Source organism: Watersipora subatra, chromosome 8 (genome assembly GCF_963576615.1).
Source record: "Watersipora subatra chromosome 8, tzWatSuba1.1, whole genome shotgun sequence".
Taxonomy (NCBI): domain Eukaryota; kingdom Metazoa; phylum Bryozoa; class Gymnolaemata; order Cheilostomatida; family Watersiporidae; genus Watersipora; species Watersipora subatra.
In genome coordinates this window covers 1,973,318-2,117,496 of record NC_088715.1, presented here as the reverse complement: position 1 = coordinate 2,117,496, position 144,179 = coordinate 1,973,318, and the positions used below count along the sequence as shown (strand labels likewise).

Genomic DNA, 144,179 nt, shown 5'->3' with positions numbered 1-144,179 from the left:
AATGTTAATCATAATGTGGTTTAAAATTCTCTCCCCAGGTTTGCTTTGCTGGTATCTGCATGGAAGCGTGTGGGTCTTCCCTCATGTGCACTTCATCTCAAGACATCTGTCTTGGAGGCATCTGCAGAGACTTCTGTCAGAATGGTATGAGCCTTTCCATTGAGTTCATTTAGAGTTCACCTTATCTTCTTTTATTTTATTATCACTGTGTATGAGTAAAAAACTAGTAATACTTTTATTGCAACATTTTTTCCAAATTCGGCCATACAAGAATCATAGAACAAAATCAAAAAGAAAAAAGGCAACAATATTAAATATGAAAGATTGTTAAAGCAGCTGGCAATGTTTAAAAAAAAAATGTTAGACTTTGTATAAAGTTTGTTCATATCATGTAAGTTGAAATGAGTTGAGAACCTGTGACTATCATGTAAAAGATGAAGACACAAACCATGAAAAATATTGAAACATTTGATTGAAGTAAAATAAACGTTTAGCATTCGTAAAGTGGAAGATCCAGAGATTTAAAAAGATCACTCATTGGAATAAGATATGATGGAATATAATGTGGATTTGCAATTAGTTAGCTCTTTGTTAAAGTATAATTTTCTTTAAATTAGAGTTATCTTAATAAGAATGTTTTTAGAATGCCTCTGCACCGTGTTTTTTCCTCCTCTTGCCCAGAATATGCAGTTGTTATACTCATGTACCTGTTTCTAGCCGTTTTCGTCTATTCTTAACAGAGAAGATTTTCAGAAAATCAACTACAAGCATACTTCTATTTACACCCTGTCTATAAAGTACCCTGCATTGCCTAAATGGTTTTTTTGTGTGAAAACTTGTTAATTTTGCTTATTTCATGGTTTAACAAATACAACGTTTGAATTAAACATTTATGCAACTAGCAACTATGTGCTAAAACAGCCAATCATTAAATTAAATAAGATTAAAATAAAATCATTAAATTCCAATGATAAACATGAAATTTTCCAAATTATTTTTGAGCTATATAGTTATTGACCTTGCACAGATGAGATCTACCCGCATGGAACTGACAAACACTGGAAATATGGAGAGTGCTCCAATGATGTCATAACTCCCGAGTGCAACTCTGGTTCATGTCCACCAGAGTATGTTTGTGAAGGAGGTCTGTGCGAGAAACTTTGTAACGACGACAGCGATTGTGGATTTTGGCATCGGTGTGGACTGGGAATTTGCTCGGTTCCATGCATGGTAACATCTAATTGTTAAACTGTGTTACTATCGATTCTGTACTTTGTAATGTTATTAGATAAACATTTTGTTGGTAGATATCTAGGTCAGTAGAGTCTACCTTGTGTTGGTATTGAAATGCTGTCAGTATCTTTCTCTTTTTAATGGTTGGCTGTTATTATAATCTTTTTGCCCATCCAAAGTCGTGCTAAAAACATTAGAAAAAGATTGCACCCATCAGGAATTGAACCCATGAATGTGAATTTGTTACCATCTGCACCACGATAGAATAGACACGCAAGGAGGTATTACACCTGATGTTCTTACACAGCATACGACTGCTGGTGTGCTAGTTATATATCCTGTGCTTCGTATGAATAACATTTGTCACACTGCTCTTACCTTTGTCAGCAGAAAAGCAGAATAGCAGAATATAGCAGAAAAGAGATGCTGATTCCTGCATCACAAAACTTATAGAAATCCTCACGAGCAATTTTTATTGACTCGAGGGACACAGGCTACAAATGCTGAAAGATATTTTGTGCAGCACACATCGGCTAACAATAATTCACACACTTTGTCTGTGTATTTGTGTGTGCGCTTGTCTGTGTATCTGTGTGTGCGCGCTTGTCTGTGTATCTGTGTGTGCGCTTGTCTGTGTATCTGTGTGTGCACTTGTCTGTGCACTTGTTTTTCTTTTCGTAAACTATATGCACATTTCAATTTTTTATTCATAAATTTTTAGTTTATTAATTTAATCTTCACCCTCCAAACTGCTCCGCGACTTCCACCGAGTCGCTGAAATATGTTATTTCAAAATTCTATCTAGTTTTTGAGTAGCAGCCTCCTAAACACGCACCCGTCATCTCTCTGTTTAGAAATGACACAAACCCCGGGAGACACCGGGATTACTGTTGATCAGAAATAAACAAGTCCAAGCTTATTTTTACAGACTATCTCTAGAGGTCCATTATGTGTCATTAAATATGCAGATCTGGGTAAATGTGTTATAGTTGACTCACTGTTTACCTGATAGAATGGGGAACCTCAGTGCGTGAATGGCATAGAGATGAGCAAATGCTATTCTGACCTTGACTGTGGTGACGAGAGGGTCTGCAGGCTAGGAATATGCTCCACTAAATGCTCTTGCAGTTCATCTGGTTGTGATGGTAAGCTGACTCTTTCAACTTCTCATTTGGTTCCAACGTACATGTAAATGTGCATACTGACATCATGTATATCTGCTTCTTCAACTAAGATATGCTTTTAGTTGGTCCTGAAATACAATCTATTTAGTATCATCATCATTATCACGTTCAATTCATAACTGTTTCTACAACTACACAAGCACTCCAACACTTTTTTTCTAAAATAACCTGTTTTTCGCCTCTCTCCCCAACGTTATTATCCTAAAAAATGGGTCTATTTTATCTCTCCATCTTTTTAAGCCTTTTTGTCTTTCCATAACCTGCTGTTCAACTTGCCATAACCTGCCATTCTAATGCTTAATCTGTTTACCAGCCGTCTACTAGCATCTCCAGCTCGTAACCATTTTATTCTTTTACGGTTCAATTATCTCCTTCAATATAGAAACAGTAGAACATTTGCTCTTGATAGAATCAGCTAAAAACCGCCGGTCAAATCGATTGAGAGAAGCCAACTGTTACAGATAAATAACTTAATATGAGAGCTAAAATGGAGGCAGACTCTGACATACAATTTATAAAAGCTGTCTACTGCTATTTATAAGCATTTTTGTGTTGTTGTTATAATAAATATTTCGGGATGACGCAATAAATTTTTCTATAAAATTTGTGGCCTAGTCACTCTAAATAATAATAAATTATACGTATTTACTGTTTATGTATTTGGATTGTTGCAGCAGTAATTCCTCTGTTGGTTACTTGAATAAACTCATTCTTTATTAAGCCATAGATACAAAAAAACTATATACACAATTTCTTGCATCATGTTTCTGGCGAGTAAAACAATGTTCTCTTTAGTAAATAGACCCTCAAGAGTAGCTAAACTTCGATAGTGACACATTGTCATTTTAGCTCATTTCAAACTAATAGAAAAATATAATAGAAATGGAAGATTTTATAATATTATGTATTGGAACACTTCAACTTAAGAAAGAATACATTTTGCCCGCCAATCAACACCATATAAAATAATAATAATTATTAAATTTAATTAATAATTTAATTAATAAATAATAATTAATAAAATAGTCATAATATAGATTTACTGAACTGCTCCATGACTTGTGACTTCAACCGTAAAAATGTATTTATATTCTAGCTGCTGTAGTCCCTTCAATGTGTAGCTACCATCAAGTAACTTTTATCAATAGCTAAATAATTTATACCTTACAAATACTTTATGTAGATGCTGTGTGTGATGTCAGCAATGGTTACTACTGCAGCAACATCACACTGAGCTGTGTTCACCCAACGAGACTGAGTAACCCTGATTTGGAGACCAACAATATTGGACAAAACTGTACGGTGGGTAGCCTATGAAAGCAATGAATAAGCTTGTACCAAAGCTTGCAACAGAGACAAGTTTTCTTTAATAAAGAAATAATATTATTTGAAGCTTTAGGAGGTCATAAAAAAGGAAAGTTCATGCTTTTTAAATAGTTTTTTCATAGAAGCAAGTAAACAATTTGCTTTTCTACTTAAAAGACAGTTCTAACATACCTGGTCAGTGTTCCTAACAGTGATATCAGCATTATAAAACTCTGGTGTTTACCTGCTGCCACTGAAGGCTTTTCAAGAGATTTGGTGTATTCTAGCCACCATAGCAACTGTGTTGCCTTATGATGAGTGACAGCATGATTGCTGCTGTTATTACTTGTGTATTTCTATTATTTACCAGCCTCTCTTCATCATTAGATAGTTATTACTTTATCATTGCTCTCAGACTCAGAATGAGCTGCTGTTTTTCTGAAAGTGTAGTCAAAGCTTTTTCAGTTATTTCAATGCGATTGTTAGTAGTGTGAGTCACGCGTAGTTACTACATTGTTTCCATTCAAACTCAACTGGGTCAGAATCCTAACACAAGATGATAACATATACGTTCATTTGGATCAATTGATGTTTCTCTAAGAGGAAGGGTTAGGTTTAGCATGTCCAGTTGGGTAAATAACTAAATTTTGTCATATAAAATAGGTGTAATTTTATGTTGAAAAATCAAGATTAAACGAATGAAAACTTTGAGGTTGATTGGTCAACTATTCAAATCCTTGTGAAAAACACCAACTTGTTTCGATTTGGAAGTTAAGAATCGGTTCTACGATGAACCACCAGAAACCTCTCATAAGTTTCTTAGCATTTTAACAGGAAGATTCAGACTGCGGTCACTACTCCCTCTACTGTAATCAAGCATCTGGTAGTTGTCTGCCCTTGTCTACTCCTCCAGGAATTGTGAGATGTGATTCATCAAACTACCATCTCTGTGGTAAGTAAAACTTATGTGTTCAGCCATTCAAGTACTCAAGAACTTAGGCTGAATGCAAAGAGATTAGTAACTAAAACTTCCTCGTATTGATAAAGAAACAAATGATTCATTAAAAACAACAGCTGTCTGATGACAGCTGTTGTTTTTAATGACAGCTAGGTTTAATGACAGCTAGGTTTAATGACAGCTAGGTTTAATGACAGCTAAGTTTAATGTCAGCTAGGTTTAATGACAGCTAAGTTTAATGACAGCTGGGTTTAATGACAGCTGGATTTAATGACAGCTAAGTTTAATAACAGCTAGGTTTAATGACAGCTAGGTTTAATGACAGCTAGGTTTAATGACAGCTAGGTTTAATGACAGCTGGATTTAATGACAGCTAGGTTTAATAACAGCTGGATTTAATGACAGCTAAGTTTAATAACAGTTAGGTTTAATGACAGCTGGATTTAATGACAGCTAAGTTTAATGACAGCTGGATTTAATGACAGCTAAGTTTAATAACAGCTGGATTTAATGACAGCTAAGTTTAATAACAGTTAGATTTAATGACAGCTAGGTTTAATGACAGCTGGGTTTAATGACAGCTGGATTTAATGACAGCTAAGTTTAATAACAGTTAGGTTTAATGACAGCTAGGTTTAATGACAGCTAGGTTTAATGACAGCTAGGTTTAATGACAGCTGGATTTAATGACAGCAAAGTTTAATAACAGTTAGGTTTAATGACAGCTGGATTTAATGACAGCTAAGTTTAATAACAGCTGGATTTAATGACAGCTAAGTTTAATGACAGCTAGGTTTAATGACAGCTGGATTTAATGACAGCTGGGTTTAATGACAGCTGGATTTAATGACAGCTAAGTTTAATAACAGTTAGGTTTAATGACAGCTAGGTTTAATGACAGCTAGGTTTAATGACAGCTAGGTTTAATGACAGCTGGATTTAATGACAGCAAAGTTTAATAACAGTTAGGTTTAATGACAGCTGGATTTAATGACAGCTAAGTTTAATAACAGCTGGATTTAATGACAGCTAAGTTTAATGACAGCTAGGTTTAATGACAGCTGGATTTAATGACAGCTGGGTTTAATGACAGCTGGATTTAATGACAGCTAAGTTTAATAACAGTTAGGTTTAATGACAGCTAGGTTTAATGACAGCTAGGTTTAATGACAGCTAGGTTTAATGACAGCTGGGTTTAATGACAGCTAGGTTTAATGACAGCTAAGTTTAATGACAGCTAGGTTTAATGATAGCTGGATTTAATGACAACTAGGTTTAATGACAGCTAAGTTTAATGACAGCTAGGTTTAATGATAGCTGGATTTAATGACAGCTAGGTTTAATGATAGCTGGATTTAATGAGTGCTACGTTTAATGAAGCTGCGCTTTGAGTTGAGCAAGCTGATAGTGCTAATTTGTGATAAGGCCAAACCTTGGTTTTTGACCATAATCCATTCCAAAATCTTTAAAAAGCAATTTGTTCAAAATCCAAAACTATTTTTGCTATTATAATTAATGTAACTAATATTAATCAATTCCAAGTCCAGAGAACCAATTTTTGTTAAAGTATTGTTTGTAATATTTCAGACCATAAACTGTGTACACATTTCGCAAGAGAGCGGGCATAAACTATAGTGACTGTCTCATTACCAATTTATTTATAGATTAGGTTAAGAAATGTACAGTACGACACTGCTGTATTTGTAGCAACCTGTACACTAGCCTAGCTTACTCAAAGTCTTGTCTACTGTATACTGTGTATACTGTATAAATAAAGAGTGTAGAAATATATTCTGCATTTCATTTTCATGGACTATATCATAGCAAAGATTGAGACAAAAACATAAACATTTCTTATGTTTTAATTTTTTCTGTTTTAACATTGACATCAAAGTAATGAAGGCTAGCCTACACTCACGCTATGCTCTAAAAGTGGTAATGAAAAAGTACAGTTACCTCTTCCTTCTTTTCTCTTTTTCTCTCCCTCCCTTTCTTTTTTTAACTCTTTTCCTTCTCTTCTCTCCTCTCTTTTTCTTTCTCTCTCTCTTCCTCTCTTTTTCTCTCTTTATGTTCTCCCTTCTTTACCCTTACTTGCTCTCCTTCTCTTATCTCTCTCTATCTCTCTGCCTTTCTCCCTCTCTCTCTCCTCTACTCTCTTCTCCTCTCTCTCTCTCTCTCTCTCTCTCTCTCTCTCTCTCTCCCCCTCTCTCTACTCTCTTCTCCTCTCTCTCTCTCTCTCTCTCTCTCTCTCTCTCTCTCTCTCCCTCTCTCTCCTCCCTCTCCTTTCTACTCTCTCTCTCTCTCTCTCTCTCTCTCTCTCTCTCTCTCTTTCTCACTCTCTCTCCCTCTCTCTCTCTCTCCCCCCCTCTCACTCTCTCCTCTCCCTCTCCCTCTCTCCTCTCTCTCTCTCTCTCTCTCTCTCTCTCTCTCTCTCCTCTCTATCTCTTTTCTCCACTCCTTTTCACTCCTCTCCTCTTCATTCTATCTCTCTCTCACTCCTCTTTCACTTCCTTTTTTAACTCTTCTCCTCTCTCTTTTGCTCTCAATCTCTCATTCTCTCTTTTTCTTTTATCTCTATCTTTCTGCTCTCTATTTTTTATCTCACTCCTCTCTCTTTCCGTCTTCTTTTTTTCCATCTTGATCTATCTCACTCTCTTTCAACCTCTCTCATCCAATCTCTCTCCTAATCGCTTTTACCCTTTTTCAATCTCTCTCTTTCCGCTCAGTCAACACTGCAAATCAGGTAATACACTAACAGGCATTCATCTAGCTAAAGTTTGGTGGTAATATTTGTATTTATGACTTAAAACATGTATAAAGATACACAATCACAAATGTATATGTGCATCCGTCTTTGAATTGTTATACACATAAATATGTGCAAGCATAGGATTGCCTATTTATAGATTCGCTTGGGTAAACATTCTCTACACTTTTTATTTTCATTTTCACACATTTCATCTTCCTACCATAGACTAATATAAAATTATAGTTTACATGAAAAAGGTTTTAGTTATTACAGGTTACTAGTTATCTTCTCTATCACCATGTTTGCAGGGGACAAGACAAGACAACTACTACAATGTCGACTTGTTATTCTCAATTCATATTGATTCTCTGTAGGAATCAATGGAGAATGTAAAAATGGGAAATGTGACTGCATCAGAGATGGAACAGGGCAGTGCATTAATTCTATTCCAACTCCATGTATTGATACTTTCGACTGTGACGGATGCCTTGAATGCAATGCGAACTTTAACCGCTGCACATGCCCACAAGACACGGTTCTGATTGGCTCTAACTGCATTTCTATTTTCCCTGAAGATGAAGAGGGAGGAGTCTATTTTACAGGTCGGTATGCTAGCAGTAAGCAAGTTTAGATGGCTGTATGCTATCCAAAGCAGTATTAAAATTCCGCATTATGATGGATTTAAACTGATGGAGATTGTCACTGCACGTTCAATATCCATGCACTCCACCACTGAGCTATACAAGGCATACTGATCAAAGGTGCTATCATATACTGTATAGTGTATGCACATGCTAAATGATGTATTCTATCTAAATCATTCCCTTGATGATGCTCACTCCAATGCTAGTTTACCTTCAACTTCTTTCACAAGTTATAATCTATTGCAGAATTAATTATTGTTTTCATATGCAAAGTAGCTACTCCAATAATTCTTCATTTTGATCTTTAATCACCCTTTTCAATCAGTCTTTTATAATTGTCTGGTCACAGTTAACAGTCAACAGTTAGTATGTAAACTGGTCACAGTTAACAGTCAACAGTTAGTATGTAAACTGGTCACAGTTAAGAGTCAACAGTTAGTATGTAAACTGGTCACAGTTAACAGTCAACAGTTAGTATGTAAACTGGTCACAGTTAACAGCCAACAGTTAGTATGTAAACTGGTCACAGTTACCAGTCAACAGTTAGTATGTAAACTGGTCACAGTTAACAGTCAACAGTTAGTATGTAAACTGGTCACAGTTAAGAGTCAACAGTTAGTATGTAAACTGGTCACAGTTAACAGTCAACAGTTAGTATGTAAACTGGTCACAGTTAACAGCCAACAGTTAGTATGTAAACTGGTCACAGTTAACAGCCAACAGTTAGTATGTAAACTGGTCACAGTTAACAGTCAACAGTTAGTATGTAAACTGGTCACAGTTAACAGTCAACAGTTAGTATGTAAACTGGTCACAGTTAAGAGTCAACAGTTAGTATGTAAACTGGTCACAGTTACCAGTCAACAGTTAGTATGTAAACTGGTCACGGTTAACTGTGACCAGTTTACACACTGGTAAAAAATTGTTGTTAATGTTTAATAGTATTCGTGTAGTTTAGAAGAATACGTGTAAAATAAAACTATCTACCATAAATATTTTGTTATAATATATTGAATAATATATTATATTGAATATATTATATATATTTAATATAATATATTGAAAGATGAAGTAAATGAATTTTTCATTCTCTCACCTCAATTTCTCCAGGAGATTTGAGAGCCTTTACAGCTTAAGAAGCTCTTTGACATGTTGACTCATGAATAAATCACACCCAGTATTTGCTGCCATTCAGTACAATATGAGACAAACTGCTAGAGTTCAGAGAGCTTTTGTATTTTGATGGACCTCTCAGGCTTTTTGTAGATAGCTCAATAACGCATGAAAATGTTGATTCCCGGCTGGCTGCTATTAGTAAATTTTATCAAGTAGTAGAATGTGATATAATATTGTGAATATCCAATCCGAGACAACTACTAGCTGTGTAATCAATGGAGTGGAGATACGTATTAAGTATCACAGTTACTCTCAATGTTAACGATGGTTTCTAACCGTACTGGAATTTTATTCAGACCAAGTACCTAATTACTATCAGTACAACCAAATACCCACTCCATTATAAACATTTAGATCTTGATATATAGAGCTGATTGGTTGGTTTAGCTTTATACTCTTGCAGCAAGAAAGTTTTCTCGTATTCCTATTCACTTTTAAATAGCTAATTATCTCCCCTCGACAATGATATCATCAGTGGCTGTTATTAAAAAGGTAAGGAATGCTCTGGTCTACCTGTTAAACTTAAATTTCGTTGATTTTCCTGATTTTCCTGCCTCTTTTTAAGGCAGGGCAACAGGGTACAACAACACAAAATGACACAAAGTTACCTGTTGTTACCAAACTATTACTGTTTTCTTTTTGAAATACTAATAAAATAAAATGGCTCAGGGTCGCTTTACAGGTCAAAAACTAAGTATTATTACAGCATTACTTTTATACATATTCTATAATTAGATTGCAATTAAGAAGTCTTTGAATATTGATCAACTTTGGTAGTTGTTTTTAGTAGCCATCAGCATTAAATGCTGTAGCAACATCGGTGCTGAATGGCATGTATGCTGGTAGACCTAATATTACACTTTTTAAATTTTGCAGCATGTGAAGACAACTCCGATTGTCGTTATGACAGTTTTTGTCTCTCTGGTAACTGCTATCCAGTCTGTGATGAATATGGCTGTGCTCAGTATCCCAGCATGCAGTGTGCTTCCGGTAAGTTATTTCTGTGCTTGATAACTCCTTGAGCAATGGCGTCTGAGGTTGAGTGTCTCTAAGTCTATGTAATCAGGTTTTACTTGAAACCCACAGAAATCAGTAACATCTGAGGTTGAGTGTCTCTAAGTCTATGTAATCAGGTTTTACTTGAAACCCACAGAAATCAGTAACATCTGAGGTTGAGTGTCTCTAAGTCTATGTAATCAGGTTTTACTTGAAACCCACAGAAATCAGTAACATCCGAGGTTGAGTGTCTCTAAGTCTATGTAATCAGGTTTTACTTGAAACCCACATAAATCAGTAACATCCGAGGTTGAGTGTCTCTAAGTCTATGTAATCAGGTTTTACTTGAAACCCACAGAAATCAGTAACATCCGAGGTTGAGTGTCTCTAAGTCTATGTAATCAGGTTTTACTTGAAACCCACAGAAATCAGTAACATCTGAGGTTGAGTGTCTCTAAGTCTATGTAATCAGGTTTTACTTGAAACCCACAGAAATCAGTAACATCCGAGGTTGAGTGTCTCTAAGTCTATGTAATCAGGTTTTACTTGAAACCCACAGAAATCAGTAACATCTGAGGTTGAGTGTCTCTAAGTCTATGTAATCAGGTTTTACTTGAAACCCACAGAAATCAGTAACATCCGAGGTTGAGTGTCTCTAAGTCTATGTAATCAGGTTTTACTTGAAACCCACAGAAATCAGTAACATCTGAGGTTGAGTGTCTCTAAGTCTATGTAATCAGGCTTTACTTGAAACCCACAGAAATCAGTAACATCCGAGGTTGAGTGTCTCTAAGTCTATGTAATCAGGTTTTACTTGAAACCCACAGAAATCAGTAACTCATGGAATCAATGAGATGCATCAGTTGTTGGTGCTGCAGCGCTACTAAACAGAACAGAGATAAATATAGTGTTTCTATGACAACGGTTCTATGCATAGATAAACAGCCTCTTAACATCTACCGTAAAACCTCTAATTAAAAGCCATGGTTCTTTAGTTTTCAACCCTTCCTCTACAGTGGCTGTCAATTGGAGGCGGTGTTCAAATAGAGGCTGGCAGTGTGTTTTTCAAATAGCACGTCAGAATTTTCGGAAGATAAATTTAGCTTGGCCGAAGCGAATGTTGCCTATACTTTGCTCTCGTTTTTTGGTGTAGCAATACTACACCTTTTTGGATGCAATAAATCTGCTAACTTACCTCCAACTTGTCAAAGATCTCTTAATAAATATACATTGAGACACTGAGATATATTTCTACCAGTTGACATCTATTGCTTGCAATTAACCTGCGATGATATTATAGCCTGTGTCTTTCTTTGCAATTTGTTGAAACTTTCAATTTTTATTTCATTCCAAATTTGAAGACACGTTTCTATTTTACATCAATATTTAACAATATTGCATAAAAGCTTATTGCACTCATTGATCTGTTTGCTACAGTTTGCAGCCACAACTAGAATTACAAGTGTTGATCAATGGTAAGACCATGTCACTGCAATAAGGCTATAAAATAATATGCTGTAAAATTGCAAATTTTAAAGTTATATAATGGTAATCTACTAAATGCTACAAATACTCTTTATGATTCCATTGTGCCATACCAACATTTGTAGATACATGTATATTCATGAAAAAGTGACATAAACTAACCATACTTATATTACATGCAGGAACAAACGGTAACGTTTTTAAAACAAAAATATTTGCATCGTTTACTGAGATAGCGGCATTCTGATTGGTTCTTTCGATATACCAAATATCTTCTGGATGTTCAATACCTCCCACACTATCTCCTGACCTCAACTCTTCTTCTGCGTTGCTGACCTAGTCGATATTAGCATCTAAAAACCTTTTGGCAGAGCATAACTTTTACGCGTCGCATGTAGCAGGAAGTCAATGCATGAGTTTTGCTCACTAAGCATGACCTTTGACCCCAAACTTGCAAACCATTTTTATATATGTACAACGAAGTATTAAATTGCGTTAAACAATAGATGCTACTCAACTGAAACAGTTGTTAATTATTTCTATGGTGTTGTTTTAAAGTTCATCTACCAACATAAATTTAAACTGTTTTTATATACGTATATGTACTTCGAAGTATGAAGACCGTGTAAAACAAGGAACTACAATTAGCCTGAGACAGATATTAATTATTTCTATGGTGCTGGGTTCAAACATTCAACCAAAAAGGCAAAAAGCTTTAGAGTTGGACAACGAAAGAATGGATGGCTATCAGTGTAAACGATTCATTATTAACACAATTTTGTGGACACGTTTCTACTGATCACTTGATATTATGGGCTCATAAAGATCAAAGAAGTTTAAAGTGGTGGTCAATTGGAGGTGATGTTCAAATAGAGGATATTGGTCTATTTATCAACCTTTCTCTCATAGTGGCAGTCAAATAGATGTGGCGTTTAAATAGAAATGGCATTCAATGAGAGGTTTTACGATAAGTTAATTCTCTGGTGATTTCGTAAACAGACGATTTTTTTTACAACCATAAATGTAGTTGCAAAGAATTTGTGATGCTAATTTAAGTTATCTTTATATTACAGCTAAAAAATGCTTTTATGCATTCGAAGTTGCATTCGATTTATATTTCCTTCTTCTAGATAGTTAGGTCAATTGTTATTTGTTTGCAGTCTGTGTGAGATGGATAAATTGCAAATCTTATGTCGCACTTGCACACACCTGCTCATGATTGTCAATACATTTGTACAAAAGAGGTAATTTTAATTTGTTAGGCGTTTGTATGCCTGACTGCAATGATGACACCGACTGCGACAGTAATCAGTTTTGTTCGACGATCAAAAGAGTCTGCGTAGCACGCTGCAAGGCAAAAAAAGATTGTCCACCCGGGCTCACCTGTCTCAATGGGCAGTGTGCAGAGTTGTGCTCTCAAGACGGAAACTGCAGAGATGGCAATGCTTGTGACGGAGATGTATGCCGTCCGCTTTGTAGTAGTGGTAAGACAATTCTTAATATATTACTGTTCTTCTCTGCTGCAAAGAAGTTCAGTAGGATGCTCAATAGCCAATATACAGCCATGTCTCTCTACTGCTGACTAAAACTAAGGTGCAATTAGTTGTTTGAAATGCTAGAAGTTGGGCAAAGAAAACATTTTCAAAAGCATCCCCAAAGCAGTTGGTGTAAAATAGTCTAGTTCCTTGGAAACCTTTCTACTTCTAATTTTTTGAAGTTGTTCCCTCTTGGTATGCTTATCTATTCATTCAGCTGCATGCAGAGCTACTCTGTATGATCCCATTGTGCCATACCAACATTCGTAGATATACTATGCGTTATAATTACTCGGTAATAGTTACGCTTGCAGTGTATCATTTCCTTTCTCAGACTATAGTATTATTACATGTTTATATCTCTCATTCCTTTTCTCAGACTATAGTATTATTACATGTTTATATCTCTCATTCCTTTTCTCAGACTATAGTATTATTACATGTTTATATCTCTCATTCCTTTTCTCAGACTATAGTATTATTACATGTTTATATCTCTCATTCCTTTTCTCAGACTATAGTATTATTACATGTTTATATCTCTCATTCCTTTTCTCAGACTATAGTATTATTACATGTTTATATCTCTCATTCCTTTTCTCAGACTATAGTATTATTACATGTTTATATTGCGCAGGAACCATCGTGAACCCCTTACTGCTTCCGTTAAAACCAGCTGATTTGTTCGAGTAGAGCTTATATTTATGATAAACATATATATGGTACAGTTGACAGTGTGTGCGCGTGCGTACAACTAACTGCATGGGATGAAGCTTTCCCTTGCTCGGTTGGTCATATATATATGCTGGTTATATACGGGTTGGTATATACATTCTAGATCCGGCCCCTTCTTTTGGGACCAACTGGTCCTCTCCATGCCTGCTAGTGGCTAGCCAGTCATCTCCTTTATGACAGCTAGCTGGTTGTACTCTCGGTCGGGTCGACCTTTTTTTTGATTGGGCCGGCTTCGTCTTCGCTCGGTGGAACTGAGTGGCATGCTTATCAGCAAAGTGGTGCTGGGACTAGCAGATTGGCTGTATCGTCATCCTGCTGGGGCCTATGCTGTTGTCCTTTACAATGTTATCAACATAAATTTAACATCTGATATAGCAATACGCGTTGCTGAACATTTCTTTATAAATATCGATTGTCATATAAAACAGTAGTGCAAGAAATTTCTGCCCATGTACCTAATATATTATAAGACGCTTTTGACCATCTGGTCTTTGCGGAAAAAAGAGTAAATGACTAAAAGCAATCCCTAGACATCAGTAAACAGCTCTCATGGTGATTTGAATATTGCAGACGCGGCTTGTGCAGAAGTCTGTGCACAGGGACTCTGTACTGGTAAATGCCTTTACCCTACAGACTGTGGTAGCGAAGAAGCATGCCAAAATGGAAAGTGCATACACAGGTGTTTGACAGACGCTAACTGTACTGACAACCAGCATTGTGTTCAGGGGTTTTGTTCTTTACGATGTGATGTAAGAATGTTTCCTTATTCATTTATTATTCACAATCTGTGTAGTCGAGTGACATGGTTTATCAAATATTTTTGGAATTGTCAGTCCTTCTTTACCCTAGTTGTAGCTGAGTGAATTGCTCTATCAAGTTTCCTTTGGAGTTGTCATTCTTTCTTTCCTCTGTAGTTGAGTGACATTTTTTATAGTTTTTTTTTGGAATTGTCAGCCCTTCTCTGACCCTAGTTGTAGCTAAGTGAAATGTTTTATCAAGTCTTCTTTGGAATTGTCAGCCCTTCTATACCTCTGTCAAATTCATAAGATCTTTATATAAAAAGGAAGTGTCTATTATTCATTTTATACGGACGAACTAAATTGTAGTAGGCTATACCTTGAGTTTCAAGCCGCCTAAGATTGAGTTCTTTTGAATCCGAGCTTAGCTTTTGTTTAAAACCTGAGCTTAATTTCAAAACATGATTTTAGCTTGCGCGACGTTCGGTGGACAAAGCAGGCTTTGGTTCAAATTTTTTGCTTATCGTAAAAATGTATATTTTTAATTGGTTGGCTTTGGTAAATATCATTTGTTTATTGAGTAATAATTGATTGATTATTTAGCTACAATTTGTTTGGCCCTAAAAAGGTCTGTAGAGAATACAATTACCATATTTTTAACGACAATATTAATAACATTTGCCTGTTACATTTCTATAATATCCTAAAGAAGCATGTCCTAATGTCTTGGTAAATACATCTTAGAGTTCAAAAGTCAAGATGAGAAGGCTTGGTTTTTGTATGTCATACATATATCCTTTACCTTCAGCTTCTCAAGTAAACTCTGTTTTTTTTCTCTGTTTGTAGCCTAGGATCAACCTCTGTCGAGATGTATGCTTTAGTACCAAAGACTGTGCACCACAACTCAGTTGCATTGAGGGGATCTGCAGTGGGTCTTGCAGCGATGAATTTGAATGTGGAGATGGCTTCAAGTGCTCTTCAGGTATGAATGTGTACTTATAGTATGTGAGTGGTAACTCTACAGTGTACACTGAGTGTACAGCGAGTGTACAGCGAGTGTACAGCGAGTGTACAGCGAGTGTACAGCGAGTGTACAGCGAGTGTACATCGAGTGTACAGCGAGTGTACAGCGAGTGTACAGCGAGTGTACAGCAGATTTACTTGTACACTTTGCTGTCATCGTTAGACTCATATAGAATACTTGATAAAAAAGCAGACATCATTAAAGTACTGATCAAGTATTTTCATGTAAAACAGTCTGCATTCTGTAGCAGAGTTTATTGTACAGACAATTACCAATTTTAGGCTATTTAAAGCTATCAACTGGCTAAAATGTACATAAATGTTTGAGCACATCTTCAAGCACATCTATGTATTTAAACCATTGACTCAATGACACTCTAATAACACTCTAATGACACTCTAATGACACTCTAATGACACTCTAATGACACTCTAATGACACTCTAATGACATTCTAATGACACTCTAATGACATTCTAATGACACTCTAATGACACTTTAATGACACTCTAATGACACCCTAAGACACTATGTTATTTACTGGATGCTAGTGTAAGCCTTCAACTTATTTCACCAGCTACAATTTATCGCTGGAATAATTATTGATTTTAGATGCAGAGTAGCTACTCAAATGAATCTTCATTCTGTTTTTTAATCAGCTTTTTACGATTGTGTAGCCTGTGGCCAGTTTATTAACCATCCGTCAAAAACTGCTCATAGAAAAATCCATAAGTAACAGATTTCTCTCTCTCATTCCCAATCTTTTGTTGATCTTAAGTCAGTTTGTTTTACTGCCATAAATAAAAAATATAATAATAACATAATAAACGTGAATGAATTATTGTTAAAAAATACAAGAAAGCTCATTTTGACTTGAAAGTACCCACTCATACGCAACACATCTGTTTATTCTTTGCATTAGAAATGTCCATGTTTATTGTAGCCCTACTCCTTTGTGCCATTTGCTTTATACAAATAGATATCTACATGTATGTTACTGTATGCATCCATTACCTAATATTTATTTTCAACAGAGATAACATCAAAGTTAATTTAGTGCAAAGAGTCATGAGTTGTTTGTGAACTCATTACAAGAGAAGATAACTGACACAGCTGGTTTCCTCTACCATCTACATTAGGCTGAGTTACAACTAGCTGTAGTGATATGTAATGATAACATTGGATTGCGATTCACAGGCTTCTGCGTCATTTCCTGTGATCCTATCGGTGAGCTAAATAGCTTGTGTCCCTCACATCAGCGATGTTATGAAGATGAAGGGTATTGTCAGGAAAGAATTGCAGAACCTTGTGACTCCTCAGCTGACTGCCAGGAAAATGAATACTGCTCTGGACTCATCTGTGTTAATGCCGTTAGAGCTGGAGCACTGTGCTCGAATGCCTTCGACTGTGGTAAGATTTACAAATACTGATTTACATCGGAGGACAAACACTATTTTAATGCACATTCTTTTTCGTTTTCTGATATGTGAAATTTTCCCCACATACCTTACCAAAACCTTTTTTAAGCAATGTTGACAATTCTGCCCAACAGTGACTAAAATCTTATGTGAACAGTTTGTGTTTTGACTCGTTCAGCGGGCTCCTCTGCAGCAGATCAAATATGATTATACTTAAAGCGATGCTATATTTAGAGCAGGTACAAGTTGTGTTTACTCAATTAACAAAATAACTTAAATGGAAAAATCAGGTATGGCTGCTCAAATATGTTTCTATGGGCAGACCACTCTGAATTAGGTGTGCTTATATTATCATTTGTGATCACTTTTAAACCTAGTCTTGTATATAAAAGAAACATAATTGTTACGCGTCTGCGAAAAACTGCTTCATGGAAGAATCCCAAAGCAACAGGCTTCACTTTCTCATTCCCACTCTTTTGTTAATTTTGATTCAGTTTTTTTGACAGTAATAAACATAAATGAATAATTTTTTTAAGAAAAACAAGGAAGCATAGTTTGACTTAAAATTATCAATTCATACACAACACATGTGTAGTATGGGTTGTATACACAAGCAGGTCCACTGATTCTAGACCATATTAACAACTTTACATCGACTGTAAAAGCATTTAAAATAGGACAACTGTACTGATTTTTGTCTTGGTCTACCAGTGTACCTAATGGCGACCCGACAGGTCGGCTTACATTAGCTTGCCGTGCCTATAACTGTATGTGATTATAGAAGACCACGTCAACCCTAAGGTCCGTCGTCTGATTAGCTTAGGTCGACCTCTCTGCTACTAATTAGGTCGACCCAGTCAGGGCACCTTTAGCTGCTGACCCCCCGTAGTCAACCAGCTGACCGATGATGCCTATACTGGTCAACTATCCTGCATTAATTCTTGCTGACCGCTCAAGCGAGAAATGAAGAGAGAGTGTGTGTGTGTGTGTATAATTGTATTGAATAGACTACAAAACAACTGCCCCCACTGCGGGCTGCCTTCCTTTATATAGGTTGCAGCTCGCCCATATAAGGGCATAATGACTATATATGGTAATAATGACCATATATGGGTTAACGACGCGGGGTTGACTAATAATGTAAGTAAGCATGCACTTGCAATGAGCTGTATAATATGATGAGTAACAAATCTGCCACATACGCCGCCCCTATAGACGGCTATCCGTCTATATATACATATATATAAAATAATAATAAAAAAGGATAGTAATGGTGATAAAATAGCGAAGGAAATGAGTTCCAACTACTTGTTACCGTCGTAGCTACGGTCTGGCCTCTTGCTGGTCGGCCAGCTTTTCTAAATATGCGGCCGTCCTACGCAATTGCTGAGCCTCTAACCTCAACCGGTCAGCGGCTGACATTGACTTCCTTGGCATCGAGATTTCCAACCTCTCTGGACGTACACTCACAGTCCGAACGGAAATCTGAGGCTGGCGTTGACTGAATGATTGGGGCATGGCAGCACATTTTAAACTAGCCGCTGCCGATGAAGTAATCGCTCCCGAATTGTTTAATTGGATACTGTTCAACTCATACTCCCGCAGGTGCGGAGGCAGATTCCTACTCCTCTGAGGCCTGCTAACATTGTCTGGCTGTCGGTGGACAGCTGACTCTCCTGCCTCCGCACTTGCTGGAGTGCAGTTTTCTGTATCTCGGCATTGTCCACTGGAAGGCTGGCTCTCTGGGTTGTCAAAAGCTTCCTTAGGAGTTGTCCCATCGCCACCTTCAGAGTTGTCCTTCCTATTTGCCTTTTCTGCATTTTCAGCTTCTAAGACAGGCTCTGCCTGAGTTTTTCCATTGATTTTCCTTACTCCACGCATGTTAGGCCTTCTACTAGGCTCAAGCAAGACTGGGGCTTTTCCATGATAATTGCTGCAGGGTTTGTAAGCTCTCAACCGGTGTTCAGACTGTACAGAACGCTGTCCCCGGCGTTCGATTGTGTACGTGTGATTTGGAAAGCTTTGGATTACCCGGTAAGGCCCAACTCTCTTGGCCGACAACTTCGAGTTCTCCCCCTTCCGTCGACGTCTGCGGGTCATCCAGACCAGGTCGCCAGCCTTGAACAGTGGTGGTTCAGTGGTGTCTTCAGCCACGATTTCTAACTGCCTGTGCCTGAGAATCTCATGGGCTCGTAAGAGCCGATCTTGGATTTCAATAGCGTAATCATTCGTACTCTGAAAAGATTCCACCGAACTCCCATGTTGGAGTTGGTCAGGGAGGCGCAACTCCCGACCGAGCATCATGTAATTTGGAGTTTCTTTGGTGGCTGAATGGGGAATCCCCCTCAGTGTTCTCATTAAATGTGGTAACACGAGATCCCACTCTTCCTGTCCTCTTCCAGTAAGGAGGGCTCGCAGGGAGTCTCCGAGTATCCTGTTATTTCGTTCGACTATACCGTTACCTTCAGGCCGGTATGGAGTCGTCCTTGACTTCTCGACTCCCCAAAGTCGACACAGCTCCTGGAATAGGTCGGATTCGAACTGGGCCCCCTGATCAGTATGGATTATTTCTGGCAATCCGAAATAACTGAAAACCCTTTCCTCCAGCGTACTGGCCACGGTAGGCGCGGTGGCATCTGGGATTGCGATAGCGTCCGACCACCTAGTGAAGTGGTCGGTCATCACAAGAGCCCAGATGTTTCCTCGGGTGGTTAAGGGTAGGGGGCCGACCAGGTCTACAGCCAATCTCTGCCACGGTCGACCAGCGTAGAGCCTCTGTCTATTGGAGGTTGTTGCACCAGTGCCATGTTTGGCCTGTTGGCATACTTCACAGGACATTACCGTCCGACGTACGTCACTGGTCATTCCTGGCCAATACCAGTCCAACTGGACCCTTTTTAGTGTCCGATCTACGCCACTGTGGGCCTGTCTATGTGTCTCCCAGATTAGGTTTTGCCGCACAGGCAAAGGGCAGACGGTGACTGCTTTGCTTCTACCATTTCCTGGGACTGTCGCTGTCAAGACCCCGTCGGGATCGATCCGCAGCTGTGAAAACATGTTGGCTAGCCTCTTCAACTCTGGGTCGCCTAGTTGTAAAACTTGGGCATCTATGGGTCTACCAGTCAGCACTGCCTGGTAAATTTTCCCGATTGCCGTCTCTGCTCTCTTTTGTAGCGCGACAATTTCGCCAGCTTTCGTCTGTGCGGAGGGCCGTTTTTCTATAATAGGGAGGGGCTGACCTAAGCCTTGGTCGACCTTCTTGTTTACACTAGGGTCGCCCTCTTGGATTGGCCTGGGGCCGGCCTCCTTGTCCCTCCGAGGCCCGCTGTTGGGTCCGACCTGGTCGATCTCCACATCTGCCGGGATGCCCACTGCTTGGTTCCTCCATCTCTGGGGTTGTTCGGGCAGAAGTGGCCACTCAATCTCATCCAGATTTCCCGTGGGAACTCGACTTGATGGAATCGTCCCCTCCTGTAATTCCTTACAGATCTCCGAGCGGGGAGGCCCACCATCTCGTCTATCTATTGAGGCACATTGCTTGCAGTCTTCACACTATTGCCTACTCAGGCCATCAGCATTTCCATGCTTCTCTCCCTTTCGGTGCACAATCTTGTATCTGTGTTCCGACAAGCTTTCCAACCACCTGGCTATCTGACAGGAAGGTTCCTTCCTCCGATGCAGCCAGACTAGGGAAGCATGGTCGGTCCTGATGACAAACTCTCGACCGTACAAATAGGGCCGGAAATGTTTCACGGCTAACACCACTGCCAGGAGTTCTCGCCTCGTGACACAGTAGTTCCTCTCCGCAGGGGAGAGCGTCTTGCTGTGATAGGCGATAACTCGCTCCTGTCCTTGTTGGACCTGGGACAATACCGCTCCAGTTCCGACGTTGCTGGCATCTGTGTCAAGGGTGTACTCTAAGGTCGGATCTGGGTAGCCTAGTACAGGGGCATGCGTCAAGAGCCACTTGAGGTGACTGAAAGCTTCTTGTTCAGGTTGACCCCACTTCCAGGTGGATCCTTCTGCCGTGAGTAGTGTCAAGGGCTTGGCAACCGAAGCATAGTTGGGCACGTATCGGTGGTAGTAACCGGTAGTGCCGAGAAAAGCCCTCAGCTGAGTCACATCGGTTGGCTCTGACCACCTGTGGATCGCTTCCACTTTTTCCGGATCCGTGGCTACCCCAGTCGAACTTACCACATGTCCGAGGTACTTTACTTTTGTCTGCATGAGGGTACATTTAGATGGTTTTAGTTTCAAGCCGGCTTGTCGAAGCCTGTCTAGTACTTCTGACAGCCTAGACAGGTGACTTTGGAGGTCGGCTGACATGACTATGATGTCGTCCAGATACAGCAAGAGCGTCTTCCAGTGGAGCCCTTGCAGCACTCGCTCCATAAGCCTCTGGAACGTGGCAGGGGCTGACGTCAGCCCGAAAGGCAGCACTTTCCATCTCCAAAGCCCACTTCTCGTGATAAAGGCTGATTTCTCCTGCGCTCCCGGCGACAGGGGTACCTGCCAATAGCCGCTCATCAAATCGAGAGTGCTGAACAACTTGCTGCCTGACAGAGCATCCAGACTGTCATCGATTCGAGGAAGTGGATATGCGTCCTGTTTAGTGACCACATTCAACTTCCGATAGTCAATGCACAGTCTCCAGGTTCCATCCTTTTTCCTGACCAGGACCACAGGAGAGCTCCAAGCTCCATATGCCTGCTCTATCATTCCCTGTTTGGCCAGCTCAGAGACCTGCCGATCTATTTCCGCTTCCTTCTCAGGGCCAACCCTGTATGGGGTCTGCCGAATGGGTTGAGCATCCGTTATCGTGGGTATCTCATGTTGGACCAGGGTAGTCCGACCCACATCTCCATCCCCTTTACTGAAAACATCGGCATACTGATCAAGGAGCCTAACTACCTGTTGTCTGTCGTAGTCACTCCTACAGTGCACTATAGCTTGGCTATACAGCTCTTTCACGTGAGGAGCCACCTTTGGGTCAGGCCGGGTATCCTGGCTTGGTTTCGCTCCCTTTGGCCCCCCTTCTGTCCAGGGCTGGCCGATTTCAGTTTCATCGACTCCTGTGTAGCTGCCAATCACAGTTCCCGACGCTACCTGTACAGGGGAATCTGTCGGGTTCAAACAACGCAGGGCCACTCTTCCCTTCTCATCAGGTAGGTGGAGGCTGGCAGCCACCATGTACCGATCTCCTGATCCCTCCACCATTCCTAAGGGTTGGTAGGTGTGGGTCGTGAGGCGGCATGTAACCACCATCTCCGACCGAGGTTGAAGTGTCATGGTACGGACAACCTGCACCTTGCTCACCAAGGGTCGTCCGTCCCGATCTGTGCAGATCAGCTTCTGACTATTCACTACCAATGTGGATTCTTGGAAATTCATCTCACAGCATTGGTCTGTCAAGAATGGCATCCCGATGATGGCATCTTCTTTTAGGGGGCATACAAGAAGTGATACAGTCACTTGTACACTTCTGACTCGGATGGGTACGGTCAACATGCCATAAAAGTTTAGGCGAGACCCGTCAGCCATCGTGCCATAGTCTGTTCTCTCTACCAACTGAGCCTTCATCCCAGCGGGAAGCCGGTCAAAGACATGACGGCTGAGTAGGTTGGAGGTGCATCCACTGTCTATCAGGAAATGAGCAGGTCGGCCCATAATCTTCCCAGGTAAGAAATAGCTACTACTATACGGTTTCCAAAGGGTGTCCGCAGCCACTCTCTCAGGACCGACCTGCTGAGTCGTCCGACCGGTGTGCTGCCACCTCTTACGCCGTCTCCTTGTCTGGAGCTTTTTTGTAACCACTGGGTTTGGGGTTTGGATTTCCTCTGTTTGCTGCTCAGTTAGTGAGTCAAAGGAGTTTTCTAGTAGGACTGAGGTCGACCCATGGGGGGTCTGAGGTCGACCTGTCCGACGTGGGGTTTGCCAAGGTGGCTTTTTCTGGTTTGAAGGTCCACAGTCAGTATGTCCCCCTACTGCTGTGGACGATGTTCGTTTCCCTGCTGCTGGTTTCTTGCTGGCTGGGTAGCTGCCATCTGAGGACACTGTCGTCTGACATGTCCGACTATTCCACATTCCCAACAGCTGGTCGCCCTTCTGATTTGCTGCGGCTCTGGAGTAGTCCGACCTTGGCTTCTGGGTCGGCTACCATTGACCGCCAGTTTTGTCGTCACGGTGGTCAGCTCCTTTAGGGCTACAAGGACATCTTCCAACGTAGCCGATTTTGTAGCTTGTGGGAGGTCGACCTGGGCTGCCTTGGGGTCATCCTCTTCCTCCCCTTCTATAGCCATGATGGTTGACCTTTGGGTCAACCGAGGATTAAATGGCTGAATTTGCAGAAAGTCATTTCCAGCCTGCACTGCCTCTCCCAAAGTCTGTGCTGCCTCTGTAGATAGGTGTTGCCCAATGTCATGGAGAAAGCATCTAATGCCATATTTGCACGATGGTGCTCAGGCAGATCAGCATAAGCTATATTGGCTAGTCTTTCTACTTCCGCAGCATGATCTTGCAAGCTAACCTTGACTTCCTTCTTGAGGTTTAATCGACTCCTGGCCTCTCTAACTGTCAGACCAAATTTAGTTCTCAAGGCTGCAAAGATGGCATCTGTAGTTTCTCCCCTGCCACAGCTTTTAGCACCATCCTTCAGCACCTCTCTGAGGTGCAGACGTGCTGACCCTGCAGACCATTGATTAGCTTCAGCTACTTCCTGAAACTGACTGATGAACAGTTCAACATCATCACTGCCATCAAACTTAGGGGGCTTGAAGTCCCTCTCTGGTCGAGATTGCCGTAAAGCCTCAGTTATGGCGTCAGCCATCCGCCCATACTGATCAGCTTGATGGAGGTCAGCCTCAGCTGCCTCTCTCCTAGTTGACCGCCTTCCAGGCATGGTCAGAAGATCCCACCGCTGCCACCAGTGTACTGATTTTTGTCTTGGTCTACCAGTGTACCTAATGGCGACCCGACAGGTCGGCTTACATTAGCTTGCCGTGCCTATAACTGTATGTGATTATAGAAGACCACGTCAACCCTAAGGTCCGTCGTCTGATTAGCTTAGGTCGACCTCTCTGCTACTAATTAGGTCGACCCAGTCAGGGCACCTTTAGCTGCTGACCCCCATAGTCAACCAGCTGACCGATGATGCCTATACTGGTCAACTATCCTGCATTAATTCTTGCTGACCGCTCAAGCGAGAAATGAAGAGAGAGTGTGTGTGTGTGTGTATAATTGTATTGACTAGACTACAAAACAACTGCCCCCACTGCGGGCTGCCTTCCTTTATATAGGTTGCAGCTCGCCCATATAAGGGCATAATGACTATATATGGTAATAATGACCATATATGGGTTAACGACGCGGGGTTGACTAATAATGTAAGTAAGCATGCACTTGCAATGAGCTGTATAATATGATGAGTAACAAATCTGCCACACAACTCCTTCTGAACTGAATATTAATATTAATTTGAAGCTCTGAGCTTGTGGGAAACAGTGAAAGGGAAAATAAAATATAGTGAATAGTTTGTATTTCAATTTTCTTTCGTAAAAGTGACATTTCAGAAGTAGCTGCAAAAACAATGGTTGTAGTACACTTAATCTGATAGAGTGTGTGTTTTTGTGAATCGAGAAACAGTTAGTTTTATGAAAAGAAGTATTCTAACTTTGCCTATTTTTGATCTTTCATTTCTAGTTACTCTATTTAATTATTGGTCTATTGCATGACCCAAACCTTCCACCAGTATTTTATAAGAAACCAATGTCCCCCCAGGAGTCATTTTTCATTTCTCGATCGGTTTGAAACACCCTCAGTATTTGGGTAATATCAAAAAAATTAGTCGTCTAGTTGATTTGAAACATAGGAATTGTACTGAAAACTTATAAAAAAGAAAGCGCCCAAAATTTCGTAGTCCCACTGAAACAGGAAATAGGGGACAACTAAGCAAAATGACACCGTTTTTTCTAGCGTAAAATCTGATGAGAAAATACCACCCTGAATCATCATGAAAGAAGGATTCACAGTTTTGGTACAAGCTTTAAAAAATTTAAAAAGCAGAAATAATTAATAACTGTATCAAGCTAATAGTGGTTCCTTGCTTAACGCGCTGTAAAAATGGTTTACACTTTGGATGGTGTATGACCAACTACATTGTAGTTTAAGGCCAAAAGTGGTCCTTGGCGCCCACACCTTGAAAAGTTTATTATTATTTGTGTGAAATTCAAAACGTAAAAGTTTTGCTTAGCTAAAAGATGGTTCAGACGCTAATATCGGTTAGTTCAGCAGTGTAGATAAAGAGTAGAGGTAACATTGTATACAGTGCACAAGGTATTAAACAGCCAGAAGATGGCCGTTACATAAATAGCAACAATTGGCTGTTAGAATGAGCAGATGCCTAGCAACCAGTAAACCAACACACGGTACCCAGGGCCGCTCTAACATACACCTAACAGGATGTCCATTGCACTAATCTAGTGTTTTAGCTGAGAGATTTAACTTGACTAAGTAATACCCACTTGCAATTCTAAAGGTGAAGACGAACTGTGTACAGATGGTAAGTGTGCTTGTCTTCTCGGAGCTGATGGAAACTGCGTTGAAAATCCAATCGTCTGTGGGGTTGATCACTCGGACCATTCTTGCGCTGAAGGTCTGCCTGGCTCTGCATGTGACCCTGAAAAAAACTGGTGAGCCTTAAGCTGAACTTTTAACCCTTAAAAATGGACTGAACTATTTGGTCTACATAGGAGGATTTGTTGGTCTACATAAGAGGACTTGTTGGTCTACATAGGAGGATTGGTTCGTCTACATAGGAGGATTTGTTGGTCTACATAGGAGGACTGGTTGGTCTACATAGGAGAGCATTTAAATACTGGAAATATACTTCTCCTTCAAAACTTACAAAGTTTGTGCATATGCAAACTACTGGATCTAGTTTAAAAGGGACCAACCTTCATAGTATTATGTATGGTAATAAACTCATTTTTTCATTATGTCTCATGTCTGTCTGTTAGTCTGTGTGAATGCTATATTTCTAAATTCTTTGCTCTATTATGTTCAAACCTTGCACCTATATGCTCTGTGCCTTCCGGCTGGGTGTCAAAGTAATCGATCTCTAAGCTTTTTTTGGCTGCTGAGAACTAGTCTGTTAAACACTCACTCGTTGGCTGCTGAGAACTAGCTTGTTCAACACTCACTTGTTGGCTGCTAGGAACTAGCCTGTTAAACACTCACTTGTTGGCTGCTGAGAACTAGCCTGTTAAACACTCACTTGTTGGCTGCTGAGAACTAGCTTGTTCAACACTCACTTGTTGGCTGCTGAGAACTAGCCTGTTCAACACTCACTTGTTGGCTGCTAGGAACTAGCCTGTTAAACACTCACTTGTTGGCTGCTGAGAACTAGTCTATTAAACATTCACTTGTTGGCTGCTGAGAACTAGCCTGTTAAACACTCACTTGTTGGCTGCTGAGAACTAGCTTGTTCAACACTCACTTGTTGGCTGCTGAGAACTAGCTTGTTCAACACTCACTTGTTGGCTGCTGAGAACTAGCCTGTTCAACACTCACTTGTTGGCTGCTAGGAACTAGCCTGTTCAACACTCACTTGTTGGCTGCTGAGAACTAGCTTGTTCAACACTCACTTGTTGGCTGCTGAGAACTAGCCTGTTCAACACTCACTTGTTGGCTGCTAGGAACTAGCCTGTTAAACACTCACTTGTTGGCTGCTGAGAACTAGTCTATTAAACATTCACTTGTTGGCTGCTGAGAACTAGCTTGTTCAACACTCACTTGTTGGCTGCTAGGAACTAGCCTGTTCAACACTCACTTGTTGGCTGCTAGGAACTAGCCTGTTAAACACTCACTTGTTGGCTGCTGAGAACTAGCTTGTTCAACACTCACTTGTTGGCTGCTAGGAACTAGCCTGTTAAACACTCACTTGTTGGCTGCTGAGAACTAGTCTATTAAACATTCACTTGTTGGCTGCTGAGAACTAGCCTGTTAAACACTCACTTATTGGCTGCCTGATAGAAGATAAAGGAATTCCGAACGTCATTTACTTCTATCATATAATAATTTACCTGTATGGTACATAATTTGTATGTTTTCAGTATCTGAAGCCAAGCCAATTTGACATTGTTGTATGCGCGTTTGCATTGGAAATGCACCCTGGACTTAATTCTACATGCATATGATGATCAACTAGCCACGGAAACAATAACTTTACGTTACATTCTCTTTTGTAAATCTTATCAGGTGTGTTTGTGAGACGCCGTACCAGAGACTGGGTGACCGCTGTGTCTTATCAGAGTACCTGCCTTGCACTGGTGTGTGTCCAAATGGAGCTGAGTGCAGGGAGAACAGATGTTATGCGAAATGCAGTGTCAACCTCCCTTGCGAGTCAACTCATGAGTGTGTTCATGGTATGTAAACGTTATAACACTGTCCTTGACCTTAGCGCAAACTATTGCTCTGCATATTTAGTTCATCAGTCCTTTGTTGAAGTACTGCTCATTGATATGTAAGATGTAAACCAAATCATAAACATATGTCTTCATTAGCGAGTGTGAGCCACGCTGCCACAGATAGCCTACTAGGTGCCTTTGTGAACAAAGTAGCAGTTATGTTGCTTGTTAAAGAATAGAGAAAGCATAATATTATTATGCTTTATTATTCATCTTGAGGTGTTGACTGATGTTCTAAAAAAAGAATCAAGGAGATTGACCAACCAGAAGCTGAGATATAGCCAGCCAAACACAGGTCTACCAAAAAACAAAAGTGTTTTGGTAATCATCAATATATGACGTATGAAATCGACTTGTGTGTCATTGGTCAATTAAGCCAACTAATACGCTCTCCTTTAACAATCACGGCGTTTTAATTGGTTTAATCCCTGGAAGTATAGAACAATCAAATTGGGCCTAACAATCATCGCTCCTAGAATTCCGAACCAGTCCCTCTGACGTGTAGATTAGTTTTAGCATAAAATAACTACACGCATCTATTATTTCGCAACATATCGCTATCTTGCTAGTTCAGCTCAGTTTTGTTGTTCTCCTACTTAGCTTCACTATTCAGACTCATCTTTAGCGTTGTTCAGATTTTTTAACTATAGCTAATAAATATAATCAATTAAATCAATCATCAATCTCGGTTATCATTTGGAATTTTCTACAAATTATATTAGTTACATCATTTATTCTATACGCAGTTATATTATTATTTTGTATAATATGCATTATGAATATTATATAAATCATAAAAAATAATCATAGATAAGATAATAGATCAATAGAAAAATCAAAGCAAAAGTTATCGTTTTCTTTTCTTATAGCAAGAGCAGCACGGTCAAGTTAGTCTTTTTAAGATTATGGCTGTAGTGAACTTCCAGTCTGTTAATAGTGACGATAATCATGAAAATCAACTGAATGCTGCAGTAGATACACAGTAGAAAAATGATGAAGGGAACAAAAAGTCCCATTCCTATTTCTTATTCTAAACAAACTGCAATCGCGGATATCGCATATAGACTATACACGCGCCGTTCGTTGAACAGATGATCTTCGGAGCATATCCGTGGAGATCGAGTTAAAATTTGAAGCACAATAGTCAAAATCTGCTCTTCTGCTTTAAAAAATCATGGCGAGGGGTTGTGGGCAAATGCCTTTACCACACAATGTTTGGATGATTTTCCTGAGAAACCAGAGCTAGTATGTAAATTATTTACTATCGCGAGAAGCGTTTCACATCTCGTAGCCAAAACAATCATTATAAGTAACGGCGGTAAGGGTGCGCAACTCCGGCACATGACCATTAAGTCGATTTTATACGTCACAGTTTTCGGGATTTTCGAAGGGTTTTCCTCTGATTCTTTATTAGGTAGACCTGTGTTTGGCTGTCTATATCTCAGCTTCTAGGGGGTCAATCTCCTTGATTCTTTTTTTAGAACATCAGTCAACACCTCAAGATAACTAATAAAGCATAATAATTTTATGCTTTCTCTATTCTTTAACAAAGTTAACTTACTGTGCAATATGTGGTTTGACATGAAATACTACATTTTTAAAGATTTAAACATTTTTAAAGAACTTTTTAAAGATACATGTAAATTTGTACAAATTTTTAATAAACTTTATTAGAAAGTATTTTTCTATCATTTGTGATTGTTTTCATGTTTGAGGTGCTTGTCAAGTTTTCTCATGAGCATTTCAAATGCGATCAAGCTTTGTCTATTTTAATCTTGAAACATCCTCTGGCAGTCAGCTAACCTCAAGCATAAAAAAATTGCATATGATATGAAACCGCGAATATTTTTGATAAAAACTAATAGAACTTTGTAAAAATTCTTTTAAATTCATCTTCAGTTCAACATTTGTGGTATTAAATTTTTGACTTAATAGCGGCTCATAATCCCTTTACTATAATGTACACAAACTAGAGTTGTTACCAGGTGGTCAATAATGTTGTATTTGAATGGCTAATCTAATCTGCAATGAGACTAGAAACATGCGTGTAGGCTGATTAGATCCGTGTAAAAGCCTGGATATTCAGGTTAACATTATCAAGTCATTTAAAGCAATCCTTTCTTTTTCAAGTTCTGCTTTTCAAGCGTAACTCTTCGTATCTTGCATTTCAAATTTTCCTTTCTAAGTAATTAAACCTTAAATACCTAACACTCTAATACACTGTATATTTCTAGTTGTCCATGCAATAGTTCTTATGGGACCTCAAGACTTGCAACATCTTTAAATTCTTTGAGAAAATAAAACTTTACCGGTCGAGTCAAGTCGAGTCAAGTCGGGATACTTAAATAAATGTTAATGAAGTTTTAAAAATTAAATAAATGGCTGCTGTAGCGGCTTTATTTTTTATTGAACCGTTTCCATGGTGACTTGGCATACTTTGTATTTGTAACAGTAGATTTGGCAGAGTAATAGAATTTGTTCAGTAAGAGATAGCAACAGATTCATAAACTATGATCTGCCATTAAATTTCTGCAGTATTCTTTTATAGGATACTGTGACTATGCATGTAGCAATGACTCCAACTGCAATCACCAGCAGAAATGTGAGTGTGGTTTCTGTGTGAATATTTGTGCTACAGACACAGACTGTTTCACTCAGCAATCCTGCCATGAAGGTGAGGAGTTACTCCTGTCCAATATCATCTCAGCATTACTAAGTTGCCATGAAGTGATAATGTAGCCTGAGTGCACCAGGGTCAAAGCGCTAAGTTGGGCTGACAAGCAGGTCATGTTTCTATAAGGTGCTATAAATAGAGTGATGGTTGTGCAAAGCATACAAAGCAAAAGGAAAGCAACACCTACGCGTATGCATAAGTGCGACGCTGTTGTTCACCAAGGCTATTTCCATGGCACGAGTATGACACATAGCAAAGTTGTTTTACTTCCAAACAGCGATGCTGAATCGCCACAGAATGAGAGTGACACGTCTGTTTCCGTGGTGACATTGCAGATCCATATGGAGGTGTATTGCTATGCTATCTTTGTATGAAAATTTGTCCAAGCCGTGTTTAGTACCGGTCGTAGTCTATATGGACATCAGAACTGTTTAGGGCAGGTTCAAATCTACCAGGTTTAGACTGTATCTCTGTGCATGTCACTATTTCTTACAGGTGTCTGTAAAGAGAATTGTGTAGATCTTGAAGCCTTAGATATGCAATGCTCTAGCAATATCCCTATAGCTTGCAATGGAACAGACTGCGAACAGGAATTCTGTGAGAAGCCTCCGGAATCATTTTGTTCAACAGCTGGATTTGTTTGCAAAAACTCTCTCTGTGAGAGGTTTTGTGAAAGATCAGGTTGGTGAAGGGTAACTTGTTTCTCAACGCATTATTTGTTATTGATCGGCAGCCTGTTGTGAATCTATGTGTAGCCTTTATATTAAAGTTATAACAACTCAATAGAGTTACCATGAATGAGTCTATCTATGTGTAGCATTTATATTAAAGTTATAACAACTCAATAGAGTTACCATGAATGAGTCTATCTATGTGTAGCATTTATATTAAAGTTATTACGGCTCAATAGAGTTACTGTGAGTGAATCTATCTATGTGTAGCATTTATTTTAAAGCTATAACAGCTCAATAGAGTTACCCTGAGTGAGTCTATCTATGTGTAGCCCTTATATTAAAGTTATAACAGCTCAATAGAGTTACCCTGAGTGAGTCTATCTATGTGTAGCCCTTATATTAAAGTTATAACAGCTCAATAGAGTTACCATGAATGAGTCTATCTATGAGTAGCCCTTATATTAAAGTTATAACAGCTCAATAGAGCTACCATGAATGAGTCTATTTATGTTTAGAGTATATTACAGTATTATCTTGTCATTGCAGTGTCCTGTTTGCTGTCACCTGGTCAAGTACAGACTAGCTGTGGCTGTCACCCGCCTCAAATAACCTATGAAGCTTGCCTTGCATATGACGTCTTTTGTCCACCATCTGGTTACCCACCTGTCGGATTTGTTCAAGTTAGTAACATAAAGTGCAGATTAAAAACAAGGAAAGAAATATTAATACAATAAACTGGTAGTTTTATTGACTAACTTTATTTTCCTTTTAGTAATATTATATTATATTGGTTTATATTATATTATATTGGTTTAGTGAAAGTGTTTCTGGACATTTGGTTTGCGAAAACTATAAATATTCTTTGACTCTTCTTGACATAATTGCCTGACTGGTTATATTCTCGTTTACAATTCTAAATTAAATGCGTTTATTATAGTGTTGGGCCGGTATCTAATTTAGTGCCGGATTGGATATCCTTGCACATTCTCATCGGTTTTTCCGGTAGCGGTATCCTCGGTATTTACCATCTTCGGTATCCTTTGCCAACTAAGAAAGTTCGGTATTGTCGGTATTATTGTTTGGTATGTGGTTATCAGTGTGTCTTTTAATGGTTTAAAGTTTAATGGTTTAAACTTTACATCATAACTGTCTCGAACAATTTTTATCGTTGTGCAAAAAGTAGCCTGTGCGAAAAGCACTCTTTAGTCAGCAGTATATTGTTACGGCAAAGAGACTCCTTGTTTTAGAAAGCCAAAAAAGAAAAGAAAGATGGAAATAATATTTTCATGATAGATGTTTTTATTGTTTATTCTATTAAAAATATAGTTATTGATACAAACGTTATGTATAATAAAGAGCAGATAGATAATGGCAAGGGGCTCTCTTTGTTAAATATACTGAAACAGTTTAAAAAAATCTTACTATACCATATTGTAATCAGGTAATGTAATCACATAATTATACGTAGTCCAATTAGAGTCCAGTCCCGTTAGAGTCTTTATACGTCCTCCCATCTGTGTAGAACTCCCAAACCTTCGAGGGTGGTGGCATTATCAATGTAACGTAATATAATAGTAGATACAGTAAGCGTGGAAAATTGCGTTAAATTTGTTCGCCAATGCGTGCTGAGGGTAGCATGTTCGTCATGAAGTGTTTTAAAAATCTCTCCGGATATCCGTATATCCATTTACCGGTAGGCTTTTACGGATAAATACTGATCATATCAAACCGGCCGCGGATACCTAGCTGACACCGAAAATGATTGGTTTCCTCGGATACCGAGAATCCCTCGGTATCCGAGGAAACCAATCATTTTCGGTATTTTCGAGGGATCATTTTCGAGGGATACCAAGAATCCCTCGGTATCGGTAAGAGCGGATAACTCCTTACCGGCTCGACACTGGTTTATTATACATGTAAGTTTGGATCAGAAAGCGTGTCAATTAACTCAATGCCAGTTTCACAAAACGAAAATTTTAATTTTTGTAAATTTACTGCGAAATTATTGTTGCACTTACTTTTGTATTTTATAAGAAAATAATTGGAAACAATTAAGCTTTTTATTTTTTCTCTGAGGAGTTTTTATTTTATTTAGAAGTACACCGCTGTGCCACACTTTACAGGATATTTATAATCCAAACCCTCTCATACTTCCTACTTTCACAAAAAGTATATGTCTCTTATTACTATGCAATGTGCAGAAAGATCCAGCGGAGGCAGACGATTGCTCAGAGCTTATTATCAACTCGGAATGTTCTCCTGATGGAAGTCGATGTGTGTGCAAACAAGGACTCATTCAGTACGGTGGAGCTGTCTGTCAGATACCTCTTGACGGTAGCTTGTTATTCTCACTGCTTAGCTTACAGTTGAAGGTCTTTTTGAGAACTCTTTAAAATTGGGTCCACAGTCTTGATTTTGGCAAATAAAGTTATTAAATCTGCTTTCCAAGCAACTAAATCAGAAAGTAGCCAAAGTACTTAGAGCAGTTGAGTGATTCGTTCTGAGCAAAGAGTTTAACTGCGACTGCCATGTCCGGGGTTTAGCTGTAATCACAATATGCGAGGTTCAACTGTGACTGCCATGTCCGGGGTTTAGCTTTAATCACACTGTGCGAGGTTTAAATGTGACTGCCATGTCCGGGGTTTAGCTGTAATCACACTGTGCAAGGTTTAAATGTGACTGCCATGTCCGGGGTTTAGCTGTAATCACACTGTGCGAGGTGTAAATGTGACTGCCATGTCCGGGGTTTAGCTGTAATCACATTGTGCGAGGTGTAAATGTGACTGTCATGTCCGGGGTTTAGCTGTAATCACAATGTGCGAGGTTTAAATGTGACTGCCATGTCTGGGGTTTAGCTGTAATCACAGTATGCGAGGTTCAACTGTGACTGCCATGTCCAGGGTTTAGCTGTAATCACAATGTGCGAGGTTTAAATGTGACTGCCATGTTCGGGGTTTAGCTGTAGTCGCCATACAAGAGGTTTCCCTCTGTGTTACCATGTGGAAGAGTTTAATTGTATAACAAACTCAAGTAAAAGCTAGAGGTACACTATCTGCTGTATCTGAGATCAAGTAGAGTATAGCAAGTTAAGTGGTAGAGACAGTCCTATGACTCACCAACTTCTGTGTGGCCTTCTCTCATATAGTGCTTAAATACTCGCAGAAACCATCATGATTATATTTACAGATTTATTTAGTTAAAGCGAGTTTAGTTCTAGATTGTTTATTGATCTTAATTTTGAATTTACTAATTACCTGAAGGATGTGTGAGTGAAGCGGATTGTAACCAAGGATATGTGTGCAAAGGGAACTATTGCTACAAGCAATGCACTGACATTACTGACTGCCCGTACTTCACCAAGTGCTCTCCTGATGAAGGTCTCTGCTTACCAAGTTGTGCAGAAGATGAAGAGTGCATTGGATACAACAAATGCAGCAATGACAGCATCTGTGTTGAGAATGACGCAATAGCAGAGGATGCTGGCAGGCGTAAGTATTAGCCAATAGAACTGTTGTCCGTTTATGTCATGATCTCTCACTCAATCATTATATTCATGCTGAAGCGTTAATTCCTTAAATATTGGCAGGTGTAATGAGTATGACCACAATTATTCTATTATAAAGACAGTTAGTCACATAGTGTAATGAATAATGCACTTGTCTGCAGAACAGGAGGTCTTGAGTTCAAATCCAGTGTGAAGATAATATACAGACCCTATGATTTATACCTATAGATGTACAATGACTTGAATTTCAACATCCAATGCTTTAGTTGAAATTATTTTAATTGACTTCTGTGAAAAAATTAAATGCTGTACAATACCAAAAAGTATTGGCGCTTTTAGATTTTTGAGTTTGGAAAATATTATGACTCCAATATAATAAACAGTAATCCTATTCAATTGTAGCCTTAGACCCTCCTTGTACTGATGGGGCGTGCCCATCCCCTTTGCTTGAGAAATGCGTTGAAGGAAACTGTGAATGTATCGAAGGAATGAGAAGGTCATCGATGAGTCAGCAGTGTGAATGGAGGGCGGAGATTGTTTGTCACAAGGTTGGCTGACTTTTTTTTCTACCTCACGCTAATTTTCCTTGTGGAATTGCCCTTCCTCATAGTTGTCCCTCTCTTGTGATTTGCTTTTTTGTATTTGCCTCTTTCTTGTACCAATTCTTCCTCTGTACATACATGCATCTTTCGGGACTTTGTCTCAGCTCATGTGCAATACACCAAAGTAGTTTTGCCTGCCAATATCTCCTGCTCAGACTACCTAGCAGCAGAATATAGATTTATCACAATGCTATATGTGTATTATATATGTATTATATTGCTTATTAAATTCAACTATTTAGTTACATATAAAAAGTGTTTGAATACTGTTTGAACTAGTCCAGTATATAAAAATAAATGTATGTCTATAGGTCTGACTGTTCTTTAGCGTATCTAAGACACCTCGAAGTAACTAAATATTACCTCTAGCATCTAGCAAAGATCTTGTAAATAGAATGTGGCATCAATAGAAAGAAAAGGTGTGTGTGTGTGTGTCAGTAATCCCTAGAGAACAGAGACCTGAGGCAGAAGCCGTTTTGGCAAATGTGTCAGAAGCGTATCAGACGCATGCATAGCAGATATTTATTGTTTGTGGTCAATTTTAATCAGATAAACAGAGAACATGCGCCTACTTATAAAATGCATCCAGTAACTGTCGGTCTATGATGCAAATAGCGAGTTGTTTAGCCTGAGCTCCATGAATCAAGACAAATGAAATCATGTTTACACACACCTTTTGTTACTTATGTTAATTTAACATACCGTGTTAGGCTGTGTTAGGCACCCGCAGTTGAACTTAGCAACATTATTTATTAATTTTATCCTATATACTTTACCAAGAGGCAGCAAATAAGAGTTATGGCCTGTTCTAGTGCAAGCCTTGTGGTGAAGAAGATGCTTGTGTAGACAGCAACATGAGGTGTTTAGCAGAGACAAACCTATGCATTTGTGTAGAAGGATATGTGCTAGATGAGTCTGGGGTGAAGTGCGTGGAAGATGCAGGGAGGCTGTCAGAGATAGACTGCTTCAGTGATGCTGACTGTATCCTCCTACCAAACAGCATGTGCAGCACCAGGCTCGGTGAGTTGCTGCCTCATTATGAGCTTGAATGACCTGTTTACACTCTTAGGTAGTTTCTTCGCATCTTAAGGGGGTCTAAGCATCCCACCCTAAAGATCTGTTCACTATTTTGGAGGTCTGTTCCCTTCTTCTGAGTGGTTTGTTTCACCTTTCTGCAGCTCAGTTCATTTGTTTGGATAGTTTTTCATACCTATTGAGGGTTTATTCAAACCTTTGAATTGTATGTTTATATCTTTAGGGCATTTAATAGTTATTCGTCCTTCTTTTAATCTAACACCTAATAGTTTGTAAATACTTTTGGGTAGTTTGTTTAGACCTTTTTGTCAATTTAAACATTTTCTGGTGATCAGTGGATATATTAGCCTCTTTTTGTAAATACTTTTGGAACGTGTGTTCACTGTGGGTGGTCTGTGCAAATCTCATTATGACCTGTTCTTGTACTTTGGTAGGTCTGTATACTTCTTAATATATCTCTTTACTCTTCTGGTGGTCTATTCATACCATAGCATGATCTGTCTGCATCCTTGGATGGGAGACATTCACATCTTCGCTTTGTCTGTTCTTCTCTTCAAGTCGCCTGTTTACACTTTTGCATCTGATATCTTGTTCACACCTTTGAATGGTTAATTGTGACAAGCCAGCTAATGTACGGATCTCTTTAAATCTCCAAATTTACATGTATGTTGTTTAAAGTGTATATTTGTGGTGAAATACTTTATGGAATTTTGATGTGCCTGCAGCTGATGAGATTGTCACAAGGAAATTTCATAGAACCAAATTAAAATATCAATTTTACTTTGACTTTTTATGCTCAGAAAAAAGTGCCTACAATCAGCTGAGAACAAGAGCTTAATGGATGTATAGACAAAATCGTAACGATTTAACCTTTTTTTTTAAGTCAGAATATTTTGTTGTAATTTTTACATTAACCAGATTCTCAACCACCAGATTTAATAAAAGAAATAAAAGTGAAGGTTGATTGAAAAGTTATCAAATGGAATAATTCTCATTTAAACAAAGTTTGTCACTTTTTATATCTCCCCATAGTCTTTTAAAATACTACATCTATTTATATAATATTTGCTACTTTCACTAAACATGTAGTTTGTTGTTTTCAAGTTGGCACAAGAATGTCCTTACTAACACAATTACGGTAAACACTATAAAGCGGTAGAATAACACCACTTTTTAGCATTAATCGTTTAGTAGCCAGGTAATCATCTTAACAAAGGTTTGGCAGCACATGACAGGTGGTCTCTTACTGACATAATGTGGTTCTGACAGGTGGTCTTGTACTGACACGTTATGTCAGGTTGTATCCTTTAACAAAAAAGATAATACAATATTGAGTTATGCACTTATTACGTTAATTGATTTGATATTTACATGATATCAATAGTTTAGATATTTAATAAGGAAGATAGTGTATTTCTGGCTGATTTCACAAAGTGATTGACAAATTGATGTGACACTTTCAGGAAAGTCAGCTGTTGATGTAATTTAGCTGATTTTCATTAGACGCGATAACTCTTGTTGTGGTTAAGGGTTGTCTTTTCTTTGATTAAGTAAAATGAATATTTCATTGAATAAATTTAAAAAAAACCTTATTAAGACAGCAACAAAGAGCTAAAATAAACCATAGAGCTAATGATTAAAAGATTGCTTAGTAGCTTAAGCTATCCATGCTAATTATATCTCCATTCATAGCTCTATTGTTGCAGAAAAGTGCATCTGTATTGAGAATCATTGCTACGGAGAGAGGTACTGCAAACAAGACATAAATGAATGTGAAGGTGTGAACTGTACGGAGGGCTACAGCTGTATGGATGCCAATTGTGCAGCCTCACCAGGCTCCTGTGTTTGTACGTAGTCTACAAGCAACCTCTTAATGTAACAAGTTACCGTTAAATATTAAATGTTTAAATTCTTGCTGTAAAGTAGAATGTTTGATTAGAACCTGTATTCATAAACCAGAAGCTTACAAGTACTGGCAATTTAAAGTAGTATTAGACAATAACCAACAGGTATTGACAGGTTAGAGCGGTATTAGGCAATACCCTAGGACACTTATATTTTGCTAGTATTTAGTTTCGTGAGTAGCACACAGAGTAAAATTTCGCTGCAACTTAATTTCGCAGCTCTGATGAGTGCGAAAATATAGTGATGTGAAAATAAATACAGTGGAACAAACAAATTAGATTCCTCAGGTCCGGTCCTCTAGTAAAAAAGTTTTTATATTTGCGACTAGTTTGTATTCGTAACCCGCAGGTATAAATGTATGGCAGAAATCGATAATTCAACGTGATCGCTTGCTGCCATTTGTTTCTTGGACTATCAATGACGTCTCGGTCCTTTCCGTCGTGAGCGATATGGTACCAATATTAGATCTCAAGTATTTATAGCAAGCGATGGCCATGGCACGTTTTGAGTTCACAATATTTCAAATATAAAAAAAATCAAATACAGCACATGTCTCATAAAAAAGAAAATAGATAACAACCAACATCACAACCAGAACTGTATAACATGGTAGGACCTGGTGAGGGTTGTTATCGTTTTTGGTTGTGTTGGCTGTACATAACTAACTTATCTACTATTCTACTAACTCTATAATTATACCGAATGTCCTTGACCTTGTTCTTACATATTGTTGTAACCTTGACCTGATTAAATAAAAAGGGGACTTCTTGTCTGAACATCAACATGGTGGCAGTGTGTCCTTCTTTGCCTTCAGAACTATCTATTTAATCCTATTCTTAGCTGATTGCTAATAGCCATCCATTGCCTATTCTTAGCTGACAATCATGTCTAAGCTTGAGGCACCACAAGGATTTGACTTTTCATCACCAGCATCGTTTCCAGAATGGTTGAAGCGATTTAAACTGTATAGGGCAGCTACTGGCTTGTTGGATAAGGACGGTGGTGTACAGATAGCAACCTTCCTCTACACGATGGGTGGGGATGCTGAACAGTTGTATGAAACATTTACATTTGCTGATGATAACGAGAAGAAGGATTTTGATATAGTTTCTAAGAAGCTTCTGGATTACTTCAACCCAAAGCGGAACGTAATTCATCTTAGAAGTATATTTCATACAAGAGCTCAGAGAGCAGACGAGAGTATTGAGAGCTTTATTAGGGATTTATACAAACTCAATGAGCATTGCGAGTTTGCAGCAGAAAGAGACAATACTATCAGAGACAGATTAGTCGTTGGACTGCTAGATAAAGAACTGTCTGCAAAGCTACAGCTGGAGGAAAACTTAGACCTTAGCAAGACTATCTATATGTCTCGACACCATGAGCTAGTCAAAAATGAGGTTGCCAAACAAGTAGAGATTGATTCAATTAGCAGATCATCTGCTAGCTGTGGCACCAGCCAGAAGAATAGCGACAGGCAGGCAGTAACAAAATCGTACGCCAACTACCTAGAAACCATTAATTGTAATAACTGTGGCCTTAAACACAAGAGAAGACAATGCCCAGCATTCGGTAAACAATGTCACCATTGCCAGAAGCCAAACCATTTTGCCAAGAAGTGCAGGAGTAGAACCAGATTAACTCTGGCTGCTGCAGAAATTGTCGATCAAAATATGCCAGAAGGAGAGACCTACTACTTAGATGCAGTGACACAAATACAGGACAACAGCGAGCCATGGTTTGTGAGTATCCCTATAAGCAACACAAACATTAAGTTCAAGGTTGACACAGGTGCCGATGTCACCATATTATCCAAAAACACTTATGACTTACTTATTGATAAACCTGTTCTATCTAAAGCCAATATTGAATTAAAGTCTGTTAACTCTGATGTAACTGTTTTTGGCTATTTCATATTGAACACTAAGTACAATGGTCATGAGTACTCACTCAAATGTTATGTAGCTGATTGTAGATCTAACCTTTTGTCTAGGAATGCAGTTAAGCATATGGCGGTCATCAGCTCTGTGGTTGGTGCTGTCGGGTGTGGCACGGCTTTCGCGGTCCGGCCTGGTGCTGTGTTGGGTAAGATTAAAGGGAAGCCTGTAACCATCAACCTCAAAAGTAACATAAAACCTACTTGCATCAATGCTCCGCGTCGCATCCCCTTCCCAATGTTAGACAAAGTTGACAAAGAGCTAAACAGAATGCTCAGTCAAAACATTATTAAACCGGTAACACAACCCACTGAGTGGTGCTCCCCCATAGTTCCTGTCCAAAAAAAGTCTGGCGATGTACGACTCTGCGTAGACCTTAGGGCTGTCAATCGCGCAGTAGTTAGAGAAAATTATCCAATACCATCCTTCGAAGAACTGGCAGCCAAGTTTAGCAATGCAACAGTATTTTCAACACTCGACGCCCGCAGCGGCTACCACCAAATAGCTCTCGATGAGGAATCAAGCCTGCTGACCACATTCATCACACACAGAGGCAGGTTTAGTTTCACACGCCTACCATTTGGGATATCCAGCGCCAGCGAGTTGTTTCAGAGGACCATGGAAGGAATTCTATCAGAATGTGAAGGAGTTGTTGTCTATCAAGATGACATACTTATTTTTGGTCGCGATATGCAAGAACATGATCGGAGGTTAGAGGTAGTCTTGAAGCGAGTTGCAGAACATGGACTGGAACTAAACAGCGACAAGTGCTCATACAGGCAATCTAAAGTCAAATTTCTGGGCCATATGTTCGATGCTAGTGGCATCAAACCAGACCCATCCAAGCTGACAGCAATTGAGGCCATTGGTCATCCCAAAGATGTTCATACTCTTCGACGTTTTCTTGGCATGGTAAACAACATGCAACGATACATCCCGAACCTCTCACAACTCGCCAGCCCACTAAACAACCTGCTAAAGAACGACAGTGTCTGGACCTGGGGACAACCACAAGAGGAGGCGATGAAGGCCATAATAGAACGTCTTAAAGGTTCTCCCGGCCTTAGATACTACGATAAAAAACTCTCAGTTTCTTTGTATGCAGATGCATCTGCTGATGGTTTAGGGGCAATGATCTGTCAAGAAGGTCGTTGTGTGTCATTTGCATCCCGCACTACTAATGAGACCGAAAAAAACTATTCCAACATAGAGCGTGAGCTCCTTGCGCTTGTTTGGGCTTGCGAAAAATTTGACCAATACTTGCGCGGCTTGGAGAAATTCGATCTAGTCACTGACCATTCCCCATTAGTCCCCATGATTAACGGAAAAGACCTGAACACAGTCCCACCCCGTTGTCAGCGTTTACTGATGCGTCTCATGCGATATAATCCGGTGGCAAGATATCTTCCAGGGCCACAGATGGTCGTTCCTGATACTCTTTCTCGATCACCAGACCTTAGTGATGTGCCAGACGTAAAACTGACTGAAGAAATAGAGGAGCATCTCACCTCAGTAAGAACAAATCTCCCCATATCTGACACTAGAATAAACAGCATCATCAGAGCTACACAAAAGGACAGCATCTTGGTAGAAGCGCTTCATTATACTCTAGATGGGTGGCCCAAATACAGCAAATATGTTGTCCCAGCACTACACCCTCTATTTCATGTACGCTCCAACCTATCCATTGCAGAAAACATGCTTCTCTTTGAGAATAAAATAGTAATCCCAGAGTCGCTGAGGGAAGACATACTTGCCGCAATACATGAAGGTCATTGGGGGTTGGAAAAATGCAAATCTAGGGCAGCACAGGCGGTTTGGTGGCCAAGCATAAACAGCGATATTCAGTCCCACATAGCAGCATGTGAATTCTGCAACAAGCATAAGCCCGCCAATCAAAAAGAGCCCATGATTTTACAGAGCGTTCCTGAAAGTAAATGGCATACCATTGCGACAGACTTACTGGACTACAAGGGTTCAAAATACTTAGTAGTTGTAGACTTATACAGTCGTTACATTGAGATTATTCGCACTCAAAACACCACATCATATATCATAATCCAGAAACTCAAGTCCATCTTTGCTCGCTGGGGAATCCCTATCAAACTAGTTAGTGACAATGGTCCTCCCTATAATAGTTATGGATTTGCCAAGTTCATGACTGACCTTGGTATAGACCATGTGACTAGCAGCCCGTATTACCCCCAGTCTAATGGGGCTGCTGAGAGAGCCGTTCAAACAGCCAAGAAGATTTTGTCACAAGATGATCCAGCAGCTGCCTTGATGACATATAGATGCTCAAAAACCGTTGCTGGATACAGCCCTAACGAGGTAATGTTAGGTGCCGATGTTAGAACATCACTGCCCAGGCGTTTGACTAAACCTAACGTGGATACTGAAAGAATCCTGGGGAATAACTTACAGGCCAAGATGTCCGCCAAGAGGCATTACGATCAATCGGCTCTCAATCAACCTCTCAATCAGTTGACATCTGGTTCTCCTGTTCGAGTACGAACCAATGGAGAGTGGAGTGACCAGATCTATGATGTAATGGGCACGGCCGGAACACCCAGGTCATACATAGTTCAGAACCAACAAACTGGGCGCAGGTTTAGGCGGAACAGGCGCCAACTTTTGCCGTCACAAACAGCTCAATCCAGCGACTCATCACCATCAGACCTCACTGCACAATGCTCACCGCAACCACCAACGCCTAGTCAGCTAGCCAATCCACCATTACCCATAATTGACAACCCTAGCCTTACTGATAGCGGTCACAAACCTCAACCTGTTAATCATCAAGTCTTGCCTAGGCGTACCACCAGGTCCGGTCATGCGGTTAATCCTCCTCGTCGGTACTCGCCATAGTCGGTGACCGTCATGTGCTTACTGATGTGTAACATAATTTTTCTAAACTGATTAATATCGTTATCTGTTGTTTTTTTGTTGTTGTTAACATAGATTTTTTTGGGTTTACATGCTCTTTTAACACAGCTTATGTTATTGTGTTGTAGTTGCTTTGATGGGGAGGATGTTGGCTGTACATAACTAACTCATCTACTATTCTATTAACTCTATTATTATACTGAATGTCCTTGACCTTGTTTTTACATATTGTTGTAACCTTGACCTGATTAAATAAAAAGGGGACTTCCTGTCTGAACATCAACAGGTTGGCAGTAAAATTCATCACTACAATAAGTATTATTTAATTGTATGACTTCACCTACCAGACTTTCATCCTCATCAGTTACAAATTCGGTGACTAAACTGATATCATCATCTTCTTCGTTTGTCTTGGCTTTTCCAAAAAAACTTGTTATCTTAATTTGCTTTGCTATTCTGCTCATTCGGTGTATTAACGAATTTACTAGAAATTTCCCAATGAGCTCAATCACACACAAAATTATCTGCATTTCTAATATCACGATTTTGTTGTGGATATCAATGAACTACAGGGCCGTATTCCCTTGGACAGCTGGCCGGCTAAGACGCCCCAACTTTTTAGGAATTTCATAGTCCAACGGCTATAGAAAGGTTTTTATCGCTGTAGAATATCACTTTATTCGAAGCCATAGATACAAACATCAACTTTTAGTAGTTCTTAGGCGTCATTATTATCTTCATCAGCGGCAAAATATTCTTGTTAACGACTTTTATAAAGGTTTGTAAAATATCAAGTTTTAGCAAACATCTGCTTGCCCATATCCTACTTAATGAACTTGAAATAAAATCGGCAAAAATGATCTTTGTTAAAACGCTTAAAAGAAAAAGATGTCTTCTTTCTGAGCTTTTTAACTGCATACAAGTTTTGCCTGTTTTAATTTTAAAACGTTTTGTCAGTCACATCAGCTAAAACAAAGCAAATCTCAAAAAATAGAAACATGTTGATACTTGCCAATAAAATTTTTTAAAACTTCATGTGAGAGGCCCGGCTGAGGCGCTACATAAGAGAAACCTGTTGGGAGCTTACAGCACCCCCCCTCCTTCTCCACACCCCAGATGTTCATAACTAGTCGTCTAACATTAGCCCCCCAACTTGCAACCAGTGAATACAGGCCTGTGTAGAACATAGCTATTTAATTTCGAATTTTCGCTAGTTCGTTATGATAGTTTAGTTTCGCGCATGAATTTTTCGCGAGATGATGACTCCGCGAAAACGCGAAAGTTAGATGCCGCGAATACTTAAGTGTCCTAGGGTACCTGACAAGTGCTCATTAGTTAAGGCAATATTAGACAATAATCGACATGTGCTGACAGGTTAAGGCAATAGTAGGCGTTAAGTGACAGGTGCTCATAGGTTAAAGCCTATTACACAATGAGCAGTGCTGACAGTTTAAAAGCGTTTTAACTGATAAACAAGAAAGAATTGTTGGATGCCAGAAAAATTGACTTGTAAAAGCTGACAGATGTGAGTTTGACAGACTTACGGGTATGTTCTACTTACATGTATGTGTGTTTGTACCCTGATGAATGTTTCAGTAAATGCGCTGATGAACACCTCACCGGCTACAAAGACCCGCTGTAAGGTCACAATAGACTGCATGCTGCTCCTCGGTCCATTCAGCTATTGCTACGCGGAGAAGTGTGTTTGTATGGCAGATGTGGCTATGCTAGTCGATGGAAGTTGTGTGCCCATTGCCTTCTGCCAGAGAGTAAGTAACTCTAGCACCAAAAAGAAACTATTATTCTGGGTCTCAATACTTCTGAGTACTTCTGAGCCTGATTTTTTCTTTTTTTTTTGAGATAAAACTTTGTTAGCTTGTTGGACAAATTTTAATATGTTGTGTGATTATAGTGTATTTTACACTAAGAAGAATTGAAATTATTCAATTTAGCTAAAACTGTAAAAACGAAATATTTGGTAGCATCTAAAATATGTCAACCAAATATTGTATGCAGTTTGGTTAAATAGATTTCAATGGTTTTTGAATTTAGCTGATAAAGAAAGGAGTGAAAAGAGATTTCTATAAAGTTCATTGTAATTTTATCCGAACATAGGAAAAACTATGCTTTCTTGTTATAGGATGCGGAATGTGGTCCCAACATGAGGTGCCAGTTTGGAGCGTGTGCTTCAGAAGCTACTGTTGCAGAAAGGGCAGAGGAACAACAGGTTCGGGTAGATGGAGCTGCTGAAACAACTGGAAAAGACCACATTAAGTTCGTTGTCGTTGGAGTAATTCTTGTAGCGATAGTCGCTGCCGTAGTTGCGACAGCATACGTCAAATATGGAAGTAAGTTGATAGAATAGACGCAACAAAACAGTTTGGTGTGAAGAATTTTGATCGGTCATGTTCAGTTCTAAAACTCGCAAAAATTGCAACATCCAGTTCAAACTGCAATGAGTTAATTATTGGTATATGAAGTGCCTCATTGAGTTTTTTAGAATCAAAAGCCTCATCTACAATAAAAGGTTATCACAAGGAATTAGACTTTCCGCGGAGACAACATGTCTAGCAGTTTTTATCTCACAAACACGGAATCCATGAAAAAAAATTAATGTATTTAACAAATCTTCTTCAGCTGACTTCCAATTATTTTGAAGTCAGCTGCAACATTTATTAATGATTTTGCTAGCAAAATCATTAATAAATGTTGCAATAAATATAATTTCTAGCTAAATCAGCATTTAGCTAGAAACAGCTGAATTTTATTTATTATTATTATTATTATTTATTTATTCTGTAAACAGCAATAAAATATTATCATAATGGAAGTTGTGTGCTCATTTCTGTTTTTCCATAGGATAAGCAACTCCAGCATCATCGAGCGGCCACAAATCTGAGTATCAATAATTCTGATGATTCTGACTCACTTTTCTCCAGTTTTTTTTAATGCGTAAACTTTGGTCTTCCGTTTTGTGTGCAAATATCAATAATGTTGTATCAAAATGCTCTACTTTGATGTGTAAGTTATGGCACAAAACATTTATATTCCGTCTCACATAGAACTAGATTCAGTTTGTTACTTTTTTAGTGGAAAGATCCCTTTCTGTTTAGCAAAAACTCAAAAGCCTTTTAGCTACCAGCATCTACAGCATAACAATTTAAGTTTGCTAGTAACAATAGTCAAAGACTGTCAAACAATGTTTCAAGTGGTTGACGTACATATTTCCTTGCTTGTTCTCTGCTAATTAAAAAATATGTTGACTTCATTCATAAAGACATATTGTAACATAAAAGAGAAATATTGTTATTATTATAAGGAATTAGCCTACAATAAAAATCAGTACAAATTTACACCTGAAACTACATAAAATCTGGTTAAGTTCACATGGTTTGATTGTTTCTGACGTTGATCAGAGTTGTATATAGTGTTAGACGGTTGGTTAAAGATAAAAAATACAACTTCTTATGAGACATTCAAATAATGCTTTATTAAGTTTTAGGTGTATCCAGTTTTCAAAACAAAATTTTAATGGTTGACCTTCTGTGGCAATGATAAATCCTTTACCTCTGTGTAAAATTGGATGCTTTTAGAAGGTGTAGAAGAAAGTGAAGGACCAGGGAGCAAAGACTTACAGACAAAAGTTGAAGAAATGCAAAACCAATCTAAAGGCAGGTGCTTATGTCTTGGTTCTGCTGAAAATTCAAAATTACAAATTCGCGGTTATTAGAACTCTTTTGTTGGAAACAGGTTTGAGAAGTTGTGTAAAAAGCTGACCACAACTTCTGATATTAGACTTGAATGATTAAAAAACTACAGAGAAAGAGATCTCTGGTAAAAAAATGTGTTTTTGAAAGTACTTCAGCTTTCAAGTCAACGAAAATCTATAATTTCACTTTAAGGTAACCAGATATTATTCTGTTAAGTGATGAGATTGCTTAAGACCCTCAAACAAGAATATTATACACATAAATCTAAACAAAATTTATATTAAATTCCTATAGACTGTTCGTGGTTGCCTTTTTATCCAGTACAGCAGCATTCGAAGATATAGAAGTAACTTTTATCATAGTTGATATATTTCCACTTTTGCAAGCCTGTTCATTATAACAACTTATATAAGAAAAATATCATAAATGTTTCATTTTGTACTTTAGCCAAAGATGATGACGTAGCACACAGAACTGAAACCAATGAAGGTCAGTTTATTAGTGTATTTCTTGAGGAAAGAAGTAACTGTAGTCCACATACTGAGCATTCTCCTGGGGTAAAATGATATTCATTAATGCATCAAATGTGATATGGCAAGTCTGATATGTCAAGTCTGATATGTCAAGTCTGATATGGCAAGTCTGATATGTCAAGTCTGATATGTCAAGTCTGATATGTCAAGTCTGATATGTCAAGTCTGATGTGTCAAATCTGATGTGTCAAGTCTGATATGTCAAGTCTGATATGTCAAATCTGATATGTCAAGTCTGAGATGTCAAGTCTGATATGTCAAGTCTGATATGTCAAGTCTGATATGTCAAGTCTGATATGCCAAGTCTGATATGTCAAGTCTGATATGTCAAGTCTGAAATGTCAAGTCTGATATGTCAAGTCTGATATGTCAAGTCTGATATGTCAAGTCTGATATGTCAAGTCTGATATGTCAAGTCTGATATGTCAAGTCTGATATGTCAAGTCTGATATGTCAAGTCTGATATGTCAAGTCTGAGATGTCAAGTCTGATATGTCAAGTCTGATATGTCAAGTCTGATATGTCAAGTCTGATATGTCAAGTCTGATATGTCAAGTCTGAGATGTCAAGTCTGATATGTCAAGTCTGATATGTCAAGTCTGATATGTCAAGTCTGATATGTCAAGTCTGATATGTCAAGTCTGATATCTCAAGTCTGATATGTCAAGTCTGATATGTCAAGTCTGATATGTCAAGTCTGATATGTCAAGTCTGATATGTCAAGTCTGATATGTCAAGTCTGATATGTCAAGTCTGATATGTCAAGTCTGATATGGCAAGTCTGATATGTCAAGTCTGATATGTCAAGTCTGATATGTCAAGTCTGAGATGTCAAGTCTGATATGTCAAGTCTGATATGTCAAGTTTGATTTGACATGTTTGTTATGTTAAGTCAATGGTCATCTTTCCTGGTTAAATAGGAATATAAATAAGATTAATAATTATGAAATAATTAATTATTCATAATGAATAACATTAAATAACATTAATAAGGAACAGTACTTAACGGCACAGTTCCGTTTTAAACAGAGAATTTGCCGCCGTGTTAAAAAAACCATCCTAAGTTCTGCGGCCTATACAAAGGTGCGGCCTATGTATTGTTTTATTTTTTTTTTAAAAATAAAGCAGGTGAGGCTTATATAGGGGTGTGGTTTAGTGTATGATATACAAGAAAAATATAATAAATGTTTCATTTTATACTTTAGCCAAAGATGATGACGTAGCAAACAGAACTGAAACCAATGAAGGTCAGTTTATTAGGGTATTTTTAGAGGATAGAGGTAACTGTAGTCCACAAACTGAGCATTTTCAGGGGCTAAAATGGTATTCATTAATGCATCAAATGTGATATTTTAAGTCTGATATGTCAAGTTTGATTGGTTAAGTCCGCTATGTCAAGTTTGATATGTCAAGTCTGATATGTCAAGCCTGATATGTCAAATCGGATATGTCAAGTTTGATTGGTTAAGTCCGCTATGTTAAGTCAATGATCATCTTTCCTGGTTATAGCCCTGACAAGACCTTCAAGGTCGTCACATTCACAAAAGGAGTATATCAAAAGTAAATGTTGAAAATCTTTTTCAAATTTTATGAATAACATTTTTAGGCTTGAATAAAAGGAAGTACAGGTAATTCCTATACTATAGAATCTTCCAGAATATGTTAGTCCATCCATTATCTTCATTTGTAGTTTAGTAGCACTCAAAAGTGAGCACAAGTTAGTTCAACTTTAGCCAATTGCTTTTTAAATCAAACTGACTCCATGAATAAAAATGATAAAAAGTAGATGATTTGTATTACATCAGAGCAAAGAGATCGGTGAGAATAATAATAGGTATATAATATATTTTATAACATTTTTATATCCAGACATTAAATAAAATCAAACTATTCCTCAATATCAGAGTTTTAAAGCTTTTAATGTACAATCTGTCAGGTACTGGCTATCAGAGAGAAGATATGGAGAAAATCAGAACTAACTACAAGGCGATGAAAAAACCAAGCACTGCAGCATCTGAAGCAAAGGAAGACAATTTCCTAGAAAGGAAAGGAAAACAGACCAGCCAAAAAAAGCCCATCGCACCGGCAGTGCCACAAGATGGTCCTAACCCGATGCTAGGGTCTCAAAAAGGAGCTGCAAAGAAAAAAGGCAAAGCAATGAAAGCCAAAGCTAAAAAGTTGATAAATTAAACTCAATGTTCAAAAGAAGTCGAACAACAGAAAAATTACTTACATTCCTAATGCCCAAAGTCGACACAACTTACATGTGTATGTTTGTTTGTTCTGTTATTCCATGTACTGTTTTTTCTTTTATTAACCCCTTTAATATTGTAGTCCTGGCTCTTGTTTATAATTGCTTGTTGCTGGTGCCAATAAACTGGTTAAATCATCTGCAGCAAGAACATGACATGCCCTAATAAAAATAACGATGAGGGTAATAACTGTGATTTCAAAGTTTTTTGTTGACGGTGTTGAGAGAGGCAGACAACTTCCAACATTAGTAGCCGAGTCATACCTGAGTCCGTGCGAATAATGCGAATAATGTGGAATTTAAATGTTTGCCAAGCAGGTTGGGGCAGTTAAATTGCAGAAAACTGCAGGTTGCAATTGCATCTCTTAATAAGGAAGCTAAATTTGAGTGAAACCGAAATGTCTTTCCAATCAAGTATACCTGACGGGTTTCTTACATGGGATGAACTCAAATCGCATGAGAAAAGAAAACTACAAGAAAAGCTTGAGTATTTTGGCAGCATGAAAAACACTAATCGGATTATTCTGGCTGGGTGAAAAAATTGTGATAAACAACAACAGTTCCTCATTTTATTTAGGTATGCTACATTCAGCGGTAATCACCCTGTTTGTTTAGTTCTGTAGCTGTTAGCAACAGTCACTCTGTTTGTTTAGTTCTGTAGTTGTTAGCAACAGTCACTTTGTTAGTTTAGTTCAGTAGCTGTTAACAACAGCCACCCTGTTTGTTTAGTTTTGTAGGCGATAGCAACAGTCACCCTGTTTGTTTAGTTTTGTAGCTGTTAGCAACAGTCACCCTGTTTGCTTAGTTTTGTTGCCGTTAGCAACAGTTATCCTGTTGTTTAATTCTGTAGCGTTAGCAACAGTCACCCTATTCGTTTAGTTTTGTAGCCGTTAGCAACAGCCACCCTGCTTGTTTAGTTCTGTAGCTGTTAGCAACATTCGCCCTGTTTGTTTAGTTCTGTAGCTTTTAGCAACAATCACCCTGTTTGTATAGTTCATTAGCGGTTAGCAACAGTCACCCTGCTTGTTTAGTTCTGTAGCTATTAGCAACAGTCACTCTGTTTGTTTAGTTCTGTAGTTGTTAGCAACAGTCACTGTGTTTGTTTAGTTCTGTAGTTGTTAGCAACAGTCACTTTGTTTGTTTCGTTCTGTAGCCGATAGCAACAGTCACCCTGTTTGTTTAGTTCTGTTGCTGTTAGCGACAGTTATCCTGTTGTTTAATTCTGTAGCCGTTAGCAACAGTCACCCTATTCGTTTAGTTTTGTAGTCGTTAGCAACAGCCACCCTGCTTGTTTAGTTCTGTTGCCATTAGCAACAGTTATCCTGTTGTTTAATTCTGTAGCCGTTAGCAACAGTCACCCTATTCATTTAGTTTTGTAGCCGTTAGCAACAGCCACCCTGCTTGTTTAGTTCTGTAGCTGTTAGCAACAGTCGCCCTGTTTGTTTAGTTCTGTAGCTTTTAGCAACAGTCACCCTGTTTGTATAGTTCTCTAGAAGTTAGCAACAGTCACCCTGCTTGTTTAGTTCTGTAGCTGTTAGCAACAGTTGCTCTGTTTGTTTTTTTCTGTAGCCGTTAGCAGCAGTCACCCTGTTTGTGCAGTTAGCTATTGTTAGTAGAGATTTTAGTGGTTTATGACACTACTGAAGACTAATTAAAGATCAATCATCTTTCTTAACTGAGATGTCTACATATTCATTGCGGTGCTTCTGATCTATAGTCTTGTTTAGAAGTGCTCTAACTAGCAATAGAGGGAGTGAACTGAGTAAGCAGTCAAAGAGTAAACAGCCAACAATTCACTCTATTATGAGTCTTAAAGTACTCAAACAGTTATATTGAAAGCCTCACCGGTTTACTAGGTAATAAAGTCAACAACGCATTTGCTCTTTTAGTGGTTAAAAAATTTGTTAAGTTCACATTCTTTCAATTCCAAAAACTCTTGCTTTGATTGCTGTGAGAACAAATGTCTTGTTTGAAGCGTGCACCCAAATATTAAATGTCAACCCATGCTTAATCTGTAAAGAAGTGGCACACACGATCAGGTGTTGCGCACTTCATCAGTAGTAGGGAACACCATCAGAAGATGTACATCCCATTAAGATGTACACCCTGTCAGGGGTTTCACACTCCATCAAGAATTGCATACCCCATCAGGATTTGCGCACCCTATTAGGAGATGTGCACACCATTCGGCATTGCACCCTTCATCAAGAGATGCACATCATTGGGAGTTGTACACCCCATCAGGAGTTGCACATTCCATCAAAAGTTGCCCACCTCATCAGGAGTTGCACACCCCATCTACAGATCTACTGGGTAACTGAAGTGGAAAGAATGACAGTAAGCCTTAAAAACCAGTTTGTTTATTTAGTTGTCTTAAACAAGAAATCAGATGAATAGAATACTAGTGGCTGGTGGATCTGTACATTATTCTGAGAGACACGGAGGCTGCTTGTAGTAGTTTTAAACCTGTAATAAATGTACACATAATCACGAATCCTTTGGACTAGAATTTCAAAGTTTTTAAAATGTATTGATAAGTCTGAGCTGGTTAGAACAGAGTAATGAGATTTATTTTTTGTTTGATAAGAAAACAGAAACACTGAGCTGAGATTGAATGAGGCAATTACCAGACAGATCTAAAGCGGTCCATTTGAAAGTGACTGATACAAGCACCTGCCAAGCACCTGCCAACTGCAGTTTGGTACGAATAATTTAGCTTTTATTCTTGGCTCACATCAAAACTACTGTTAACCACCGACCTTACATAAAAGGAGAAACCATGTAGATACATATGGATCCCCCTAAATGATGAAGGTCCTGCTTTTCTGGTTGCTGGGTGCACGAATGGTAAATATTACAATGAGTCTGGTAAAAAGTGGGCTGATGAATAACCGGGATGAAAAGATTCAATCTATGCTCAGGCAGCAAACTTGCTGCTCAAGGTCATCAATCAAACTTCTACCTAATATTTCATATGAACATCACTGATAGCTTTATCATATCTAGTTTCACGAGTTTGATGTTGATTTAGTATTGTTAGCTAGCTGTAAAAAGACTGTCAAGCTAAAATGGTTTCATAACACGATAGTTAAAACAGTTTTGGTAGAGATGTTCACTCAGAGAAGTCATCAGATAAAAACTCAAGAGGCTATCAGTTTCACCCCAACTATATTGTATATCTTCCCACACAATACCTATTATCTACTCAATCAGAATGTATAGTTAGACATTATCTTAAGTTAAATCTATCAACTTTTACTCTCAATAAATGATGAACAGATGTAACAATAAAATACATTTAGCAACTAGTTAACAAAATGAAAAAAATACTGTATCGAGTTTTTCTAACGCCATAATTAGCATAATGCTGAGATCTCAGCGATTTGTATGCAGTTTGTAATTACTTTTCTGCAGCCTGCTTCATTGTCTTGTCTTTCAAAGTGACACCTCAAAGGACCCTCCACCAGACTGTTCTACAAACCTAAAATACACACAGAAGAGACGAAAATATAAGTACACATTTATTTGTGTACAAGTATATGTGTCTCATGATTGCTATGATCACTTATTATGGTAAAGGCTTTTAGAGTTGGTGACAATAAGTGCCAAAACTTATGACTGGGCAGAGTTGGGGAGTAGGTCCCTTTACACTTGTACAAATCTTTACTATAATAAGTATCCTGTCTTGACTTATGATTTGATTATAAGCAGCTAGTGAACACTTAATTGTGACTTGGTAATAAACAACTAGTGAACACTTCACCCTGACTTGATAATAAACAGCTAGTGAAAACATAACTCTGACTTGATAACAAACAGCTAGTGAAAACATAACTGTGACTTGATAACAAACAGCTAGTGAAAACATAACTGTGACTTGATAATAAACAGCTAGTGAACACTTAACTCTGACTTGATAATAAACAGCTAGTGAACACTTAACTCTGACTTGATAACAAACAGCTAGTGAACACTTAACTCTGACTTGATAACAAACAGCTAGTGAAAACATAACTGTGACTTGATAATAAACAGCTAGTGAACACTTAACTCTGACTTGATAATAAACAGCTAGTGAACACTTAACTCTGACTTGATAACAAACAGCTACCGATCACTTAACTGTGACTTAATAATAAACAGCTAGTGAACGCTTAACTCTAACTTGAGAATAAACAGCTAGTGAACACTTAACTTGGACTTGATAATAAGCAGCTAGTGAACACTTAACTCTGACTTGATTATAAGCAGCTAGTGAACACTTAACTCTGACTTGAGAATAAACAGCTAATGAACACTTAACTCTAACTTGAGAATAAACAGCTAGTGAACACTTAACTCTGACTTGATAACAAACAGCTACCGATCACTTAACTGTGACTTAATAATAAACAGCTAGTGAACGCTTAACTCTAACTTGAAAATAAACAGCTAGTGAACACTTAACTTGGACTTGATAATAAGCAGCTAGTGAACACTTAACTCTGACTTGATTATAAGCAGCTAGTGAACACTTAACTCTGACTTGAGAATAAACAGCTAATGAACACTTAACTCTAACTTGAGAATAAACAGCTAGTGAACACTTAACTTGGACTTGATAATAAACAGCTGGTGAACACGTAACTCTAACTTGATAATAAACAGCTAGTGAACACTTAACTCTGACTTGATAATAAACAGCTAGCGATCGCTTAACTGTGGTTGACCTCTTAAGAATAACTTAACATTAGAAATCTATTTGTCATTTAAACAATTGTACAGAAACTCACCAAAATTGGTTTGCTTGTAAGTAACCTTCTACTGCTGGTTTAAGAACAGCGATGCCACCTTTACTGTTGTTTCCTTTTCCAGTAATGATAACAGCAGTTCTATACCCTTCTAGAGAAACAAAATTATATCTTCTCATTCTGATGGTTTTACAGCAAATCAAATAGAATTTTGGCTATATGAAACTGTTAGAGATTAAAATCAACAAACAAAGAAATGCTGACATTGAAAGTTGATATGACCTTGTAATCCAAGTTTAAAAATAATTCTGGTACTATTACCTAAGAAAGTAACACTTCACTGCTTACAGAAACTACAAACAAGACAAAAACAAAAGAAATGAATCACCAGAAAATAAAATTACAAAAAAGTTGTCAGTAACAAATGCATAAAATCTTTTAAAAACTGACAGTGGCTATAACCAGTAGTTTGAGTGTATTGCTATTGTTCTGATATTTAATAATAGTTAATGTTTTATTAAAATCAGATTAAAACAACTGATACTTTTGCACAATATTTTCTAATGTACTTGGTGTGTGCTACTGCTCTATGTTTAATTTCAGTTTCTTTAAAACTATTTTCAAACTATTAAGCACAGCAAAGTTTATTTTTCAAAAACGATCAGTTTCTTAGTAGTAATTGAATTGCTTACATCTAAAACTCTAACCAAATTACAAATTCATTTTTTTTAAAATGCATTATTAAATCAATTCCTGTTGAGCTGAAAATAAAATCTAACAGATGTTTGAGCTGAACACATATGCATGGCAGTGTAAAAACTAAAAATGCTTTCATACCTTCCTTAAGAGTCCTGAGGCATTCATCCAAAACTTTGAGGGCTTCATTTTGGAAGAGTCCATGCAGGTCAACTACTTTTCGGGGTCGAGAGTTATTATTATCTCTGTACATCTGTCTGTGCTCATTCCTCACCTTAATTATAGAGAAGGAAATCTGTTTTCAAACTACCAAAAGTTGAGATATGACAACATCAAGCAGGTAGTAAAACAAATCAGTTGGTCAGACAGCATCATACAACCGCTACAACTTTAAAATGCAACAACTGATAGGTACCTACTGGAGGAAAACTTTTTAAGCTTACAGACAACACGAGGCATGTTTAAGCTCATTATAGAAAACTGTTAATGAATAGATTTGGCATTGTTTGCGCCAACTTTGCAACAGTCTTTATATTGTAAAGGTCTGGCCCCGGTAGCTGAGCCAGCTTTACTTTCCTAACAAGGCGGTGCAGTCTGAACGCTGGGCCTTCCCCTCGTCGGCCTGCCTGACACACCTAGTGGTCCGATCAGGCCGCGGCTAGTTGCCCTCAGTTCAGGCTTACTTGGAACGCTAGTACGGCCTGCTCTCTGAGACCCTATCTTGGCTAATCCAGGTCCCGGCTAGCTTACTGGAGGGCCTGATCTCCAATGCTATCGCATTTCTGATCAGGTCCGATCGTAACGCAGCCAACCCCTAGCCTTCCTTAGGTATCTCCCAAAGCAGTTCGTGCTCGAAGTCAGATCAGTTCTGGCAGAAGGATCCTTATTAAGCCAACCAGGCAGGCATCAAACGTAGGCAGTTTGTAAGAATAAGTATAGTATATTTAATGTATATAAGCACATAGGCAACTTCGTCTTAACAGCATCGAATCCGTAAGAATAATCCTAAAGAGTTGGCCTATGCCTTCTCCTTATATACCATTTACCCCGCCCACAATTATGTAATATCCATTGTATCGTGTCAGGCCTGTGAGGCAGGCCCAGACAATAGATATAAGGGTGTGCTGACAGGCCTGCGAAGCAGGCCCAAAAATACAGTATTACGTAACAGGTTCACCAGAGTATTATATAACTAGGTAAAGAAAATACACATAAAGCTATCTAGGAATAACGTTGTCACAAGCACAAGCACAAAGAATAGTGTTATTTAAAAATATGGCTAGTATTTGTCTCGTCCTCCACAATATGTATATGCCCTAAAACCTTGAATTGAACACCATGGCGCTCTATTTTGTCAACCCTCCCTCTATTATAGTGTTGGTCAGTTGGAGGCGGGGTTCAAGTATAGGCTGGCAGTATACTTTTCAAATGGCTCGCCAGAATTTTCGAAAGATAAGTTTAGCCCTATTACGGGCAAGAGAAATGTCACCTATATTTGGCTCACTTCTCCTGATGGAGCAATACTTAACCTTTTGGATGCAATAAATCTGCCAACTTATCTCCAACATGCCAAAGATCTCTTTATAAATATGCCTCGAGAAAATGAGAAATATCTCTACCAGTTAATATCTATTGCTTGCAATTGACCTGTGATGATATTATAGCCTGTGTCCTTTTTTGCAATTTGTTGGCATTTTCCATTTTCTATTTATATTTTTTTATTTATTTTTCATTCATATTTCAATATATTATATTTAAAATTGTTGCATAAAAGCTCATTGCACTTATTGATATGTTTGCTACAGTTTGAAGCTAAAACTAGCTTTTTTTGTGCTATAGAAGTGAAGTTATGAGCATCGATCCACTGTAAGCCGTGTTAAAGTAGCGGCAAAGATGCTATTAAATAACATGCTATAAATCTGCATATTTATAAGTTATATAATGATAATCCATCAAATGATACAAATATAAATTCATGAACAAGTGACATAAACGAACCATACTTATATTAACTGCAGAAACAAAAATTAACGTTTTTAAAACAAAAAATATTTGCATTGTTTGCTCGGATAGCTTCGATAGATTGTTGCTTTCGATGGAACAAACGTCTTTTAGTCCGTCCAATACCCTCCACAATATCTTCTGGCTTTCACTCTTCTTCTGCACTGCTGAACTAATCAATATTAGCATCAAAAAATCTTTTGGCAGAGCAAAATTTATACGCGCTGCACTCAGCACAAATGCTGAGCGTAAAAGTTTGCTCGCTCAACGTAACCTTTGACCCAAAACTTGCAAACCGTTTTTATATGCACGTCTTTTGAAGTATTAAGACGGTGTTAAATGAGAAACCACTCTTATCCTGAGACCATTATTGATAATTTCTATGGCGTTGCTTTCAGAGTTTTAATGAAAAGAAAGCAAAAAGCTTTAGAGTTAGACAATGAGATAATTAATTGTAATTCATGCAAACGGTTGACTATTAATCCTATTTTGTGGCCACTTTTCTACTGATCATTTGATATTATGGGTTCATAAAAATCAAATATATTCAAATTGGCGGTCAAATAGATGTGGCATTCAATTAGAGGTTTTACGGTATTCCAATTGTACGGTACATTTCAATTTTATTGATTTTACAATCTGCACTCTAAATTTATCTAGAATATGGAGAAACATAAACACACAATTGTACGCATCCGTGAAAAAGACTTTGGCATCTACTTAATTATTATTGTATTGCAGTAAAGAATAACAAAGGAGGTTGGATGAGAAACCAGGAAATAGGAGAAACAACATGTTATGAAAGGCGCATCTGTGGTGTAGTGGGTAGCGCTTTGACCTGTCAGTTGACAGGGCAGTATCTGAAGTTCTGCAATGGGATGTCAGAAAGATCATTTGGCCTTGAATTGATCTTAAGCTTGTTCTAAGATCTCACTTGTGCTAAGTGAAACACTTGAGTCAGGCTAAGGGAAGCCAACTCAGTATTTTCATGCAAATTCACGAGAATTCAAGCAAATGGAGAAGATCATGACAAGATATTTGACTATGGCATAATACTGTGGAGGATTTTACTGTGCCCCTTTCACGGTTATCCACAAGCCGAGTAAATCACGAAGACCGAGTTGTTATTTGAGCATACAATGTATATTTACATAATAAATATATTTGTATTAATACAACAAGGTCCAGCATGCATACATAAATAATAAACAGTATGAGAATATAGTGTCTATTATATGCAGGGAGCTGCGCTGCTATGCTTGCCTTTCCAATCGTCATTCCTTTTATCTTCTTCGCTCTTTGTTGGCTCCGCCCATTTGTGGTTTCGATTCCCGTCGTAACGTTTTGTGGCTACGTGACTCGCGTCACTCATATCCTCATTGCCGGCTCACCCTCCGGGGAGAGGGGGAGGCCCGCCTCGACCTGTCGATTGACTGTCACGCTCGCATGCGATGCTCGTCCTTCACACTCTCCTCCCAAGGACTGGCAATGAGGGCCATTCGACCGACGCCGGAGGGAGAGAACATCTTAGCCCAGAGCCGGTGCTGTCAAGCCTTTTTTTCCCACTGGGAGATAGTGTCTTCCAAGAACAGGGCATCCTGGCCTTGATGTCAGGCACCCCTAAAGAACCCTCGAGCCCGAATGACCATCTGATGCAACCGGTAACCATCCTTTAATAACTGGTTGCGGTGGCCCTCTTGCAGCCGCCTGAGCTCCTCCTCCTTGAATCGCTCTCCCACAGGCTCTGAATTCGGTCCGCTCTGGTGGGTAGGGTTGGCACAGGCTGGAAGTTCTCCTTTCCTCTATGGTGGTGGGAAGGCCATCGGTCTGTGGTTCCCACCTTCTCTTCCCTAGGTGCGGGCCGCTTTCGCCCTGGCCTCTCCCATCGTGGCTCCTCCCGAGGGTGGTCGTTTTCTGCCCGAATGGCCGAGGCCCTGGTTGGCCTTTCAGTTAGAGTGAGTGTGGGCCAACACTCTCGCATGGGCAGGTCAGCCGGCCATCCCCGGAGATGCAAGAAGAACTGCCAGCGTGGTCTGTCTACCAGGTAGATGATACTCCTGCATTCACCGCCTCCGCAGGTCCTCCTGTGTGAAATCAACTGGTGGCCTGACACGTGCTGACGTCGGCAGAGGCACACAAAAACCACAAAATATTGCATGACATGCTGCCGAATCCTCCGTGTGCTTGTCTTGACCTGACAGAGGTTACAGGTCTCGGGTATCACAATGGCGGCCTGTGTCTGCTCCCAAGTGGTCCCGTCCACAAAGCATTCGCTCCTTACCATTGGCTTCCTGCTGGGCTTGGGAGATGCTGGTGACTGATTAGACTCGGTCACTAAAACGTAAGAGACCCAAGCCGTCTCAGCCCTCTCGCCCTCGTTAATCTTGGCCACCCAATCCAGCCTCTCGTGTATCTCGAGTACTTCAATGGTAGTAGATGCCGTCGAGTAGAACGGGGCTGAGTTATTGGCGTCCTTTTGGCCGTTAGAGATAGATTTACCTAATTTCAACTATTCCCGCGGGTCGAGACTGGCCAATGACTGACAGAGTGTCAACCAGGTGTGACTCAACTCGAGCGGAGCTCCAGGAGGCAGCCTGGCCAGAGCACTCCGTCACTCGGTTGGTGGTAGCACCTACCTGTTTGTCAGAGGCTGTTTGGCTTGAGAGTGCAAACTCCTCTTTATCTTGAGCCAGCAAGTCCTCCAGCCTGGCTTCCTCATTGCTCTCCATGGGTATGGATAGGCAAGGCTCGGTAAATAGCAAACTAGCGAGCTCACCTGTTTTCGCCACTTGGATAAGAGTGTTCGTAGTAGTGGCAGTGCAGAGATTCTGGAGACTGTCTGTGTAGCTACAGGGCATAAGCGTAAGTGACCCCTGTTTTACTCCTCTCATGGCTCCTCTACACACCTGTTTGCTGTCAGAAGAAAGGCTCGGATTGGCTACTAATTGTTGCAGCCACGCCCACTCGCCATACCTGTTCGGTGGCCCAGTAGCTCGTGCCGGCTGGGGATTATGTCATACGGGCTCCCTATACTCCTCTCCATGGTGAGCTGGGAAAGGGCTCTCTGTCTGGGCTGGGTTGGTTGGCAGATCTGCTAACTCTTTACTAACTGACTCTTCTGTGGTCGGCTCCCTTTGTTCTGATTTAGCATCAGCCATTATTCCTTGATTGGATTGGAGTAGCTACTCTGCCTGCTTCTGAGCTAACTCTGACTGGCTTTCCTTTTCACCGCCTGGTGTTCTTCGCTGTGAAATTTCCTCTGCTTGCCTTTTGGCCAACTCGAGCTCGAGCTGGAATTCCCTCTTTTGCCGTTTTGGGCAGGCCCTTTCAAGTTTGAGCCGTGTCGTGGCTCGAGTGTAACTGGTGCTTGGCTTAGCTTTTCCTCGCTGGCATAGTAAAGCTTAAGCCGGCCCTCATTTTGGATAGAGGACTGGCCCTGTCTCTCAATCAAATAGGTATGGTTTGCCCAAGCCATTATGATTTTAAAAGGGCCACGTATTTGGCCTGTAATTTGGGGTTTTCTCCCCTTTGCTGGTGCTTGTTCAGAAGACATACCTACTCTCCTGGCGCGTATAGTGGTGGCTCTTCTCGGTCCTCCTGTCTCACCGCCGGTTGGCCATCCCTCAGTATCTTGTGAGCTGCTTTTAACCTCTTCTGCGTCTCCTGTACATACTAGTGAGAAGGCCGCTCCTCTAGCAAAGGCGAGCTGATTTCCAACAGGTCAGGGAGGCATAACCCTCAGCTGAACATCAGCAGGTTTGCTGTTTCGTCTGTAACAGAGTTTGGCATACCCCTGTAGGCCTGCATCAGCTGGGGCAGCAGTCTGTCCCACTTCTCCTGTCTTCGTGTTAGCAGAAAAGCTCGGAGGGAGCCTCCCAGTTGCCTGTTGTTTCTTTCCACAATGCCGTTAGCCTGAGGGTGGTACGGTGTGGTGAGCATTTTTTCCACTTGCCATAGCAGGTACAGTTCTTTCATCAGTTGGCTTTTGAACTGTGCCCCTTGGTCCGTATGCATTTGCTTTGGAAAGCCCATGTAGCAAAATACTCGCTCGTCCAGCGCATTGGCAACTACAGCAGCCGTTGCATCCGGGCAAGCCAATGCATCTTGCCACCGAGTGAAATGGTCTGTTAGCACCAGGATCCACTGGCTCCCTCTCGGTGTCTCTGACATCAGTCTAACCAGGTCCACTGCCACCTTTTGCCAGGGGCGACCTGCATATAACCTCTGCCGGCTACTTGCTTCCTTGTTTTTACTGGGCTTAACCGCCTGGCAGACCTCACAGCACCCCACCATTCTTCTCACCATAGCTGTCATACCTGACCAATACCAAATCAGTCGAAGCCGGCTGACCGTTCTTCCCACCCCAGAGTGGGCCAGGGCGTGAGTCTGCCAACAGCTGTTTCTCGGACCAGTAGGTGGCAGACCGAGCACCACCTTGGCTGGCCTTGCGGAGCAATACGTGCCTCCAGTACCCCATTCTGCAGCCAAAAGAATGGGCGAATGCGGTGTAGTTGCCACAGCTTGAATCTGCCCAATTCCAATTGTTTGAGGTTAATTCGTTGCCTGCTGCAAAGAGAGCTACATAGAGGCCACTAGTCCACGTCCGGTGGACTGCATGCGTGCCAACTCTCCTGTGGCGGTTTCTCTGGCGCTTAACCAAGCTGTCCTACAGATTTCTGGGGTGGCCTCGGCCAACTTTGAGATGGACCTCGATACCTCTAGGGGCAGAGCCGGGCTTGAACGACCGACTGTCTCGTTCGTGGTTCCGGCGACTCTTGGGTCCAGATTCGGGTTCTTTCCTGGTTGGTTCCTCAGGGCTAACTCCCTGTAGGTCAGTCCTCCATCCTGTAACTCAATCAACTTGCTCTGTCAACAGTTTTTGCAGGTCTGTCAGCTGAACCTATCTGCGTTGTCATGTCGGCCGGCCCTGTGTTCCTTGGTAAACTGGAACTCGGCAAGGATCTCCAAACATCTGGCCACCTGGTTGGAAGGCTCCTTGCGTTGACACAGTCATTGGAGGGGTGTGTGATCTGTACGGAGGAGGAACTGGCGCCCATAGAGGTAAGGCCAGAAGTATTTTTCAGAGCAGTTCTTTCTGAGTCACACAGTAATTCCACTCCGCCGGGTTCAGTGTCTTGCTGAAATACGCGATGACTCGCTCAACTCCCCTTTATACCTGGGACAACACTGCACCAACTCCGCAATTACTAGCGTCCGTGTCTAGTATATACGGCTGTGTCGGGTCTGGGTAACCCAGTACGAGGGCTGAGGACAGCGCTTCCTTCAGCTTGTCAAAGGCTTCTTGCTCCTCTTGGCCCCAAAACTAGGCCTCTCCCTTGCTGATGAGTCGGTTCAAAGGCTGTGTCAGCAAAGTCGGGCCCGTACTGCCGGTAGTCCCCCATGGTACCCAGGAAGCACTGTAGCTCGCGGATACCCCTGGAGTTAGGTCATTGTTGGACTGCCAAGGGTTTTTCTGGGTCAGTGGCTACTCCTTTCTCGCTGACTACATGTCCCAAGTGCCAAACTCGCGGCTGCAAGAGCTTACACTTGGAAGGCTTGAGCTTCAGTCCAGCTCTCTTCAAGCGCTGCAATACCTCCTCCAGCCGTTCCAGTGAAAATCAAAGTCTGGGGCAATGACGATGATGTCATCCAGGTATAGTAAGAGTGTCTTCCAGTGCAGCCCTCGCTGGACCCACTCCATAAGCCGCTAGAACGTGGCCGGTGCCGAGCTCAGGCCGAATGGCAACACCTACCATTTCCAAAGCTTGGATCGGGTTGCGAAGGCGGACTTTTCCTGCGTGTCTGCGTACAAGGGTACCTGCCAATACCCGCTCACCAGGTTGATTGTGCTAAAATAACGGCTGCCAGAGAGGACATTGAGACTGTCATCGATCCAGGGCAGGGGGTAAGCATCCTGTGTGGTCACAGCATTAAGTCGCTGGCAGTTGACGCAGAACCGTCATTTCCCATCCTTTTTTCATACTAATACTACCGGGAAGCTCCAAGCTCCCTGGCTGGCTCGATTAACCCCCTGTCCAGCAGCTCCTGTACCTGCAGGTCAGCCTCTGCCTCTTTTTCCAGCCCTAGTCGGTGGAGTGGCTGTTGGATGGGGCGAGTACCTTCCTTCAGTAGAATGGAGTGCTCTACCTTAGAGGTACAACCCACATGCTCGTCCCCCATGCTAAAGGTGTGCTGATAATGCACCAGTAGGTGCTCCAGCCATGCCAGCTGGTCCGGCCCTTGGCAGTTTTTCTTGGCAGACACGTAGAGATCCTTCAGGTTGGCTGGCACTTTTACATCCAGCATCACTTCCACATCTCCCTGAGCTGGCCCGGATTCGGAAGAAGGTGGTTCGTCATCCACCTGATGGTCCTCCACTCCTGTGTAGCTGCCGACGACCGACCATGCCCGCAAGTGATAGGGTTGGTTCGTGAGGTTGAGACACCTAGCTATCATGCCCCTTTCAGCCCAGGGCAGTTTAAGCTGGCAGCCAGGGTTGGCCCACTGGGGCAACTCTTTATTGATCCATGCGGACAGTGGTTCTCCGTTGTGACTTGGCAAGGTACTGTCATCTCCGTCCTGGCGGGTACTACCACGTCGCGCAATATTTGAACTTTACTCAAGAGCAACTGGCCTTGTTGGTCTGTTCAGGTTAAGAGACGACCCAGAATGGTCACGACATGCTGCTCGAAGTTCATTGCGCACTGGTGAGCCACCAGAAAAGACATCCCTAAGATAGCGTCCTTGCTTATCTGACTCACCACAAAGACTTCCTTCGGTCTTTACGTCCTGGAGTCATACTGGCAGGTGTACAACCCCTTAGAATGTCAGCCGGGTCCCATCGGCCATGAGACCGTGGCTGTCACTCTTTTCCAACAAGCTCCTCATGATCGGAGAGAGCTTATCAAACACCTGTTTGCTCAGCAGGTTTGTGGTGCACCCTGTGTCGATCAGAAACTAGACGGGCCTCCCCTCCATCTTCCCTGGAAGGAAGTAGCTGGTGGAGTGAGACCCTCTCAGTGTCCGAGCTCTGATCAGCTCGGCACCATTGCATATACCTGCAACAGGTTCGGATATCCCTGGGCCCAAGCCCTGGGATATCCACAAAGAGGGTTCCGGTGCTTCCCTGGGGGTGAGCCCTGCCGCTTTTAAGGCAGGCTTCTCACCAAGCGAAGGGGGTCCTTCTCTCGATCCGCCCTCTCGATTCTCGTGTCCGAGGTCCCTTAGGTGGGAACTAGTTCTTGTGCCTTTCCACCGGGGTGCAGGGATACCAACAGGTTCAGCTAGCTGCTTCTCTTGTCTTCTTTTGTTCTTTGGTTTTTGACTACCTCGGTGTCTGGGGGCACCGGGGTCAGTCTCTTCTTCTTCGTCGACAAGAGTTGGGTTTAATCGTCCCAAAGACTGATAGTAGTTCCAAAGGGGGACAAGTCCGGTTTGGTCTGGCTACGAGGGTGGCAGAGCACGACCCTGCCTATCCTGTCTTCGTTGTCCTGGAGTCGGTCCTTCTCCCTGTTGGCTTCTAGGGGCCGAAGCTCAACCGGAGTGGCCGGGTCTCGCTCGCTGGTATTTGCCGGGTGCTGGCAACTTTGGGCTTTGGTGCAAGCGCTAGTTAGCCCTACTGCTGCAGCCCCTTCCCGTTTCCCGGAACAGAGGGTCTACCCAGGGGGCACTCTTTTCGAATGTGCACCCTCTTTCCACACCCCAACAATGCAGGGGTCACTTTATGGGAACATCTTCACGAAGTGTGTGTTCTTCTGTAATCTTCTGTACTTGCCGGGCAAGGAACTCGACCAATTGGGTCAGTGGGTTCAGGGTGGCATCCTGGACCACTGCCGCCTGGTCTCCGGCGAGCTCCTCGACGCTTCGCACCACCGGCCTGTTCTTCTTTTCCGGCCAAATCTGCAGAAACTGCGTGCCGACTTGACAGCGTCTGTTAAGGTCACCGTGGGCACAGCCAACAGATGCCGCTGCAGATTGGTGTCATTGGGCAAGTTGCAAAATAATTCTTTTGCCATATCCTTAATAATCCATATCAATAATTTATTTTGCCATAGAAAGTCATCGTAGGCCTCCTTAACCAAACGTTCTACTTGACAGGCGTGCTCCTGTCGCGAGGCGGTCGCCGTCTTCCGAAGGCTGTTTAGTCGAGTCCTTGCTTGTCGAGAGAAGAGACCGAGCTGAACCCAAAGCATCTCAAAGATAGCTCCTACCTCGCCTGCCTCTTTGCAGTTTTCGGTATCCTCTCGGAGTGCCTCCTTCAGATGCAACAGGCTGGCTCCATTTATCCATTGGTTAGCCGCTGCCACCTCTTGGAACCTGCGGATGAAATACTCCACGTCGCCAGTCCCGTTGTACTGAGGGGCCTTGAACTGTAGCCCGGGGGCTTCAGTTCGTGGGCCATCGCTAGGCGCTCCAGCACTTTGGCCAACCAGTCGGTGCCACGCTCTGCGCCCCCGCGCTCTTCTTTGCATCTTTGTTCAAGAGTATGCCTGTTTACTGGGGGTCGACTACATGCCTCAGCATGGTCTGCCAGTAGCATGGAATAACGTCTCGTTGTTCTTTTCTAGCCGAGAGTATGCCTGTTATTGGGAATCGACTGCGTGCATCAGCACAGTCGGTCAATAGCAGGGATTAACGTTTCGGTAAAGTTATCTTATTATGAGGCCTTCACCAATCCGGTGTGTCCGAGCGAAGTAACAGAAAAGTCGCCAGTCGGATCAAGTGTGCTTCTTCTGTCGGAGTGCTAGCTAACCCCGGTGTGCTCAATCGATGCTTATAAGCAAGGTCGGCAGCCGAGATCAGGTTTGCTCCTCGTAGTGCTTACTCGGTTGTTGTGGATTCGGGCCAAGTATTCCACTGCAGCCACTAGTGTGAAGGATTTTACTGTGCCACTTTAACGGTTATCTACAAGCCGAGTAAATCACGAAGACCGAGTTGTTATCTGAGCATACAATGTATATTTACATGATTAATATATTTGTATTAATACAACAAGGTCTAGCATGCATACATAAATAATAAACAGTATGAGAATATAGTCTCTATTATATGCAGGGAGCTACGCTGCTCTGCCTGCCTTTCCAATCGTCCTTCCTTTTATCTTCTTCGCTCTTTGTTGGCTTCGCCTACTTGAGGTTTCGATTCCCATCGTAACATTTTGTGGCTACGTGACCCGCGTCACTGCTATCCTTATTGCCGGCCCAGCTTCCGGCGAGAGGAGGAGGCCTGGCCCGGCCTGTCAATCGACCGTCACACTGGCACCGGCTCTGCTCGCAATGCTCTTCTCTCACAATACTTTTAACTAGTGTTATGTAATCACAGATACTTTGACTTTAACCATTACGATTTTTCAAGTGGTTTGTGTAAGAGAACCAAGCAAGATTTTCTGTTCATTACTAACTCACCAATTTTATTGTTCTTTGTTACTTAAAACATCATTGTTTTCGGATCTAAGGCGCCATGAGAGTTGTTTCGGCGTGTTGTGTGTTCGGTCAACTGTGCTGGTGGTTTGGCAGCAGAATTGGGGGCCGGCCATGTGTCTTGACACGTTTTACTCCCGGTAACTATCCTCCATCCAATCTTGGCATTATGATTTTGAAATTTCAACGAGCGACACATAGCTGATAATTAATAGACAATTTTTTTGAACAGAACATTTTGACATTTATTTTGACATTTGTTAATTGGTTTTGTTGGACTACTTTAATTAGCTCAGTGAGTGTTTTTTAAAGACGGCAAAAGCTTTGTGTCGATAATTTTTCATCTTGTATAAAATCGTTATTTTTGGTGTTGCAGTGGAAAAACTTGTTGCAAATATGTTGTTCAATTTTAGATTTTACGCTTTTGGTGTTGACTGAATAAAACAACAACGAGTCATCTCCAAATCAGTGAATAAATTCCAATTTAATACTCTTGCAAGTTATAAACCTAGCGTAAACCGCTATAGTTTGCATCAATATTTGAAATTGTTCGCTCTTTTGGAAGTACATCCGTTGTCACAGTTGGTGTTTTGCTGAGTATTTACACATTAATTATTAGATTTACATATTGCAGTTGATGACTTTTTATTTGTTAAGTCACAGCCAATGAACTCTAGTCTGCTACCATCATTGAACATCAACAATTTATTCTGCTTTTATCAACTGACTGTACATTATAAATGAAAAATTTGCGAAAATTTAAAGAAACTAATGACGGATTTATAGAGAATAATTATGAATGAATGCAGCTTTGCATTCTTGACTTTATACTAAAATAAACAGCTCTGAGTCTAGCTGAACGACTACTTTTTAGAGTCTAAGAATGAAGAAACTGGACTGGCTAATAACGAGTCCAATAAATCAGTTTTCATGAAAAGTAATTCTAGGAAAGCTTCTCAGGGTGTGCGGATATATTATAACTTATTGTTATAGTAAACCCAGCTTAGAATAAAACAGTTAGCTAACTTGCATTTTCATGGACCAAAATCTGAAATTTGAAATCCCGCGTTGTAGTACATTATAAAGATAAGGAATAGTTTTTCACTGAGCCTTGATGAATGAAAAGCCATTAAGAGAAACTGTTCGGTTGAAACGTAGCTTATAGAAACTGCTCTGTATCGAGTTCCCATGTTTGAACTGTAAACAAGAATTATTGGAACGCTTGTAAATGAATGAGAACTGTTTTCAACAGCACCCTTTGTTTTGCTCATTGAGACTCGATGCTGCTGCGATTAGTTCATCCAGCAGTCATGTAGTTTTATTTATGATCCAACCATTAGGTTCCACACGACGATACAAAACAAGCTCTCATGAGATGTGACTGAGAGTAAACTCTACATGTTTAAAATAAATCACTTTTTTTTATAAACTTTGAGACAGAAATCTTTGGTGTTTATACTTACTACTTAGATCTAACAGCCTTTTATATTTTTTTCTTTGAAACAGAAAGCTTGGAATTCAAATCATGCTTATATTAATCTTTTATAGCACACTGTAACTGTGGCCTAAGAGCGTGACACACGCTATCAATTTCATAGGCTCACTGTTATCAAGGCTGAGGCGAGCCTGACAATCAAGACTAAAAATATCGTTATCGCAAGTAGTGCCCGCATGGCTATCACCTACATTACGTGTACATGCAAGCAGCCGCGCTTAAGGTAGGGTGGAGCTGCACTTGAAGAAGGGCAGAGCCTACCACAGAGCCAAGGACATGAAAGAAGCATACATTTACCACTAGTTTAGGGTAGCAATGCTTATGGCTGACACTTTTGCTATGTTATAATATATTTGTGTAGAAATATATTATATTATATGATCGCTGACTACTTATTATTGGTCTTAGAGTTTGTGGCAATAAGAAGAATGACAAGACTTTTGACTACGTAGAGTTGAAAAGTAGGTTCCTTTATAATACTCACATGGCGTAATCCAATAGGTTCATGATTGGTAGGACCTCCCTGTAAAATATATTGACAATTATCTCAGGTTTTATTCAAGGCTGACTGATGAGATATTCATCTGTTCATTATTGTTTTCTGTTTTGAATTAATCAATAAAATTATAGTTAATATAACATAATTCTTTTTTTGCGTCACAATCATCCATCACATACTGAAAAATGAGTCATATAATATAAAGAAAATTGTTATAATAACAAAGGAAGTTGATTAAGATATTGGAAAACAGTATAGAGAAAAAGTAAAATTCTTAGTCTAAAACTGTAAGCAAGAATTAATTTGATTGGACTGCATTGTTACTGAGAAACAGCATTTGCAAACAGAGCTATGTGGATGCTGGTACACCTTCTGCCAAGGTTGAAAAGGTTAAAGAATATTCTGGCTACTGACATACTGCACTACCACCAACAAAGTTTAACTGTTGGATACATTGTCAACACTTGATAGTAGTTGGTTCTATTCAATCATCATATTGTCTTTATTAGATATGATGGGTAAACCTGAGTCTACTATAGATGTAATTGGTAGATTTGAGTCTACTATAGATAAGATAGGTTAACTGGAGTCTACAATAGATATGATTAGTTGACTTGAGTCTACTATAGATATAATTGGTAGACTAGAGTCTACTATAGATATGATGGGTAGACTTGAGTCTACTATCGATATGATTGGTTGACTTGAGTCTACTATAAATATGATGGGTAGACTTGAGTCTACTATAAATATGATTGGTTGACTTGAGCCTACTTTAGATATGATTAGTTGACTTGAGTCTACTATAGATATGATGAGTAGACTTGAGCCTACTTTAGATATGATTAGTTGACTTGAGTCTACTATAGATATGATGAGTAGACTTGAGCCTACTTTAGATATGATTAGTTGACTTGAGTCTACTATAGATATGATGAGTAGACTTGAGCTTACTTTAGATATGATTAGTGGACTTGAGTCTACTATAGATATGATGAGTAGACTTGAGCCTACTTTAGATATGATTAGTGGACTTGAGTCTACTATAGATATGATGAGTAGACTTGAGACATCTAAATAGATGGTGCAAATGCTGATAACCAAGCTTATAGTCTCAAACAATAAAATAGTGAAATAGAGATCATCTTTATAAAAATGACATAGAAAAATATTCCAAAGCTATGCACTTCTTGTCTAAGAATTTAATGAGAATACTTACATAACACACTTTATAATCATCCTGTCTGGGCGCCGAATTCTAAAAAATACATCATGAATTAGACCTAAATAATTGCAGAGTTTCCATTTATCACTTGTGGAGTGTAGTTAAAGGGAAATAAAATATTATGTAAAATTATTGAAAACAAAAGAGCGTTAATCATGGTATCTTATTAGATTTGACTGAGGCGCAGAGGCTCTGTGATTCTACAAAATAAACTGTTAAGTTGAAAGAACCCGAGACGTTGAAGATTCAAACAACAATAACAGTTGCAAGTGAGAAGGACATATACAAACCATCTGCGGAGTCATAAATGAACTATTTATATATATATATATAAATATATATGCATATTTATATATAAATCTCACTGCTTTTTTTGTACAACCTATGTACAGTGATAGCGATTAAAATTGAGCAATGCAGAATCCGTATCACAGAGGTTTTGATCTTGGACCTTCTCATCCTCAAGACAAGAAGCTAATCTATTAAGCTACCCAGGATATAATGGATCCATCGGGCAGATAGTCCTTATCTGGCTTAACATATGCATGGTGACTTAACGTTATGCGGAGCGTCACTAAAGTTTGCTCTCACAGCTCTAATTGGTTAGTTTAGCAAGATGTATACTAGCTCACTCAAATTACCCAATGGCAACTACATTACCAGCCACTTCTTATAAGCTGTTTTTAATACCCGTGCAGTGCCGGGCATTCTGCTAGTTAAGTATAAATAGAGATGGTGGTATTTATTGAACATAAAGTGAATAGAAGAAGAATTACCAACATTGAGTTGGTAATTCTGTAAACTGTGTCAAACACAGATGACTACAAACAAATGCTAAAGACTAGTATTGTAAAGCAAGCCTGAAAAACTCTTTTGCGGCGCACCTGAAAGACCACACCCTTTTACAATCACACCACACCAATCTCAGTCAGCTGCACAGTTGTGGTAAAAAATAAAATACATGTATATGTACTGTTTTGAATATAGCAGTAAGTGCATCATAGCTCATGCATATATAAGGTAAAAAAGTAATATGCTTGTTTCATGCCTTCTGTCTATTTATATTGCCATCTTCATTATATGGGCTCTGCCCTTGGTGTTCAATTCTTCTTTTACTCTGCTGGCCACAGTATCAACTTATTCTGTTTCACAGCCGTATTGATTAAAATTAGCACTCACATGGGAGGCATTTCAGTAAACAAATCCTTTGTGCATATATGTGCTGTTTAGGCTGAATGTCTTAGTCAATGTCTTTCAAGGCCTAATTCTTTGTCACTCACTATTTCTCATTGTGCGCAAGCTACCAGGCACTATTGTAACATGTACAAATCAAATATTTTCTTTCCAAATGGTGTGGTTTGTGTCATTGATTACTAGACCTGCTGGCAATTCTATTGTTCAATCTAATTGATTCATTCAGCAAACAGCTCATTCAGTCAAAAAGCTTAACTAGCTTTAGCTTGTTGACAAGCTGCTACGCCTGAATACGACTTTGTGCTCGATATAAGGATGCTACAATTGAGTTCAGACCTTTCTCAGTCTGAGTTTTTCTCATTCTTAACTGAGTTTTCCTCAGTTGAAAAATTAGCTTTAATGCCAAAAAATTTGGAGACATGAAATAAAACTACTTACGTCGCTACAGCTCCACCAAACAATAAGTGCCTTAATACTTAAGCGAGGAGTTCAAATGCTGGCTGCTATTACTTTACTCTATTAAACTATTTATATATATATAAATATAATTATATATATATATATTTATCTATATATATATATATACTAGTTATAAACAAGAGTTGTACTTATTTTTGCAGCTACTGTCAGTTTCATGTTTCCTGTTTTGTCAATAATCAGCGTGAGGATGTTTGACTTCATAATTTTGGTCTCATCTTTTTAACTAACAAAAAGAACATCAAGCAAATGATTAATAGTACATGCATTTCTTCATACTCACTGTTTGAAAGTTTGCTTCTCTAGTATTCTTGGTTCGACAGTTGTACCAAACAAAAATCATAAGCAATACTATTAACCCCACCAAAAAAATCCCAAGAGGATTACCAAAATCATCCATCCTCTACTTCTTATTACCACATAAAAATCTAACTAGCTACAAAGAGACTTCAAGCACTACTCAGCCTTGACTCTGGTCGTAAAGTGGAAAGTTCCCCAACGTCAATATTAGCTCCTCCCACTTTTATTAAATAGCACCCATTGTGTTAAATTTTTTGGCATATCAGTTTCACCCTTTTCTTTTCAATGTGCTATATTATTTTACATATCAGATTATGTTAGCCTACTACCTGACAGCCTATTACATGTCAGCCTACTACAACTGAACTGCAAGGTATAAGCATATCTCAAAGAAAAGAATGAATAGTTTATTCCGAATGATTCCTTGGTATTGACCTGAATATGTCAGTCCTAGTGATTGTGCCAAGCTAAAAAATTAATTGAACAACCAATATCTCATTATAACAGAATTGTGGAAATATTCCCAGGTAAGTCATCCATGTATGCAAACCATTCAATCTTTACCGTTTTACTTATACTCTCTGCACTGGCAGTGGTGCAGGCCATGAGCTTCTGCCGATGTCAGTAGTAATACCATGTTGTTATCTCTAGAAATATTACGCTGATGTCACTAGTAATACCATGCTGGTGTCACTAGTAATCTAATGCTGATGTAACTAGTAATATCATGGTGATGTCACTAGTAATATCATGCTGATGCCACTAGTATTATCCTGGTGATGTCACTAGTAATATCACGTTGATGCCACTAGTAATATCATGGTGATGTCACTAGTAATATCATGTTGATGTCACTAGTAATATCATGCTGATGCCACTAGTAATATTATGGTGATGTCACTAGTAATATCATGCTAATGCCACTAGTAATATCCTGTTGATGTCACTAGTAATATCATGCTGATGCCACTAGTAATATCACGGCGATGTCACTAGTAATATCATGCTGATGTCACTAGTAATATCATGGTGATGTCACTAGTAATATCATGCAAATGTCACTAGTAATATCATGCTGATGCCACTTGTAATATCATGCTGATCTCACTAGTAATATCATGTTGATGTCACTAGTAATATCATGCTGATGTCACTAGTAATATCATGCTGATGCCACTTGTAATATCATGCTGATCTCACTAGTAATATCATGCTGATGTCACTAGTAGTATCATGGGGATGTCACTAGTAATATCATGATGATGTCGCTAGTAATATCATGCCGATGTCCCTAGTAATATCATGCTGATGCTTTGGTAACATCTTCAATATGACAATTTGAGGCTAAGTATCTCCAGCATCATAAAGCAACTATCATTCTGAGTCTTAATATTTTTTTGCATTCTGCCTGACTTCTTAATTATTTTTGGAGATACAATTTCCATTAGATTGTTTGAAAATTGTGATATGTTTTGTCAATATATATTGCACTAGTTAACGTTTAAATTATTCAATTTAACTAAATATGTAAAAACACAATATCAGGTGACATCTACAATATGTCCATCAAGTTTTCAGCGAGGTTAAATAAACTCTACAGTTTCATCATTTTAGATAATAAAAAAGTATTACAAATATATTTCTATAAATTTGATTGATTTTTTATCCAAAATCAGCAAAAGCTATTACTTTTTGTCATAGGATGCGGAGTGTGGCCCTGATATGATATGCCAGTTTAGAACGTGCGTAAAAATGGATTTCTATAAAGTTCATACAGTCGCTGCTGTAGTTGCGGCAGCGTACGTCAAATATGGAAATGAGTTAATCGGATAGACATAAAAAAACAGTTTGTTGCGAGAGATATTGATTTTTGATTTGATGAGCAAATTTGCAAATTTCAGTCCAAACTGCAATGAGTTGATGAAGCATAAAAAGTGCCTCATTGAAAAATTTAGAGCTAAAAACCTCATCTGCAATAAAAATTTATTAGCACAGAAAATGAGACTTTTTGCAGAAAACGAAATTCTCTGATTTCTAGCAGATTTTAATTCAAGCAAGGAATCCATGGAACAGAATCTAAAATACATTTATAAAATGACGAGCCGAGAAGTATATACAAACCATTTTGAAGTCAGTTGCATCATTTATCAATTATTTAGCTAGCATTTAGCTGGTTCACTAGCTGTAAATAGCAGAATTTTATTTTTTCGTAAATAGCAATATCATTTTATCATAATGGAAGTCGAGTACTCATTTCTTTTTTTCTATAGAATAAGCAACTCCAGCTTCATGGAGCAACCACCATTCTGCGTATCAATATATTTGAGGATTCTGAGCAACTTCTTTCCAGCTTTTTAAGACTTGAAATTTGGTGTTCCGTTTTGTCTGCAAATATCAATAATGTTGTATTATAATGCTTTACTTTGATGTGTAAGTTTTGCCACTACAACATTTATATTCTGTTTCACATAGAATTAGATACAGTTTGTTACTTTTTTAGTAGAAAGAACCCTTTCTGTTCAGCAAAACCTCTAAAATCATTTAGCTACCAGCATCCACAACATAGCAATTCAAGTTTGCTAGTAATAATAGTCAAAGACTGTCAAACAATGCTTTAAGTGACTGACATACATATTTCCTGACTTGTTCTCTGCTAATAAAAGTGTTAACTTCATTCATAGAGACATATTGTAACAATAAAAGAGAAATATTGTTACTATTACAAGGGATTTCCCTGCAATAAAAGTTAGAACAAATTGATACCTGAAGCTACATAAAAGCTGCCTAAAGTCATACGCTTTGATCTCTGTTTTTGACGCTTGCCAGAAGTATTTAATCCTGAACCGTTGATTACAGATTGAAAAAATATGACTGTTTGTGAGACATTCAAATAATGCTTTACTAAATTTTAAGCATATCCCATTTTCAAAACAAAACAAAATAGCTGACCTTCTGTGGTAATGATAAATCAATTACCTCTGTTTAAAATTGGTTGTTTTTAGATAGTGTAGAACAAAGTGCAGGACCAGAGAGCAAAGACTTACAGGTAAAAGTTGAAGAAATGCACAACCAATCCCAAGGTAGGTGTTTATATCATGGCTTTGCTGAAAACTGAAAATTCCAAACTATCTGTTATTAAAACTACATTGTTGAAAACAGATTAGAGAAGGCGTGTAAAAAGCTGACCACACATTCTAGTATTTCACTTGAATGATAGAAAAACTACAGAGAAAGAGATCTCTGTAAAGAAAAATGTGTTTTTGAAAACACTTCAGTAATGTCCATTTTTTCAAGTCAACTAAAATCTATAATTGCACTTTGAGGTAAACAGATATTATTCTGTTAAGTGATGAGATTGCTTAAAACCCTCAAACAAGAATCTCATACCCATAAATCTAAACAATGTTCTATTAAGTTCCTATTGAACTTTTGTGCATGACTGTTAACCCAGTACAGCAGCATTAGAAAATATAAAAGTAATAATTACCTTAGTTGACATATTTCCACTTTTGCAAGCCTGTTTATTAAAATAATTTATATAAGAATAATATCATAAATTTTTTGTTTTATAGTTTAGCCATAGAACATGACCTAGCACACAGAAATGAAACCCACAAAGGTCAGTTTATTAGTGTATTTTTGGAAAAAAGGGGTAACTGTAGTCCACAAACTAAGCATTTTCAAGGGCTAAAATAATATTCTCTAATGCATCAAAGGTGATATGTTAAGTTTGACATGCCAATACTTTTCTGATATGTCAAGTCTGATATGTCAAGTCTGATATGTCAAGTCTGATATGTCAAGTCTGATATGTCGAGTCTGATATGTCAAGTCTGATATGTCAAGTCTGATATGTCAAGTCTGATTTGTCAAGTCTGATATGTCAAGTCTGATATGTCAAGTCTGATATGTCAAGTTTGACATGCCAAGTCTGATGTTTCAAGCTTACTGTGTCAAGTCTGATATGGCAAGTCTGATATGTCAAGTTTGATTTGTTATGTTTGTTACGTCACTGGGCCCTATAAAACCGGCGCATAGAATGTGGCTTACCCAGATACCGACAGCAATCAACTCAGGTGAGTTGCAGAAAAGTGTGCTATTGGAAACAGCTAAGATCTTGAGGAAGTGGTCAAACTCCCAGGAGACCCGAGTTAGAGCAGAAATTACCACCCATACAGGTTAACCGGGGTGAGGAAACAATTCACACATATATATATATATATATACATGTGTACGGGTGGTATACGGTTAACCTGTATACTACCCGTACAGGTTAACCGGGGTGAGAAAACAGTTTACATATATATATATAGTTATCTGCTTCCTCACCCCGGTTAACCTGTATGGGTAGTATAAAGGTTAACCGTATACCACCCGTACACATGTATATATATATATATATATATATATATATATATATATATATATATATATATATATATATATATATATATATATATATATATATATATATATATATATATATATATTGTTTCCTCACCCCAGTTAACCTGTATGGGTGGTAATTTCTGCTCTAACTCGGGTCTCCTGCCAGAGACCTGGGAGTTTGAGCACTCGCCTCAAGATCTTAGCTGTTCCCAATAGCGCACTTTTCTGCAACTCACCTGAATTGATTGTTGTTGGTATTTGGGCAAGCCATATTTTATGTGCCAGTGTTATTGCGCCCAGTGCCTCAATGACTACTGGAATTACAGCTGTTCTTACATCTCAGCATTTTTCAATCTCTTCTCCAAGAGGGAGATATTTCTCTACCTTTTCTTTTTCTTTGTTGGCTATATTGTAGTCATTGGGTACTGCTATATCTATGATAGTAGCCCTCTTGTTCTCTTTGTCCACCACTATATCTGATTGGTTTGCTAGGACATGCTTGTCAGTCCGGATGTAGAAGTCCGAGAGGATCTTAGCGCGGTCATTTTCATTCACCTTACCAGGAGCTACCCACCAGTGTTGTGGTTTATTAAGGCCATACTTGTCACAGAGACTTCTATCCACAACACCTGCGACATGATTATGCCGCTCAGTGTATGTGTTTCCTGCTAGCTGCTTGCATCCACTGATGATGTGTTGGATGGTCTCAGGTGCATCTTTGCACAGTCTGCATCTAGGATCATCTTTAGTGTGATAAATTTTTGTTTGGAGTTGCCTTGTTGGGAGCACTTGCTCCTTGGCTGCCATGATTAGCGGCTCTGTATTGGTCATTAGGTTTCTTTTGTTCAGCCACATATATGTGTGGTGAAGATCGCCAACCTTAGATATTTGTCGGTAGTAAGCACCATGAAGAGGTTTCGTGTGCCAGACAATTTCCTCATCATCAGGGCGAAGGTCCATTGTAAGAGCAGCCGATTGAAATTCAGCTAGGAACTTATCTGAAGTGGCCATAGAGGCTGCATAGGCTTTGATGCTTTGCTTTTCCCCTTTCACTGTCTGCTGTACACTTTTGAGTGTACAGCAGTGTATATAGATATACATATGTATATATATATGGATATATATGGATATATATATATATATACATATGTATATATATATGGATATATATGGATATATATATATATATATATATATAGCTATTGGTAATAGAGACTTTAGTGCTTATTTTCAGTACAAGAGACTAGTTAAAGATCCATCATCTTTTGTAACTGAGACTTCTACATATTCATAGAGGTGTTTCTGTTCTATAGTCTAGTTTAGAACTGCTCTAACTACCAACAGAGGAAACAGCCAAAGAGTGAACTGTCAACTATTCACTCTATTATGAGTCTTAATGCACTCAAACAGTTATATTGAAAGTGAATTAGACGGAATGAGGCAATTACTAGGCAGATTGAAGTGATCAACTTGTAAATTATCGGTACAAGTGAATGTAAATGCCGAAAAAGTAAAGTACATGCTGACTTCGTTTGATACAAATAATGTAACCTTTATTCTATACTCATATCAAAAGCACTTTCAACCACCTTACCTTACTAGTTAGAAAAGAGAAATGTGAGGGTGTGCTGTCCTCACACTTATGGGTTCAATGTGAAACAAGACGTTCACTCTAAGCATTAAGCAAGATATTATATTTGAGTCAGGTACAGTGTGTACATAGCAACCACATGTAAAAGAACTCCTGATATGAAGCTAAAAATGGTTCTTTTATACGAAAACTGTGACAGCATAGTTGACGCCAAAGTATAAACTTTGTCAAACACAACTTGGTATATGTGACGCACAACATTATACAAAATATACATTGTGTGCTTTTATAGACACCAATGGCAAGACCAAAGTTCACAGGAAAATATTTCATTAAGTATGATGAAATGTATCAAGAATAAACTTTGAAGGCAGAGACAGGATGGGATTGTTGGTCTTAGACATTGTTCATAATAATTAATGTCAGCAATGACTGTCTATATAAATTAAATAGTAACCGTTGCATAGCTTGCGTAAATGAGTGTTATTCTTGGAATGTTACTGTGATGTTGTTATAATGAGATAATGGTTGTCGTATATGGCTGACATATTTAGGTCAACTCTGGCGGTCTTCTTTTTTGAGATATTATGATATCTTACACCTTCCCTCTTTAAAAAAGCTGTTTCATATGAGTCACTGAAAAGATGAATGTACGGAAGTAGCGCTGCTTTGAAGTGGGTGTTGGGAAGGAAACAGTGAAGCTTATGTTCTGTCTCATATAATGTCCTTCTCGTTTATGTGATGTTTTGGTGCCTGGGTGTTTAATGAATCTCACAAAATTTTGGTGTGTCTATATGCCAAGTTGTCGATGACACATCACTTGTGATGCTTTTATATGATGACCTTGAGCTCTGGAAAAAAATATCACATGATGCGCAGTAATCTTAGTAAATATATGAATAAACCGACAAATAGATAGCTACTAACTAGATGAAACCTTACTCTACTGTGCAGGTTTTCAATTATTGCTACTACAATAAAAAAATAAAAAAGTAAGAAGTATTTCTGTTTAGATATAACAGACTCCTCCCTCTATTATCTCTTGTTAAATAAAGCAAAGAGAAATATTATATCCAAATCTAAAACATAGGCTCAAATTACTGTTGTCAAAGTGCCAAAATGAAGCTAGAAAATAGTTAGGCTTAGCAGGGAGCACAGCTTGAATTTTTGTATCTGTGAGTACGTTTGTCAGGGTCAAAGGCAGATGGAGTTATGGTATCACCATCACTATGCTTAACTGAGTCGTAAGTCGGTAGTTGAAAGTTTTCAGTCAGTAGAGGTTTGCTCTTCCTGAACTGATATAGGTGTGTCATAAACAAGTATGTTAGTCAGAACGGGTAGGACAAGTAGGAAGTTGGCTTTTTTTGAGCTATTGTAAATGCATTTGCTTTTGACAATGGTAATAAATGCAATTTACCAGTTGAGTAGTCTAAGCGTGTCCATGGATCTCAAATAGTCTATCGCTAGTATCAAAGTGTAGTGGCATTCAAGCATAACCAATAGTCTGGCTCTAATAAGCTTGTTTCGATTGCACTGCATTGGTATGTCAACTTCTCCTCCGCCATTGGCCACATCTCCACTTATTGACCTAATAGTTTGAACTGTTTTTATCATTTTAGATGCTAACCCAAGAGAATCACTCAGGGATTTTGTAGTGGTACAAATATGGGCTTCACTATTAATGAGGACTGATTGTTTCGCACCAGCTACCATAGCGCTCACCACCGATTAACATACTAAAGATTTTAGGAGACACAAGACATCATACAATGCCAGCTGTTTTAACTAATAAGGGTAAGTAAAATGACTCAGTCGGTGAATTTTTGCAACACTTTTCACAAGTTTGATAGTTGGCCTGCTGGTATTATTTAAAGTTGCTGGCCTTGCGTGGCATATTGCTCTATGTTTGTGGTGTCCACCTGCATGCACTCGCAATGCTGGCTGCAAAGCTCTAAGCTTCTCAATTTTAGAAGTTTGAATTAGTAATAGTTCAGAAAATTGAAGTTCAACAGTTTGCTTCTCTACATGATTTTCATAAAATTTCTAAATCACCGGTTCAGAAGCAGTTGTGTCAGGTAGTATGCATGGCAACAATGACGGCAGCAGGAACCTGGCAATGGTATGACCTGTTTTGCAGATCAATGGTGCTTGTGCACTGACAAATGCCATGATGCTTAATATGCTAATTAAATGAACTACGGAGAGCTTTTTGCTAGAAACTTTTCGATTAGCTTGGTACACATGAATGAATTTGGTTGATTGTTTAATTGAGGAATTTGCTTGCTTAGGGCATAGGGGTTCTTCCTTGCACACTGACACAGCGACATACTCATATTTTACAACATGCACATGGTTGACAGCTTCTTCACTATGAAAAACATTATTAAATGCTACTGTCTCCTCAAGCTCTATATTGCTCTTGTGTATTAAAACAATAGGAAGTTGCTTAGAGGGGTTTCAACATTAGCAGCTTTTTCTGAAATTTCAACACTAAGCACTTTGTTTTGAGTCATTTCAATCACAACTGTCTCAGCAGTATTAGCATTTTCAGTTGTTTCACCAAGATCATCAAACTTGGCCAACTCAAGTATGACTTTCTCTTCGGCATCTGCAAAACAAGTAATATTATACTGAGATTCAATCTCATTCGTACTGTCTTCAATTACAATATTTGCAGAAGATGCAAAAATGGTACAATTGTCTATTTGTTTTGCTTTATTTTCAGCAAAAACCTTTTGCTTGCTGGCAGCAACGGACGGTATTGGCTGGTTTTGTTGGCTATATGCCGGCATTTGACTAAACCACCATGGCGATGGCATCCATGGATAACCAGAAAACGATGGCTGTTGAACTGGATTTGAATATGTCGGTAAGTTACTACCATGGTGTTGCGAATTAGTGCCTGTCTGGTTTTTCTGATCAAATTTGTTTTCCGATCTAATGTTGTGGCTGTCGTAAAAACCTCTTTGTTTTGCATTTTGTCTTGATCCTGGGACATGACACTGGAAAGAAAGATGATTTTCACTGCTACACCGAAAGCACTGACATTTAGTCTCTCTTCGCCTATCGAATCTATTGGTTTGAGGCGGAAATCGGTTAGGCCTACATGTATGATTTTGGTAATTGTTTGCGTTTGGTTGATAATTAGCGGTCACATCCCTTTTTACTGTTTCACTAGAATGCAATCCCGTTTTTACGCTACTAGCAGCTTGTAAAAGCTCGAACAAAGATCTTCTCTCTGATTTTTGACTTTAGATCTTTTCGAAAATGAAGTAGCACAAAAGGGCTACTCTCAGAGGTATTGCCTTGGCCTACAATTTTACGAAACCATTCGTAATAGTTTATCACTGTTTCGCCATCGCCTTGCTTGATAAAGGAAATTTCCATAGCAATTTGCTCTGCTCCTCTAGATGTATTAAATCTATCTTTGAGCAAATACTTCAATGTCTCATAACTTACATCTTTACTTTTTTCTTTCACAATCTCTCGACAATATGTTGCTGCCAAATCTTTTAAGTATACTGGCAAAATGACGACATATTCCGTTTCAGGGACATCATTTAATGCACAAAACGTTTCAAATTTCTCAATAAACGATTCGAAATCTTCATCTATCGACTTGCCTGTGAAGAACAAGCCAAATTTCACCCAGGCTTTTCTATTACTGGCATGCATAGTATTAAGACTGTACTTACCCCTACTTTCCTTGATCCTACGGAGAGGGGAGCTTGTGCTGGCTGGCTCCCTCCTGTCCTCATTATTGTCCCGGAACCTACGGAGAGAAAAGCTTGTTAAGGCTGACTCCCTCCTATCCATATTGTCAATTTTTACCGCTAAGGACTCTAGCATATCCTCTAAGCGTCTGGACCGCTCATCTAACTAGTGTTCTATATGGTCTGTAAGCATTCTGTTTGTCTCATCCGCATACAGGCGGGCATCTTCATGTCTTTCTTCCATCCTTCTCTCTAATGCCTCGATGGCATCTATCTTTTTATCTTCTACCTCACTCAGCGTGATCATGGTCTCTGTGTCATCCTCTTGCCTCTCCTCAGCTCTGTCTTGGTCATGACCTGCCATGTCTTTATTTCTGTCTTTCTCGACAACTAGCACTCCATCTTCCAACTATTTCTGCAACTTCTGACACCAAAATATGAGGGTGTGCTGTCCTCACACTTATGGGTTCAACGTGAAACAAAATGTTCATTCTAAGCATTAAGCGAGCTATTATATTTGAGTCAGATACAGTGTGTACATAGTAATCACATGTAAAATAACTCCTGATATAAAGCTAAAAATGGTTCTTTTATACAAAAACTGTGACAGCATGGTTGACGTTAAAGTATAAACTTTGTCAAGCACAACTTAGTATATGTGACGCACAACATTAGACAAAATATACATTGTATGTTTTTAGACACCAATGGCACGACCAAATTTCACAGGAAAATAGTTCATTAAGTATGATGAAATGTGTCAAGAACAAACTTTGAAGGCAGAGACAGGATGAGATTGTCGGTCTTAGACATTTTTCACAGTAATTAATGTCAGCAACGACTGTCAATATAAATAAAAGAGTAAGCTTGCATAGCTTGCATAAATGAGTGTTATTCTTGGAATGTTACTGTGATGTTATTATAACGAGATATTGGTTGCCGTATACGGCTGACATATTTAGGTTAACTCCGGCGATCTTCTTCTTTGAGATAATATGATATCTTACAGAAACCTTGTAGATACATATGGATCCCACTAAATGCTGAAAGCCCTGCTTTCTGGTCCCTGTGCACATGAATGGTAAATATTACATTGAGTCTGGTGAAAAAGGGCTTAATGGATAACCAAGATGAAGGAATTCAGTCTATGCCTTGGATGTCTATGAACAGATATAACAATAAAATACGTTTAGCAACTAGTTAACAGAATGAAATAAAATACTGCATCGAGTTATTCTAACACCATAACTAGCATAATGCTGAGGTCCCAGTCATTTGAAAGAAGTCTTCAAACTACATTTCTGCAGCATGCTTCATAGTCTTCTATTGCAAAGTAACACCTTAAAGGATCCTCCATCAGACTGTTCTTCAAACCTGCAATAGAGTAAACATAAATAAATCTACACATATATTTGGGTACAATGATGTGTACATTACGATTGCTACGACCACTTATTATTGTGAACTCTCAAAATTGGTGGCAATAAGTGCCAAAACCAACGACTGGGTCAAGTTGGTGAGTGGGTTCTTTTACATTTGTGCAACTGTTTGCTATAGTAAGTATCCTGTCTTGATTTGTGATTTGCTAATAAGCAGCTATTAATCACTTAACTCTGACTTGATTATAAACAGCTACCAATCACTTAACTCTGACTGGATTATAAACAGCTAGCCATCACTCAACTCCAATTTGATAATAAACAGCTAGCGATCACTTAACTCTGACATGATTATAAACAGCTAGCGATCACTTAACTCTGACTTGATAATAAACAGCTAGCAATCACTTAACTCTGTCATGATTATAAACAGCTAGCGATCACTTAACTCTGACTGGACAATAAACAGCTAGCGATCACTTAACTCTGACATGATTATAAACAGCTAGCGATCACTTAACTGACTGGACAATAAACAGCTAGCGATCACTTAACTCTGGCTGGATTATAAACAGCTAGCCATCACTCAACGCCGATTTGATAATAAACAACTAGCAATCACTTAATTCCGATTTGATAATAAGCAGCTAGCGATTATTAAACTCTGACTTGATTATAAACAGCTAGCGATCACTTAACTCTGACATGATTATTAACAGCTAGCTATCACTTAATTCTGACTGGACAATAAACAGCTAGCGATCACTTAACTCTGACTTGAATATAAACAGCTAGCGATTACTTAACTCTGACTTGATAATAAGCAGCTAGTGAACACTTAACTTTGACTTGATAATAAACAGCTAGCGATCACTTAACTCTGACTTGAATATAAACAGCTAGCTATCACTTAACTCTGACTAGATAACAAACAGCTAGCGATCACTTGACTCTGACTTGAATATAAGCAGCTAGTGATCACTTATCTCTGACTAGATAATAAACAGCTAGCGATTACTTAACTCTGACTTGAATAATAAACAGCTAGCGATCACTTAACTCTGACTTGAATATAAGCAGCTAGTGATCATTTAACTCTGACTTGATAATAAACAGCTAGCGATTATTTAACTCTGACTTGATGATAAACAGCTAGTGAACACTTAACTCTGACTTGAATATAAGCAGCTAGTGATCACTTATTTCTGACTTGATAATAATCAGCTAGTGATCACTTAACTCTGACTTGATAATTAACAGCTAGCGATCACTTAACTCTGACTTGAATATAAACAGCTAGCGATGACTTAACTCTGACTTGAATATAAACAGCAAGCGATCACTTAACTTTGACTTGATAATAAACATCTAGCGATCACTTAACTCTGACTTGATAATAAACAGCTAGTGATCACTTAACTCTGACTTGACAATAAACAGCTAGTGATCACTTAACTCTGACTTGAATATAAACAGCTAGTGATCACTTAACTCTGACTTGAATATAAACAGCCAGCGATCACTTAACTCTGACTTGATAATAAACAGCTAGTGATCACTTAACTCTGACTTGATAATAAACATCTAGCGATCACTTAACTCTGACTTGAATATAAACAGCTAGCGATCACTTAACTCTGACTTGAATATAAACAGCTAGCGATCACTTAACTCTGACTTGATAATAAACAGCTAGTGATCACATAACTCTGACTTGATAATAAGCAGCTAGTGATCACTTAACTCTGACTTGATAATAAACAGCTAGCGATTATTTCACTCTGACTTGATTATAAACAAATAGTGATCACTCAACTCTGACTTGATAATAAACAGCTAGCATCACTTAACTCTGACTAGATAACAAACATCTAGCGATCACTTAACTCTGACTTGATAACAAACAGCGAGTGAATACTCAATTGTGTCATTGATGATAAACAGCTAATGAACACTTAACTATGGCTGACTTTTTGAGGATGACTTGACATATAAAAATTATTTGCCATTTCAACAATTGTACGGAAACTCACTGATATTGGTTGTCTCGCAAGTAACGCTCTACTGCCGGTTTAAGAACAGGCCTCCCATCTGTACTGTGGTTTCCTCTTCCAGTAATGATAACGGCAAAATTACATGCTCCTACGGAAACAAAAATGTTTCTTCTCATTCTGATGGTTTCAACTAGAATTTTGGCTATATGAAACTGTTAGATCAAGAATAACAAACACATAAATACTGACATTAAAAATTGATATGACCTTGCAATGCTTTTTTTTAACTTTTGGCACTATTAGCTAAGAAAGCATACCCTTCACTGCTTGCAGAAACTACCAACAAGACAAAAAAAACACAAATGTATTACGGCCAAATCAAATTACAAAAAAAATAGTTGTCAGTAGCAAATGTGTGAAAGCTTTTAAAAACATTACATTCACTATAAACAGTAGTGTTAGTATTTTACCATTGCTCTGCTATTTAATAATAGTTCATGTTATATTAAAGTCAATTTAAAACAATGTCTGCTACTTATGCCTAAGACTTTCTGTAGTACTTTATGAATAGTAAAACTATATGTTTAATTTTAGTTTGCTGGAAAACTAATTTCAAACCATTAAGTGCAGCAAAAATTTTTTTTCAAGTTTTATCAAAAAGGTCAGCTTATTAGCAGTAGTTGAATTGCTTTTTTCTAAAATTCCAACCAAATTGCAAAAGATTTTTAAAACTTTTAAAATGCATTATTCAATCAATTTCTGGTGAGCTGACAATAAAACCCAACAGCTGCTTGAGCTGTAAACATGCATGTATGCATGGCAATGTAAAAACTGAAGACACACTCCTGCTCTCCACCGTTTCTTCCTTAAGAATCTTGAGGCATTCTTTCACAACTTTGAGGGCTTCATCTTCAAAAAGTCCATGCAGGTCAATTTCGTTTTGAGGCCGCATTTCATTGTATTTTTTATACTTCTGCCGGTGCTCACTCTTCACCTTAATTATGGAGAAGAAAATATGTTTTTAAACTACCAAAAGTTGAGAGATAAAAACATCAAGCAGGTGGTTAAACAAATCAGTTAGTCAGACAGCATCATGCAGCCGCTACCTCTAATTAGTGTATCAATAGCTTGTGCGGATTGATAAAGTCATTTTACTATAATGTAAAGATCCAATGTCAGTGTTTTCACAGTTAAAATTCTAACAGTTGTTAGGCACCTACAAGAGAAAAACTTTTTACAGACTCAACATGAGGCTTGATAAGTTCACGCTAGAAAAAGGTTAATGAATATATTTTAGTGTTGTTTGTGCCAGCCTTGCAGTCAACAGTCTTTCTTTGTATATGTGTTGCATTTCAACTGTATTGATTATACGATCTGCACTCTAAATTTATCTAGAATATGGGAAAGAAACAAAGCATGGTTATCCGCACCGGTAAAAAAACTCTGCCATATCTTCATTTATCATTGTATCTCAATGAAGAAGTACGAAGTAGGTTGAACGGGCAACTAAGAAATAGGAGAAACCACATGTTATGAAAGAAGCATCTGTGGTGTAGTGGATAGCACTTTGACCTATCAGTTGACAGGGCAGTAGTTGAAGTCTTGCGATTGGATGTCAAGAAGATTATTCAGCTTTGAATTGATCTTGTGCTAAGGGTGACACATGAGTCAGACAAAAGGAAGCTATCTCAATATCCTCCTAAGGGATTTCAAGCAATTGTAGAACATCATGACAAAAGATTTGACTATGGCAGAATACTTTTAATTAATATTATCTAATCACAGATCCTTTGATTTTAACCATTTCCAAGATCAAATGGTTTGCATCAGTATTTGGAATTGTCTGTCCTTTTGCAACTGCATCTGTTGTCAAATTTGTTGCGTTGCTGAGCATTCACACATTATTAGATCTACATATTGCAGTTGATGATTTTTTATTTCTTAAGTTACAGAAAATGAACTCTAGTCTTCTATCTTTGTTGAACATCGACAATTCCTTCTGCTTTTATCGACTGATTGTAAATGAACTTTTGCAAAAATTTTATAAAAATGTTAATAATGAATAGATGGCAGACTTTGCATTCTTGAACTCGGTCCAAAATAAACAATTCTGAATCAATCTGATTGACTACTATTTGAGAGTCTAAGAATGAAAAAACTGGACTGGCTAATAGTGAATCCAACAGTTCAGTTTCCAGGACAAGTAAATCTAGGAAGGCTCTTCGGGGTGTGCGGATATATTATAACTCATAGTTATAGTAAACACCGCTTAGAATAAAACAGTTAGTTATGTAACTTGCATTTTCATGGACCGAAATCTAAAATTTTAAATCCTGCATTGTAGTACATTATAAAGATAAGGAATAGTTTTTCACAGAGCCGTGATGAGTGGTAAACCATTGAGAGAAACTGTTTGGTGATATAGGATGAACACTGCTCTATATCAAGTGCCCATGTTTAGACAGCAAACAAGAATTATCGGATCGCTCGTAAATGAACAAGAACTTTTTTCAACAGCATTGTGTGTTTTGATCGTTGAGACTCTGTGCTGCTGCTATTCGCTGGTCCAGCAGTCATTCAGTTTTTTTTGTGACTCCACCATTTAGTTCCACATGGTGATACAAAACTGGCTTCCATAAGATGCGACCGAGAGTAAATTCTACATTCTTCATTTTTGAGTTTAGAATAGCAATGCTTATGACTGACACTTGTGCTATGTTATGAACTTATGATATATTTGTGTCAAGTACATGTTGCAGCTACTTATTATCGCCTTAGATCAGAGGCAATAAGAAGTGTGCGAAAACGTCCAACTAGGCAGATTTTCGGAAGTAGGTTTCTTTATAATACTTACATAAGGTAATCCAATAAGTTGACGACTGCTAGGGCCTCCCTGTAAAATATATTGACAATTCTCTCATGTTTTATTTAAGGTTGACTGATTAGATATTCACCTGTTCATTATTGTTCTTTGTTTTAAATTAATCAACAAAATTATAGTTAATATCACACATTTTTTTATTTGCGTCACAATCGTCCATCACATACCGACGAATGAGTCATATAAAAATATTTTCGTGATATCATCCAAGATAATTGTTATGATAAAAAAGGAAGTTGATTAAGATAACGGAAAACAGTATAGAACAGAAGTAAAATTCTCAGTCTATAACCATAAGCAAGAACTAATTTGATTGGTTTGCATTGTTACTGAGAAACAGCATTTGTAAACAGAGCAATATGAATGATGTCACAACAGCTGCCAAGGTTGCAAAGATTAAATGGTATTCTGGCTACTGACATACTGCACTACTACCAACAGAGTTTAACTGGTTGATACATTTTAAACACTTGATAGTAGTTGGTTCTATTCAATCATCAAATTGTCTTTATTAGATGATTGGTAGACTTGAGTCTACGATAGACATGATTGGTAGACTTGAGTCTACTATAGATATGATTGGTTGACTTGAGCTAAATGCATTTACATCTAAAGAGATGGTGCAGATGCTGATAACCAAACTTATAGCCTTAAACATTAAAATATGAAATACTGAAGTAGAGATCATCTTTATAACAAATGAAATTAAAATATTCAAAAACTATGCACTTCTTGTCAAAGGATTTAATAAGAATACTTACATCACAAACATTATAATCATCCTGTCTAGGCTCCGAGTGCTAAAAAATACATAAAGAATTAGACCTAAATAATTGCAGAGTTTCAATTTATCACTTGTGGAGTATAGTTAAAGGCAAATAAAATATTATGTTACACTAGAAATTCCATTGTCATACAGCCCACGACCAAAGTGGTATTGGAAAAAAGAAAGGGTACTGATGGTTGAGAAATGCAATATTAGCAGTCAAATAGGATAATTGCAATGGTAGCTGTAATGTACTGGGTGTTATTATAATAATATAGAATAAATAACAATTATAGAATTATAGAATAATTATAACAATAATAGAATAAATACATATAACATTTGAATATAGTAACAAGTGCATCATAGCTCATGCATATATAAGGCAACAAAGTGATCTGCCTGTTTCATGCCTTCTGTCTACTTATAATGCCTTCTTCATTATATGGGCTCTATAGTAGAGCGGGAGGGCATCGAAAAGCTGTCAAAAAAGTGATTTATTCCTTTTGGAGGTGGGCTATGTGATAAGAGTGACATCTGGATCAGAATTTTGAGCTGATTTCAAATATCTGGTTTCTACACCTCTCAGATTGTTCATTTTTGAGCAATTTAATTAATTATATTATTTTAATTAAATAAATATCTGTAATGTTTCATGTGCTTCTACCAACAATGTAATAATGAAAATGACATATAAATACTAAATAATTAGCAATAACCTAAGTTGGAATCAATTCTAATAACATTAAAATATTTATTCTTCAAATATTATAATATTAGAATTGTATTATATAATATTATGTGTTCTCAGTTTGGTTGACATTGTGGCAGCTTTACAGTTTGTCCTTGTTATTCCGCAACTCATATATCATTACAGATCTGCAGAACAACATGAAAAGTATTTTTAAAGACTCAGACCATGTATATATAACATTTTAGTATACATATATTCATCATTAATGCTTATTATGTTGAACCGTTTACTTTATTATGCAAGTGAAATCGCAATTAGTCAGTCTTTTATACGGTGTGACACATACATGTATGTATTCTAATCAAACATGAAGTGCACCTTTGGTTACAATACCACTCAAATACTAACCTTCTAATTCACAGTCATCTGAGTCTTCTGCATCACTACTTTCATCTCCATCCTCTTTATTTCTATTGCTACAGCAGCTGCTTCTGCACATGTCCGTGCACTTGAGATCTGTATTGTTGCACTGACAGCAACGAGACTGGCACCTAGTTTTGCATCGACAAAACATGTCCACGAGCACATCAGGAAGTGCTGGCTGTTGTGTTATCTATCTAGCTTTATGCTCTCCATCTTCCATAAACTAACCATGTTGGTTGGGGGAATGGGGCATTGATGATTTGCTTGGCTCTTCTCCATATCGCGGCCTGATAGGCAGCCTTAGATATATGGAGATTTAACTCATCTAGTATGGGTGGTAGGTTTGGTTGTGATGTGCGAGACGGTGAGCAGAAGATCTTATACCTTGCTTCATTGATGGAATTTGTCTCTTCACTATATAATCTGCATATGAATGTCTCAATAGATTATCTTATTGCACCATCAACTTCGAAATCTGTTTCCAATGATTTCAGTGTGTTACAGAATTCAAGATTGTTCTTTAGCAGCTTGAAAAAAGTTATCTTCCCGTTGGAATAGAATGCGCTTATACTGTCATATCCACTTAGAGCATGGAGCCCGAGCAGTGCTTTGCATCGTTCGGATGTGAGGACAGTAGACAGACAGCCTGTTTACATATCTCAACTGCTTCTTACCACAGCAGTAAATGAGTTTTTGTGATGGCAGCTCATTCACTAGAGATAGACAGCTTAGGAAAACATCTGTGTCCTGGCACTTGAATAGAACTTTTGAGCTGGATTTGTCTTCAATTACCTTTGCGATATGTGATAACATGCGCGTATCTGCTTCCTCGTGGTCTGGTGTCAAACTATCTATTTGGTATACAGCGATTGATCCATCAAGGTCATAGCTGATCGTGTGGCATTCTTGAGAAAAAGCTGTTACAAGATCTAGTTTCTGTTTCACAGTTGACTTCCTCCATGTATCCTTTAAAAATTTCTCTAAAGTAGGCTTGTTTGAGCCATCTGCTAAAAATTCAGAAGTTCGGACTAAATACAGCAACCTTCTGCCTTCCTTCCACACTTCTATGACTTCTCTCACCTCCTTTAATGCTGATATCAGGGTATGTGTCACAAACAACATCCACACGACATGTGTGATATACGTTTGCAATACTAACTATCCATTGCAAAAGCTGACTTGCAACCATGCCAAAAGTTGGAGGAGCTTTCAGGGTCTGAATTTCGGCCATAGCATCAACCACAATAGCGTCAAAGACTGGTAGCTGATCCTGGTTAACATAGATTGATGGTTGATCATCAGCATCTTCCTCAACAGCAGCCATCAGAGCCGACTTAGCAGTCTTCAATATAGAGCCATCAGAGTTAGCCAGGGACCAGCTGATGTTGCCAAGAGAGAATGATAACACTTTTCTTAAATCCAAGTTACGCTGTTGGCTGATCACTAACAAATTTTCAAACAGTCTGTGCGAACACGCTAGGACTTTTTCTTTTGATTTTTTCTTAGCTGATGGTAATGTGGAGAGGGTTTTGAGCTTGTTTGACTTGATGGATGCATTAAAATCAATCTCTTGGGTGCTTAACCTCCTCTGGACAAATTCTGAAAGCTGTTTCTCTCCTATCACATTTGCCATTTCAAGATCCTGCTTTACTTCAATGAAGGCTTTTGCACCACAGGTAATATGTACTAGCTTGGTGGTTTGAAACGCAAACAGATTTATTCTTGCTGTTATGAGTCTTTCATGACTTCCCTCATTTCCTCATCAGCCTTCCATGCCTTTTCACGCATCTCATAACTTGCTGCATCCAAATCACCAGGCACTAACATCTTCTTCATGTCTGTATGCACAGGTGTTCGTTCTGGGTGAGATAGAGTCCAGCATTGAGAGGCCGATGATTCCTGTTAAACCCTATGATTCTACCGTGAGACTTTGAGTCTCTTTTAACTGTTTGCTCAATAGATTGATCACAAGTGATAGAGCTGAATGGACAGTGATGTCGTGATTGATAAGTAAAATACCCCTTCTTCATAAGAGCCTCATACACCTTGCTATGCCATACTTTAAGATTAGTCATCTCTGCATAGTACAGCATGCCACATCTAGCGTAGTTTGTGTGGTCATATGCAAAAAACCAAGGAAGGATCATACATGTAATTTATCTATACATTTATGTCCAAATTGTAGGCTATAACAAGTAATGTAAACTGCAAAGAGTTAATTTTGCTGCTCACAAAATGTGCAGACAAAAATGAAAATGTTTTCTTTTTCTCCCTCCAAAGTACCATCATCATGGAGTAATCATCATGAATTTGTAAAGCTATAAATATCTGATCTCACCTCTTCTGCTGTATCACATTCTTTCTGTCTCTTCTCATGTCTTTTCTCAGCTCTCTCCATAACGAGTTTGTTACAATACTTTTTATAACACGCATAATGACAAGAAGTCTGAACTCTCATCGAAGTTCTCAATGATTAGCACTTTTTGAGCAATTTCACATTGAATGCTCTCTTCTTCCAATATCAACCATCTGCTTGAATACTATTTGGCTGTCTCATATTGAAGTTTAGTCACTCTGACTAGGGTTTCATTCACAGACTAATCAAGACAGTGAAACAAGCGGTCTTGCTGCATCCTTGGCATGGGTTAAGGAATGCTGAGAATTGACTCACTTAATTTCAAATAAAAGCATTTATTAATTTTTGAGATTATAAAATAGTTTTCTTTGTCTGATATGTAAGGTTTTCCAAGCAAACTTGGAGTTGCCCCTCCCATTTCGAAAATGCTCTCAAGCTCAGAAATGTGCAAACACATAGGGGTAGAAACAATATAATTGAAATCAGCATAAATTTCTGACTATAAAACATCTTAGTTTGAGTAGCCCACCCTCCAAAGGAAAAGGCTGAAAGATAAGTTCATGTTCCTGCTCTACTACTACCCTTTGTGTCCAATTCTTTGGTTACTGGGCTGGCCACAGTATCAACTTGATATGTTTCACAAACATGTTGATTGGAATTAGCACTCACATGGGAGGCTTTCAGTGAGCAGATCTTTTGTACTCTTATCTGATGTCTCAGCTGAATGGACTAGTCAATTTCTTTCATGGCCTACTTGTTGTCACTGACTATTTTTCATTGCGAGACAAGCTATCAGGCACTTGTAATATGCCTAATTATTTTTTGCCCCTTTTTTCTCTCCAATGGTATGGTTTGTGTCATTGATTACCAGACCTGCTGAAAATTCTATTGTTCAATCTAATTGATTCATTCAGTAAACAGCTCATTCAGTCAAAAAGCTTAACTCGCTTTAGTTTGTTGACAAGCTGCCACACCTTAATACAGTTTTGCGCTCTATGTAAGGATGCAGAAATTGAGTTCCAGCTTGTACTAACTTTTTAGAGCAACCAGCCTTTTATATTTTGTTCTTTGAAACAGAAAGCTGGGAATTCAAATCATATGCATATTAATCTTTTATAGCACACTGTAACTGTGGCATAGGAGGGTGACACGCAATGAACATACATCAATTTAATAGGCTCACGGCTATCAAGGCTGATGCCAGCCTGACTATCAAGAATTATATCACATGATTCTTTATCTGCATCATAATCATCCATCACATATCAACAAATGAGTCATATAAAATATTTTCGCGATATCATCCAAGATAATTGTTATGATAAAAAAGGAAGTTGATTAAGATAACGGAAAACAGTATAGAACAGAAGTAAAATTCTCAGTCTAAAACCATAAGCAAGAACTAATTTGATTGGTTTGCATTGTTACTGAGAAACAGCATTTGTAAACAGAGCAATATGAATGATGTCACAACAGCTGCCAAGGTTGCAAAGGTTAAATGATATTCTGGCTACTGACATACTGCACTACTACCAACAGAGTTTAATTGGTTGATACATTTTAAACGCTTGATAGTAGTTGGTTCTATTCAATCATCAAATTGTCTTTATTAGATATGATTGGTAGACTTGAGTCTACGATAGACATGATTGGTAGACTTGAGTCTACTATAGATATGATTGGTTGACTTGAGCTAAATGCATTTACATCTAAAGAGATGGCGCAGATGCTGATAACCAAACTTATAGCCTTAAACATTAAAATATGAAATACTGAAGTAGAGATCATCTTTATAACAAATGAAATTAAAATATTCAAAAACTATGCACTTCTTGTCAAAGGATTTAATAAGAATACTTACATCACAAACATTATAATCATCCTGTCCAGGCTCCGAGTTCTAAAAAATACATAAAGAATTAGACCTAAATAATTGCAGAGTTTCAATTTATCACTTGTGGATTATAGTTAAAGGCAAATAAAATATTATGTTACACTAGAAATTCCATTGTCATACAGCCCACGACCAAAGTGGTATTGGAAAAAAAGAAAGGGTACTGATGGTTGAGAAATGCAATATTAGCAGTCAAATAGGATAATTGCAATGGTAGCTGTAATGTACTGGGTGTTATTATATACAACAAATAGCAATAATGAAAGGAAAAGATTATATGTTTATATCTCTCCTCCTGCAAAAAAGAAATGCAATATTGGCCAATATTAGAAGTAAAATGCACTAATATTATTAGAATAACTAATATTATTTATATAGTAATAATAAAAAACCAATGCACAATTTTGTTTACATTTCAAAACGGCATAGCTAACAATATCACGAAGTTGTGATATTTATATAGATTTTTAGAAAATCTGTACTACGTAGTCATTGTCCTGTAGTCATCCAAACTTGTAATTAATTATTGCAATAATCTCATTAGAACCGTTATAAAAAATATCATCGTCACGCCTTTACTTACACTGCGTTAGATTTTTAGAAAGTCTGTACTACGTAGTCATTGTTTTGTAGTCATCCAAACTTATAATTAATTATTGTAATAATCTCATAAGAAACGTTAAAAAATATCATCGTCATTTGCTTTACTTACACTGCGTTGGACATCAGTTAGAATGGGAAAGTATTCAAATGTGTCGGCAAATGAAAATGAAAAAATTGAAATCGGCAAAAATGAAACGATTTCTGTACTCCTATGTTAATTGCCAAAACCTTCGGCAATTCGACAATGCTATCGACTGGTGAAAAGTGCACGTTATTTTTTCGTGAAATGCGAAAGACTTCATCGTTCTATTATCTGTCCCTCGGCGTTTCAATTTCCCGTCTTAACTTTTACTAAACCAAGCTTTTCAAGTGTTTTGTGACGATTTTCGTTGAAATTAATCTGTCTATTTGTGTATAATCCGATCAGGTGGGTAAGCTTTAAAATAATATCGACGGTTTACAAAGACTTGGTAACATATTTAAATAGGTTTAAATGTGTTTTGTATCGTTATTATACTTTAACGACTTTACATAACGATGGTTAAATTTGTTGATGAAATTTCTTGACGAGGGTTCGTCTCATTGTTGATGAATAATTTTCGTAAGTTGTGTGCACATGCATTTATTATAAAAACTCCCACACTTCGCTCCGCTCGTTTGGTCGTGGGATTATTTAAAACAAAAGAGCATCAATTATGGATATATTACCTGATTTGACGATAAGTGAACTATTTATACATCTATATATATAAATATATTTATAAGCAGTGTATTTATATATATATATTGATATATAAACCTCATTGTTTGTTTTTTGGTACACCCTATGTACAGTTATGGTGATTATAACTGAGCGAAAAAAGATCTGTATCCCGAAGGTTTTGATCTTGGAACTTCTCTTCCTCAACATGAGAAGCTAACCCACTAAGCTACACAGGATACAATGGATCCATCGGGCAGATAGTTCTTATCTGGCTTAAATATGCATAGTGACTCAATGTTACACGAAATGTCACTAACAAGGTGTATACTAGCTTACTCAAGTTAGCCAATGGTTACTACATTACCAGCCACTGTTTATAAGCTGTTTTTAATACTCGCGGGCATTCTGCTAGTTGAGTATAAGTAGGGATGGTGCTATCTATTGAACATAAAGTAAATAGAAGAAGAATTACCAACAATGAGTTTAACTGTGTCAAACACAGATGACTACAAACAAATGCTAGAGACTAGTATTGCAAAGAAAGCCTGAAAAACTCTTTTGCGGCGCACCTGAAAGACCACACCAATCTCAGTCAGCTGCACAGTTGTGGTCAAGAATAAAATACATGTATATGTACTGTTTTGAATATAGTAACAAGTGCATCATAGCTCATGCATATATAAGGCAACAAAGTGATCTGCCTGTTTCATGCCTTCTGTCTACTTATATTGCCTTCTTCATTATATGGGCTCTATAGTAGAGCGGGAGGGCATCGAAAAGCTGTCAAAAAAGTGATTTATTCCTTTTGGAGGTGGGCTATGTGATAAGAGTGACATCTGGATCAGAATTTTGAGCTGATTTCAAATATCTGGTTTCTACACCTCTCAGATTGTTCATTTTTGAGCAATTTAATTAATTATATTATTTTAATTAAATAAATATCTGTAATGTTTCATGTGCTTCTACCAACAATGTAATAATGAAAATGACATATAAATACTAAATAATTAGCAATAACCTAAGTTGGAATCAATTCTAATAACATTAAAATATTTATTCTTCAAATATTATAATATTAGAATTGTATTATATAATATTATGTGTTCTCAGTTTGGTTGACATTGTGGCAGCTTTACAGTTTGTCCTTGTTATTCCGCAACTCATATATCATTACAGATCTGCAGAACAACATGAAAAGTATTTTTAAAGACTCAGACCATGTATATATAACATTTTAGTATACATATATTCATCATTAATGCTTATTATGTTGAACCGTTTACTTTATTATGCAAGTGAAATCGCAATTAGTCAGTCTTTTATACGGTGTGACACATACATGTATGTATTCTAATCAAACATGAAGTGCACCTTTGGTTACAATACCACTCAAATACTAACCTTCTAATTCACAGTCATCTGAGTCTTCTGCATCACTACTTTCATCTCCATCCTCTTTATTTCTATTGCTACAGCAGCTGCTTCTGCACATGTCCGTGCACTTGAGATCTGTATTGTTGCACTGACAGCAACGAGACTGGCACCTAGTTTTGCATCGACAAAACATGTCCACGAGCACATCAGGAAGTGCTGGCTGTTGTGTTATCTATCTAGCTTTATGCTCTCCATCTTCCATAAACCAACCATGTTGGTTGGGGGAATGGGGCATTGATGATTTGCTTGGCTCTTCTCCTAAGGCTGCCTGATAGGCAGCCTTAGATATATGGAGATTTAACTCATCTAGTATGGGTGGTAGGTTTGGTTGTGATGTGCGAGACGGTGAGCAGAAGATCTTATACCTTGCTTCATTGATGGAATTTGTCTCTTCACTATATAATCTGCATATGAATGTCTCAATAGATTATCTTATTGCACCATCAACTTCGAAATCTGTTTCCAATGATTTCAGTGTGTTACAGAATTCAAGATTGTTCTTTAGCAGCTTGAAAAAAGTTATCTTCCCGTTGGAATAGAATGCGCTTATACTGTCATATCCACTTAGAGCATGGAGCCCGAGCAGTGCTTTGCATCGTTCGGATGTGAGGACAGTAGACAGACAGCCTGTTTACATATCTCAACTGCTTCTTACCACAGCAGTAAATGAGTTTTTGTGATGGCAGCCCATTCACTAGAGATAGACAGCTTAGGAAAACATCTGTGTCCTGGCACTTGAATAGAACTTTTGAGCTGGATTTGTCTTCAATTACCTTTGCGATATGTGATAACATGCGCGTATCTGCTTCCTCGTGGTCTGGTGTCAAACTATCTATTTGGTATACAGCGATTGATCCATCAAGGTCATAGCTGATCGTGTGGCATTCTTGAGAAAAAGCTGTTACAAGATCTAGTTTCTGTTTCACAGTTGACTTCCTCCATATATCCTTTAAAAATTTCTCTAAAGTAGGCTTGTTTGAGCCATCTGCTAAAAATTCAGAAGTTCGGACTAAATACAGCAACCTTCTGCCTTCCTTCCACACTTCTATGACTTCTCTCACCTCCTTTAATGCTGATATCAGGGTATGTGTCACAAACAACATCCACACGACATGTGTGATATACGTTTGCAATACTAACTATCCATTGCAAAAGCTGACTTGCAACCATGCCAAAAGTTGGAGGAGCTTTCAGGGTCTGAATTTCGGCCATAGCATCAACCACAATAGCGTCAAAGACTGGTAGCTGATCCTGGTTAACATAGATTGATGGTTGATCATCAGCATCTTCCTCAACAGCAGCCATCAGAGCCGACTTAGCAGTCTTCAATATAGAGCCATCAGAGTTAGCCAGGGACCAGCTGATGTTGCCAAGAGAGAATGATAACACTTTTCTTAAATCCAAGTTACGCTGTTGGCTGATCACTAACAAATTTTCAAACAGTCTGTGCGAACACGCTAGGACTTTTTCTTTTGATTTTTTCTTAGCTGATGGTAATGTGGAGAGGGTTTTGAGCTTGTTTGACTTGATGGATGCATTAAAATCAATCTCTTGGGTGCTTAACCTCCTCTGGACAAATTCTGAAAGCTGTTTCTCTCCTATCACATTTGCCATTTCAAGATCCTGCTTCACTTCAATGAAGGCTTTTGCACCACAGGTAATATGTACTAGCTTGGTGGTTTGAAACGCAAACAGATTTATTCTTGCTGTTATGAGTCTTTCATGACTTCCCTCATTTCCTCATCAGCCTTCCATGCCTTTTCACGCATCTCATAACTTGCTGCATCTAAATCACCAGGCACTAACATCTTCTTCATGTCTGTATGCACAGGTGTTCGTTCTGGGTGAGATAGAGTCCAGCATTGAGAGGCCGATGATTCCTGTTAAACCCTATGATTCTACCGTGAGACTTTGAGTCTCTTTTAACTGTTTGCTCAATAGATTGATCACAAGTGATAGAGCTGAATGGACAGTGATGTCGTGATTGATAAGTAAAATACCCCTTCTTCATAAGAGCCTCATACACCTTGCTATGCCATACTTTAAGATTAGTCATCTCTGCATAGTACAGCATGCCACATCTAGCGTAGTTTGTGTGGTCATATGCAAAAAACCAAGGAAGGATCATACATGTAATTTATCTATACATTTATGTCCAAATTGTAGGCTATAACAAGTAATGTAAACTGCAAAGAGTTAATTTTGCTGCTCACAAAATGTGCAGACAAAAATGAAAATGTTTTCTTTTTCTCCCTCCAAAGTACCATCATCATGGAGTAATCATCATGAATTTGTAAAGCTATAAATATCTGATCTCACCTCTTCTGCTGTATCACATTCTTTCTGTCTCTTCTCATGTCTTTTCTCAGCTCTCTCCATAACGAGTTTGTTACAATACTTTTTATAACACGCATAATGACAAGAAGTCTGAACTCTCATCGAAGTTCTCAATGATTAGCACTTTTTGAGCAATTTCACATTGAATGCTCTCTTCTTCCAATATCAACCATCTGCTTGAATACTATTTGGCTGTCTCATATTGAAGTTTAGTCACTCTGACTAGGGTTTCATTCACAGACTAATCAAGACAGTGAAACAAGCGGTCTTGCTGCATCCTTGGCATGGGTTAAGGAATGCTGAGAATTGACTCACTTAATTTCAAATAAAAGCATTTATTAATTTTTGAGATTATAAAATAGTTTTCTTTGTCTGATATGTAAGGTTTTCCAAGCAAACTTGGAGTTGCCCCCTCCCATTTCGAAAATGCTCTCAAGCTCAGAAATGTGCAAACACATAGGTGTAGAAACAATATAATTGAAATCAGCATAAATTTCTGACTATAAAACATCTTAGTTTGAGTAGCCCACCCTCCAAAGGAAAAGGCTGAAAGATAAGTTCATGTTCCTGCTCTACTACTACCCTTTGTGTCCAATTCTTTGGTTACTGGGCTGGCCACAGTATCAACTTGATATGTTTCACAAACATGTTGATTGGAATTAGCACTCACATGGGAGGCTTTCAGTGAGCAGATCTTTTGTACTCTTATCTGATGTCTCAGCTGAATGGACTAGTCAATTTCTTTCATGGCCTACTTGTTGTCACTGACTATTTTTCATTGCGAGACAAGCTATCAGGCACTTGTAATATGCCTAATTATTTTTTGCCCCTTTTTTCTCTCCAATGGTATGGTTTGTGTCATTGATTACCAGACCTGCTGAAAATTCTATTGTTCAATCTAATTGATTCATTCAGTAAACAGCTCATTCAGTCAAAAAGCTTAACTCGCTTTAGTTTGTTGACAAGCTGCCACACCTTAATACAGTTTTGCGCTCTATGTAAGGATGCAGAAATTGAGTTCCAGCTTGTACTAACTTTTTAAAGCAACCAGCCTTTTATATTTTGTTCTTTGAAACAGAAAGCTGGGAATTCAAATCATATGCATATTAATCTTTTATAGCACACTGTAACTGTGGCATAGGAGGGTGACACGCAATGAACACACATCAATTTAATAGGCTCACGGCTATCAAGGCTGATGCCAGCCTGACTATCAAGAATTATATCACATGATTCTTTATCTGCATCATAATCATCCATCACATATCAACAAATGAGTCATATAAAATATTTTCGCGATATCATCCAAGATAATTGTTATGATAAAAAAGGAAGTTGATTAAGATAACGGAAAACAGTATAGAACAGAAGTAAAATTCTCAGTCTAAAACCATAAGCAAGAACTAATTTGATTGGTTTGCATTGTTACTGAGAAACAGCATTTGTAAACAGAGCAATATGAATGATGTCACAACAGCTGCCAAGGTTGCAAAGGTTAAATGATATTCTGGCTACTGACATACTGCACTACTACCAACAGAGTTTAATTGGTTGATACATTTTAAACGCTTGATAGTAGTTGGTTCTATTCAATCATCAAATTGTCTTTATTAGATATGATTGGTAGACTTGAGTCTACGATAGACATGATTGGTAGACTTGAGTCTACTATAGATATGATTGGTTGACTTGAGCTAAATGCATTTACATCTAAAGAGATGGCGCAGATGCTGATAACCAAACTTATAGCCTTAAACATTAAAATATGAAATACTGAAGTAGAGATCATCTTTATAACAAATGAAATTAAAATATTCAAAAACTATGCACTTCTTGTCAAAGGATTTAATAAGAATACTTACATCACAAACATTATAATCATCCTGTCCAGGCTCCGAGTTCTAAAAAATACATAAAGAATTAGACCTAAATAAATGCAGAGTTTCAATTTATCACTTGTGGATTATAGTTAAAGGCAAATAAAATATTATGTTACACTAGAAATTCCATTGTCATACAGCCCACGACCAAAGTGGTATTGGAAAAAAGAAAGGGTACTGATGGTTGAGAAATGCAATATTAGCAGTCAAATAGGATAATTGCAATGGTAGCTGTAATGTACTGGGTGTTATTATATACAACAAATAGCAATAATGAAAGGAAAAGATTATATGTTTATATCTCTCCTCCTGCAAAAAAGAAATGCAATATTGGCCAATATTAGAAGTAAAATGCACTAATATTATTAGAATAACTAATATTATTTATATAGTAATAATAAAAAACCAATGCACAATTTTGTTTACATTTCAAAACGGCATAGCTAACAATATCACGAAGTTGTGATATTTATATAGATTTTTAGAAAATCTGTACTACGTAGTCATTGTCCTGTAGTCATCCAAACTTGTAATTAATTATTGCAATAATCTCATTAGAACCGTTATAAAAAATATCATCGTCACGCCTTTACTTACACTGCGTTAGATTTTTAGAAAGTCTGTACTACGTAGTCATTGTTTTGTAGTCATCCAAACTTATAATTAATTATTGTAATAATCTCATAAGAAACGTTAAAAAATATCATCGTCATTTGCTTTACTTACACTGCGTTGGACATCAGTTAGAATGGGAAAGTATTCAAATGTGTCGGCAAATGAAAATGAAAAAATTGAAATCGGCAAAAATGAAACGATTTCTGTACTCCTATGTTAATTGCCAAAACCTTCGGCAATTCGACAATGCTATCGACTGGTGAAAAGTGCACGTTATTTTTTCGTGAAATGCGAAAGACTTCATCGTTCTATTATCTGTCCCTCGGCGTTTCAATTTCCCGTCTTAACTTTTACTAAACCAAGCTTTTCAAGTGTTTTGTGACGATTTTCGTTGAAATTAATCTGTCTATTTGTGTATAATCCGATCAGATGGGTAAGCTTTAAAATAATATCGACGGTTTACAAAGACTTGGTAACATATTTAAATAGGTTTAAATGTGTTTTGTATCGTTATTATACTTTAACGACTTTACATAACGATGGTTAAATTTGTTGATGAAATTTCTTGACGAGGGTTCGTCTCATTGTTGATGAATAATTTTCGTAAGTTGTGTGCACATGCATTTATTATAAAAACTCCCACACTTCGCTCCGCTCGTTTGGTCGTGGGATTATTTAAAACAAAAGAGCATCAATTATGGATATATTACCTGATTTGACGATAAGTGAACTATTTATACATCTATATATATAAATATATTTATAAGCAGTGTATTTATATATATATTGATATATAAACCTCATTGTTTGTTTTTTGGTACACCCTATGTACAGTTATGGTGATTATAACTGAGCGAAAAAAGATCTGTATCCCGAAGGTTTTGATCTTGGAACTTCTCTTCCTCAACATGAGAAGCTAACCCACTAAGCTACACAGGATACAATGGATCCATCGGGCAGATAGTTCTTATCTGGCTTAAATATGCATAGTGACTCAATGTTACACGAAATGTCACTAACAAGGTGTATACTAGCTTACTCAAGTTAGCCAATGGTTACTACATTACCAGCCACTGTTTATAAGCTGTTTTTAATACTCGCGGGCATTCTGCTAGTTGAGTATAAGTAGGGATGGTGCTATCTATTGAACATAAAGTAAATAGAAGAAGAATTACCAACAATGAGTTTAACTGTGTCAAACACAGATGACTACAAACAAATGCTAGAGACTAGTATTGCAAAGAAAGCCTGAAAAACTCTTTTGCGGCGCACCTGAAAGACCACACCAATCTCAGTCAGCTGCACAGTTGTGGTCAAGAATAAAATACATGTATATGTACTGTTTTGAATATAGTAACAAGTGCATCATAGCTCATGCATATATAAGGTAAAAAAGTAATCTGCCTGTTTCATGCCTTCTGTCTACTTATATTGCCATCTTCATTATATGGGCTCTGCCCTTGGTGTCCAATTCTTCTTTTACTGGACTGGCTACAGTATCATTTTGATATGTTTCACAAACGTGTTGACTGGAATTAGCACTCACATGGGAGGCTTTCAGTGAGCAAATCTTTTGTACTCTTATCTGATGTCTCGGCTGAGTGACCTAGTCAATTTCTTTCATGGCCTACTTGTTGTCACTGACTATTTTTCATTGCGAGACAAGCTATCAGGCACTTGTAATATGCCTAATTATTTTTTGCCCCTTTTTTCTCTCCAATGGTATGGTTTGTGTCATTGATTACCAGACCTGCTGGAAATTCTATTGTTCAATCTAATTGATTCATTCAGTAAACAGCTCATTCAGTCAAAAAGCTTAACTCGCTTTAGTTTGTTGACAAGCTGCCATGCCTTAATACAACGTTGTGCTCTATGTAAAGATGCTACAATTGAGTTCAGACCTTGCGTGATAATTGTAGGTTCAACACAGTGAAAACAAATTTCTTATGCCAAAACATTTTAAGACACAAAATGAGACTACTTACGTCACTACTGCTCCATCCATCAATAAGTGCCTTAATACTTAAGTGAGCATTTCAAATGCTGATTGCTGTTACTTTACTCTATTCAACTGTATGTATATATTCAATATGTATATATATATATATATAATTGATTCCTCATCCCGGATACTCCGTATGGGTGGTAGTTTCTGCTCTAACTCGGGTCTCCTACTAGAGACCTGGGAGTTTGAGCACTCGCCTCAAGATCTTAGCTGTTCCCAGTAGCGCACTTTTCTGCAACTCACCTGAGTTGATTGCTGTTGGTATTTCGGCAAGCCACATTTTATGCGCCGGTGTTATTGCGCCCAGTGCCCCAATGACTACTGGGATTACAGTTGTTCTTACATTCCAGCATTTTTCAATCTCTTCTCCAAGAGGGAGATATTTCTCTACCTTTTCTTTTTCTTTGCTGGCTATATTGTAGTCATTGGGTACTGCTATATCTATTATAGTAGCTCTCTTGTTCTCCTTGTCCACCACTACTATATCTGGTTGGTTTGCTAGGACATGCTTCCTATATACATATATATATATATATATATATATATACCCATATTTCCGAGTTAGGAGTTGAATAAATATATACCAGTTAGGAGGTTGCGGAATATAAGGGATTAGGAGTTAACGCAAATATATATGGGTAAGCCTCCTATATGGTCTAATTTATCTACATTGTAGATATATATATATTTATTCACCTCCTAATTATTATATATTTTAATGGAAATTTTAGGAGAATATGGTATCATACAATATATATTCATCGCCTTATCATACTTTGTATATATGCATACTAGAAAAACTGTCAAAACTTGGAGAATGTCTAGATGGTTGTTGTAAATTACATATCAATTTGAAGGTAAAATAATTCATACCTCAATGAGTAAGCAAAAATAATGATTACCAGTTAGCAGATTGCTACAAATTACACATAAATTAGAATGTTACCATTGTAAATTATGTAATAGTTACAGTGGAAACATTACATAGCATGGCATAGCTTACATACCCTTTAGTAAGATGCCGTAACTTATATCATTTAGGAGTTTGCTATAACTTGTTTCTTTTAGAAGCTGCTCTGATTTACATATAATAAAGTATGATGCTATAACTTATAGATCATTTGAGAAATTGATATAAATTGAATTTCACATAGTTGGTAGCAATTATCTATATATCAGTTAGGAGGCTGCTATGGATTATATATTAATTAGGAGGCAGCTGATATTTATATATCATTTAGGAGGTTGCTATAACTTACATATCATTGCAGAGGCTGCTATGAGTTACATATAATTTAGGATGCTGCTATCACTTATAGATCACCTAAGACCTTGCTATAATTTGAATTTTCCATAGTTGGTAGCTATTATTTATATATCAGTTAGGAGGCTGCTATGGATTATATATTAATTAGGAGGCTGCTGATATTTATATATCATTTAGGAGGTTGCTATAACTTACATATCATTGCAGAGGCTGCTATGAGTTACATATAATTTAGGATGTTGCTATCACTTATAGATCACCTAAGACCTTGCTATAATTTGAATTTTCCATAGTTGATAGCTATTATTTATATAGCAGTTAGGAGGCTGCTATGGATTATATATTAATTAGGAGGCTGCTGATATTTATATATCATTTAGGAGGTTGCTATAACTTACATATCATTGCAGAGGCTGCTATAAGTTACATATAATTTAGGATGATGCTATCACTTATAGATCACCTAAGACCTTGCTATAATCTGAATTTTCATAGTTTATAGCTATTATTTATATATCAGTTAGGAGGCTGCTATGAATTATATATTAATTAGGAGGCTGCTGATATTTATATATTGTTTAGGAGGTTGCTAGAACTTACATATCATTGCAGATGCTGCTATGAGTTACATATAATTTAGGATGTTGCTGTCACTTATAGATCACCTAAGACCTTGCTATAATTTGAATTTTCCATAGTTGATAGCAGTTATTTATATATCAGTTAGTAGGCTGCTATGAATTATATATTAATTAGGAGGCTGCTGCTATTTATATATCATTTAGGAGGTTGCTATAACTTACATATCATTGCAGAGGCTGGTATGAGTTACATATGATCTAGGATGATGCTGTCACTTATAGATCACCTAAGACCTTGCTATAATCTGAATTTTCCATAGTTGATAGCTATTATTTATATATCAGTTAGGAGGCTGCTATGGATTATATATTAATTAGGAGGCTGCTGATATTTATATATCATTTAGGAGGTTGCTATATCTTACATATCATTGCAGAGGTTGCTATGAGTTACATAGAATTTAGGATGTTGCTATGACTTATAGATCACATAAGAGTTTACTACAATTTGAATTTCATATAGTTGGTAGCTACTATTTATATATCAGTTAGGAGGCTGCAATGAATTATATATTACTTAGAAAGCTGGTGCTATTTATATATCATTTAAGAGGTTGCTATAACTCACATATCATTGCAGAGGTGCCATGTGTTACACATAATTTGGGATGTTGCTATCACTTATAGATCAACTAAGAGTCTGCCGTAATTTGAATTTCATATAGTTGGTAGCTACAGTACTATTTATATATCAGTTAAGAGGCTGCTATGAATTATATATTAATTAGGAGGCTGCTGATATTTATATATCATTTAGGAGGTTGCTATATCTTACATATCATTGCAGAGGTTGCTATGAGTTACATAGAATTTAGGATGTTGCTATGACTTATAGATCACATAAGAGTTTACTACAATTTGAATTTCATATAGTTGGTAGCTACTATTTATATATCAGTTAAGAGGCTGCTATGAATTATATATTAATTAGGAGGCTGCTGCTATTCATATATCAATTAGGAGGTTGCTATAACTTACATATCATTGCAGAGGCTGCTATGGGTTACATATAATTTAGGATGTTGCTATCACTTATAGATCACCTAAGACCTTGCTATAATTTGAATTTTCCATAGTTGATAGATATTATCTATATATCATTTAGTAGGCTGCAATGAATTATATATAAATTAGGAGGCTGCTGCTATTTTTACATCATTTAGGAGGTTGCAATAACTTACATATCATTGCAGAGGTTGCTATGAGTTACATAGAATTTAGGATGCTGCTATGACTTATAGATCACATAAGAGTTTACTATAATTTGAATTTCATATAGTTGGTAGCTACTATTTATATATCAGTTAGGAGGCTGTAATGAATTATATATTAATTAGGAGGCTGCTGCTATTTATATATCATTTAAGAGGTTTCTATAACTTACATATCATTGCAGAGGCTGCTATGGGTTACATATAATTCAGGATGCTGCTATCACTTATAGATCGCCTGAGAGTTTGCTATAATTTGAATTTCATATAGTTGGTAGCTACTTTTACATCATTTAGGAGGTTGCGATAACTTACATATCATTGCAGAGGTTGCTATGAGTTATATAGAATTTAGGATGCTGCTATGACTTATAGATCACATAAGAGTTTACTATAATTTGAATTTCATATAGTTGGTAGCTACTATTTATATATCAGTTAGGAGGCTGCAATGAATTATATATTAATTAGGAGGCTGCTGCTATTTATATATCATTTAAGAGGTTTCTATAACTTACATATCATTGCAGAGGCTGCTATGGGTTACATATAATTTAGGATGCTGCTATCACTTATAGATCGCCTGAGAGTTTGCTATAATTTGAATTTCATATAGTTGGTAGCTACAGTACTATTTATATATCAGTTAGGAGACTGCTATGAATTATATATTAACTAGGTGGCTGCTGCTATTTACATATCATTTAGGAGGTTGCTATAACTTACATATCATTGCAGTGGTTGCTATGGGTTACATAGAATTTAGGATGTTGCTATGACTTATAGATCACAAAAGAGTTTACTATAATTTGAATTTTATATAGTTGGTAGCTACTATTTATATATCAGTTAGGAGGCTGCAATGAATTATATAGTAATTAGGAAGCTGCTGTTATTTATATATCATTTAGGAGGTTGCTATAACTTACATATCAATGCAGAGGTGCCATGGCTTACATATAATTTGGGATGTTGCTATCACTTATAGATCAACTAAGAGTCTGCTATAATCTGTACAATAAAACAACAATCTGTATAAAACAACAATAATTGTTGTTAGAACCTACATATTGTATAGTATGTTAAACTTTAACGTAGGAATCAATAAATTTGTATTTAAAACAACAACAACCACCATGCTTGATACTAAAAAATTCAACTAGTCAAGTACCATAGAATGGTCGTTGCTTAGTCACCAAACGGAGTAAATTTATTCAGACGTCAAGTTTAATGCGATATTACAAATGCCTCAACAACAAGAAAACCCTGCTGCCAGTTTAATTTTGCAGCTTCTTGAGTAAGTTGTGGGCTCGGGCATAAGTCATCATTATAATTTTCAAACACCAATTTCTTTTAACAGTATACAGCTCTGGCATTTTTGGTAGTTTGCCTCAATCTTCCGATCATGGCTTTTTGAACTCTCAATTTTCTTTTAGGCTGCATAACTTTCTGCTCACTAATATAAACGAATAATGTAACTCAATATTTGTAAATATGGTCTATGTTATAGTTTCTTATTCAGTCACATATCGCTGCTGCACTGCATACAAAAACTTAAAAAAAATTAGTTGGTAACAATGCCTGGACGCAACTCAGTTACTGTGATTGCTAAAATGAAACACACACATTTTTGCTTGCTGTGCATATTATCTACAGTAATAATATGAATTACTTGCACAACATACTTAGTTACTCAATCTAACATACAATAACAGCAATGTCTTTCTATTCATCTTAAGCCACTCTTAGAACGTTAAGTAAAAACATTTCCCCACTCGGGAATGGAGTGTCAGGTTGCAAAACCTGCGCAATACCACAGCACCATAAATTGGGTAGATTCCAAACAAGCCCATTGTGCCTATGTAGAACCCAGGGAAAAACTTAATGTCACATAGAGAGCCAATAAAAATACCATAACATTCTATCTTGAGGGCATTTTCTCTTTTCAAAACTTCTTTCTTACTGCAATTTATTGTTAGCAATGATCAGTCGGGCTGGAGCCAGCACAGTACCAAATTTTTTCTAACTTTAGATCTCTTGACTTTGGGTGGTTTTATTGATCAATAGTAATACTGAGTGCTATTATTCACATTTTACCAGTAATAATAATGCCCTGAACTGTCAAGAAATTGATAGAACATTCTACTCAGACACATTCACTTAAATTTGGAAAATGACCCAAAAAGATATATTTCTCATTGTGTAGTGAATTTCTGATTGTTTTTAGTCAAGCACAGCGTTCTAAGTAATTTTTTGGGCTTGTCGGTTTGACAGTAAGTTGTCAGTAGACTGGCTGCTGCGGCATATTTCCTTATATTTAGTTTTTCTTTAAAAGAATTATTATAATTTATCTTAGAGCTTGTTTCTTGAATAATACATCATAGTGTACAGTGCAGTACAACAGATAATATCTATTGTCGGTATTGTATTATCTATCATAGTCATTGTTTTATGCACATTTTCTGTACATAAAATAATAGCTAAGACTGCTTGATACAAAATAACTATACAAGTGCATTACTGCGGAGTTGGTCTCATTTAGTCTTCAAAAAGAGCACATTTATTGACAAATACAACGCAATGATAATAAGAAGGTTCAACAACATAAAAAATTCAGCTGGCATTTTTTCTCGCAGCCTTCTTTAGCAAGTTGTTGGCTCGAGCCCGAATCACTGTAACACTTCTGTTAGGCAGTGTTGAGTGTTTAGCATCCAACACTGATCTTGTTGGCAGTTTGCCTGATTTTTCAGTCCAGTACTTGTCAAACTCTGCTATTTCCTCTGCACTTTACCGTTTTCTGCTGACTGAAATAGTAAATAATGTGAATTATCATTTATAAAAATCTGATAAGCTATGGCTTTGATGAATCACATATCATTGCTCAGCTCCATTCAAAAGTTAAATAAGCTGGTTTACGTTCTGCAAGTCAAAACAGAATTGATGGTTTCTAAGATACAAGTGAACTATAAGGACATTAATGCTCGTTAGTGTCATTTCTCATTTAGTAATATAATACTTAACCAATGTATTGTTATTCAAAACACACATATACTGTAGAAGGTACTTTGATGACCACTTCTATATACTACTTTAGTAGCTAATTATGAAACTACATGGTGTGCCACTTGCATGCATGCGATAGAGTAGTTTGGATTTCTATTTGCTTCAAATTATTAGAGAAATGATCAGGATTAACATTCATTGAGCAGTCTCAATGGCCAGTGTTCAGAACGATTGCTGCTAAGCTTAGTGTGACCTGACTGGGTAGCTATTTATTGAGTCATTAATTAGGCTAATACTTGACCTATGGGGTCAAGCAATGTGGTTAAACACCATTGTTCAGGTGTTCATTGAAACCACTAATGCCTAGATTGCTCTAGATACCTAAATGCCTCTGACTAGGAGAGCTATGTTTTGTAACCTGACAGCAGCAAAACACAAAGACTAGTGTCAGCATTTATGTAGGCAACGAATTTGACTGAAATACTTGAAAAGTTAGACACCTTTATTTTTTCTACTGCATTTGAGCTACAGCAAAATAATCACGCTTGGTTCCCTAGTACATTGTGTTAGTTTAAAGCCACTTATCATAGCATCACCCACATTTAATCTGATGTCTGAAAATCACTCTTCGGTGTTGATAATCCATGTATGTCACTCTGCACTTATTTAAAATCAATGCATTTTTGATTAGATGCTACTACACAAAGAGAAATATACCCTTGGGTTCTTTTTTTAAATTCATGCATTAGTGATTTGCAAATATATGAAAGCAGAGCCTTATTTAAAACTAAAATCTTGTTGCGTCAATATTTGCAAAGTTATGCTTGCTATTTTAACCTTGACCCAAAATTCCAATATTATAACATTCTGAAATACAGCTAAATTGACATAAGGTAGAATCTTAATTTGAAGGCCATGTTCATTCGAGTGCTATTCTAGAAGTGTTGAAAACTAGAGTGTCACCCTTTAATTGACAACCACATCCAGCTGACTGCGACTTCAACATTCTTTGATCTTTGGATCCGATTTTGGACAGGATGGATAGAAAAATGTTGACAAATTTTTACTAACAATGACTCAGTTACAACAATAGCAATTAATACTTTTGTCAATGCATATTTAAGCGAGTTTTCTAACTTCTAAGCTTTACAGTGTTTTCGTTAAAGCTTTGAAAGCAGCACCGTGGAAATAATTAATAACTCTATCAGGCTGATAATAATTTTATTGTTTAAGCGGCCTTGATAGTTCGGCATATATGAAAAAACGGTTTAGCAAATATGATGAAATCTGTACTACTATTTGAGGCTAAAATTTCTTGCACATGCTACAGCATTAGAATAAGCAGTTAACGATGGCATTTTGCAAGCTCAACGCCCAGTGTATATGTTATCACTGAATCACAGCTTAGTTTGTGTGTTATATAGTTTTTTATGTGTTTTTTTCAAAAGAAGTAACGTTCACTTGAACGGCGGCGTTCTATCTTTAACCGTCATCTATTATAGTACAGGTCTAGTAGAGGGGCGTTTAAATGAATGGGGATTCAATTAGAGATTACATAATATTTTATTAACCCTTTCACCGCTGCATGCGCATTTAGGCGAAATCAATGGACGACCGGCATATGTGCATGTTGCGAATTTCCTGGCAATTGCGTAGTAACTTAATTTTATTATTCGTTGACAACATAACTAACAGTCTTTAAGACTTTTTATGGTATTGACAGTGTTGTCCAAAAGTTTCCCTGTAAAATTACCCTAAACTCACGAAGCAATTTTAAATTTTTGTTTAGGACTTTTCAACATAAAAAGAAACATTTGTTCTTTCTGATTTTCGAAATATTTAGTGCTATTATAGCTTTCGCAAGTACATCCAGAATTGAAAACAGATAATTACTTATGTTGATAACATTATTGATGATTGTTGATGACTGACGGATTAAGATTTTAGTGATTACACATATAATTAAAGTAGCAGCTCCAATAGTGACTCCAATGGTGGTCAAAGTAATAGTTTTTGTAAGAGTAAGGAACATGGTAGAGCATTGTTTTTCAAGATTCGAAGGGATCGTAGCTTCACATAGCATTAGCAATGCACGAAGTAGGAATGCATTAAGTTTTTTGAATAGTACTATTTTTTAACGTGTTGGAAAAATAAAATCTATAACAAAAAGGTTTTAGATAGAGTTGAAGCTAATAAAGATTGAACATATATTATGAAGCACAATCGAAAATTTTTGCCACTATAATTGGAAGGGTTAAAAAATGCAGTGCCATGGCATTCAAACATAGATTTTATAGTAATATTATTTCTTATAAATTTTTTGAAATAAAACTTTTATTAATGTGGCACGCTCTTGTGGAAACTAACCGTTAATCAGCAACATACCCCCTTCAAGAAAGCGTCCAGCTGTGCTTCGTACCATTTTCCATCTGGTGGATATAGTGCTTGGATGCGGTGACCAGGTTTCTACCAAAATAAGCAAAACAATTTTAATAGCCCAAACAGATGTTATGCAGATTAAAAAGTGATGCAAAAGATGCCTGTTGTTTTTAGGTTTTTCAGCAAACCCGTGTCCCTACCTCCCATTACTAAAATTCTATGAAGCTGTAATATTTTATCTCATGCGATATTCTTCTACAAAATTGAAACATAGATTTTAAAGCTTCAACAATTTAAAGGATTTCATTTACTCCAGTCACTTACTTATGACTCAGCCTCTAGTTTAAATCCGTATCAAATTACGACTAAAATGCATCAACTTGTTAATTACAATGAAAATAATACATTATCATAACTTTATACTGCCCTAAGCAAGCAAAACGCCCTATCTGAAAAGTTTTTCAAAATTCACTTTTTTTGTGCTTATATGTAGTTTAGGTTGAGATCTAACATGTCTCGAAATTTCATATATCTGAGACCACCAGAAATAGCACTTTTCACAATGTGCAAAACGCCCTATCCACATTTACCACACATAAAGTGGCAATCAAAGCGCTCTATCTGCAGATACAGCGTTTTGATTGGCCTGAACATACACAAAGTTGGACATTATGAGCAGCATTATGTAATCGAAGAGTATATAAACAAAGGGAAGCGAAACTGAAGCATATATATTTGGTTGTTTCAAGGCAGCTCATACAAGCTAGTGCACTTCTAAGTGCTCAATCTTATTGCTATATTTTTTATCATAATATATTTATTATGACAAGACGATATCTAAGTGACAAAAGTCTCGATTTAAAGATCCGACTCAGAGATTTGATGAAAAATTTGTTTTAATTACATGTCCATTGGAAGGTTTTGCTTTTTTAAAATACTGACATTATTGCACTCAGTTGTTTGCTTTAAATTATTTTTAATAAAAGCGTTTGATCTTTTTTAAACTACTATTTTACTTATTCCTTTCATTTCATGACATCTGGTTTGAAGGATACCTAGATCTTTGATCATCTCTTAACTTTTGAGCTAAATATGGCTATTACAGGGTTTTAATCCATGTGTTGACTGGATGAGTAATAGGAATTGCAACATATATCATTTTGTTGACTAATTGCGGGTTAATATCAGAATTTAAACTTGTAATCCTTTGATAATCCAGTCATGGCAAATGGTCTTGTGGCAAACTAACAATGAGAAACCAGTCCAATTAAGCAATCAAAAAACCCTATTTGCAGTGATAGGGCGTTTTGATTGCCTAGTGCCAGCTTAGTAAATTGTCAATTTAAGCAAACAAAATGCCCTAAGTGAAATAACTCCTTTGATTTTAAAGTTTCACGAAAGAAAAATTCAGTAAAGATTGTTGGATATCTCACCATAATAAATAAAAAAAACAACTAAAATACTGCTAATACTGATGCCAGGCTTGACCAAAACGCGTTTGTGCTTGTGCTGAACAATTTACAAATATCAAGATACAGCGTTTTGCTTGCTCAGGGCAGTATAGTATAGGCTACTAATAATTCTGCCTGTTTGGTGCTATCAATCAGCTAACACTACTAATCAGAATAAAAAGCATCCATAATTATTTTAATGCTTTTTAAAAAGTTACAAAAGTTAGGAGCATCGACAGAGTCACAGATATTCATCAATTGCTGGCTACTGTGCTATATGTTACCATAACTATTTTAATGTGTGTCGGTTAATCTCACAAAGCTACCCTTGTGTATAATTACAAAGTTATCATTTTATGAAAATTAGTAATAATTTCATTCTTTTAGCATTATAAAGTTGGGGTTTCTTGACCTTTTTAACTTGACAATATTACGATCTTGCAATTAAGGCAGTAAAATCCAAATCCAAATTAGCTGCGAAAACCTATGCATTGTTGTTTGCCGTCGCAATTTGATGACATGAGTAAGTTGCTTAGATATAGTATTTAAAGTGGCTCGCCCTAAAGGTCAAAAATGGCCACTACCGGTCTAACCTTTTGCATTGGTATTGAGGCGAAGTAAAATACTTTTTCATGATGCCTTTTCACCATAATATGGTACAATTAATTCAATGACAAAATTGGCAAAAGTAATATAAAACAATTGTGACAAACAAATATACCAATTGTGACATGATTAGTCTGTTCTTCTGCTGCTGCAAAACCCTAAATGGCTAGACGCGTGAAAAAAGCAAAATGTTTAGCGGCTACAATCTCGCTAGAAGGTTGAACTTATGTGATAAGTCTTTAGGTTGTGTAGGAATGAGAGGTTGGCTGGTTTCTTACAATCTATTTAATCAATTGACTAGCATGCAAGAAGATAGCAAGCCATGCCACATTAGGAGAATGAGTCACTTTAAGCACAAGCCACAATTGCATAAGTACATAGGTCATTTCTGCTAGTGAGAAGACCTTGGAGAATAAGACCACATTATGCAATTCTGTGAAGATTTTATTACTGCAGTTATACTTGTGCTGCAATATTTCTAATAGAGTGAAAAGCAAATGAGCTGCCCAACCACAACCTCCTTCATTATAAAGTTACAAAGAATAGGAATAACAACAATAGCTTTCATTCGGAGGCTGAGGCTATTGAGAAGTAGAAAGTGAATTAGCTAAGCAGGCAATAGTAGAACACACATAATAAGAGCATAGGCATCATGATTGATGTGTATGCAGGCAATTAATTTATGTACAATTTCACTACCAAATATTTTAGTAAAGCTAGACAGCTTTGGCTAAAGAGTGCTAGATATAGGTCAAAACAAGCCAGTGACAAATCTCATGTTATGCATCCTTGTTTGGACACTTTATTTCTAAAGTGTTTAATGCATTGGAAGTTTAACATAAAAGTGTGCCAAGAATGCACAAAGAACATTGACAGCAATAACTGCATAGTACTGACAGCAATAACTGAATAGAACATGATGTTTAATTAAAATGTAACATAAAAATAAACGTTTTATTTTGTTTTGGTAAGCTTGCAGCAAAAATGTTTGCTGTGCACATAAAATATTGTTTTGCTCCAAATACTTTACAAACAAGTAATAATAACTTTATTGATGCAAATTGTACTGAAATTATATTTGCTACGAGCACCAATGGAAGTCAAAATAAGTAATACAATTCTTACAGACCTTTTAAAAACAATGGCCTTTGCTGCTACAGAAAAGTGAGTAGACCCATAGGAAGAGAAGTATATGTTCTTATACTGCTAAAACTACCTTTGGTTTAGAAATGAGATTTGAAAAGAGCAATGAATTATTATAAGCATTGGCAAAATGTTTGTGATGGATAGGAAACAAAGCTGGGTATTGCACATGCTGGTAATTTAGCTAATGTAAATAGATTTCCTACACTACCTAATTGAAAGCATCAATGCAAAATCTAAATACATGTAAATACTTACTAGCCATAGTACAGAGTGACCTTTTAATGTTTGTCAACATAACATCCGTACCGCTTTGAGCATCTTGAAATTATATTAAAGTTGCTTTCATTATGAGCTCCCTTTGACATTTTAAAGTATTAAAATGGGCAAATACAAGTTGCATTTTCAGAGAACTTTTAAATTCAAGTCATATGCCACAAAAAGTTCCTCTGCGTTGTTTGTAGTATATTCTAAAAGTGCTAACACTACATTTGTTTTAAATTTTAAAGTTGACACAAATAATTGAGCAAATTATGTAGCTTATTAGTAAAACTTTTGTTAACATCAGCAAACAAACTGCATACATGCTGCCCGATACCGAAGGCCAAAAATAATAATATATATTGCTATTTATATTTTAACCAATAGTTTTGAAGTTTTGTTATTGTACAGCAATTTGTATAAAACCTACTGTATTTCAGGTTTGAGTAACTATGAGTTTTAGTAGTGTTCTGGCCCTTCCTATCGCGTGTTTTCAACATTTTGAGGTAATAATTAAAAGCCATGAGTTGAATTGCGCAACTTCAGCAGCATCTTATATATATATATCATTCGCCAAACTCATTGTCTTGAATCATCAAAGTTCACTAAATCATTCAAAAGGAAATACATACACTTGTATCTCTAATTCTTTTATAGCTTTACCCTTTTACTGCCACCCATGTACAAACTAAGCTACCGGCCTACCGCCAGCCATTTCACCGAAAATTGCCAATTTAGCTTCATGATATGTACATGAAGCATGTATACTATTTTGTTTCAACTTCAAAGTTTATCTATAAACTTTTTGTAATATATTTTATTTTGCTAAAATGTTAACATATAGTGCTATGCAAAAATCAATGTACCTTCACTTTGTGCATTGCTAAAGCTATGTGAAGCTACAATCGCTACGAAGCTAAAACGATGCTCTACAATGTCCCTTACACTTAAAAAACTATTATTTTCACTATCATCAGAGTCACTGCTGCTAATTTAATTATCTGTGAAATCAGAAAAATCTGAATTTGAATTGACTATAGTGTCATCAACATACATGTAAGTAATTATATGTTTTCTGACTTGCGCGATACTTAACAAAACTTACACAAAAAATGTCCATTTTTATTTTGGAAATTCTCAATAAAAAATTTGAAACTGCTTGGTTATCTTAGACTAATCTATTAGAGAATTATTCGAACCACACTGACAATACCATCAAAGTTTTAAAATCATCCGTTATGTTTTTAATGGATAATAAAATTAGGTGACCACGCAATTGTTGGAAAATTCGCAAAAATGTGCATACGGCAGTTGCTGATAGATTTAGCATAAATTCGCATACGGTAGGGTAAGAGTAAAAACCAACAAAATATTTGTCAATCTCCTGCCTCTAAACATGATATCTCAAATCTGATAATTACTCTCAGTGTTGACTGAGTAACTAAAAGTGGTAATGAGTAACCATGGAAAACTATTCATTTTATATAATTATGCAATTGCTCAGCAATTGCAACCATGACTCATAAAGACTAAGAAGAGCAATACTAAATCTCTTTGCTATGCTACATTCCTTTGATTGGTTTGCGCTATTTATATTATGTAATCTGCCAATAATAGATGAATAGAACACAAAAGTGGCATAATGGTTTATGTAAGCGTTTAAATAATACAATGCCTGTAAAAATTAACAACTTTTCTTACTGAAGCTATGGCTATATCAAATTATTACACTAATTTTTGGCTCGCATGTATAATGTGCTATTTTACAGCAACTTATTGCAATATCGCATACCTTTAATTTGATGTCTGCAAATCAGTCTTTGGTGTGGGCCATCAATGCTTCTCATCCAGCAGTTATCTATAACTAAAGCGTCATTGATTATTTGCAACTATACAAAAAAAAACTACTTTTGGGCATGCTGTTACATTCTTACGTCAGGTATACATTTGCTAGTTACAGTAAAACTTTGTACAGTATATGTTGGTGTTGTATATATTGTGTTGGTGAATTTAAAGTTTTGCTTATCATAGTAACTTTGCCAAAACGTCAAACTTTACTACATTTCAAAATACAACCTTACTGATATAATGTTTTATAGTTTGTAATCTATAATTATGTATACGTTAAAAAATATTATAAATTTCGGTAGATGAAACCTTGATTATTTTGACATATTTTTTATGCAAACCAACGTGTAATTAGCAACATACCTTTTCTAGAAAAGAACATCCAACTTTGTCTAATACTCTCTGCCATCTGATAAATATGCCATCTTGGCAATAATGCTTACCAAGTTTCTACAAAAATGAAAAGATAATTCAAGTAGCATAAACAGATATACAAACCAAAATGAATGCAAAATACACATTTTAATTCACTGGTTAGGTTTTTTTTGGCAAACTTGAATGTCTGCCTCCTACTACTGAAGCTCTATAAAACAGCTAAGCTCTTAATTACTACACAATTACTACACAAGATTCAAACTAAATACTAAAAGTTTCAAAATTCAAAGGCTGCATATACCCACTTACTTGCTTATGCCTATGCATGTACTACTATTACTTACAAAATCATAACTGAAATACGCAAACTCTCACTATTCATGATAACAATAATACAATTACTTTATGATCATGTTATTCTAATAACAGTTTTGACTGTTGGTAGAACCACATTAATAACTTTACTTATCATTATAAAAAACATCAAAAATTATAATAATAATAACTGAAAATAGATTAAAGTTGGAGAATTAACTGATTCACTAAAATAACTATTAATTGTCAGCTGGCGTGTCTGTGTTGATGTTACAAAACTGAACATTTGTGTAACAATAATAAAGTCAAAAATTAGGACTTTACAAAAAGTTTTGATTTTTTCCTTTTTGGTAATATAATGCTGACCTTTCTTGACTTTTCTATGCAGAACAATATCAGCAGTTGGATGACATAAACGGATGTAAAAAATATATCAAACGTGTTCTGTGCTACATTCCTTAAAAATTATAATAATTGAAACATACTTTTTTCACGCTAGTCCTATTTCAATATTAAATAAAATTTATACTGCTTTTCTACAACTGTATGTTTCAAGTAAATAAACTGTAAATTGACTAAAATAACATGAACAACTTACCGAATGTGACTTGCTCCCTTACATGTAGTCATTCTGCTGCTACCAAGCTCTAGTAGACTACATGGGTGAAGAACTAATAGTCCTAACAGCCACAGCAACATTATAACAGCCACATCTCTCTAGCTGTTATATACTGTGGTTATACTTTTGCCACTTTACTTCAATAAATTTAAAAAATCAATTCTTCGACTAAAAAACCATCTCTCATGTATTGCGTTTGGATGCAAAGTTTCAAAAAAAGATTTATTTTGTGGCTGGATGCTACGGCAGCAAAAACATGAATTGTACTGATTATAGACTTATTTAAACTTTTACTACAGCCATGCTTAAACATCAGTTGAAACCATGTGCAATTATTGTGAATTTTCACAAAAAAGAGCAGATCAATGAGAAACCTTGCAAAAAAAGGGAGTGCTTAAATGGCAGTCTTGAAAACTATAAAGAGGGTCAGCAAATAAATTGTAATGTATTGTAGTTTGTTAATATACAACTTTATTTCTCAAATCTAATAAAGCTATCATGAATATTAGCAAAACTGACTGTATCCGACATAGCTGCTAATTCTTTGTATTTGCTGATGCTTAGTCATAAACTTATTGCAATATGTTTTTAAATAGATTGTGCTATTAACTGAAACGATACCAAAACAGTTAAAAGTAAGAATGTTTTAAAATTGATATATGCCTCCTAGTTCCATATATAAGAGCCTCCTAAGGTTTATAATTTATTGATAGAAAATTACACATTTTTGTTGGAGTTGTCTCCTCTTTTCCATATATATGAATATAGATATATAAGGCGATTATGGGAATCATGTTTAAAATACTTCTGTAGGGTTGTTAAGCACTATAAACACTGCTAGAATTAGGAGGCTCCCTGGACGCCTCCTAATTTTTCAGAGCCTCCTAACATGGATTATATATTGATAGAAGCCTCCTAGTTGGGAAATATAGTTCTATATATATATATATATATATATATATATATATATATATATATATATATATATAGGAGTGTTATAAATAGCGCTGAGCTCCTGAGCTGCTATAAATAGCGACTCTGTATTGGCCATTAGGTTTTTTTTGTTTAACCACATATATGTCTGGTGAATATCGCCAACCTTAGATACTTGTCGGTAGTAAGCACCATGAAAAGGTTTCATGTGCCAGTCAATTTCCTCATCATCAGGGTGAAGCCACATTGTCAGTGCAGCCGATTGAAATTCAGCGAGCAATATATCTGAAATGGCCATGGAGGCTGCATAGGCTTTGATGCTTTGTTTTTTCTCTTTCACTGTCTGCTGTACACTTTTGAGTCTCCTCCCGCCACATTTCCCATCGAGATACAATCTAATAGTATCAGCTTCTGGGTAGAGTGCTCCATGCATGGTCAGCAGTTTACGAGTTGCTATATCTGTTTCCTTGATGGCTTCCTCAGTTCATTTTATTATGCCTGCTGGATATCTTATTACTGGTAGTGCGTAGGTATTTATTACCATGACTTGATTTCTGGCATTGAGCTGGCTCCGTAGGACCTGTCGAAGGTGTTTCTTGTATTCGGTAAAGGCTTTGTAACGTACCTCGGCTTCGTGGTTGATGTTGCTTGGCATAATCCTCAAGTACTTGTACCCTTCTTCTATATCTTTGATGGTACCATTTGGCATTCTTAGGCCATCTGTGAGCATAGAATGGTCTTTCTTGAGAACTAGTTTTCCACATTTCTCAATACCGAAGGTCATTCCGATGTCCTTGCTGTATACCTGAGTAACGTGTATTAGCGAATAAATGTCCCTTTTTTGTTAGCGTACAGCTTGATGTCATCAATGTAGAAGAGGTGGTTTATCTTGATGTCACTCTTAAACTGGTACCCATATTGAGTTTTTTCCGGCATATTCTTAGAAGGTTTAGGCATATACAGAAGAGCAGTGGCGATAAGGAGTCACCTTGATAGATGCTTCGCTTGATATTAACACTCGCCAGCTTTTTGCCATTAGCCTTCCGTTCCGTCTTTCATTTGGTCATTGACATCTTGATGAATGCCACAAGAGCAGGATGAACATTGTATATACTGAGGCCCTCAAGTATCCAACTATGAAGAATTGAGTCATAGGCCTTTTTGTAGTCAGTCCAAGCCATGGCGAGATTGGTTTGCCTTCTCTTGTGCCTTGACAGACCATCCGATCCACCAGTAACTGATGTTTGGCTCCTCGGGAGTTGCGCTCAATTCCTTTTTGAGCACTGGTCATATAGTGACTCATGTGCTCTTCCAGTTTGTCTGCAACTATTCCTGAAAGCAGTTTTGAGGGCAAACACGTTATTGGTCGATAGTTCTTGGGAATAGGCCCCTGCTTTGGATCTTTTATCAGAAGTACAGTTTGTCCTTTGGTCAGCCATTCCGGATGGTCACCTTCTTCTATTAGGCATTCCATCTGCTTAGCCATTCTAGTGTGAAGTGATGTCAATTTCTTCAACCATAAGACTTGAATCATGTCATGGCCAGGTGCTGCCCAGTTCTTCATACGCTGCACTCTGCCCTTGATGTCCACTTCGCTGATTGTGAGTCCTTGCTGAGCCACAGTGTGTTGGTAGCTGTCTTTAAGCCTCTTCTACAAATTTGCAGTGGTGTTATGAGTAGTTTCTTTTTCCCTTCCAGAACCTGTCTTTTCAGAACTTCGAGGTGCTGGATCAGAGAGGATCTGACATTGGCCTCCGCAGTTCACCTTTGAACTGGGAATACACTTTAGATGGATTATTGATGAACAGTTTGTTCATTCTCTTGTTATCCCACTCTTTGGTGTACCGTTTCAGTCAAACCGAGAGTGCTACTAGCTGTTGTTTGGCAGATTCTAGAGCTTCTATTGTGGCTTCCCTTTTTGAACAATTCAAACTGTAGTTAAATCTTTCACTGAGCCTACTAACTTTCTTGCGCAAGTCCTTGATCTTATTTTGTAGCCTCAGCTGCCAAGATGAAATGGCTTGAAGCCTTGTTGACAGTGGCTTAATACCCATCTCCTCCAAGACAACGGTTGCTGTACTGTAGATTAGGGCATTAGTCTCACTGATTGATCCAGTTGAGATCAACCCCAGTGCCAAGGTAATGTCTTTTAACAGTTACAGTATGGCCTTGCTAACTCTCCAAAGTGGTACCCTGCTTCCATAATCAATAGCAGCTGGCTTTTTGTTGATGATATTTTCCGTAAGCTCCTTCACCTTTGGGTCAAGGTCAAAGTGTGTGTCTTCTTTAACTCGTGAATCAACACAAAATTGTGTATGTGTGATTGTATTTGTTGAAATGCACTCCTCGTTGGTCGAGGTTATTTGGGTGAACTGTTCCCTAATTTCATCTACCTCAAGTTCCGATATTAGGTGCCGCTTGATTATGTTATTCCTCTGAGCTACAAGCTGCTTAGCGGTTACTGGCAACTCTGGGCACATATTTATCCACTTTGAGGTTCATTCATAAAGTAGCACTGTACTATGGTCGTGTTATCAGTTCGAGTACATTTCATCCGTTTTGAACCAGTAGCCCATTTTTTACTGCCTGGTCCTGGTTCAGCTACAGGCAGCGTAGACCTTTTTGACCGGGAGACCTCCAAGCCAGCATGGCTTTGGTTATTGCACTCATCATAGAGGTTGTAGACATTATACGGTCTTGTCTAAAGACCACCAGAAGGGTGAAATTGTTGAGGTTTGAACCTAGGACCCAAATATCACTGTCCCTATTCCTTACCAACTGCACCATCTGTCCCGTATACATACATATATATATATATATATATATATATATATATATATATATATATATATATATATATATATATATATATATATATATATATATATATATATGTATATATATACACTATATGTACCATAAAGTAAAGGTTAAAAGTTAGCATAAAGTCATCAATACTAAAGTAGAGTTTACTATGAATTTTCAAGAAATTTATTAAAGTTTGACTAAGCATAAAAACTATTAAAAGTTTCATATTAGACAAAAAGTGTGTAACACTCATCAGATAAAATGCTTAATGAGGACTATACAATAAATTCTGCATTAGCTGGTAAACTGAAATAAAGGATCAGGTATTAAAAGCTAGATGGATGAGGTCTATTACGTAACACTATTTCGTAAAAGATGTTTCTTAGAATGTCTACACGTATATATTTCAATTTCAATACAATTTCTTTGTTTAGATTTTCCTTCTCAGGTCTGTAAATGATGAAATATTTTTCCACAGTACATAACCTCCAATTTCCGCTGTTTTTAGAGTAAGGCTTGGCGTGTGATAATATTTTCTAGTTTATGTGGTAGACAGCGCTGCTTTCATTGAGGTTCCATATGTAGCTGCTTAGCTCGGTAGAGTGGCGTTTAGATATATCCTTGAATGTAGATTAGTGATAGTTATATCTTTTTTTGAAGCTGTTTTTGTTATAACACTTCACACTTTTTAGAGCATAGAGTGGTGTTACCAGTAGGCCTGACTACTTATGTAATATATTTATTTATATATGTTTATCTATATATATCTACTAGTTATAGACAATAGTTGTTCTTATCTTTGCAGCTATTGTCAGTTTCATGACTTCTGTCAATCATCATCATAGCAGTGTGATGATGATTGACGAAATAATTTTGGCCCTATATTTTATAAAAAGAACATCAAGCAAATGATTAGTAGGCTAGTACATGCATTTCTTCATACTCACTGTCTGAAGGTTTTCTTCTCTAGTATTTCCAGTTTGACAGTTGTACCAAACAGAAAACCAAAACAATACTATTGCCCCCAAAATAATCCCAAGAAAAATATCAAGCACATCCATCCTCAAGATTTTATTACCACATAAAATTCTTGCTAGTTACTAAGAGATTTCAAACACTAATCAGCTTTGACTCTGGTCGATGAGTGGAAAATTCCCCTGCTTCAATATTGGCTCCTCCCACTTTTTTCAATAGCGCCCATTGTGTTCCATGCGCCGACATAATACATGTAGTTCCACCCTTATGCTTTTCAATGCACTTGATTATTTTACGGATCAATTTCTGTCAGCCTACTAACAATGAGCTGTAAGCTATTAGCAGAAGAAGAGAAAGAGTGAGTTATTCAGAATGGTTTACTGGGATATCTGAATATGTCAGTCTATATGATTGGTCAGCTGAATATTTACGGAGCAATCATTATCTCTTATAACAGCGTTTTGGCAACATTCCCAGGAATGTCACCCGATTATGCAAACTATTCAATGTTTACTGTTTTACTTATACTCCCGGCACTGGCTGTTCGTGTGCCATGAGAGTGTATGTCATGGTATAGTACATGACAAAGTATATGTTTTGATATGATTCATGTTATCACAGTTTGTACATACATTTTAACTAAAGAGAATCAGTCTTTTATATGTTACTCATTTTCATGCTGATTTACAAGTACATTACTCAAATATATTATCTTTCTTAAAGTCTCCACTTGTGAAAGTCTCACATTCACAAGGTGGACGGTCAGATCACTCACACAAAATGAACTGATATTCTCTGTAATGCTGCATGAAAAATAATTTGGAAGGTAATAAGAAATAATGTTGAAAATTAGTTATGTCAGTTTATGCTTTTCGCCTAGGCAAGTATGAACATAGCTAACAAACTTCAACAACAGCAAGGGCACACGACTCCTACAGAAACTCAGGATCCTTCTAGACTGTCTGTTAGGCTGACACGAGAAGAACAACTATTAACAAAAGTATGAACTGGTGTGCTTGGCTCATCAACAAAGTGTCTGTATTGCTGATTAATCATTAGGGAAGACAACTCCAACTGAGAGAAGAATGCATACATTTAGCAGCAGCGTTTGCTCTGCTGGGTATATCGCTGCCAAATAGTTCTATACTTGTTACCAAACAAGCGTTTATTGAATAGCTCTCTTAACTACAGCAATCCTATGCATAACAGGCCTATGAACCTGAGAGAACATCTGAGACAGCGCGTGTGTGTTACAAGTGTGAACACATTGTAACAGTTCAAGTAAGTTAGTGAGTGTAGATATCAAGTGAACACTTCAAGGAAATTACACATCTAATAGGTGGGTGCGCATCTAAATTAGCTTATTGATCATTTTGATAAAAATCTGCTATGATAGGTGACTACTTAATATATTTTATTGTTATCAAAAAAATGGAAAAATATTTCTGTTCAGTAAATACTAATTGTTAGGTATGTAAAAAAACAGCAGCTTCATGAAAAATATCCGCCTTCATGTTTAGTACCTAATACAGTGCTTTTTACTGAACAATATTTTCTGTTAACTATAGCAGTTTTATTTTTTTTAAAAATGCAATTAAAACAACATTGATAATTCCTGCAAACAAAATGCTTTGTATTTTTGTGAGCGGATATTCTTCCTTCCTTTGAGCAAAGCGCAAGTACGGAAAGTATTGAAATTATTTCTAAAGCCCTGCATAGCACTTTTGTTATGATTTTGACTCATGTGTTAAAATATTAGTTTGTGAAAACAGAATGTTTCCCATCAATAGAAATATTATAACACTAGTAATACCATGCTAATGTCACTAGTAATATCATGCTGATGTCACGAGTAATATCATGCTGATGTCACTAGTAATATCATGCTGATGTCACCAGTAATATCATGCTGATATGTCACTATCATGCTGAAGTCATTAGTAATAATATGCTGATGCCACTAGTAATATCATGCTGATATCACTAGTAATAATATGCTGATGCCACTAGTAATATCATGCTGAAGTCATTAGTAATAATATGCTGATGCCACTAGTAATATCATGCTGAAGTCATTAGTAATAATATGCTGATGTCACTAGTAATATCGTGCTGATGTCACTAGTAATAATATGCTGATGTCACTAGTAATATCGTGCTGATGTCACTAGTAATATCATGCTGATGCCACTAGTAATATCATGCGAATGCCACTAGTAACATTATGGTGATGTCATTAGTAATATCATGCCAGTGTCACTGTAAAGGACCGCCTTTTATATTGGACTAACCCCTCTATTTAACTTAGTTAATAAAAAGAAAAAACGACTCAACCTTGTGACTTTAAGTATGTAAACATTTATGCCTTAACGAAGCTAACAATGCTGAGTCAATGCGTGTGAGTGGTGCAGTGAAACTATTTGGCTTGGGTGCGCTTTCGCCGCTGCGATGCGTCTGGTCACGGGTCGGTGTTGGCCGATAATTTCACTGCCATTTTCTGGGTGAGTCATGCGGAACGGCTTAGGATTATCTACACTTTTCATCTAGAGCAGATCAGTTGGTTACACCGGTCTCTGTAGTTTGGTTGTGTTAGTATACCGTGTATTGGACAACTATACCGCTCTTTTCTCAAGTACAAGGTATGTACCATTTAATCTTTTTAACCAACTTGAATTATTTGTGCATTAATATTTCTTAAAATCTGTTTTCTTTATTAGTTAGAAACCACTACGGCGAGAAAACTCATACATGATTATAAACTAACATAAACCTAGCCGTACCAGATCAATAAAGGGCAAAAGGTAACTACTAATCCTTTTTTTTATAAAAGCGTATTTCTTATCTCATTCTTGTCGATTTTTACGTATTTTAATCATAACGTTATGACTTTTATTTTAGCTTTCACGGTGCATACCAAGAACTGGCACGTGTAATGAAATAATCTATTCAACCTCTAAGAATTGTGTGTAGTCCTATTGCACCCGTAGACGCATACCCCTACTCGTAACCTGTTACAGCTACAGTTACTAGTATAACATTATGCGAATGTCACTAGTAACATTATGCTGATGTCACTAGTAAAATTATGCTGATGTAACTAATAATATCATGCTAATGTCACTAGTAATATCATGCTGATGTCACTAGTAATATCATGCTGATGTCACCAGTAACATCATGCTTATGGCACCAGTAATATCATACTGAAGTCATTAGTAATGTCATGCTGATGTCATTAGTAATATCATGTTGATGTCACTATTAATATCTTGCTGTTGTCAGTAGTAATATAATGTGGATGTCACTAGTAATATCAAGCCGATGTCACCAGTAATATCATGTTGATGTCACTAGCAATATCTTGCTGATGTCAGTAGTAATATAATGCGGATGTCACTAGTAATATCATGCTGATGTCACCAGTAATATCATACTTATTTCACCAGTAATATCATACTGAAGTCACTAATAATATCATGCTGATGTCACCAGTAATATCATGCTAATGTCACTAGTAATATCATGCTGATGTCACAGGTAATATTGTGCTGATGTCACTAGTAATATCATAATAATGTCACTAGTAATATCATGCTGATGTCACTAGTAATACTATACCGATGTCCCAAGAAACATCATGCTGATATCCCCGGTAATTGTATGCTAACGTCACAAGTAATATTATGCTGATGTTAAAAGTAATATAATGCTGATGTTACTAGTAATATTATAATTCTGATGTCACTAGCAATATCTTGCTGACGTCATTAGTAATATCATGCTGATGTCACTAGTAACGTCATGCTGATGTCAATAGTGATATCATGCTGATTTCACTAGTAATATCATGCTGATGTCGCTAGTAATACAATGCTGATGTCACTAGTAATATCATGCTGATGTCGCTAGTAATATCATGCTGGTGTCACTAGTAATATCATGCTAATGTAACTAGTGATTTCTTCCTGATGTCACTAGTAATATCATATGGATGTCACTAGTAATATTATGCCGATGTCACTTGTAACATCATGTTGATGTCATGGGTAATATCATGCTGATATCACTAGTAATATCATGCTGATATCACCAGTAATATCATGCTGATATCCCCAGTAATTGTATGCTAACCTCACAAGTAATATTATGCTGATGTTAAAAGTAATATAATGCCGATATCGCTAGTAATAAGATGCTGATTCCACTAGTAATATCATGTTTATGTCACTAGTGATATTATGCTGATGTCACTAGTAATATCTTGCTGAAGTCACTGGTAATTTCATGCTGATGTCACTAGTAATTGTATGCTAGCGTCACTAGTAATTTCATATTGATGTCACTAGTAATATCATGCTTATGTCACTAGTAATACCATGCTGATGCCACTAGTAATATTATGCTGGTGTCACTAGTGATTTCATGTTGATTTCACTAGTAATATCATGCTGTTGTCACTAGTAATACCATACTGATGTTACTAGTAATTGTATGCTAATGTCACTAGTAATATCATAGTGATGTCACTAGTAATATCATGCTGATGTCACCAGTATTATCATGCTGATGTCACCAGTAATAGCAAGCTGATGTCTCTAGTAATATCATGCCGATGTCACTAGTAATATCATGCCACTGCCACTGGTAATACCATTTTGATGTCCCTAGTAATATAATGCCGATGTCACCAGTAATATCATGTTGATGTCATGGGTAATATCATGCTGATATTACTAGTAACATCATGCTGATGTCACTAGTAATTATTCTGATGTTACTGGTAATATTTTTCTGATGTCACTTGTAATATCACATTGATGTCCTCAGTAATATCATGTTGATATTTTGATAACAATATGACAATATGAGGTTAAGTAACTCTGGCATCATAAAGCAACTATCATTTTGAGCTTCAATATTTCTGAGTATTCTGCCTGATTTTTTAGTGTTTTTTAAGATAAAATTGCATTAGCTTGTTGGAATATTGTGATATCCAAAGCTAAAAGCTTCATCTGCAATAAAAATTTATTAGCACACAAAATGAGACTTTTTGGAGAGAAAGCAATTATCTGCTTTTTAGCAGTTTTTAACACAAGCAAGGAATCCATGGAACATAATCTAAAATACATTCATAAAATGACGAGTCGCAAGGTATTTACAAACTATTTTGAAGTCAGTTGCATCATTTATCAATTATTTAGCTAGCACTTAGCTGGTTCACTAGCTGTAAATGGCAGAACTTTATTTATTCTGTAAGTAGCAATAACATTTTATTATAATGGAAGTGGTGTGCTAATTTTTTTTTTAGGATAAGCAACTTCATCTTCATCGAGCAGCCACCATTCTGTGTATCAATATATTTGAGGATTCTAAACAGCTTCTCTCCAGCTTATACAAGGCTGAAAATCTGGTGCTTCTTTTTGTCCGCAAATATCAATAATCTTGTATTATAATGCTTTACTTTGATGTGTAAGTTATGGCGCTAAAACATTTATACTCTGCTTCACATAGAATTAGATGAAGTTTGTTACTTTTTTAGCGGAAAAGGACCATTTTTTTCAGCAAAATTTCTAAAATCATTTACAATTTACAATAAAATTTACAATCATTTACATTTACATGTAGCTACCAGCATCCACAACATAGCAATTCAATTTCGCTAGTAATAATAGTCAAAGACTGTCAAGCAATGTTTCAAGCAACTGACATAGATATTTCCTGACTTGTTCTCTGTTAATAAAAAGGTTGGCTTGATCCATAAAAACATATTGCAACAATAAAAAAGAAATAATGTTATTATTAGAAGGAATTTGCCTACAATAAAAGTTAGTACAAACTGACACCTGAAGCTACATAAAAGCTGCCTAAATTCATATGATTTAATTTCTGTTTCTGATGTTGATCAGAGCTGTATATAATGTTGGACGGTTGGTTAAAAATAGAAACAATACAACTTCTTGTGAGGCATTCAACTAATGCCTTATTAAATTTTAAGCATATCCATATTTCAACACAAAACAAAGTGGCAGACCTTCTGTGGTAATGATAAATCATTTACATAGGTGTAAAAACCGTTGTTTTTATAAGGTGCAGAACAAAGTGCAGAACCATGGAGCAAAGGCTTATAAGCAAAAGTTGAAGAAATGCGAAACCAATCTCAAGGTAGGTGTTTATATCATGCCTCTGCTGAAAAATTCCAGCTCCAAAATTGCGGCAGTTAAAGCTCTATTGTTGAAAACAGATTTGAGAAGACGTGTAAAAAGCTGACCACTCACTCTGGTATTTGACTTGAATAATTAGGAAACTACAGAGAAAGAGATCTCTGTAAAGGAAAATGTGTTTTTGAAAGTATTTCAGCTTTTAAATCAAATAAAATTTATAGTTGCACTTTGAGATAAACAGATATTATTCTGTAAAGCAATGAGATTGCTCAAATGTTGACTTGCAACAAAATTCACATTACTCTTATTTGGTATCAAAAGATTCACCATGTCTTACTTTGTTGCGTTGTAGAGCAAAATATGTGGAAATGTGATTACAAGCTCGAAAAGCTCAAAAATGAACAGTTAATTGTCGCCATCACAAATCTGCCGTAGATTAGAATCTCTTTCCGAAATGGCTCAAATGGGACGTAGTTGACGTAGATGGCTTCTGTTTAAACTTTCATGCAACCTCATTCGCCAAAATTATTTTACAAATATACTTCACACATTCAATAAAACCATGTATATTGTCCTTATGCTTCTAATTCATCCTCATTGTAATGCTGTCACTTTCGGCACTGATATCTTATAATCTAACGTGAAAATTTGTTTAATTTTTTAACCTTAGCTCGAAGGAGTGCATATCATTCTCTGATAAATATGACGAGCCTGTTGGTTACCTGTGATAATCAAAAAGTGCTGCAGAAATTATCCACGCTGTTTGGCTGAAAGTATGAGTCGCATGATCCGATTACGACTAAACGATTAGACCAAGCCAAAACAAAACTGGAAAGTAGCGAGCATCTATATTTGATATGGGCTTTCCGGTAAAATCCGAGTTTGTCATAAACTAGTACTGCGAGATCTTTTGCATTGAGCCTTTCATTGGCCTTTCAATTCACGTTAGAACATCACGTGTCAAAACAACAACCAAATGGACTGACTAGGTCAAAGAATTAAACTGATTTCCATCTACAGCGGTTTCAAGATGGGGGAATTTAGAAATTTAGAATTATTTCGAATTCCGATTTAAATTACGATTTAACTTTGATTTCGATTTAATTGTTCGGTTTTGAGCTTTTAAGAGCTTGTAATCATATTTTCACAGATTTTGCACCTAAAACATAGCAGAGTAAGACATGGTGAATCTTTTGATACCAAATAACTGTAATGCCAACTTTATTGCAAGTCAACCTTTAAGACCCTCAAACAAGAATTTTGTATATGTGAAATCTGAACAAACTTTTACTAAATTCCTATCGGATGTTCCCGCATGACTGCTAACCCAGTACAGCAGCATTAAAAGATATTGTGAGGAAAGAACATCGCGAGCAGAGCCTGTGATGGTCAATTGACAGGCCGGGCCGGGCTTCCCCCTCTTGCCCGAAGGCTGGGCTAGCAATAAGGATAGGAGTGACGTGAATCACGTAGCCACAAAATGTTACGGCGGGAATCGAAACCGCAAGTGGGCGGAGCGAAGAAGATAAAAGGAAGGGCGATTGGAAAGGCAGGCAGAGCAGCGCAGCACCCTGCATGCGATAGACACTATATTCTCATACTGTTTATCAATTATGTATGCATGCTTGACCTTGTTGTATTAATACAAATCTATTTATCATGTAAATATACATTGTATGCTCAAATAACAACTCGGTCTTCGTGATTTACTCGGCTTGTAGATAACCGTGAAAGTGGCACGGTAAAATCCTTCACACTAGTGGCTGCAGTGGAATACTTGGCCCGAATCCACAACAACCGAGTAAGCACTACGAGGAGCAAACCTGATCTCGGCTGCCGACCTTGCTTATAAGCATCGATTGAGCACACCGGGGTTAGCTAGCACTCCGACAGAAGAAGCACACTTGATCCGACTGGCGACTTTTCTGTTACTTCGCTCGGACACACCGGATTGGTGAAGGCCTCATAATAAGATAACTTTACCGAAACGTTAATCCCTGCTATTGACCGACTGTGCTGATGCACGCAGTCGATTCCCAATAACAGGCATACTCTCGGCTAGAAAAGAACAACGAGACATTATTCCATGCTACTGGCAGACCATGCTGAGGCATGCAGTCGACCCCCAGTAAACAGGCATACTCTTGAACAAAGATGCAAAGAAGAGCGCGGGGGCGCAGAGCGTGGCACCGACTGCAATATACATTGTATGCTCAAATAACAACTCGGTCTTCGTGATTTACTCGACTTGTGGGTAGCCGTGAAAGTGGCACGGTAAAATCCTCCACAATATGAAAGTAACAATCACTTTAGTTGACATATTTCCACTTTTGCAAGCCTGTTCATTAAAATAACTTATATAAGAAAAATATCATAAATGTTTCATTTATACTTTATTCAAATATGATGACCTAGCAAACAGAAAAAAACACTTAGTAATCTGGCAACATAAAAAACAGTAATCAGATTATTCTGTTTGGGTGAAATATGTGATAACTTATGTAGAAAGGATGATGGTGTACCTTGAAAACCAGTTTGTTTTAGTTTTCTTAAAGAATAAATCAGATAAGTAGAGATCTAGTGACTGGTGGATTTGTACACTATTCTCAAACTTACGCAGAGGCTGCTGGTATGTAGTTTTTAGTTTATGCTCACATCACAAGCACTGTTAACCACCGACCTTAGTTAAAAGGAGAAATCATGTAGATACATATGGAGCTCACTAAACGCTAAAGGCTCTGCTTCTCGGGTCCCTGGGTGCACAAATGGGAAATGTTACCTTGAGTCTGGCGAAAACAGGTTCTATGAATAACCGGGATGAAAGATTTCAGTCTATGCTCAGGAGGCAAACCTGCTGCTCAAGGTCATCTATCAAACCTCTCCTAATATTTCATATGAACATTACTGATAGCTTTATCATATCTAGTTTCACGTTTTTGATGTTGATTTAGTATTGTTAGCTGGTTGTAAAAAGACCGTCAAGCTAGAATGGTTGTATAACACGATAGTCAAATCAGTTTTGGTAGAGATGTTCACTCCAAAGAAGTCATCAGATAAAAACTCATGAGGCTATCAGTTTCACTCCAACTATATTATATATCTTACCACACAATACCTATTATCTACTCAGTCATAATATATTGCTAGACACTGTATTAAACTGAGTCTATTCACCTCTACTCTCAATAAATTATGAACAGATATCACAATAAAATACATTTAGCAACTAGTTAACAGCATAGAATCAAATACTGTATCAAAATACTGTATTTTCTTACAGCATAACTACATAATGCTGGGGTCTCAGTGATTTGAATGCAGTCTTTTAACCACTTCCTTTGCAGCATGCTTCATTGTTATCTCTTGCAAAGTAACACCTCAAAGGATCCTCCACCAGGCTGTTCTGTGAACCTAAAATACATACAGCATAGACATAAATAAATGTACACATATACTTGTGTACAAGGATGTGTACCTTACGATAGCAATGACCACTTATTATTGTAAAGGCTCAGGGCTGGTAGCAACAAGGGCTAAGACTGGGCAGAGTTGGAAAGTACATGTAACTGGGACTTCATGATAAACAGCTAGTGATCACATAAATCTGACTTGATAATATGCAGCTAGTGAACACTTAACTCTTACTTGATAATAAACAGCTAGTGAACACTTAACTCTGACTTGATAACAAAAAGATAGTGAACACCTAACTCTGACTTGATAATAAATATCTAGTGAACACGTAACTCTGACTTGACAATAAAAAGATAGTGAACACTTAACTCTGACTTCATAATAAACATCTAGTGAACATTTAACTCTGACTTGATAATAAACCGCTAGTGAACACTTAACTCTGACTTGATAATAAACATCTAGTGAACACTTAACTCTGACTTGATAATAAACCAAGAGTGACTAATTACAGTTAAACCTCTAATTGAATGCCATGGCGCTCTATCTTTCAACCCTTTTTTTATAACGGTGCTCACTTTAAGGTGGCGTTCAAATAGAGGCTGGCAGTTGATTTTGTAAGTGGCTTGTCAAAATTTTGAGAAGTTAAATTTAACCCTTTTACAGGCGAAGTGAATGTTGCCTATATTTTGCCTGTATAAGTTTGAAGACATATTGTTATTTTTTATTTATAGTTACCAATATTTCATAAATGTTAATTGCACTCATTGATATATTTGCTACAATTTGCAGCCAAAACTAGTGTTTTATTTGCAATCCAAGAGAAGTTACGAATGTCGATCAATTGCATGAACAGATTACCACAATGATGCTCTCAAATAATATGCAATTTATAAGTTATATAATAATAATAATCTACCAAATGCTACAAATATATGTTCACAAACAAGTGACATAAATGAACCATACTTATGTTACATGCAGAAACAAAAATTAACATTTTTAAAACACAAATATTGGCATAGTTTGGTAGGATTGCTGCGTTCTGATGAATGCTTTCAGAAGCACGATCATCTTCTGGTTGTCCAATACTTTCTACAATGTCATCTGCCCTCAATTTGTCTGTATTGCTGAACTAGTCGATATTAGTGTATAAATAACTTTTTGACAGAGCAAGAACCTTTACACGTTGCATTTAGCACAAATGTATAGCACAAAAGTTTTGCTCGCTAAACTTAACCTTTGGTCCAAAACTTGCAAACTGTTTTTTATATATGTACATGAAAGTATCAAGACTACATTGATCATAGAACTACTATTAGCCTGAGACAGTTGCATTGTATTAATTATTTCTATGGTTCATCTACCATTGTAAATCTACACCGGTTTTTATTTGTGTACTTCGAAGTGTCAAGATCGCGTTAAACAAGAAACTACTATTAGTCTAAGAGAGTTTTTAATTATTTCTATGGAGTTGCTTTTAAAGTTTCAATGAAAAAAAAGCAAAAAGCTTTAGAGATGGACAACAAGAGAATTGATTAATGTTAATGTTATTAATGTTATTAATGTAAATGATTCACTATTAACACGATTTTGTGTACACTCTTTTACTGATCATTTGATATTATGGGTTCATAAAGATCAAATATCGTCAAAGTGGCGGTCAAATGGAGGTGGCATTCAAGTAGAGGTGGCGCTCAGTTAGAGGTCTTTGGTAACTATGGCTGATCTTTCAAGGATGACTTAACATTAGAAATCTATTTGTCATTTAAACAATTGTACAGAAACTCACAGATATTGGTTGTCTTGCAAATAATCTTTTACTGCTGGCTTAAGAACAGCGATGCCACCTTTACTGTTGTTTCCTTTTCCAGTAATGATAACAGCAGTTCTACATCCTTCTAGAGAAAGAAAATTGTATTTTCTCATTCTGATGGGTTTACAGCAAATCAAATAGATTTTTGACTATATGAAGCTGTGAGGGATCATGATCCACAAACACTGAAATGCTGACAGTGAAAGTTGATATGACCTCGTAACACAAGTTTTTTACTTCTACTACTAGCTACTTCTACTACTAGCTACTAGTACTACTACTAGCTAAAAATGTAACTGCTTACAGAAACAACCAACAAGACAAAAAAACAAGACAAATGAGTCACCAGAAAATCAAATTACAAAAAATTTGTCAGTAACAAATGCGTAAAATCTTTTAAAAATTGACAATTGCAATAAACAGCTGTGTGTGTTTATTGCTATTATTCTGATATATAATAATTATAGTTAATGTTTTATAAAAATCAGATTAAAACAACTGCTACTTCTGCCCAGTGTTTCCTTGTTACTTGGTGTGTGCTACCACTGTACGTTTTATTTCAGTTTACTGAAAACTGTTTTCAAACTATAAACCGCAGCAAAGCAGTTTTTTTCTGGATTCATCAAAAGCGATCAGTTTCTTAGTATTAGTTGAATTTCTTACATCTAAAACTCCACCTAAATTACAAATATATTTCATTTAAAAATTTCTAAAACACAATCAATCAATCAATCAATTTCTAAAACACATTACTCAATCAATTCCTATTGAGGTGAAAATAAAGCAAAACAGCAGTAGTACCTTATGAATAGTAAAACTATATGTTTAATTTTAGTTTGCTGGAAAACTAATTTCAAACCATTAAATGCAGCAAAGTTTCTTTTTCAGGTTTTATCAAAAAGGTCAGCTTATTAGCAGTAGTTGAATTGCGTATTTCTAAAACTCCAACCAAATTGCAAAATATTTTTAAAACATTTAAAATGCATTATTCAATCAACTTCTGGTGAGCTGACAATAAAACCCAACAGCTGTTTGAGCTGAAACATATGCACGGCAATGTAAAAACTAAAAATGCAGTCTTGTCCAAAATCATACTTTCCTTAAGTGTCCTGAGGCATTCATCCACAACATTGAGGGCTTCATATTGGAAGAGTCCATGCAGGTCGAGTTCACGTCGGGACCGATTTCTGTTATTATCTGTATACACCTGCCTGTGCTCATTCCTCACCTTAATTATAGATTAGGAAATCTGTTTTTGAACTTCCAACAGTTGAGAGATGACAACATCAAGCAGGCAGTAAAACTAATTTGTTGGTCAGACATCATCATACAGCCGCTACCTTCAACTAGAGTATTAAAAACTCGTGCAGATTGATGAAACCCTTTTATAATAAAGTAGTGTAGCCAATGTCATGTATTTTCTGAGTTTAAAATGTAACATTTGATAGGCCCCTACTGGAGGAAAACTTTTTAAGCTTACTGACAACACGAGGTGTGTTTAAGCTTACATTAAAAAAGTTAACGAATAGATTTGGCATTGTGTGCCCCAACATTGTAATCAAAAGTTTTTTTCCTATGAACCATAAAACCTCTAAGTGAACGCCAGAATGCTCTATTTTTCTAACTTTTCTCCATAGTGGCAGTCAATCGGAGACAGGGCTCAAATAGAGGCTGGCGCTGTATTATTATGCTTTCAACTAGAGTACCAATAGCTTGTGCAGATTAATAAAATCGTTTCATAATATCATAGAGTAGCCATTTCCAAGCGTCTTTAGAATTAAAAAATCTGATTGGCATCTAGTGGAGGAAAACTTTCTAAGCTTACAGACAACGTATGACTTGACTATGTTCACGCTAGAAAACTATTAATGAATACAATGTAGATTTAGCGTTGTTTGCTCCATCCTTGCAATCAGCAGTCTTTATTTGTATATATATTGCATTTCAACTTTATTGAATGTACAATCTGCACTCTAAATTTATTTATACATAGATAAGAAATAACACGTGCGTATCCGCATTCATGAAAAAACTCTGCCCTCTCCCAATTCTTCAATGAAGAAGAACCAAAGAGGTTGGATAGGAAACTAAGAAATAGGAGGAACCACATGTTATGAAAGAAGCATCTGTTGTGTAGTGGATAGCGCTTTGACCTGTCAGTTGACAGGGAACTAGCTGAAGTCCTGTAATGGGATGTCAGTAAGATTAATTAGCTTTAAATCGGTTTTGTACTGAGGGTGACACTTGAGTCAGACAAAGGGAAGCTATCTCATTATCCTCCGGATGGAATGCAAGCGACTGGAGAAGATCATGACGAGAGACCTGACTATGGCGGAATACTGTTAACTAATGTTATTTAATCACAGATCCTTTGACTGTGTCTATTTCAATCTCTCAACCGGTTAGCACCAATATTTGGAATTGTATGCTCTTTTGAAAATAAAACTGCTGTCAACTTTAGTGTTTGGCTTGTGTTTGTAAATTTTGTATTTGTTGCGTTGCTGAGTATTCACACTTTAATTATTAGATCTACATATTGCTATTGCTTGTTTTTTTATTTTTTACAGAGCAGTATTCATCCTTTATCACTAAACAGTTTCTCTCAATGGATCTGTAAAAACTATTTCTTATTTTACAAGGTACTAAAACGTGAGATTTCAGATTTTGGTTTATCAAAATGTGAGTTAACAGAATGCTTTATTTTAAGCTCACAGTCTATAAACTTTAATCTTCTACTTTCATTGAACATCGAGAATTTATCCTGTTTACCGACTGACTTTACATTATAACGCAAACTTTTGTGAAAAATCTCTAAAAAGCTAATAATGGATAGATGGCAGACTTTGCAATCTTGAATTCAAAACACAATAAACAATTCTGAATCAAACTGAATGACTGTTTTTGAGAGTCTAGAATGAAAAAGCTGAATTGGCGAGTCCAACAATTCAGTTTTCATGAAAAGTAATTCTAGGAAGGCTCCTCGGGGTGTGCGGATAAGCAATTCTGCAAATGTGCCCAGGTTAATTTGCTGTTTAGAAATACTAGAGACTCACATAGATAGCCTACAACTCATTATATTATAACTTATTGGTAAAGTAAACACAACTTAAAATAAAGCATTCTGTTAACTCGCATTTTCATAAACCAAAATCTGAAACCACACGTTTTAGTACCTTAAAAATAAGAAATAGTTTTTTACAGAACCATTGAGAGAAACTGTTTAGTGATAAAGGATGAATACTGTTCTGTATTCAGTTACCATGTTTTAAGAATGAGTTTTTTACAGATCCATCGAGAGAAACTGTTTGGTGATAAAGGATGAATACTGCTCTGTAAAAAATTAAACAACAAGCAATTTCAATATGTAGATCTAATAATTAATGTCTGAATACTCAGCAACGCAACAAATACAAAATTTACAAATACAAGCCAAACACTAAAGTTGACAGCAGTTTTATTTTCAAAAGAGTAGACAATTCCAAATATTGGTGCAAATTGGTTGAAAGATCGAAATGGAAACAGTCAAAGAATCTGTGATTAGATAACATTAGTTAAGAGTATTCCGCCATAGTCAGGTCTCTTGTAATGATCTTTTTTCAGTCGCTTGCATTCCATTGGGATGATACTGAGATGGCTTCCCTATGCCTGACTCAAGTGTCACCCTCAGTACAAAACCGATTTAAGGCCAAATAGAGAGAGACTGTTTAGTGATAAAGGATGAATACTGTTCTGTATTCAGTTACCATGTTTAAACAGCAAACAAGAACTATTGGAATGCTGGTCTATGTATACAAATCTTAAAACTGTCATCTGTAATGCAGTCTGTTCATCTATGGCGGTTACTACCTAACAACGCATAATCTGTGTCACGGAAGATTTGGTCTCAGAACCTCCGATTCACTAGGCAATTACCTGACCACTTAAGCTACGAGAGATGCATTGGATTACTTGGGCGATATAAGCTGTTATCTGGGTTAAAATACACATATTACTCTGCGTTACGCAACGTCACTACAGCTTGCTCTTGCAGTAAGTTGGCTTACTAGCTTACTCAAATTAGCCATTGGTGGGGGCCAGGCTAATAAAAAGTGGCAAGCAACTGCATTACTTGTCACTGTTTATAAGCCTCTTTTAACACCCATGCAAGGTCGAACATTTGGCTAGTGAATGAATAAGAACTATTATAACAACATTGCTTGTTTTTGATCGGTGAAACTCAGTGCTGCCGCTATAATTAGCTGATCCAGCAGTCATTAGTTTTATTTATGTTCCTACCATTTAGTTCCACACGGCAATACACAACTCGCTCCCCTAAGATGTGACCGACAGTAAACTCTACTTATTGAGACTACATCACTTTTTTCTACAAATTTTGAAAAAAAGATTTTTGGTGTTTATACTAATTTCGTATAGCTACCAGCCTTTTATATTTTGTTCTATGAAAAAGAAAGCTGGGAATTCAAATTGGGCATGTAGTAATCTTTTATAGCACACTGTAACTGTGGCCTAAGAGCGTGACACACAATGAACCCACTCTATCAATGTAATAGGTTCACTGTTATCAAGGCTGAGGCCAGCCTGACTATCAATATTAAAGACATCGCTATCACAGATAGTGCCGACATGGGTATCACGTACACACAAGCGGGAGCGCTTATGAAAAGCAGAGCTGCACTTAAAAAAGGCAGAGCTTACCACAGAGGCAAGGGTACAAAAGGAGCATACATTAACCACTGGATGAAATGGACCATCAGTTCACAGTAGCAATGCTTATGGCTGACACTTGTGCTATGTTGTAATATATTTATGTGTATATATATATATTTATATATATATTTATAGAAACATGTAATATATATTTATAGAAATATATATATATTTATAGAAACATAATATATATACATATTATTTATATTTATAGAAATATATATATTTATATATAAATATGTGTACATGTATGTATGTAAATATCTCTACATATATATATATATATATATATATATGTAAATATATGTATATATATGAAATATATTAGGAACTGAAAACTTTTAAAACTGTTTACTACTTAAAGTTTCATGGTGGTTACAATTCATCTGGTAAAACTGAAATGAACTGAAGCTCATGTGACTGTATGGAAAAACACATCAAGTAGCCTAAAGATTAAAGCCAGCTATATATAATACAACAATTTAATTTGTTCATGTCACAGCATTGCAAATCAAATGCTTATTGGAATGCCTGCACTTTGACATAAGCTCGGTTTGTGAGTTTAAACTTGCAAGCTCATGTTTGTATAGAATGAAGTACTTCTCCTAAATGCACAAATTACAGCATTTTCACTCATTCATTTATCATTTTGTTGATCTAAGGCTATATCCAAAAAGTCAATAGTGTTTTATTTGCATCTACAGTTATTTTTAGCCCATAACAACGGAATAATGTGCACAAATCTTTCTTGAGCTTCTCAGTTTGTTTAGGAGTTGCTCTCGCTACACCAAGTCCATCATCTTGGTATAATCCAAAAGTCTCTTTTTTGATCGGGTTTATCTGATGTAGCATAAATCAGCCAACCAGTTCGCACGTTTCTGTTCCATCATAATAACCCATTGCCACATCAAAGCAGTCTGCATGTCCTGATTTCCCCCATGCTTCATGATCATTATAATATACTAGGGCTTTTTGGTGTGCAAGATTATTCTGCGCTCATCAGATGTTATAGTCTCATAATTGGTAGCAAAGTCTAAAGCTAAAGTTAGAAGGTCAATAGATATAGAGGGCAACTATCAAACGAAAAGCCAACAGCAACATGCAACTGTCGAAACAAAGATACATGTCCATTGCCAAATGCATGCACGTCCGGTTCTGTCATCTATCAGGCTACAGTAATGTTATGACCAACGAACATGATGCTGCCAAACAAACATATGTTGGCCTAAGAGAGAGCCCATTCAAGCAAAGATACTACAACCATCGTAGCAGCTTCAACAATCCATCAAAACGAACATCAACAAAGCTAAGTAGTTATATATGGCAGCTTAAAGATCGGTCCATTCAGTATGACATCAAGTGGAGAGTATTGAACAAAGTGAGTAGTTACAATAAGACCAGTAAACGCTGTAATTTGTGCATTTGCGAGAAGTACTTCATTCTATACAAACCTGAGCTTGCAAGTTTAAACTCACGAAACGAGCTTGTGTCAAAGTTCAGGCATTCTAATAAGCACTTGATTTGCAATGCTGTGACATGAACAAATTAAATTGTTGCATTATACATAGCTGGCTTTAATCTTTACGTTACTTGATGTGTTTTTGCATACAATCACATAAGCTTCAGATCATTTTAGTTTTACCTGATGAGTTGTAACAACCATGAAACTTTAAGTAGTAAACAGTCATAAAGGTTTTCAGTTCCCAATATATATATAATATATATATATATATATATTGGGAACTAGAATATTGGGAATATATATATATATAATATAATATATATGTAATATATATATATTACATGATTATATATTACATGATTATATATTACAGGATTATATATTACATGATTATATATTATATGATTATATATAATCATATAATATATATATATATAATCATATAATATATACATATATAATCATATAATATATATATATATATATATATATAATCACATAATACATATATATAATCACATAATGTATATATATAATCATATAATATATATATATATATAATCATATAATATATATATATATATATATTATAGTATATGATTGTCACGACCATTTGTGGTCTTGGAGTTGGTGGCAATAAGAAAAGTGTCAAGACTTCCAACCAGGCAGAGTTGGGAAGTAGGTTCTTTTATAATACTTACATGATGTAATCCAATAAGTTCACGATTGCTGGTTTCTCTCTGTAAAATATATTGATAATTCACTCAGGTTTTATTCAAGGTTGACTGATGAGATATTCACCTGTTCATTTTTGTTTTTGGATTTAGTATCGCATAATTCTTCATCTGTGTCACAATCATCCATGACATAACGACAAATGAGTCATATTAATATTTTTTTGCAACATCATCAAAAAATTGTTATAATAACGAATAAAGTTGATATAGATAATAAAATACAGTGAAGAACTGAAGTAAAACTCTCAGTCTAAAACTGTAAGCAATAATTAGTTTGATTGGACTGCATTGTTACTTAGAAACAGCAGCTATAAACGGAGCAATATGCATGATGGCACACCAGCTATCAAGGTTCAAAAGATTAAACTAATATTCTCACTGCTAACATACCGCACTACTACCAACAGAGTTTAACTGGTTGATACATTGTCAACACTTGATAATAGTTGGTTCTGCTCAATCATCATATTGTTAGATATGATTGGCTGGCTTGAGTCTACTACAGATATGATTGGTTGACTGGAGTCTACTATTATAGATGTGATTGGTTGACTGGAGTCTACTATAAATATGATTGGCTGACTTGAGTTGAATGCATACACATCGAAAGAGATAGTGAAAGTGCTGATTACTAAGCTGGTAGTCTCGAACAGTAAAATATTGAATTTTGAAATGAAGATCGTATTAAAAAAAATGACTTTAAAAATATTCCAAAATTATGTCCTTGTTGTCTAAGGATTTAATAAGAATACTTACATAACCCGCTTTATAATCATCATGTCTGGACACCCAATTCTGAAAATAAATGTAAAGAATTGGACTTGAATAATTGCAGAGTTTTATTTTATCACTTGTGAACTATAGTTGAAGACATAACATATATTATGTATATACTATCAACAAAATTATTTAAAATGCAAAAGCATCAATAATGGATACATTACTTGATTTGACTATCAATTATGGATACGTTACCTGATTTGACTATCAATTATGGATACGTTACCTGATTTGACTGAGGTGCAGACGATCTGTGATTCTACAGAATAAAATGGCAAGTTGAAAGAACCCAAGATATTGAGGATTTAAACGACAATAACAGTTGCATGTGAAAGCGACATATACAAACCTTCTGTGCGGTCATAAAAAAACTGTTTATGATAATAAACAAATTTGTGTTAGTCTTTTGTACACATCATGTCAAGTTATAGCAAATGAAATCTAGCAATAAAAAATCTGCATTACAGAAGATTTGATCTCAAAACCACCCATTTACAAGTCAACAAACTAACCTATTAAGCTACATGAGCTACAATTGAGTCATTGGATAGATAGTAATTATCTGGGTTGAAATATGCATAGTAACTCAGTGTTGCATAGAAACAAGTCACTAAATCTTGCTCTAACCGATCCTATCGGTAAGTCTACAGCAGATTTCATCTGAATACTTACATGGCGTAAGTAATGAGTATTCTCATAGCTAGGCCTCCACTGAAAAGAAAATACAACAGTAACTTAATCATTTGAGAGTTTTCAACTGCATCGTGTCAACTTCATTTAATTGCTGAAGATAAATACAAATATTCTTAAGTACAATTCTATAAAATCTGAACAATTGATCACTGGTAAAAAGTGAGCTACCAGATCTGGCTAAGAAGCATATGAGTACCATAAAAGACCCAAACTACAATAATGGGTTGTAGTCGCAAAAGAGATCAGATAAACTTAGTGAAGGGGCGTTAATAAACCAAGCAATAAGACTAAAAATGTTGATGTGACACTTTATATTCATATATTATATCAAATACATATATAACATATAATATATTTATATATTATATCTCATATATACAATTTTCAAATACAAAAATCTCAATTTTTATATGTCATCGGTGTATCTACATGTAGTTATAGCGATAGCCTTAGGACCAAGGACCGTAATGTAGTTGAGATCTACAGTCTGATGACTGCGTAAACAAGAAACTGACAGTAGCTGACAAAGATAAGTACACTAACTAATTCTCTACCAATATAGATATATTTATTAATATCTACTATATTGGCTATGATTTCCAATTTGCAGTTCAGCTTATTTAGTTTGAGCAGGTCGAAGTTGGTAATTATGTAACACTTCTGAACCATGGGAACAGTACGACTGACTGGTTAGTCTATCTAGGTGACTTATTAAACTCAAGCTTAACCTTGCAAAGCACACATTAAGTGGCTGAACCAATATGTTGATATATAATCGAGCACAATTATTATTGGTTAGTTTTAGTTTTTGAAGAAAGAGAACACACCTTTTTCCATTGTTTAAAATGCTCCAGAAACGAAGCAGCCCATGTTTCATTTCTTTGATATAAAAATTTTTTCAAATAGTTTTGAACTTTTATTTTTAATTATTAAAAAAGACGTTGAACAAACAATTAGTAGTATATACATTTCTTCATACTCACTGTGTGATGGTTTTCTTCTCTAGTAGTTTCGGTTCGAGCATTTAACAGAATAAAAAGCGCAAGCAATGCTATTGCCCCCCAAAAAATCTCAAGGGGAATACCAAGCTCATCCATCTTCTAGTTCTTATTACCACGTAAAATTCTTACTAGCTACTAATAGACTTCAAGCGCTACTCAGCTCTGCCTTCGGTCATTGAGTGGAAAACTTCTCTGCCTCAATATTAGCTCCTCCCACTCTAGTTCAATAGTTCAATAGCGTGCGCTGTGTTAAATGTGTCGGCATATAAGCTCCACCCTTTATCTTTGCATTGCGCTTGATTATTATACAGATCAATTTCTGCCAGCCTACTACCAATCTTCTGTAAAAAATCAGCATATCTATAAGAAGAGAAAGAGTGAGTTATTCAGAATGATTCATTGGTGTTAACCTAAATATGTCAGTCCTAGCGATTGTGGCCAGCTAGATATTCAGCCTATTTAATGAGCATTATCTCATTATAATAACATTGTGGTAAAATTTCTAGGAAAATCACTCATTTATGCAA

General features: G+C 37.2%; 2 protein-coding genes and 1 long non-coding RNA gene across 7 annotated transcripts in view; 2 read left to right on the top strand and 1 right to left on the bottom strand.

Moving 5' to 3' along the window:
* The window catches only part of LOC137401932 (protein draper-like), a 20,250-nt gene extending 3,060 nt beyond the window's left edge, over positions 1 to 17,190 (top strand). The window contains exons 3-13 of the mRNA XM_068088405.1: positions 39 to 144; positions 1,028 to 1,230; positions 2,246 to 2,378; positions 3,601 to 3,719; positions 4,557 to 4,674; positions 7,804 to 8,031; positions 10,126 to 10,239; positions 12,993 to 13,189; positions 14,571 to 14,681; positions 15,584 to 15,719; positions 16,958 to 17,190. Of these exons, the coding sequence (XP_067944506.1) occupies positions 39 to 144; positions 1,028 to 1,230; positions 2,246 to 2,378; positions 3,601 to 3,719; positions 4,557 to 4,674; positions 7,804 to 8,031; positions 10,126 to 10,239; positions 12,993 to 13,189; positions 14,571 to 14,681; positions 15,584 to 15,719; positions 16,958 to 17,190 (1,698 nt within the window). The remainder of the gene's footprint in view (positions 1 to 38; positions 145 to 1,027; positions 1,231 to 2,245; positions 2,379 to 3,600; positions 3,720 to 4,556; positions 4,675 to 7,803; positions 8,032 to 10,125; positions 10,240 to 12,992; positions 13,190 to 14,570; positions 14,682 to 15,583; positions 15,720 to 16,957) is intronic.
* A 35,319-nt stretch (positions 17,191 to 52,509) lies between these two features.
* LOC137401755 (uncharacterized) lies at positions 52,510 to 143,818 on the bottom strand. 5 transcript variants are annotated; one of them, XM_068088228.1, is made up of 8 exons: positions 143,635 to 143,818; positions 142,631 to 142,669; positions 142,185 to 142,217; positions 141,935 to 141,973; positions 141,143 to 141,181; positions 135,368 to 135,500; positions 54,126 to 54,234; positions 52,510 to 52,834 (listed from the first exon to the last, which is right to left on the bottom strand). In XM_068088228.1, the coding sequence occupies exons 1-8, from the start codon at positions 143,746 to 143,748 to the stop codon at positions 52,789 to 52,791; spliced, it is 552 nt and encodes a 183-aa protein (XP_067944329.1). In that variant the 5' UTR covers positions 143,749 to 143,818; the 3' UTR covers positions 52,510 to 52,788. The 5 variants fall into 5 exon arrangements, with proteins under 5 accessions (XP_067944329.1, XP_067944332.1, XP_067944331.1 ...); XM_068088227.1 differs by lacking the exons at positions 52,510 to 52,834; positions 54,126 to 54,234 and adding exons at positions 132,119 to 132,453; positions 134,249 to 134,357; XM_068088229.1 differs by lacking the exons at positions 52,510 to 52,834; positions 54,126 to 54,234; positions 142,631 to 142,669 and adding exons at positions 132,119 to 132,453; positions 134,249 to 134,357.
* Positions 79,005 to 82,245, top strand: LOC137402106 (uncharacterized). The gene is made up of 3 exons (XR_010979460.1): positions 79,005 to 79,163; positions 80,095 to 80,238; positions 81,784 to 82,245. It is a non-coding gene; the product is annotated as an uncharacterized lncRNA (long non-coding RNA).
* Positions 143,819 to 144,179: the final 361 nt, after the last annotated feature.

Excerpts from the sequence above, each read along its gene's own strand:
- LOC137401755 (XM_068088227.1), bottom strand. The coding sequence starts at position 143,748 with ATGGATGAGCTTGGTATTCCCCTTGAGATTTTTTGGGGGGCAATAGCA. Across the intron at positions 141,182-141,934 it reads ATGATTATAAAGCGGGTTAT|AGAGAAACCAGCAATCGTGA; the intron begins GTAAGTATTCTT and ends TATATTTTACAG. Across the intron at positions 132,454-134,248 it reads TTGCAAGACAACCAATATCT|GTTCACAGAACAGCCTGGTG; the intron begins GTGAGTTTCTGT and ends TATGTATTTTAG.